The following is a 104,801-nucleotide window of genomic DNA, read 5'->3' as shown; positions in this document are numbered from 1 at the left end:
TCAAGTGGGGTTACCTACGGCTGATTTTTAAAAATCGATTTTTATTTTACCAGTCTTCTGGGGAATTTTCTACTACCTCTTACTAGAACTAAGGTACAAGATCTGTAAATCAGCAGATAGATAAGCCCTGTTCTTTGGCCTTCTATCCATTTGCTTCTGCAAAAGTGAAGTATTTGAATTTCTCGTAACTGACAACTTCTCACATCCCTATCACAGGGCACAGGAGGATTCCTGGCTACAATTTTCGTTAACTTTCACACTTAACATACGGCCGAAAGCTCTATCGCGAGCAGAAATAACTGGTGATGCTAACTGAACTGAAAATTCATCAGGGTCTCAAGCAGCTTGACCATGATATATCCCTGCATCCTGTCCGTGCTCCTCCAACCCCCAACCCAGTTCCTCAGGGCTTCCGTGCTTCTCCATGCCCCCAGCCCAGTTCCCAAATCCTGTCCGTACTCCTCCACCCCCAAGCCCCGTTCCTCAGAGCTGTCTGCGCTCCTCCATCCCGCCAGCCCAATTCCTCAGGGTCTCAAGCAGCTTGACCATGATATTTTGTCCCTGAATCCTGTCTGTGCTCCTCCATGCCCCCAGCCCAGTTCCCCAGTTCCCAAACCCTGTCCGTTCTCCTCCATGCCCCCAGCCCAGTTCCCAAACCCTGTCCGTTCTCCTCCATGCCCCCGGCCCCGTTCCCAAACCCTGTCCGTTCTCCTCCATGCCCCCGGCCCCGTTCCCAAATCCTGTCCGTTCTCCTCCATGCCCCCGGCCCCGTTCCCCGTTCTCCTCGCAGCCCGTTCGGTGCCGCTCCGGCTCCCTCTGCTGCCTCCGCCGGCTGCGGCCCGGGCGCTGCGGTGACCGCTCCGCTCCAACCGACTCCATTTACATTTGACAGGATTTGTTCTTGATAAGTCCACAGAGGCTGCTGCTTGTCTCCCTGTTATCTTCCTAGTGCTCTGAAATAACTTGTATATATCCCAGGTTGCTCTGGGATTTGCTGGTAAAGCAGCAGGGCTGTAATTCTCTCTGTCCTCCTCCTCAATAAGCTTTGTCCTTTTGCAGTCTCATAGGACTTCACCTTTCTGCACAGGCTGTCGAAGATACTTGTTAATAACAAGCTTTGGCCGGTTCTCTAAACATTTTATAGAACAAATCATCAAAACCAGACAATCTGAATGTTCTCCTCTCGAACCTGACCCATCTTTCTGCTCAAGATCTGCTCCTGGCTCATGCTAATTGTGTTGAGCTGCTGACTGATCTTCCCTAACAAAGAGGATGGCTGAACAGTCAGTTATGTAGTGACCCTATTTCCAGTTGTTCCTGTACCCCCAAAGGGTTTGACAATTCTGGTCTGTATCTGAGGTTTTTTGGGAGTAAGACATTTATATAAGCATTGGAAAATATGGTTTCAGGACTGACAGCTACACTAGACGATGAATTCTGTTGGTGGAGTAGCCTGGTATTTGCAGAAAATAACAACTTGAAAAATAAGCTGGTCAACCAATGCAGCTGACCAAGCAGGACATAACACAGTGCTCTGAGTCAGGTTGTACATACCTTCATCACAGTTTTCTTAGCTTTTTACAGAATATATAAGCAATGTTTACATTAATTTCATATGGAAATATTTAACCTTACAACAGAAAATATTATGCTTACCTAATTAGTAATTTTTGAAATGCTATTTCTTTTTATGCATATTAACGTTCCAATGTGCATAGTTTAAATAATTTCATAGTCAGGTTTCCATAAATAAATTAATAATCTTAGTAGTCAATAAGGATTCAAGCTGTCTCCCTCATTTACACTTGCTAGGATTTGAATTGTATTACCAGCTAAATAGCTTATTAGTGTGGCTTAGATAAGCTACATTACAGCTTAACTATTTATTTTGATGGAGAAGTACTCATCCTCTAGTGGCTTGAAGGAGATTTCACAGAGATTTTTTTATCTGTTCTGTTTAAATATTTAGTAACCAAAAAAACCCCACTCTTATTTGCTAAAAGAAAGCCACATGCTTTAAATATCTCCCATGACAACAATGATCTATTTTCTAAATATTGATTAGTTCCTTTAAAACTAGTAATTATTTCTTACATTTTTCTTTACTAGCGTAAGAGTTAATTTATATAAGAAAGTTGCTGTGTTGAGCCTTTTCTGAACAGTGTCTGGACTGTGATTCTTTTGCTGCTTGTTTTGGGTCAAACTGAAATTGAAAAACTAACATTTTCCTCATGCCTCCCTCAGCTTGTGCCTGCTTTACAGCATCTCAGGAGTTCCAGTTCCAATTTGCACAAGGACTGGGACCTTAATGGCACTTGGAAAATTTCAGAAGGGCCTCACTCATGCAACTGAAGGCAAATTTTTTAAAAATGCCCATTGTTCTCCCAATCTCATTCTGAATAGCAGGCAAAATTAAAGCTACATCCCCTTGAAAATAATTGCTGGAATCACAAATTATTACTGTTAAAAGTTGTGTTTCATAAGCTTTAAATGCATTTACTTAAAATGTTTGCTGCATGTTTTTAACTTTCTTTTTCCAAACACATAGAGTTTACTGGAATAGAAACTATTAATTTAACTTTGAATGACCCGTACTTCAATTTATCAAAATACTGGAGTACAAATTTAAACACATAAGTAGCCCACAGAATTCAGTAAGAATACTCACTTTGGAAGGAAGGTGCTCAGGTGTTTCATATTGAAACTTATTTTGTCTCTCCTTCCTGGGTTTGTGAGGGCAGTTTTTAACCATAGGAGAAAGGTAGTTTAAGGCTCTGAACAGAAACAGAATTTTTAAAATACATTATTTACTGCTGTAGTTGGGTGAGGGAAAAATACTGCTTCATTTCTGTGTACACTTGAATAATTGGTGTTTTTTTTCTCTCCTGGCACAGCCTGGCACACACCTTGCTCCCTGACAATGTGTAGGGATTTATCTGCCTTTCTACCCAGCTCTTGCATTTATATTTATTTTAACTTGATCCCCTCTGTTAAGCTGTTTGTAAATTGCATGTTTTCTTTTTTTGTTTGCTAACTTTGCAGTAAGAAGTGGTGATAATGCTGCAGGTTTGTGTGCACGGTGTGTGTTGTTATTTAATGTCTGCTGGGCAGGGGAGCTGCAGTACAAGTAGGGAGGTCTTGACACAAGGAATATCAAGAGCTGCCAGCCCAGGTGGAGAAACATTCTTCATTGTGGGAATCATAACTTCTTGGTAGTCAGAAATTGTGCTTTAAGACAAAACCCATAGAGCAGAAGTTAAACTCTTCTATCAGGGAGCACAAAGCCACCGTGCTGTGAAAATGCATGACGTGTGTTTTATCAGGGGCAGGCAGTTGAGGAGTGGCAGAACTTCCCACATCTTCACCTGTTTGCTTGGTTCACAGCAACTTTTATCAGTCTGTGTGGGATTTATTTAATTTTGGAACAATGAGATAAAATATTCACAGTATAGATATTTCACAAACAGAACAACTCTCAGATATCTAAGAAAGCTCTTATCTCTAAGGGTTAACAGAGATTTTTTCAATGGCTAGCACACCTTTCACCAAAAAGCTGTATACATCCTTTGAACACAGGCACTCTTCAGCCAAGAAGTGGTTTCTATACTCTCAGTGTTTTTTACCACCATTTTGTGTGACACCAGAGCAGATATTACTGTACTTCATAAAATGAGAAACTTATCATAGGAAAAAACTGATCTGGACCTACCTCTAAGCAAACTGCATCGAGTAGAATTCTGCATATTTATACCAGGTTTGAATTCACTTGTTGGAAAAGTCTCTCACAAGACAGATGTTGCAACCAGCAGAGGTACAGCTTAAGGTCTTTAAATCCTATGATGTAGATACAACAGAGTAATTAGAATGAATAGGGTTTGCCATTTGCAATCTTCTGCTCTATTCTTAAGCTGTGACCTAGACTTTCAAATAATGATCTGATGTAACTACAACTTCAGTAGAGATAAAGCAAATAATTCATAAGGTATCATTCATACAGACAGTAATTTTTAGTTAAAGAAAGAGAGCAAGTGCAAAGCACAGGATCAGAATTAATTAATGTCAGAATTACCTTAATCTTCATCCTGGAATTTATAGAGATGTTTCAGTAATTCAAGTGTTGTGCTTAATATGGCAGCAATCAGGAGAAGTATTAGACCGTAAGAACTTCAAGGAAGCAAGATATCTGAAGAAGAGCTATATTTATATCCAGCAATTAAATGACTTTTTACTTCTATGAATTTCAAGGTGTGAATGGCAGAGGATGTGACATCTGTGTTCTGGTTGACTAGAAATCTTACATATTAGAAGCTGTAAAAAGGAAAAATAAAATGCCAATAGACAGCTGACCCTACCACTTTGTTCCCCTTCAAAAAAAACCCAACCAAAAAAAAAAAAAAAAAAAAAAAAAAAAAAAAAAGATAATTTACTGACAGCTTTTAAGGCTTAATGCTTCTTTTGTTATTCTTCCTGAGCAGTTATCAAAAAGGTGATGCTTTAGTTTGGTTGATAAACAAAAAAGAACAGTACCTGAGATTCTCAAGGGGCAGCCAGCAGTAAAAAATGCCCCAAATAAGGAACTGCTTTTATTGCTTTAATTTCAGCACAAAATTTCCCAGAAAATACAAAACAGAGTTGCAATTTTTTTCTTTCATGCAATTATTCTTTCAAACCTTTTTCAGGTGTTCATTTGAAGTCTTTCAATTTATTATTGCTTCATAATATCAACCTCACTAGAATTGAAACTCACAATAAAATATCACTTTTTTGCTCTCTATTCTTTTACATGACTTTATAATTAGTAGACAGTGTGGACTTGTCTTTTCAGTTTCTTTTTCTCCTTTAGCATTTATTTCAAAAAGAGATCACAGAATCACAATATGGTTTGGAAGGGACCTTAAAGATTTAGTCCTAAATCTTTCCCTAGACCAGAGCTCCATCCCTGCCTGGCCTTGAACACTTCTGGGGATGGGACAGGCACAGCTTCTCTGGACAACCTGTTTCTGTGCCTCACCCCCATCACAGAGAAGAATTCCTGCTCAAGCTTCAGATCCTAAACAATTTAAAGACTTAACGTTGGTTAAGCTGGATTCTTGCCTAACAGCTACAGAGAGGCTGTGGTAAGTACAAAACTCATCCTAAAGCTCTGAACTACTGGTTTACACAATGCTGAACCTTGCTAGGGAAAACAACCAGGCTCTAATTTCTGTACAAACTAAAAATAAATATTATATGTTTATGGGAAAACAATTAAGCCACTATGACTTCATTATCATGAAAAAGAGAGCCATTGTGCACAGCACAAATTTAGGGAAAAGTAGACTGGACAGATGCAAGGTATCAGTGGTGTTTGCAGAGGCAGAGGATGTGTGCTGGCATTCCACACAGGCCCCAGTCAGAGTTAATGACAGCCTGTTAGAAACTCTCTCCACTGTTTCTTAAAACCTTTTCAAAACAAAATGGTAATGTTGTAAGACAGTTCTGGGCCAGTTTTCATGAGGCCTCCCACATAAAGAGCCTCTCATTTATTTTATATTCAGACTAAAAATATGCATAAATTACAATATCCAGTCTTTATTTGCAGACAACTAGTGATGAAGACTCAAGGTATATTTTTCTCAGGAATCATAATTTTAATCTGAATTATTCTAGTTTTCAGTCACCAGATCTAATTTTACTTTTTTTTCCTTACAGATGAAGGAGCTATTAAAATAATTAACATAGCACTTTTACTTTGTAGGTGATTCTACATTAATATTAAGCTGTTTTAAACATATTTTTAGATGAGCTGAACTTTTTGTGGTCACCTTTTTTAAGACCAAGGTACTATAGCTTGCATGGACATATCATGGCAGTAAAAGTTGCATCTTTACCATTTCTCCTTGTTAACCACTGCACATGCAATTTCTTCATGCAGTTGTAATCACAAGCCAGAAGCATCCACAGCAATTGTCATTTATCATGATCATTTCTGGGACAAATATCATGACAAAGAAGCTTTTTAAAGATTTTTTAATTGCCTGAGGCAGCCATGAGAATACATTCAAGTGTGAGGTGAAGAACAAGAGAGGGAACAACAGTTCCTTCTCAGAGCACTGGAAGACAAGAACTTTATATTTAATGTGGTGGGGGAAAGGGAGCTAAGAAATATACATGGAGAAAAGAGACTATTAACACAGGCAAAGCTGCAGTCTGTGTATCCATCCCCTGAATGGGAATAAGCATTGTTGTCTTTAGCAGCAAAAAAAAAAGAAAAACAAAAATGTCAGTTACATAATGGACCCAATACAACCAGTGAATGATGTGAGTGGATAGGAGAGGACCTGCACAGAGCATCAGCACATTCAGATCCAGTGTGGATATAAGAATCTATTTTTGAAGTCAGGGTGACACAAAAAAAAAAAAAAAAAAAAAAAACAAAAAAAAAAAAAAAAAAAAAAAACAAAAAAAAAAAAAAGAAAAAAGTAAATCTCTTGGAATAATGATTAAAAGCCTTAATTTGGACTCAACAGATGTGAAACATCTGGACATCAGTGCTATTATGTGATTTGGTCAGAAATAGTCTGCTTCAGCACAGGAGGATAAAACCTTTAAATTATTAGTATGAGGGAAGCAGTTGAATGTGTTTTAGTACAAGACTACTGAAAAATAAACCATGAGAGAAGAAAAAGAGGAAAGCAAAAGTGGGGACAGTAATTGTAACATATAATGTACGTAGCAAAAATGACAAGGATATGAGAAGATAGAAGTGACACAGAGCTGTACAATACACAGCTGGTACTGCACAGCCTCTGGCCCTGTTTTAACAGTGCTTCCACAATTCAGCTGTAAAGCTTTGACTGCCTACCCAATGCAACTTGCACATCTCTTCTGCTTTTACTTTGGGAAGAGGTGTGCAAGAGATCAGTGCTGCTAGGGCAGAGCAGGGGCTGCTGAGTTACAGGGTCACCTTTGCTAGCACAAAGCACCTGTGTTCCTCCTATGACGTGCTGCCTGTACAGCTTTAACTCCCATCTCTGCTCTTTCACTGTTGTTCTTCAGACAAATGTTTTTCTATGAAGCTTCATTAACAAAGATTGCTTAGTGGATCCATAAATGCCTCTCACCAAAGAACTGATATACAAAATGAAACCCTACTTGCTTTGAATTAATTGGTATTTTCTGGATATATCTTTTTCTGTTTATCCTGTCATAGACAAGAAGGATCTATACCAATTCAAAATCAGGCCTCCTGTTGAATTCTGCCAACAGCTTTCAACAATATCAAATATTACTGACAACTGGAACGTACAAGGGTATCAACACTGGGCATAGGATCCTAAACAGCATATTACTCTGTTCCTTTGACCATACATTTCTTAAGATCAAGGCTTAATTCATCTGCAACCTGCACAGTGAGCCTTTGGTAGAAAATATCTTTTGTATCACTAAGCTTTTGCACTAACACAGTAAAGCAGGAGGTGAGTGATGGAACATGACCATAAACGTCTTGAGCATCTCCATGGACATCCACAGCACTGCTGGTCACTCACCTATCAGTACTCATTTTTCAACCTCCACATACAGGACAGAACTTTTTCCTATCTTGTCCATTTCACATTGCTAATTCTTATCTTTCCATTTTCAGGATGCTATTTTTTGCTAATACCTGTGAAAACTGCTCTTTCTAGAAACTCCTCTATATGCAATTATGGCATCTCTCCATAAGTGCTGTCAAATCATGTTAACTACTTTCTCCAAAAGAAATTGGAAATGACCAGGTGCTTGCTGGGGCAGAGATGAACATGGAGTCATAACAGTTTCTCATCACAGATGAGAAATTCATTCAATATTAAAAACAGACAAGTAAGCCAGAAAAGTTTTGAGAATTTAAACGATTTTGAAAGGTAGAAGTAATTAAGGCCTGTAATTTTCAGCCAATTGAAAAGGAGTGCTTTGATGTGGAGATTACCCATAATCTGCAGCTGAAGCTAAGACCCTTGTGTTTTCCACTCATTTTATCAGAAAATTTAGAAAACCTCTCTGCATATGAATTTCTCCCACTGAATTGATTTAAATTGATGGGACTGATGTAGCACAAACAGTGCAAGGGTAAAATGCATACCAATTTAGTTTGATGCTGTCATACAGTTCTGACTTTAAAGAAAGCTCATTTTAGAATTGTGGTATGTTTTAGTAAAACAAACACGTATCCATTTGGGTCTTAAAAAACCCATGGGGACTGCAGAATCTCTCCTCTGGGGATATGAAGCAAAGGAAATAATCCCTTCCCTTGATTCACCAGCTGTGCTCCCATCACTGCAGTGTGATGCTGCTGCCTTCCCTGGCTGCCAAGGCACAAAGCTGACCAGGGCTCAGCCTTTCCAGCAGAGCTGCTCTCTTGCCACTTTCTCCCTTTCCCTCCCGCTCCTGGCCCAGAAGTGCCAGTACTGCTGGCTATAAATTGGAAATTACCACTCTTAGAACCCAGTGTTAGTAAAGATAGAATAATTTTGCTGCTTGATTAAGTTTTTAAACGACCTCTTCCCTTTTGAATAGCCTTTATAGTTTTTAGTGCCCCAGAACAATAACTGGTCCTTTATCAAGAAATATCAAAACTCTGGGGAACCTTTCAGAATGGTAACAGCAGTACTTCCAGTAAATTAAGCATGCCAAGTTCAAAAGTGAAGGAATGAATTTATTTTTTTTTCTAAGAAGCATAGCACAGAATATGGGAAACATTGTGGGGGGGAAAGTAATCAGCTAGCAAATTGTCACTGTTTAGCCAATATCCTGACAGTTTTGATACATTGAGGCAATAATCTGTAAAAAAGGCTGGAAGATGAGGCTGGGAAATAAAATGCCACCTCTTAGATAGGCTAACTATTTCTGGATCAGTGCTTGCATCACCCTGCCTGTCAGAGGTTTCTGCATGCAAGTCCCAAGAACAGCTGAGCTGCAGTCAGACCTGGCCTATATTTAGCCTAGAACACCTTGGATAGCAGCTAAAGGAAGAGTAAAATATTTGGGAAATAGCTGGGAGATGTGAAAACGGCATTACATCTATTTCCAGAGCAAGAACCTGCCTTGGCTTTCAGTGTGGAAGCTTACATTCTGCAAGGGAAACCTCCTTCCACACCTCTTCCTGCAAGAGGGCAGGGTGGTTGCTGTCCCACACTCTCCCCCAGGCTTGTCTACTGCTGTCTTTTATGGGGGCTTAGGAATTCTAATCCTGAAGTGAGGGGCAGGAGGGGAAACAGGACAGAGCTAGACAAGAGCAAAGGCACAGTGCACGTGCTGCTTTACCCCAGCATACCGCTTCCAGCTTCAACTGCTCAGTGTTCTCCCTGTGGGGAAATATCACAGGACTGAGAGTTCCCCCCCCTTTGTGAAGGGTGGGTGGGAGAGGGGCTTTCCTGTCAGCTGTTACATCTTTTAGGTTGGGTTTTGTGTCTTCTTGTAGCATTTTGCTCTCCTCTTTTTTTCTCTTTAAACCAGTTTTCCAGAAGCTGCTGCCAAACTAGATCCAGAGCTATCAAGAACTTCAATCTAGTGCCTTGGAAATACTGAATGTGTCTTATTATTCTCCCTCCACTTAGTTCTGCCTACAACCTGAGATATCACTAGTCCCAGATACACACAAGAGACCCAGAATCTGTTCCTCCCTCTGCCCCAAAGCAGCTTCATACCTGATCAATACAGGCACGTTCCAGTACCAGGAGACAAGAACATGGTATTCCTCTGGAGGCATCAGTCATTCCTTCAGCCATTGGCTGTCAGTCACAGGCAGCAGAGGATGGAATGTTCCCCATCTGCTGTACAACAGGCAGCAAGGTTCTGATCAAGCACTGCCTGTGCAGCCTCTGCTGCTGCACTGGGCTGGGGTGACCACTCCTACTCTTGGGGCAGCCACCTACATTCACCTGAGAAAAGCTCCTAAAACCACAACACAGTGGGAGAGATATGGCACGCTGGGAACACAGGAAGAGGTCACATTGCACAGATGCTTTACAGTTCAAGCAATCAAGAGACCAGGAAAGGAAAGGAGGCAAAAGACAGGGCAAGCCCTGAAAAGGCTCACCTATCAGCAGGTTATACCTCCTCCTCAAATTTCAGCATTTCCAGAATCCATTTCAGCAAGGCTTTTCATTTTTCTCCATACTGCCAACAGCTTTAGCTATAGCAAACTTCTGGCTTGGGGAAGGCACGATCATATTGAAACCATGGCATTCTATCTCATGCCAGGTAGGCCCTTATTTCCTGCCTCTGCAGAGTACAGGCTGCTCAGAGCATGGGAACTGGCACTACTCATGGGAAGACAGGGGGGACCAAGGCCCAGAAACTCCACAGATGACAGACCTACCTCCATCAGGGGCCAGAAGAGAGGGCACAAGTGTTACAGGCACCTGGAATTTCACCAGTCCCTGCCCTCAGGCACCCACTTTCTCATCAGCTCAGTAAGGGAAAGGAGATAGAAAATAAAACACATGGTTGAGGGGAAAGAAGAATCTGGGCAATTCATTTATGCAAGCAGTCTGCATATGGAAATTTGAGTATCTGATTAAGTTTGGCAGTGAGCATGGAGGACTTCACACATGATGGGAATTAATTTTTGTGCACCTTCCTAGAGAACATGAAGAACAATTGTAACTAATTCGTGTCAGATGGGATGCTAAAGTGTTCCCTAAACCAGGTATTTTGGTAAAAAGCCAACATCTAACAACAACAAAAATATTGCATAAGTTCAGTAGGAACTATCAGTGCCTCTATGGCCCTTTCATGAAATAATTATTTTTTTGCTGCTCATGTTAACACAGAAGGACATGAAACTCATCCAAAATAGGAACTGGTGTTACCTAAGAAGAGTTGAACTTACCATCCTAAAAAAGCATCCATATTCAAAGATAAGACTTCTGATTGCACCTTTTATTATACCTTATAAAGGTATACAAAACAGTGCAGTACTACAATGACCACATACACCCCTGGATTGATTTTAGTGAGCTTTTCCCTTAATCCAAAATTCCTGAAAAGGAGAAATCCTTAAGATCTCACACCACCCCTCCACTCATTCTAAACTACTTTTAGATATACATATTTGTTTGCAGGACAATACTTGCAGTTATGCAAAATGTGACTTTTCAGTTTATTCTTGTAATTTACTATCTTTACCTTATAAGCCAGACTGCTCTTCTAATATGCTAGAAGCTGCCCTTAGTAGGAAAAAAGAAGTGTCACCCAAAAGGGTTTCATTCACTTTTCAGGCAAACTAAAAACGTACTCTGTGCTCAAAATGACAGCCAGAACAGACCACCATAGGTACTTGTTTTTTCCTTCCTTTTAGATAGGCACCAACTTATTTTCCCACTGAAACAGTTACACAAGCAGTTACACTATCAAATCTGAAAGCTCCTCAAAATTTCCAAGTCAATGAAAGCCAGATTCTAGAGGGAGACAACATGGGTAAAAAAAGTATCAATACACATGATATTTTAATACAAAATATTAGCTTTTTTCTTTTTTTTTTACACAAGTCAGTTTTTTTTTAAAATATAGAACCTTAAAAAAATGAACAAATTGCTATCCACACACTATAAACACTTGTTTGTTCTCAGTTTGATCAAGTTATCAGAACAATTTAAACACCAGTCCATAGTTTAAACACTGCCTTGAAGTTGGATGCAAACTATGCCGCACTGCGCGCTACCATTATTGTATGTACAGGGTGAAGCGCCTTCGGTCGGGTTTAATACGGTAATAAACTGTTCAGTTATCAGGTTCTTTGTGCAAGGATTTCACATTCTACTCATGCTCATGACAAGTCTGTATTACATTTCAGTAGCACTGGTCTGAGCAAGCACAGGTAACTCTGTGAATGTTCACCAGAAGAATGTCCGTTACATGTTCTGGAAGCACGAGTTCTTCAGCTGGATAAAAGAAAACTTGTTAGTTTAGGGGAAATAACTAGCCTGATTAGCCAGAATTTAACAATTTCTAAGTACTGAAAGGAATTTTGATTTCTCAAAGTTGAATAAAAGTAATTAACTATGACATTTTCATAAAGATTACCTATGTAGCAGGTACATCTCAGGAATATTTGTAATTTCCCGTTTTTTGAACGCATAGAAAGGAAAAAATTTCCCTCAAAGCTGGAGGTCTTAAAAGGTCTTGTTTTAGTAGTAAATCATCCACAAGTTGCAGGTTGTTAGCCAAGTAGATTTAGGATGATTTACTTGCATTACAGTAATTTACACAATTGAACTTTAGGCATACAGTACAAAACTATAAACAAAAAGGTGAAGCAAACTTTTTTATTTATATTCAGGTAAAAACATTAACCTGATGAAGTAAATTATTGCAGATTTGAGAAATCAGCACATAAAACAGTTGGACAGAGCATTGCTTACAGGTGTTTTATCTGTGTCAAAAGACAAAGGCTGAACTGCTTGTTCCAAGCTAGCACTGGGGGGAAAGAAAAAAAAAAAAAAAACTACAAAATTAGCCAGGAACTTAGATCAAGAACAGAAAAACTGTTTACTCAAACAGGGAATGGAACGACTAATTTGTCTTTTAAAAAACTTTACATCAATTCGAAATGCTCTGGGCCTTACCACAATACACGCTGGCCAGCCCAAGCTGCTGGACTTCAACTATATGAAAGAAATAATTCTGCCTGGCCTCCCCTACGAGGCTTTTGCTGCCTGAATCACTGTGTAAACAGCTCTGGAGCACTCTGGTAACAACTGTCGCCATTATATCCTACCACTACAGTAAAACTAAGCTATAAGAAAGTTCTACCTAGTTACAAAGGCTGAATTATATTGACAATATATATTTGATTTCAGTAAAATTTAAATTATCTTAATCAGAGAAAGAGGCATGGAGCAGTTAAATGCCCATGCTAACCAAAACATAACAATTGTTGAATGCTGCACACAAAAAGAACCAAGTGAATTGCACATCAGACAATACATGAGGATGGGTAAAATTAGAGGCAGGTGAGGGTACACAGAACTAGTCTACTAAACTAGATTTGTCAAATACATGGTGTATTTTAATTTCTGTACTTATGTACAAAAGTTGTCTTTGGAGGAAAAACTTCAGACTTAGCTAGATGGATACACACAGCCCAGTATTAAACTGCACAGCGACATTTATTGTTCCAGCCTGGAAAAACATCCCTTTTTAAATTTCACACAGCAAAGCAAGTTAAAAACTTCACTCATCAAATAAATGATAATTTAAACAAGAACTTGCTAAAGAAACCTTGTCACAACAACTTTTAGGGCCTGATCACTTTAAGTCCATAGGGGCTTTTAATGAATATCAACCAAGTGTCTTTGCTTATAATCTGCAAGCCGTTTTTCTACAACAAGAAGGCGTAACACGTTTCCTTGACTCAGGTGATATATTTAGAAAAGAATCATGAGTTTCTCTTTTGCTGTAACAGGCAGACATTGCATTTTTCATTGTGATCAGGAAAGATGGAATGACTGCTGCCCTTCTCTTGCAGCTATCAAGAGTTTTTCACGCATTATCTCAATAGTTGAATAGTCTGGCAATTTGAGATAGTTCACACAAGTCATTACTGAGGGTAAGAAATCATCGGGATTCTCTGTGGACTCAAATGTCTTCCGTACAATCGTCAGGGGAGGATTCAAACTTCGAAAACCTAGTAATGAGAAAAGACACTCAGAATAAGGCTGCTCCTCCTTAACACCCACTGACTGCAGACATGCCCAGTGACAGAAGCACACATCGCACAACTGACTTCCTGGACACCTTCAGAAATTCAGAATATAACTTTATAAAGCTGCACAATAAGCAAAAGTACCTCAAATCCTGCCTGCAGATTCGTCTTACAAGATTAATTTAAAATACAGGAATAAGCTGCATGAATCTCCTTTAAATTGTGTCCTGTATGTGTAAAAATTCTATTCTAACCAATTCTTTAAAATTTGTTGGCTTCATGCACATTTTTTAACAGGAGTCATCTATGACTCTAGTTACCTGATTATTCTTACTTCAGCTATCATTGCTATACTCCTAACACTCAATTGTGTCTGCATCATGTCTCCACAGAAGAGCTCCCAAAATATACTAAGGGAAAAGAAAAATCAAGTCTTTCCCCCAAATCCCAAAGAAGGTAAATACTGGAACAGATGCATGAATTCTTTTTTGATCTGCAAAGCACTCAGCTGAGAATACAGTAAAATGTGTATTCTACAATAGTCCCTAGCAAAGACAGTAAATTTCTGTTTACTGCACTGTCTCTTACCTAAATGCTGAAATTCAAAAGGGAGAGAAATTAAATAAGATGATTAATACTATCCTAAGTATTGTCTCCTTTCTAGAAAGGAGACTTTTTTTTAGGTTACAATGCATCATATTGTTGCCATAACTTAATGCACCTCTTGCCAAAAAAGATAGTATTAGGAGCTTTCAGTTTTATTTAAATTTTGAACACTCTTTTGCCCTCTGACAGATTTTCTGGCAACAATGTAAACCTGGACAGTCAACTGTTGGAAATGTCATGAGATTAACACAAAGGTTATGAGAATTATACCTGACTGCCCAGCCACTTCTGAAATCAGAAATGGGAAAACTGTATGAACCAATGTTAAGGAATTTCTTCCTATACTAAAGTAAACATCTTATTCAGAAATACATCAATAACAGTGATTTCATGCACAGCAATATGCAATAAGGAAAACCTACCTCCTACAGGCAGTCTGGGGCTGCCTGTCACAAACTGGAGAAACAGTCTCTGCTGCTCACTATCAAAACTACTGAGAATTTCAAAGAGATACTTCACTGCTCGACTGAGGAGAGAAAAGAACCAAGAGAATATTATTTCAAGAAAGTATTTTCTACTAGTTTGATTTTTGTTTAACAAGACCAACATGTTACCTGTCGTGCGTATAACCGTGATCAGGCCTGCAACATTCCATTAAAGTCTTTGCATCCCAAGTGTCTGTCTTGCTGCCACACAAGAGCTGCTCCAACTGTAAAATTAAACAACAAGGAGTAAGCCTTCCACTCTGCCTTGCAAAGCACCAGGAACACACGAGTGCCACAAAGGCTTGGCTAACACATTGTTCCAAAGTGTGCTTTAATGCTTGTTCTTAAAGTCAGAGGTCTGAGTTTGTAAAGGTAAAAAAACCCCTCAAAGTACAGTCTTCAAACAAACTCCCTCACAGAAGAATAAAACATTCTCTCTTCTCGTCCAGAGAACCATAATTGTGATTTAATTCAGTCCACTTAAGAGTGTTGAGAATTTTACAACGAAATTTATATGGTGGTGGTGGAACTAACGCAAGACCAACTATCCTTATTCCTTACCCTTTCATCTGAATCTCTTCTTACTGCTGAGGAGCTGACTACTTGTTTTATTGTTCTAACTGAAGATCCAGGTAGTGTCCACAACTAACTATCTACAGCTATTCAGAGGTACTGCAGTACAAAGAATTAGGGTACCCACATTGCACAGAGAAATGAAGTATGATACATAAATTAAAGCACTTCTCAGAAAAGCTGGATACACACATTTTAAACAACATGGAGCTGTTCATAATAAAAGCATTAAATAAGTGACTACTGCACAGAGAAATCTTTAAGAGTTAAGTGTGGAATTTCAGGGACACTCAATTTTACTAACTTGCACCAGAAATGCAATGTCAGGCTGTCCCAAATGCCCTGCACCCTGGTTAAGACTGCCCATACCTGCAGATAAAGGTTATAAAAGCAGCAGCAAAAACACTTTCACCAACCTCCTCAGGATAGAAGTACTGAAGATGACTAAGGGGGAACACTGACTCAAATCCATCTCTGAAGGAGTCAAACTGTCTGGCAACACCTTCATTTAGTGCCCAGAATATAACCAACTGCAGGGAAAGGAAAAAAACAACAATGAAAAAAGCCATTTGAACAAAGGAAGCATGCAGTGATCACTACTGTACCAAGAAGTGCAAAAGCCAAACTCCAGCAGCCCAGCCATATGCTCACTGGAGTTCCCACAGGGTGCACATTGATTCATGGAGCTGCTCTACAGCATTGCCTCATTCTGCTTTAATTCATAATTTACATTACCCTTAACATGAACTTTTGCAGAATTTAAACAACTTACTTGCCTTTGTTTTTAACAAAACAAACAGAACTCAGAATGGCTGGTTAAACTGAACCTATTTAACAGAATAATGTAAAGTAAATTCGAACATTTGTTATCTTTAGAAGCCTTACCTAGGTGTCCTCTCTCTACACCTCTTAAAATGCAGCACCTGAAGTAGAAATCCATAGGGCATCATTTGGCAGTATTATCTTAATTTCCCCCATGGAAATATAGGGGTCCCTATTCTAGTATTAAGTTTAAAAAAAAGCAACTCTATCATGCTTGATATATTAACTAGCTTAATACTATAAGAATACCTAGGAACAAAAGCAGTACCTTCATTTAAAGTTACTGGAATATGGTTAAGAATCACAATGCAAAAGACATTAACACACTAATCTAGGCTTTCTCAGAGTAATTATTCTGTTTTGTTTTGGTTTTATATCTGTAGTTATCCCCTCAACATTGAAGTAACTCCAAAGTGGACAGCACATACTGAAACAACCATCAGTGAGGGAAAGCAAGGTCATATGACACAAATGAGACCAGAGTTCTTTTAAATAAATCTCCTGTAGCCAGTATTTCTCCACAAAATTAAGGTATTTTACAAGGCAGATTGCAGGCCAAGTTCAGATTCTTTTGTCAGTCACTTATTGTTGATTACACTTGCCCTGGATATCCTCAACCCCAGCAGGAAACATGGGCTGGTCATAAAAGATGTCAACACAGAACTACTCATTTAAAACGTGTTAAAAGCTCTGGCCTGTGGTGCTGATTAAAGTCATCTATGGATGCATCTGAACAGGATTAAATCCTGCTGGAGTCCTGAAGCAAGTTTGTCACCCTATCCCAATAACTGAAGAGTTACTGCTTCCAGAAAGCTCTCAAGGTACAAAAGCTCATTAGGATCTGCTGATAAGTTTTCCAATAGAAGAGTCAGGCATTGAATTTCATGTGAGATACACAGCACTACTTCCACAAACCAGTTTTAATACTGAAGAGAAAGGAAGCAAGCACCAGCAGCACAACAGAATAGTCTATGGCTATTCTAACAGCAGAGCTGCTTACCTACAACTGTGATTAGTTTTTATGATCAAGAGCATGTGGCATAATTAAGCTGCACTGTATTCTTGCAGATTCAAAGATAAGATCAAGTTCCTAGGCAAAAATCTACACTACTGAAACGTTTTGTTCACAAATTAGAACAAGCAAGGTGGCCTCTTTATAATACAGGGGAGAAGAGGGGAAAAAAAAGCCAAAAAAAAAGATAGAGAATAAAATCTTTCACTATACTGGTAATTGAAGCAGTTCTACTTTCTGATAAAGGCAGCTCCTGTGGGAACTGTCCTTGGGGGGAAAACAGGGAGGTAGAGGGAAGAGTGACATGATGGCAGAAGAGGCATGAAAAGGAACATTAGGATATTCCAGCTTTATAAACTACTTTTCATGTTAATCCTCATACAAGATTTTAGTGAAAATGACATGTTCAAGAGCAGGGCAGCTGACTCACAGGATGTTATACAGGCCAGGTGAGCAATTAAAAATATTGTTTCTAAAATGCAATTCATCATACTTGTGATGGAGAGCACACTAATTTTCTATCTGAAGTATTTTCTATTTCTTTCACATCATGTCTATAAAGCTATAAATCCTTTAGGAAAATAAAAGTTCCAAAAGTTTTTAGTAGGAGGAGAGAGTTTTCTGTTATCTCCTTTTCCTTTACAAAGACAGAAGCCTGCAGCAGGAAAACTACAGGACATCTGAGCCACGTGTAAGCCTTTCTCAGTGTATCAGATATCTGATACAAGTTACTTAGGGAAGAAAAAAAAAACAAAACTGCAAACTATGGAAACTAGTCTAGAATGCTTGAATGTAACATTACTCAGTAAATGGCGACTGCAAATTCTGTTTCGAAGAAACTGTGGAAGTTTGTATTGCTCCTCTGTTAGGTCTGCAAAGAGCTTTAAACCCAAATATATTTAATTCTGCAAGCGATTCTTGACTAGTAGAATTTACTTTTAACAAATAAACACATGAGAAGTGGATGGGTAACAGTATGGAACTATAAGGTAAACAGAAACTGCTCAATATTCACTTGTAAGGATTACTGAACAGCTCTGCAAAATTTCTCAGCTGATAGCCAGGAATTTATATGATCCTTATTAAATTGTTTCTACCAAAACATCAGATGTGTTTCTTATCAGTGCTTCAAAACTTAACAGTCCTCAGAGTGAAACTGGAAGTACCCTAACCTGTCAGGAAATGCACTATTTAGCAACTGGAGTACAGTGATCCTCCCCTCCATCCCACTCACAACTTCATGTGATAATACTGCATTCCTCTTGGCTTTCCTCATCTCTTTTCCAGGCTGTTTTTAACCAATTCCCTTTATCACTTCCTTCAACAGAAACAGCTTCCTACCTCAGTTCAGCAATATCAGCCTTCTGTTTTTCTATGTCCCTTTTGCCACAGGAATGAATCAATACACAGGTGTACTGTCAATTTATTCTGGCAATATTTTGTTATCTTTTCCTTATTTATTCTTTTTATGGTTTATGCTTTTCTCACATGTGTTTGGTTTTCTTAAGTTGATTGGTTCAGTTTTCCCTGGGATTTTTGTTGGTTTTGTTTTGGCTTCTTGGACAAAAAACTAACGCTTTATTTTTGACTCACAACGGTTGATGTTTTCATAAGACTGAGACCAAAAAAATTACACTACCAGTAGAGCAGTTGTTCAAAGGCCACCGGATGCTAGATTACTACTGCTAAATAATTTACTAAATCACTATTCCTAAAAAATTCATTATCATAACCACTTACAATGAATCCACTTAAAATACTTTTTCCCCAAAAAGCCAAACTTCTGATGACTTCATTACATATAAACCAGACTTCTTGTACTACACAATTTTCAAGTCGGGTGCAATTAGGTTCTAAAGTCTTACTGTAGTAATAAACTAGTATAGAAAAGTCATAAGTAGGAAATATATGGAAACAAACTACCTGGGAGCAAGAAAAAAGATAATTTTAATCATAAATTTGTTTTTACATACTCTGAGATACTCCTCTAAATTGTGGATGGTGACCGGTGTATCTTTTCCCCCCTTTTTCAGCTCTATGTTGGGAAACCCAGGGAGTGTGAAGTCCAGCCCTAGATCTTCCACTGAGCAGCCATTCATAGTCAGAGCCTCCAATGCATACTGTAGACTTTCTTTGGTCTAAAAAATTGGAAGTGAAAACCAATGAGAACAATTAATTCAAATAAATTTATCCAAAAGTTATGACTTCTAAAGTAGCTTTGACTAATCAGACATTTCTGTAGAGCATAACCATTAAAACTGTTGCAGCTGTCCTTGCTCTCCTTCTGGAGTTTTCATACATAACAGTAAACCAAGAGAAACCAGATAAACAAGCTTAATGGACAAACTGGAAAGATCACAGGAGTACACTTTGTTCTAGCAGTTTTAGAATTACTTAACATGCCAGAAGACCAACTAGCTAGAAAATACTACTGCAAGAAAAAGAAATGTGAAATATGCTACGGCTCAGGCTGTTTTTTTCCCTTAGAATAGTTAATGGCATTTATATTTGGCATGCATACTGACATTTTTCAGCTTTCACCCACCAGGTTTCAGGCTTTTCACATTCTTGGGAAATTAAAAGCCATGACCAAGGAGAGAGAGTGAGACAATGAGGTAAAGAGGAACAAAGACCCACAAACTTGGAGTAGTTTCACTAGTAACAAACCAGACAGATGTATTAAGACTATAAATTGGGTTATTACTTCCTGCCATCTATTAACATTGGATGCTAGAAAAACCATGTGTGCCAAAAATCTTTTACCACTAGTGCCAGAGTGAACTGTGGTATTTTCAGCTAAGTGTAAATATCCTTGAAAAATTAATCTATGTCTGAAAGAACCTGTATGCTCATGCATGATGACAGGTCACCTCAGTTCTGAATACAGCTCTTCAGTGGGAAAAAAAAAATCCTACATAAAAGGATGAAATTTCCTACATGAAATATGAAATTTTGATTAAACCAACTAGTAAAAAACTTTTGACTCTTCAAGAAGCAAGGATAGATTTTTTTCCACCGATATTTGAATTGGTTAGTCTTTTAAAAGTGAACCAAAAAAAGTCAGGCAAACATGTGGCAGTTTTAGAAATTTCTGGGACTGTGTTTAATCACACAGATGAATCCCATAATGAATTTCTCATGCTAGACTTTACAAAAAGACTTCCATAATTATTAGCCACTGATCCAATAACATTAAAACTACTCTGTGTGAGAACAAAGTAATTATCAGTATTACAATCAGTTTCAAGCCCTATGATATGTGCTGAATTACTGTTATTTCATAAAATCCAAACGAGTAAAGGTGCACTCTTCCATTCTTAGGGTTATTTTCCCACCTGAGTTTTATCCTGTTCAAGTCTTTTCTTTTGTCTTACAATATCTTCAAGGTGATATATTGATTTGGCTACTACTGGATCAATACTGAACAAATCATGCGATGTCAAGGAAGTTTCCTGTCGCAGCATCCACTTATAAAAAGGAAGTCCAAGGGGAAGATCCACCTGGAAAGCAAAGCACTGAACTGTTTAGCTTTGAACGGTCTTCCAAAAGTTCTTTTACATCTCTTGACCAGATCTACAATACTACCTCATAGTTGTGGCACACACCAAAGCACCATGTCTTAGAGTGTCTTTGCCTCAGAAATTTACAGTTATAAAACCCAAGTGACTGCCTATTAAAGCTATCAGCAACTGGAGTAACAATGAGCCCAAAACATTCTTCAAAGACTGGAATGATTGCAACACTTAGCAGATAATGGTTTTTCCTTTCTACTCCATGGTCTCAAAAGCCACTGTAAAGATCTTCAACATGTAATTACCCTTTTCCCCCACAAAACTTCACTGCATGCTCATCGCCTTCCTGACCTGCCTCACACTGCCCTTACTTCTGGAGGTGAAAGTAATAAATACCATGTAACTCTTAATGCTTTTATCTCTCAACAGTCAGAACCAGTATTTCTATGTGACCCCTTCAGAATAGATTTTCTATTGCATTCTCACCAGTCTGAAGTCCATGATTGCCTTGGCCATTAGTTTTCCCAGAAAGCGGAACTTCATTTTAACTTTTGCAATGTGAGCTGGCTTGGCTGTTCTACCAAAAGGAAGTGCAAAAAGGCCTTGAAGGTTATGAATGTACTTGGTACCTTCCTGGCTTCCTGTTGAGGAAGAAAGAAGGAAAAGAGTTCAGTATTTACTCTACTAGTTTCTTTCAAGATGCAAGTGGCATTCAGATAAGCTTAACCTAAGCTTCTCATAAGAAAAACAAGACAAAAAAACACCCCACCAAACAACACACGCATAAAAACCCCAACAAAACTCACAAAGATCCACACACTATGATCAGGCACATTAGCGGACCACAAACTGAGATGCTCTTTACATAACTGAAGTCAACCTAAAATCAATTCAATATTAATCAATATTTATAGATTAGGTAGTAGAGCAATTACCTTTTGGATTGGCTAAAGTCACTTCTTCTCCCCTCCAAAGGCCCAAGTCTGCTCTCTGTAGTTCCTGAGATACAAGTGCATAGAACTCTAGTGTAGGGCCTAGGCCTGTACCAACCTTCAGGGGATGGAGGGTGAGGGGAGAGGAGGGGGAAGGAGACAGATAAGTCCATTAGGTCAGTTTGAATATAAAAATTTTACTTAGTCAGAGATATATAATACATTATTTGCTATAAAAAGACTACATGGCAAAAAGCATCTAGGGAACCTAACTACAGCAACATTCACAGCATGACAGACCTGGAAAGGTCACATATCAGAGGAAGTAACAGTGCAGTAAAAGCATTAATCACCTAATGCTCATATAGAGGAAACACAGCTGTTTGCTTGACAGTCAGAAAAAAGATGAGTTCTGCTGAATACAACTGATTATGAAATTTAGATCAGAAAGAACTTCTCCTAGCAACTAAAAATCACAACCAAGTGGATTAGGGATAATTAAAGGGTAAAATTCTTTAGCACCAGCAACATGAAAGACAAAGGGTCTGACCAAGCCATTTTAAGAAAGTTGTAGCTATTTTGTATTAATCTTCAGTAAAAAGGGGATAAATTAGACTGCAGTGATATTACTTACTTCATTCTCATACTGGATTTCCAACATGGCTCTTGAACTGCCTAGATCCTGCATCACAGATTCTGCCTGTTTCAACAGCTCATCTCTGTTCACAGTGCGCTACAAATAAGAGAAGTTTTAATTTCATTATGGCCTTGAGTTCCAGCTCCCAAGGCACTTACAACAGGTAAAAATCAGTTATGCACATTTTTCCACTCCATGCCAATAAGTCCCAGCTTACTTTTATCATGTTATGACAGGTGATTTACCCTCCCCAAATACAAGGACAGTATTTTTCTTTATTAAGGGTCTAAATCTCATTACTTGAATTCTTCTGAGAATCAGGCAAAACAGAGGTCTACAAGCGAGTGTGTGGAAGTATCACTAATGCTGTCTGAAACTCTGTGTTCACTGCTGGAATTTAGTTTCAGGAATTATGTCAGGGTGCCTCTCCTGCCCTCATGCGGCCGGCACGGAGAAGACACGGCGCCCTCTGCTGGGGGACTGCAGGAACAAACCCACCTCCCCTTCCCTACAGCACCAAAACATCAACTTCTACAAATAAGCCTTGCTCCCAATGATATTCTTATAGACAACACGAAAATAAATAGATCCTTCATTCCATTTTAAATAAGATGTACTTACTTTTTTCCTGTCCAGTCTTGGTGCCACTCTGCTATCCTGAGAATCTGACTGATTGATTTCTGGGTTAGTGTCCAGCAGCCTTTGCATGGCTCGATCACGATCAAAGGCCGTCACATAAAACAGCATTTGGCGGGTGTCAAATGGAAAGAAAAATGGGCTGTGAAGAGCATTAGATTAGTCAGCTGTGCTCCAAGCAGCATCTCAGACTAGCATTTGGTTTAAAACACAACAAATCTAGTATGTCCAAAATGAGTGTTCTATTATACTCTCTGGTGAAAGCAGCCTCCAAACACACTTTCGTTTTAGTTACAATGCTTAGGAGTAGAAGTTTTGAGAAAAGCAATATATGAAGGAGACAAAAAATTCGAGAAACTTTTGACTCCTCTTGAAAAGTAACTCAAAATACTTGAATGCCTTGACTGTGCAAAGTTTACATCAGAAAATAAAATTCCTTGCTCACTACTGCTCTACAATTAACAAATCCAACAGATCAAAGACTTAAGCTCAAGCTCCCATATTTGGCAGCAGAAAGACACGAGAACCTGCCTAGAACAGCACCACTACTCTACCTTCCACCATTTGCAAAAAATATTCTAATTAATCTGTGAAAGACAACCAGAGAAACTTCTTGTTTCAGTTTATCACTTCCACTATTCTCAAAGGCATGTGTATGTTAACAGTTTGGTCCTCCATTGGCATTAAGCGGAAAGGCCGTTTTATTGAACAAATAATGCTACAGATATTTAAGAATATACATTCATGCTCATCATCTTATCTGGAACATTTATGAAGCAAGTTAGAGATCTTATTTTTTAAATGAAAAGCCAGAGTTTCTCTGAGTATGTATTTCCACAGTCATCAACAATATTGCTGCAATTAACAGGCTTGAAAAACCCAAGCATGTCAACTCTAATTTCTCATTCTTTCAAGTACAAGAACTTTACAGCTTGTACTCTGTATCAAGATACTACAAAGTACTATGTATATAGCTTCATAAAAATTATTTTTACTCTTTTATCAGTATTGTTTATAAATGTATCTTCCTTTGTATCATACTGAATGTGCAAAGATAAATACAGTGATATGGTAAGAATGCTATTAAGCAGTGTAACAGGAGAAAAAATATCACCTGAATAATCAAAATTTCAGTGGAAAACCTTCAGATTGCTCAGCAATTCCTGTAAGAAGTGGTCCAAACTCTGCACATAGTCTACCTCCCAGAATATGCAATATAGGTGCAAACATCCATGCCACTATGTAACTTGGCAACACTTCTGTGACTGCATTTTGCACTCTCAAGTCCTGTAAGGATGATGCACCGTGCTGCCCAGGCAAGGCTCCTACTGAACTGGAATTAGAGACACCACACAACAAATCACTCATACCATGTTTTTCCAAGTTCTGTCAGCCAAGTCGGGATGTTTCCTGTCATAATTACCAAAGGATCCTGAAGCTGCCTGTTTGCTTTTGCTGTCAGTTTACTGTTGATAAACTCTGAGGTTGGAATTATCTCCTTGCAGACTGCATTCTGTGTTAAATAAAAGCAATGTATTTCTAGTTAGAGAAATGCTGAAAGAAACAGCAAGTCTTCGTTAAAAAAGATTTTTAATGCTTCTAATTTGCTTAGCATGGAAAGTAAAAAAAAGCTTTCACTGCCATTTTGTTCATCCAGAGTTTCAGACATGAAAGAAGGACTCAGTATGTTTACTACCAATCCCCTTTTCAGGAACAGCGTTTGCCTTTGAACTTAAAGTAAGGTCAAAGCACGGATATTGTGTTCAAAACAGTAAAAAGAAAACATGACTGACATTAAGAATTTACAGCCTTCATCTTCTCAGAAGTTAGACAAACATGTAGTGGAAGATGACAGTATTTGCATTATTCTGCCTTCCTGAGGAGCAGTGGAAAGGGGGAAAAGGTTATTTAAAATGTTACAGATCGTTCTGCCCTGAATCAAGTACCAAAGTGATTTTAAAAGTGCTCTACTCACATCATACAAGTAATACCAGTATCGGCTGATAGCATGTAAAACTCTCAAAAGAAGAATAACATCTAATGAGGGGTCTTCAAATGTTATATTTTCAGGTGGAGTAGATATGAGGTAAATTTCCAGTGGATTTAACACCGAAGGGCACACACCATCTAGCAGGAAAAAAAAAACATCTTAGCAAAATAATTCAATTAGAATTTTTCCCAAGATTTAATTATTAGGAGCCTAGGCAGTATTAGTCATGGCATTCACTTAACTGCAACAATTCAGTTAAACAACTCAATAAATATCTTAGTTTTAATATACAGCTAAACACATATGCTTACTATTTTTATACTATGTCTGTTTTAAAAGAAACACTATAGTGGCAGTAAACATTGTGAAAGTTCTGAGAGGACTGACAGGAAATCTAACCTATAGCAAGGCACCACACTCACCATGCCATAATTCATCATGTTTTTTAGAATTCCTAGGGGAGGTTTTTGTGGGAGCAGTTTGTGCTCTTCCTCTTTTACCCCCAACACAGTCCTTATTACCATCTTCATCCTCTCGCACAGGTTTGTACCTAAAAAGCAAACAAAAGTTAAAAATATGTTTTGAAATGCTAAATTACAGCGAAACAACAGCACTTTTAAAGGTGTTAGTTCTCAGCTTTCCAGAACTTTCTTTGAATGACAGTTAAAAGCAGAAAGACAAGAACGCTGTACTGAGATATGATCCAGCCTCTGAAGCAAAGTATTTCACAGGGGAGAAGAAACAGGGACCCTTCAGCTCTATGAACTGCAAGGAGAGAAGGGGAAGGTATCAACAAAACCCCAAAGTGACTGAGGTTAGAGAGTTACAGTTAGGTTACGTTTTGGCATTTTTTGGTTGCTGTTTTATGGGTTTTTATTTGCTTTTTTCTTTTGCACATTTAAATGTTAAAAAGAATATTAATATCTTCAGCACAGTCACATGTCAATGTTTCTTGCAAAGTATGGCCACAGAATAGATTCATTTTCACAGCAATCAACTGGGAAAATTAGTATGAAGTCAACCATTAGTTGCACACTGCACATTCTCTGCTGTTTGTGGTTAGTTATCTAACACTAAGAATGGTTCCTCCCCATCTAGCAGGTATCATTTAGAATTCCCCATTTCTTGTTCACCAGCTTTACTCAGGAGCTAGAAAGAATATCAGGAGCTATCAATGCATTCTTCCTAAGTTTTAACTATCTCAAGCACATCAGGAAATGCAAAGCTCCAGATTTTTCAAAGAGATAAAAAAGAAGACCGCTATATTCCAAATTTCTTGATGTATATACATTTATTAAACTGGAGAAGTTATTCCTGGGTTTCTCTAGGCAACTTACCAAATGGTGTGTGTTTTTGTCCAAATCCCAGCTCTCCCCAGTGGGTTACTTTCATCATCTGTAGACTCCCTCTCTTCCTCAGCTTGCAAACTGTACTGCCTGACTGCCTGGTACACAGTCATATTGTATGGCAGCAAGTGATCTCCAATGTAAAACTGCAATCTATGTCTCACATTCCCTGAATTTAAGAATTGAGCAGCCTGAACAAAAAATAAAAAAAAAACAACCACCATACAAGTGAGAAAACTTGTTGCATAGCTTTTCTTTAAGGCCCTCCTCACCCTCCCTGCACCCTCCCCATACTCCCAGAGCAAAAGCTTACCAAAGATTCATCTATTTCTTCATCTGACCCATCATCATCACTATCTTCATCATCTTCTCTAACTCTTCCATAACCTGAGGCAAGAGAGAAGACATCCTCATTTGCTGTTATTCATGAAAAAGGTAACAATGCTTTGGTACTCCATCTGTTACAACTACTAAAACTTTTAAAACAGTTCCAAAATGTATCAGTTAAAAACAGTAAGATTCAGAACTGTTAAAACAAACTTCAGTAGCAACACCTGGCATGAAAACTGACAAGCTACAGCCAGTGTGACAGTAAAGCAGTAATACTTCTGTTAGCATTTTGACTGAACTGTTTACCACAGGAAACAGTCTGTCCCAGAAAAGGAAGATTCTCTACAGCTTTAATCTCCTCCCTTGTGAGCAAGGTTATCTTCATAGGTACCTTCCATTTTTCTTCAGCACAATCCTCAAGAGGTTTTTACAGACTCTACACTGACACCAGAAACTATTCCAAAAAGGAAAATGCAAGTGACTGTGTAATAAATAAATACCTCTAACTACAAGGTATCTTTCAATGGCTTGTACCAAAGCCAGAGGATCAATCTTCACAGGTCCACCTTTCCACTGTTTCACATTAGCACAGTCTGGATGTCTTTGCAGTTGGCATTTTAATTGATGTGTATTGAAGAATTTTAAAGCTTGGGATCCTCTGTTAAGAGAAAAACTCAAAATAATTTGTGAAAAAAGTTGCTACACAAAGAATCTAATAACCACAATTGCATTAAAAATGCAATAAAATAGGCTTACACATGCATTTACAATTTTACTTGTTCAGAGTATTATTTGTCAGACTGCTTCTCTAAAAATAAGCTAACATGGTTTGGATAAAACATTTTCTTCTACAAGAACACCAGAATCCAAGTTGGACAAAATCTGGAAGAGAGGTTCTATGAATTAAGAGAAAGCGCCCAGCCTGAGGTCTGATTACAAGATGGCCTACACTGACCATCTTTGAAACCTGAAGCAGTTCAGTGGTCAGCTGATGGCACAGATTTAGAGCTGTGCTTATGTGCAGTGCAACAAGGATCAGAAACAGGCATGGAAAATGCAGTTATTCATTTAAATAGATTTTTTTCTATAAGGACCGAAAGAGAAAACCTGAAAGTTCCTCTGTTTTTTCCCTTGCCAAGAACAGTTTATATATACATTCCACCTCACCAAACTACCAATACTCAAGCTAGCTGGTTTATACAACAAGCCTCTTATCTTGGGCTGCTTCTATTTCCAGGTGCTAGCAAAAGACTACCAAAACTTAATGCTTCAAAATCCTCACTGACATAATCCACAGTAAAACTTGCAGTCAAACAATGCTACAGCCCTCTGGCTTCTTGTGTATCATTTTCTATCAAAAAGAAGAGCAGGATTTTGCTTCTATGATCAGCAGCTTTATAATTTTGGTTGTTATCCCACTTTTTACCAAAATAATATACATAAGGAGGCATTCTGAGATTACAGAGCACATACTATTTGCAAAAGCCAGTATAGAGACACTAATTTCTTCTAATAAGAAATCTGTGTACTGCATTAATTCCCACTGATTTTAAGTTTCACAAAAAAAGTACTGAATTTTAATGTTAGATTAATGCTATAGTGTGAGGTATAGAAAAGAAATTGTAGAAACAGGTCTTGATTCATTCAGATTTGTTACTTAAAACACAACTACTAAGCTGGATTCCAAATTTATTTTGTATCTTAAGACTCAGGGTAGGGCTATAGCTATTTTAAACTCTATTCACAGCCAAGACTTATCACTTAATCCACTACCATCCTAGAGAACAGAACCTAGATGAATCATGAAGTTGAGCACTGTAATACACTCTCTGCAGTTTAATTACTCTGCTGAAAAGCATCAGTGTCCAAGCAATAGATTGTTTCTTTCCAGCATTTGTTACTTGGGGACAAGGAAGACATTTGGATATTTAAAGGGTAAAGTTAGAGATTGCATTTAAACTTTATCTCTCACCCCCAATTTAAGTGAGACAAGTTTCAAGATGGTAAGCAAACATTTAGTAAAATATTCCATCTTCCATTGACTAAAAAAAACCCAACTGTGTCATTGCTTCTGTCTTTAACAGGGTCAGAAGTTTCCACTACCTCCTCTTGTAATTGTACATCTACTTGTACTCGTCCTTTTAGTGTTGCTCGAAACAAGTTTTCGAAAACCAAAGCTTCCAACAAAACTGTTACCTGAGCATTAATCCTTACCTGCTCCCTGTTCCATTTCCACTAGGGAAGTCATGCACTTTCACAGGAAACTGTTCCATCTGACTGAGGCAGTTGTTCATTTTATGGACTAATGCCAACAAAGGTGCGTTTTCTAATGGCTCTAATCTTCCAAGGGGCTCTTCTCCAGGAAGCTGAAATACAGTCCAGTCTTTAGTTACCTGCTTGAATTAAAACATCCTTAACAGTTTATACATTAATTAAGAATCCTTGCTCTCACTGAAAGTAGCAGCAGTATCAGGATGAGTAAATGACACAAGTTTATCAAAGACCTGTTTCAAAGAATGTACTTTTCTCTCCTTTTCAACTGAATAGCGCAACAGATTTTAAGTATTCACCCTTAACCATGAAAAACAAGCTTTTTAGAAGTTTTAGTTATCTGCTTTTCTCTCTTCCACTTCAAATTTCTTCCTTTAAAAACAGAACACTAGTATCTTGCAGTATTTAGTATCTTGCAGTATTTAGTCCTAAGTGACAACATTACTATCCAAATGCTTTGCATATCAACTTCTTAGAAGACAGAAACAACTTTTAAGTTGTTTAAGACTCAGACAATTGGCCATTTTGGCATTTTTTTCCACTGCTGCGTAGAACTTTCTGTAATTACAGGTTGTTCAAAAAGTTCATCACCTACAAAGACAGTGAACAACGTGAAAGTTACAGTGTTATACAACTTATACATAAAAAACCCATTCTTTCTGTATTCCACCTTTAAGGTAAGGTCCACACAAAACCTCTCAGATGGTTTTTTGAGAAAGGAAATCAGAGAAAGACAACCAAGAATGCCAAAAAAATAAGCAAGAAAACTTACTGGAGAAGAAAAAAATACATGAAGAAATCTTTTCAATCTGATATCCCTGCTAACAGCATCTTTTTCACTTTTAGATGTCAAATAGAGCAGCAGTTGTTTAACAAACCCACTATGCTGGATTTCAAATGAGGAGACGTCAGATTCCGAGACAATGCTACGGATTTCTACAAGGCACTCTGTTCCACCATCCACCTGGAAAACATGAAGAGTGTTTTACTACCCAGGTATTACAGGCTTAAGAAATGCTAGCTTTCTTTTCACTGCATGGAACAGCTCTAAAGGGTGGGGGGAAAAAAGGAAAGTCTGGAATGTACAGTAACTCAATACAAGCGGCAATGCAGGGCAAATAATCTGAGGATAAGCACGTCTCTGTTCAAGGGGAGACATAACTGGCAACATCTACATTTTCTCTACTTTAAGAGAAATACAAAGTCCCATTTCTATCTTATGCAAGGTAAAGATAAGCTCCAAACAGGGATGCTTTCTGTTTGGGGGAAAAAAGCCACTAACAGAAGCCTAACAACTCAGACTGCTGCATGTTTTACACGACATCTATGTGGGAGAGAGGAGGTGGGAAAGTTTCATATTTTAACGATTGCTCAGATCAAAGTACAGAACACAGTTCAGCTCTTGTGCTGTTTAGAAGTTACATGTTTGGACCACCTATCAAGGAGCACAAATGTCTGAAAAGTAAGGCTGAAGTTCTTGACATGCAACCACATTTACCTCAATCTGTATTTCTTCTATAATTTTAACAAAATGCTGCTTCCTTCTCCTCTTCCCCCAGTCTCAAAGTTCATACTATAACCAGTATTGTTCTTTAAGAATAAAGTTAATCCCTGACACTTAACTGCAGAACTTTTGAATGTGAAATGCTATGCAAATGACACATTGCTAGGATGGGTCTTTTATCATAAAGTGGTGTGTGTCAGAGCATACACACTCATTCTAAAAAATTACTCCAAGTCATAATGACTCATAAGTCAAGGCAAGAAATTGCTGCCCCCCATTCTAAGTAAGTTTGCCACATCTAACCTGGAGGTTGAGTTGTTCAGTTGCAGTGCAAAGTCTCTGTAATACATTTAGTGCAGGATTGCTTCCATCCATGTTTTCAGAACTAAAGTAATGTTCTACAAATTTATGGGCTTGCTCCTTGATCCAGCCCTTAATTTTTTCTCTGTAAAGAAGCACACAAAAGGCATTTAGCCACACTTAGCGTTTGCATACATCAATATTACAAGTAAATACAGCCTGAGTATAATTTTCTCCATGTTAAACAGCAGTCACAGAAAACCCTTGCTTTCACTCCAACATCATGAAGTACTTTTCTCTACAGATCACTTCTTGCATTGTTTTTCTCAGTTCTCCAATTTTTCCCCACCATGCAACTTTAAACTATTCAGAAGTTATTCTCTCTACCTTAATTTCTTGATTCTTTTCCCAGAAATTTTTTAACTCTGGTTAAGCTCCAACTTCTTTGTAGGTGCTACCCTAATCACGTGATCATAGTCAACATCATGTTACAAGTACTGTGATATTTTTTGTGTGTGTGTACCTGTTATTGGAAATGGTATCCTTGGAAGCAGCCCTTGCAAGACCACTTACTCCTGCTGTTCGTGCTGGTTCAATATTATTACTGTTGGACTGTGTGCTTAATCTTCCCCATGTTTTAGGATTCAAACTTGCCAAGAAAGATGATTTAGGAGACTGTGTAGTTGTAGGGCTTTTAGCTAGAGGAAGTAAACACAAAACTTAAGAGAATCAAGAGGTTTATCACAGGTAACTCTTTCTGCAGTTTATAAGTTTACTTTAAAAGGAGATAAGAGTATCATATGTTCAGAATTATTTACCTTGATTGTCTACTTTGTCATCATCTCTTGGAGGGGAGTATTTTGGTCTCCTTGGCCCTCGTTTTGGCAGTCTTTTTCTCTTTAGAACATCACTCAGTCGTCTGCCCAAATTTAAAAATAAAGTTACTTATTTCCACCCACAAACACATACACATGCACACACCCCTCTCTCAGTTTAAGATGCATCTGCCAACTACTTCCTTGAGAGGTAAAGAACAGGTTCCATCCCATAACAAGGATATTCACTAACTCCATCCGGTAAGAAAGAGTTTGGCTGGCTGTCATCTCTCTATTATGAGCAGGCAAGTACAGTCAAAAGTGACACTAAATGGCATTTTTTCATGATTTTCATGCTTTAATTTGTATAGCCATTTGTTTGTCCATTCATTTGAATACACTTAAAATGAAAAAAAAAATTCCACAAATCTCTACCGAATAAAGACCAACCAACATTGGATATTTGACATGCCTCCCCTACAAAAGCACAGAAAACACTTCTCAAACAATTTGTGGCATAGAAATGCCATCATCTTCTACTCATCAATCACTACATTTCACAAGTTCACATATTTCAATTCTTGTTTAAAGTGACAAATATTTGACCTTTAAAATAAGAGCAAACTAGTAATTTATTCCTACACTGTATTTTAATTCTAGAAGTGTTCAAAATTAATGCCTTTCAACAAAACTTAAGGACAATTTATTTTTTCTCCGGTCTCCAGCAGAAAGGAACCATGCTCCATAGCTCTGAAAGAATCACTGTCCTCAACAGTTAGATGTGAGATTACAAGCTGTTGCTCTTGACAGTCTCCTAAACCAGAAAATTATTTAATATAATTATGACCTAACTATTGGGTCACTGCTTTATTTCCTCTTTTAAACATTTAATATAAAATGTATCAAAACTACCCATTGAAAAATTCAACATCACTTCAATTCAGTTCTTTTGAGGAAAATACCACAGTGAAATGCAGATGACAATGTGGGCAGCCCATGTTACCCCAGACATTTTTTTACAAAAATAAGGCAAGAAAAACCCAACACCCCACAAGAAAGCACCAAAGGCAGAATGCAGATTACGCTTCAGGAAGTGTACTTACCCCTGTGGGCTCAGATCCAAGGAATCCTCCCGGCTGTGCTGCAAGCTGGGAGAGCCCAGATCTGCAGCTGCATTGCTGGCAGCAGTGGCTGTCCCAGTACTTATGGTTGTAGTGGTTCCCAGCGTCCCTGACCCATTGGTGCATACTTTTGGGGGGCTTGTTAGCAAAGCCTCAGACTCTGCCAAGTTTTTCACTTGGTGCATCACCCCTTAGAGAAAGAAAAGATCTTGGTTTGGTGGGTTGGTCTGGGGTAGGGGGAGAGGAGGGGTGGGGTAGAGATGTGGTGGCAGGAACAAAGGTGTTTGAAAATGTAGAACTGAATGCTACTTGAACCTCTGCTTTGAATATGGCAGTATTTGCTCACCCCACCCATCAATACCAAGCTTTAAAAGCAGTTCAATCTTTTCTTCAAAAAGTTAACCTACGTAGTTTAAAAATAAAAAATTAGAACAGTAGCTAAAGAAACCCCAAGTGCAAAGACAAGTACAAAGACTTCTTCAGCCTAAGTGAGTTCACCAGTATCCAGTAAGCCTGTACAAACTTGCTTCAGACTCTGAAAACACAAGCTTGTTTCCTCCAGAGTCTGGGCCAGCTCCTCCCTAGTAGTATAAAGACATCTTGCACAGGTCTGCCTTTATTACTCAAGAACAATACTCAACTTTTACAGCTTGGGAAAATAGACACACATTTTTAAAATACTACATAAAGAAGTGAAGAGAAAAAAAAGAAACCACGATTTACCTTCTCTTCTGAAGTAAACACTAAAAATGTCAGGTAACTTTTGCATTAAAATCTCTGCCATCTGCAGGGCTCCAACTACTATCTTAAGGTCTTGACTCGACAGCATGGAGGCAATATGACTAAAACAGATAATTTATTAGAATTAGCTTTGTGGGGTTTTGGCTGAGTTTTTATTTTTAAATCAAGTCAGTTCATCTTGCATACACAGCACTGGAGACTGAAAGCAAACAAACTTCACAATGCTTTTATAAAAGCTATCAATAAAAAGACTTAAACAGCTCTCTTCCTACCTATATCACTTTTACCAAGTTTTAACATAGCATAAAGGAGCGAGTCTTTTATAAACATGTTCTGGAACTCAGTACTGTCTCTGAAAAACTATTTGGTTTATTTTCCAGTTGCATCCTCAGATCCCCAACTTTACCTGTAACATGTAGGAGAGGTTTCATGAATAAAACTTACCAGTTGAATGCTATTAGTGTCTGTTACTGTTCACACTGTATTACCTCAAAGTTATCTTGCTCTCAGAATTTCATAGGCAAGTCTTAGAAATCAAAAAACCAATAAAGGAAATATTTGACACTCCTAGTACACACAGCCAGAGGCCACCTAAGTTTCCAGTAAGAATGTCTAGCATTGGCAACTACTGTAAAATCTATGATGCAAAAAAAAATCCTGCAGAGCTGGCAGCCTCAGCTTTTGAAAAATAAGTAACACTTTTAAAGTAACACTTTTAAAGTATCATTTTCCCCTGAAAAAGATGATTCAAAAAAAGTAATCTAAAGTTTGAGCTGTAAGCTCAAAATTAGTTTCATTTGCAGCACTTAAAGAACCCACCTTGAAACAGCATGGTTTTTCAGCACATCCTTCAGAAGTTCAGCATCAGCAAAATAAATTATCCTAAGAATTGCTCTAAGGCACTTGTGTCTAACAGCAGGTCCAGCTGAAGAACTATATACTTCATAAAGAACACCAAACAGTGTTTTGATAAAGGATTTTGCCAGTTCTGGGTCCTCTTTCATTAATTGTGCTCGAGCATCATCCTTCTTCAATTCCGAATGTCCACCTGTGAGAAAGTGCACAACAAATCACTGGACAACCTTTGCATCTCTGCTCTGACAATTACTTTCTTTTGTTAAAACTGATTCAGTTCAGCTCTCAAATTGAGAAAATTCAAGAACCAGAAGTCAAAGTGAGTAAGAAGGTACAAAACTTCCCCTTTCAAGGAGTTTAATATTTTTTTTCTTCAGTTTTTTTATGTATTTCTGTATAACAGTAAGAAGCCCTCACAGTCTTCCTTAAATAAAAGAGCTGTAAGAACAGAATTGTTTCAGAAATCCCAAGCCAGGAACACCCCCAGCTCCCTCTCAGTTTGATACTTTTTCAGGTCCCAGGAGGAGCTTACATGTTAAAAAGCACACATGTCAATAGTATAAGCTTTGTTATGAAATTTTCTACATTCATGTAAATCAGAATAGTTTGATGTTCCACAGAAGCCGTAAGAAATTCATTCATTAAGAAGTAAATGGCTGCACAACCCAACATATATTAGCCACAGCTAGAGAGCCCAGGTGTTTGCTGAGCTGTACTTACTAGTGTTTGTACTGGCTAAAGGGTTTGGTTTTCGCTGAATGGCACGAGCTGTTCCAGTATCCTCATTTATTTGCTGCATAGAGTTAAAATCAATAGTATAGACACGCCCAAGCGTAGACAGGCTTATCTCATCCTCACCAACCTGATGAGCTGCCTAAAATCAAGGAAGAATATAAAGTTAAGAAACCCCTAATAAACAGAAAACTATATAAAAGGTGAGGAGAAGGGTAACAGTAGGAAAAACAGTGAAAGAAATTCAATAAGAACAGCAAATAAGTGATTTGGTATGGCTGAACACCAAAACAGTGCAATATTACAGCAGGATGTTTGAGGAAACTTGTGTTTCTTACTCAGAAAGATCAGGAGTAGTATTTTTAAAGAGAGAAAGCACTCAATTCCCTATACAACCGCATGCAGATTTGAAAAGCATCACCACACAAAAGTGTGGAATTACTACCTCTATTATCCGACTATCAATCCTGTTATAGGGATGCCAGAGACCCCTGTCATCTCGCCATTGCCATATTGCACCATCTGTATTTTGTGCATTTCCTTTCTTTAGCATAGTATCAACAGCAAAGATCCCCTCTTTTGGCAGGCAAGGCATCAGTTCACTGTAAAGAACATTAAAACAGTATTTTACTACAAGTATACAATCAAGTCCATCTAAGCTGAAAACTGTTCGCCTTATTTTAGTCAAGTTAAGGATTTTAACATACCAACCACACCCAAAACCTAGCACTGCAAGACTTACCAGATAAGAGAAGTAAGTTCATAAAGTTCTTGAGGACTTCGTGGAACAAGGTCAATTTGTTCTTGACAACTCCCATTTGAGGCTCCACAAAGGAGGAAGTGAAGCGTTTCTGCAATATCTATAAAAAATTATTATTCATGAGACTGCCTGCATCAGATATGGATTCCATTTTCTGTTGGACACTACACAAAAGAGGTATTTACTGCCCAAAGCAGAGAGTGGACTATAGGACAAAAGTGTTTCTTTGAACACTAAGAAATGTGCTTGTTCTCAGGTCTGGAGTTAGTGGCTTTTTTGGGTTTGTTTCTTTCCTTTAAGGGACAACTAGGGGAGAAATACCACTCAATATACAGGACACAGAAGAAAACAGGGAAAGATACAGGGCAGATGAAGGGGTCAGTCAAAATTTGTGAGATGGAACAAAAAAAAAAGTGACAACTAAGACAGCTCTACACCAATTACTTTTGTCAATATTTTCCCCTAGAAGAAGTACTTAAAGCACATCGTTCCTCCACATGGTCACAACTAAGAAAAGAATTATTTAGCTTGCATTGGAATGAGAATAGCCTGTGCAGCCAATACAGACTCAAAATTAAGTGAGCACTGCAGTGGCAACAGCTAGGAAAAAGGATAAAAACCCCTCTGGATAAAAGCTTTCAACAAAATTTAAACAACTTTTTATCCCAGGGGAAACATACTAAGAGAGAGAAAAAATGAAAGAACAGAATATTTATATAACCAAGTGCATAGAGGTCCACACTGACTGTAAGCATCCAAATGAACAGGCCCCCTAGAACATGGAAAGTAAGAACTCACTTTGCTTCATAAGCTGGACTGCAAGTGTGGGGCAGTTGGAGCACATCAGGGAGAACATGCGCACCACCATGATGAACATTCCTGAGCTCAGGATAGGAGGTGTCACGACCAGGAGCTGCTGGATATTTGTCAACAAGTCCTTGGAAGCAACCTGCTGCAGCAAGTTCTTCAAGGAGGGAACAACAAAATGGGAAACATTAGTCCTTGAAAGGTGAGCCCTCAAGAGAAACAGGGTGGGTGGAGAAGAAAGCAGAAGTGCACCCCCATCCACTCCCTTACCTCTTCATGCTGGAAGTTGTCCACTAGCCGTGCAAAACACAGACAAGTGCTTTCAACAGACTTTTTGTCCTGTTATAACAAAGTTTTATTTAAATTGAAATATTTTAACTTGCATTAGAACAAGCTGCCATTTTGAGGCATTCATAAAGTTTCTCCAAAAGGGCCAGTCTAATCACATTTTACACAACATTACAGCTCTCACTTTTAAACTCACTGACAGTCTTAACTGACCTCCTGATACAGCTGTGCTTCCTACATATTCCCTGGGAAACACCCCTCCTCTTGCAACACAAATACCTTTAGGGACCTTTAGAGATTAATAAATTAATCTCTAAATAGTCCTTCTGAATAGTCCTGGATTCTGAAAGGAGGAAACAATAGGGAAAAACTGAAGTAACAGGAGTTATAGATAATAAGCAGGAGTGAACACTACTATTCTACAGACTACATGAAGCCTGATTTTGCTATTATGCAGCACATACAACACAGCAAATTCAAAGACACAAGTAAAGACTGCCTTGAAAACAGCTTTGGTTAAAAGTTCAATGAAATGCTCAAAAAAGTTCACCTGAACATAATAAAACACTAACTGTAAGGGTAGCTGAGCAATGGAAGAGGTTAGCCTGAGAGATTAAGTCTCCATCCTTGGAGATACTTAAAAACAGAAAAAAAAAACAACTCATCTGGACATGCTCCTGACAATCTGCTCTAGCTCAACTTGCAGGAGAACTAGGACTAGGTAACAGGGCTCTCTTCCAACCTCAACTATTTTGTTAAGAGCTAACGCAAGATTCTTTTCCAGAAAATTTCCACTTCAAAATTTCTTGAAATCTTACTTTGGTGGGTTGTAGCTTCTCTTCAGAGATCAGGATCAGTACTTGTCCCTACTACTGGTGAGAATGATGCTTCCTGTTTCTAGAGTACAATCTAAAGCTGTCATTTGGCTTCTTAGAAGCTGCCTCAAAGATTCAAGCAGTCTTTCAGCAAGACAATGTAGGCAAAATTAAGAACAGCACAAGAATACATAAAACCATTACCTGGAAGCTTCCAATTATTTGCATTTGTTAACAAACAAAATATTTCTCCTTTTTCATCTTTTTAACAGGGATCTGCCAACCAAGCAGATCACCAAAAATCTCTTTTGCAGCAGCAGTTATTGTACGTGCTCATTTATAAACACAGCAGCACTGCATGATACGTAGCCCTTAGGAGCCCCTTGATTTCAGAATCATCACTTCAAACTACTGTACAAAAGCAGGAACTTTTTAAAAATGCCATAAAATCCCCCAGAAAGTTAAAGCACAAAAAAACCACAAAAACTGAAACAGAGGGTGTTCTGATTTAAAGTGGGAGAGAACCTTGTAACTCATCTGTTAAGAAAAAATAAAACCAGTAATGCTACTGGACTTCTTCTCACTGATATCCTTGTTCTTACAAGGACTACAAAACCATTACTCACGCTTTGAGTTAAAGTATCTTATTTGTCTTGTTTTATAAAATGTCACAGTTACAGGACCACAGAAGGTCCATATGTACATTGGTATATCAGAACCTGACAGTATAGAAACGTGAACTCAATTATCACCTTGCAAAGGCAAATAATACACAGCAAAGAAACAGGTATCTGAAGACATCTTTAAACTGCTTTCAGATCAAAATCAAGATGTTCCATTTTTTAAACAACTTCTTACCTGATGGGTTAGCCTTTGTGTTAGCAGTGGCAAAGAGTCTGCCACAAAGTGAAACTCATCAGGTGTTATACTCTGGCAGCAGTTGGCAGCAATAGCTAGTGCATTCCTTTGTGCATTTATACTGAAGAATTCCAGATACAGCAAACAGTCTGCCAACCCACCCTGTAACAAAACAAACAAACATTTTCACTCTCAGTACTGCTGAAGTCACAGAAAGTTGTTTTCTTATTTCATCTTCACAGAAGATCACAAAGATGTAGAGCTGGCAGAGGCAAACCTGCCCTGTTTTGGTTGTACTTACTGCCTGCAGAATGGCTTTACTGTGCCTGCGTGACAACATCTCCAGGGCTGTGAGCGCCTGCTCTGCCACATCAATGCACTGGATAACTTGCAGCTACAAGAAAACAAAAAAGCTTGTACATCAACTTCTTAACAGATTTTCAAAAATAATCATATTGATTAACACTCAGATACACAGCCTCTACCAAGACCCATATGCTAATGAAGCCAGCTCTGACTAAGTCTGACAGTCTGAGGCTACCCCAGCCACGGAGCTACTCCAAGGGGTAACAGCTCATTTATTTACACATTTTGTATGTTTGTGACACCAATCCAACAAAAAGTTCTCAGGGAAGGAGAGAGCACTTTTCAGTAAGGGTGGGAGCAAAGATTAAGCCTGGCTTTAGAAGCTTATCATGCACTTTGTATTATCTTGTAAACCAGGAAAAGAAGCCACTATCTTAATGGAATTTTCTAAAGTTAAAACAAACTATATAATCCCCTCATGCTGTTCTATCACTGTTTTAATTTCATTTTACCTTTTCCAAGAAGACAGGAATGGCATCTACCACTACAGCAGATGATCTGGGAAGTGCTTCCATCATGTATGTTAAGGCCCGACACGCATGATTCATCTATTAAACACACAGATATTTGATTTTAAGTTCAGATAACATTTTAATATTTCAAAAGCTTCTTAAATATCACAAACTACTTACAATGTCAAAGTTGTGCTCCATCTGCAGCAGTGTTATCTGTTTAAAAAAAAAGTATTGTTTGTTTAAAAAAATGTATCTAGATGATATCATAAAAAGGGTACAAATCACTACAGTAGCTTTTGAGTCAGGATTTTGGATTGTTAGTAAGAATTCCAAAAGAACCACTGCCTATTCATGAGCTATTAAAAATTAATAAGACTATAAAATTTAGCAGAACATCCTCTCAAAACCAAATAATAAGATAGATACACACACACATTAAGAAGACAATATAAATAGTGATGATTTAATTTAATCAAGACATTGAGTGAAATATTATATCTTACAACAGAAATCTGAGATTAAATCTTTACCAAAGCTGGTACAACACTCTTGACTGGAAATCCTCCTAATGTTTCTTCATTTCCCATAACCAACAGCTGGCACATCTCAATCACTGCCTGTAGTTGCTGACTTTCATCAGTGGCTTGGAGACCTTGTAAAAGCTGTTGAGCTTTAGAACCTAGATATCCAGAAAAAAATTTAGGAAAAAAGGTATTAGAAAGTGTACAAGGGAACTGTTATGCTATACTTCTGCCAGAGTGGAAGACCAGAGATAGTTTGTTTTCCTCTGTATTTGTAGTTTCATTTCCTTTCCCTGTCATAAAAAGGGGGAATAGGGAAGGGAGACAAAAATCTCACTCTTGGCTGCCTTTCCAGTGCAGACTGGTCAGCACAGGGAGTCCGCCACACTGCTCAGCACAGCCATCTTGCCAACCTACAGCAGGAACCCACACCACCCCACCTTTGTGCAGCACCCCTCAGTTAATACAGCACATGGAGCACCCATGAGACCCCATCCTCTTCTTGGCATGCAGTGTAACAGGCTGCCTCTGGCTCTCCTGGGAAGCCAGACATGGGCTGGAAGGTGCACATCTCATCCAGCTGCATAGCGCAGACCTGGTGCAACAAGTCTGACCCACATTCTCACTGACACAACGTCTGAAGGAAATCCATTCTGTCCAAAACTGAAGACACTTTTGAACCTAAAACCAACATAATAACTTAGAACTGACATCCACTAATTGTTTTAAAGCTAGCTTAAGCATTTGTTTAAAGCTAGCAAAAAACCCAAGGGGGTTGGAGAGGTCTTTTGTTAAGCAGCCCATCATGCAAAAGAAAAAGATAAGAAATGGGTGAAAAGGCAAGAACCCTCCCTTCCCCACCTAGAAGGGAACATTAAGATGCCCCAAAAAAGAAAAGCAAAGAAATACAGCTAAGGCAAATTTTTCTTCCTTAAAGGAAGACAAGCAAATTAGAATTGTTGACAAGTGGTCTAGCACTATCATGACATACAAGTCTCCAACATGTAAAATACTATATTAAACTATGAAGCTAATACAAATATTAGATTTACTACTGGCTGAATTCTACTAGTCTGGAAGTGGAAAGAATTAAGTCAAATTAGACAAACTTTGCTTACTAGCTCCACTTCCAATTGTCCTGTGGAAGAGCTGCGACATCCGAGGACCAAGAGGGCCAAACAGGTGAGGAGGAAGACCCCTAGCCTCTAATAGAGCTAAAAGCAAACAGAGGATAACAGCCATTGTCAAAGCTTCTATGTATATTTTTAAAAGCTTAAATTCCGTGATGTTATCATTTAAGACTACTAGAATGTTGATATTTAAAGAGTTAGGATTAGATGATTGCAGCTACCTCGATTTTGAAAAAACACCAAAAAGATGACCTTAAAGGAACAAGTAACTGATTTTTGTTTGTGTCAGAGCAATAAGGTCCTTTACAAAGTCACCCGCTGAGTTTGCACAGCTGTGTATTTCACAAAAGTAACTTCCTGTATTAAACTGTTACAAGCCTAGAGCCAGAGCAGCAGATACATCTGGCTGCAATTTCAAAGCTAAACTCAAACTACACAGGATAGGTTAAGCTTATCTTCATGTTTTCAGGACCTGCAGCACTACTACTCTGGAAAAAAATGGCACTGAAAAACAGGTTCAACAGCCTTATTTGCTGACGAGCAGGAGAGGAAGAACTCTGGTAAGTATTAGAGGGTTTCTCTTCTGATTGATTTTTAACACTTTGTTACAGTACTGTTACTTAAGCTAAACTAAGTGGGTGATTCTGATTTTTACTGCAAGCAACCATCACTACTGCTGATCATTAATAGTGAAAATCAATTTAGCCCAATATTTCTAATGCATACCTATACTTGCTAAGAACTATAAGCAAGTGAACAGATACTGACAGCACTCCCACATTAAATATACAGATTAACAAACACCTGTCATTTGCAAGGGAGATGATGATCTCAGGACTCCCTGCAATGTAGTAGCAAAATCATTAGACCAGTTGCAGGACATGCATACTGAGTTTATACCTGTCATACTCTCTGGTTTTGAGAGACCAGGCTTCTTTAGCCCAAGCACAAAAGCAAGCATTTTAAGAACATTCAGACTTTTTTTGGTCAAAGCTTACAGCAACATGGGTATCAATGACAAGCACAAAAAAAAAAATGTTATCCAGAAGCAGGCAGAGTATAACCTACCCTCTAAACTTAAAACATGCTTGCAAAGAATATTTTCATATTTGAGCTTACACACTTGATAGGACTGAGTTCTCAGTTCTCTCCCCTCCACCTCCTCATAGAAAACTATCAGAAGTAGGGTATTACACACCATTTAAATGAATAAAGACACTATCCCACCCCCTTCTCCAGACATGCTTGCATCTTTTGTGAATTAAGGGCTTGTAAATCCCTGATCAGAATTGCTGTGAGCAGAAACATATTCACAGACACTGAAACAAAATAGAGCCTTCTCACTTGAATGTAATACAGAATTTGTGTAGGTATGGTTATTTACAGGCTAACAAACAAAAAGGTAAATTAGTGACAACTTTTATACCTTGTAGTCTTCCCATCTCAGAATCATCTGACTCACTTTCTCCAGAAGTTGTCATACCTACAGCTCCAGCAACAGAACTAGAAGCTAAAGGAACAATAAGAGATTAATTAATACAAGTTACAGTGTCTTTAAAGCCACAAAACTCACATCCAAATAAGGCTCCACCATCAAAACCGCACTCTGCATTTAGTGCTGCCACCCGCAAACTCCTGTAAAACTTCCAATTTAAAACAGAGCAGTCTAGAGTTCTAGCATTTCCAAAAGCTGAAGAGAATGGCTTTATCAACACAAGATAATGAAAAAAAAATACAGCTAAGTCCATAAAATTAAGTTTCAGACAGATTTACCTGTACCCTTAATAAATGTATACCCTTCTTAATTGAGTATTATGCCATAGTTTCCATACTACTTTCTGTACTCACTCTTAGAGTGAGTTATAGCATAGAATGTTTAGTATTTTCTACCATTCAGTATAATTACTGCATAGTTCCTTTGAGCTCACTAATTATGGTCAATTGATAAAATTATCATCTAAAAGAACTGTGCAAGTAACAGAATTCAACTGGTCACAAATTTCTCCAGTACACACATGCTTGCAATTTCAACAGAAAAGCTGTGGAATATTCAAGTAGTTTCAACAGTGGTTTACAAGTAACACTTGCCTTCTCTATTCTGAACAGTTTTATGTATTTTCAGTTGATATTTATGCTGGTATTTATCAGCAGAAGTTACTTTTTTTTAAAAGTAGCAGAAGCTTAAAAGCTAACATGTGGATTACTGGATATAGTTTGGATACTACAAAAAAGCATAATTGAAACATGTACCAAATAGCCAAAAAAATCACGCTCGAATATAAGGATCCCTCTGACTCAAAAATCTTCCAGCATTATTTACCAGCTTAAACAATTGCTCTTCAGAACTTCATCCATTTAACTATTTTTAAATGCTTAGAATTTTATACTAGCAACTGTGCAAAAAATTCCTTAGTTTAAGTTCCTTTTCACCTGCAGCTCCCTGGGGAGGTTCATCTGTCCGCGCAGCTGAAGAGTTAACTCCATCCTGGTTGTTGTCAGGATCAGCCATCTTCTCCTGTCGGCGAGCTTCAGCTGCTCCTCTTTTGCCCAGGCCAGAGCCTCGCCGACTAAAAAGTTTCAAAACACAAAATTTCAGACCTTGTGAACTAAAATAAGAGATTTACTAATGCAAGCCCACTAAAGACTATATAATCTTTATGTACATCACTGCCACAACATTGTACAAATGAGCAATTTGTGGAAGAATCAATCTTCATAAAATTATCCAACCTCTCTGTACACTCCCTGCCCTGCACCATGGCAGTGATTTGTTTACACTAAGGCATTAAACATTTCAAGACCAGGCAGTGTACTAAAATATAACAGAGAAAACGAGCAAGGTTAAAGTGACTGTTATAAGTCATACACACATTTGGGAAGACTGATGATTGACGCCAATGAACATCTTTACAGGAAGTTCTGAACTACTAAAAGCAAGAAGACGACTCTGACATTCAATTTGGTTTTCAGAGTCAGAACAAGCTTGAGAGGATGAGTCTATTTAGATTTGCAGTTCTAAACACTACAGCGTTTATTGCCACAAATACATCTGCCTTCAAAGTAAACAGTCAAATTCAGATATGCACTTGACAACAAAATCAAGACTCCAGAAGTGGTTTTTTAATGGTGTGGAAGGGGGAAAAGAGGATGTGCTAGAAGTACTAAACAATCTAGGCATAAGAACAAAAATAAAGTTTGTTAAGGCTTCCTACATTTAGTCCCACAATATATGCAACTACAGAAGTTTACTGCATCACAGGATACATAAACTCTCCCCTCCCATTTAATCTTCCAGCTGTTTAAATTTACTAATTCAGGACTACTCCTCCTCCTACTTATACTACCAAGAAGTACATTAAGTACTTAGATGCAGTTCAGACGAAACTGCTGACAAGCTGAGTCAGCTTAACAGTGCCCCTATTAAAACTGACTCCTGTGTGGTACCACGAAGACTTCTTTTTCAAAACAATTATCTATTTCACTATTCATGAGACAGTAGTTCAGCACTACTGTCTCTCTTCTTAAACACTTTTCTAAGGACAGGATTACTTAAGTTTGTGATGCTGGCTTTGGTTGTTTCTCTTCCTCCACCTCCACAGCTGGGCGACTTACTGGAAGTCTGATGGTGAAAAACTCTATGAGCTATCTATGACACCAGTGTACAGAGTAATCCAGCAGGCCTGAAAAGCTACAGCTGCTTTTACAACAGCCAAGTCAGAGACAGCCAAGGCATGCATGGAAATGACACGAATACCAGCTCTCTGTAGTAACAAATTTCATTTCTTCAAGTTTTACCTGGTGCTAGCACAGGAGCCCGTGGTCTTTTGCCGTGTGCTCCGCCGTAAACTGGGGAGCTCCGCAGGTGGTGATTCACTGCGCTTCTTTGTGGATTTTCTTAGACCTAGGCAATGTGTAAAGAATTGAGAGTAAATCAGTCTTTAAATACACAGTAGTTCTACAAAGAAATTAAACTTTTGTGTACAGAAAACCTCCATGCAGAAGAACAGCTTCTACATAAGAACCACAATAAGCCCACATCAATTGTAGTCAGCCTACATTGAACTGCTACACCAGCAAAAGAAAAGTTCAGACATTTACTTTTACTTATTGACTTAAGTAGTACTAAACTCCAAGTTTTCATGTAAGTACCTTTTACTAAACTATATATAACAGCTATAGAGCATTTTTCTCATGCTAAACAGGTATCACATTATGGGATACAAGAGTATTATTTCTACGTTTCAGCAATTAAAAGAAGATGCTTTAGGCTTAAACAGAAAAAAAAAGAAACTATATTTCAAGAGGGAAGGCAGTAATGGTTGCAATCTCAAATTTTAGTCAGTTTTATTCACACTAATCTGGCTTAAAAATTACTGTCTAAATCAGAACCATGCTCTCCTCCAGGAGTCAAGCACTGTCAGTGCTGAGAGCTATCCCAGGTATTATTTGTGCTCCTATTTCAACTACAGCCCCCTCTTACTGTCATAAGGCCATCCTTGATGTAAATAAGCAAGCACATCCTCATGGCTTTGGAAAAGCAGTTCCAGTGTTTAATTTACAAGCATTTCCACCACTGAAAACCGACCCAATTAATAATAATTTGCTCTAGGTGACAAAGCCATTGTTCTGGTAACATCCCACCACAGAACCAGGTTAAACACAGAAAAACCCCATGCAATATAACATTCTCAGATGATTCTCAGCAAGCTTAGTATCAGGTTGAAATATCCAGTGGCAGCTTCCAAAGCACAAAACTGATAATTTAGGGTAAAAATCAAAAATTTTTATCAGGCCCAGTCTGACATCGCAGTGACCCCATCCACACACCTCCACAATAAATAAACATAATAGAACAGAACATCGTAACATTGAATTCAGACATCTTATTACCAGAACAGATGTAAACAATTTTGAAAAGTAAGTAAGATCACTGCTCCCTCTTCTGGCAACAAAGCAGAAATAAAACACACTTAAACATGCAATGCATTTGAGTTCAGAAGTTAACAAACTAGCTCCTATTTCCTTAATCCTAAAACATTCCAGGAATGCAGAGTTGTGGTACTGAGGGATGAAATTATAACTATGCAGCTTCTGACTGGACATTTAACAGAAAAGGAAAAGTGATCTATAAAACTATAACTGATCTGGCCAATAATGTGTCCTTTCAAACACCACAGCATATGTGACCCAGAAACACAATGCTGTGTGCAGTTAAGGTCTATGTAGATGAAGGTTAACCTGATATTCATGTATTTACCACACACTTGGCTTAACAACTCAAGAAATTTGGCAACCTTAAGAAAAAAACAATGTTCTGTAATTAAAAGCCACCAAGCACTGAACTGAAGCAGGCAGTTGCTTGAATTTCCACATGGTCTGTACATATAGTGCAAATGCAACTTTTTTGAATATTTAAAAAGTAGCGGCATATTTACTACATGTGCTTTGAAACCAAAACTGTAAGTTGAAGTTACCACCTCACAGACTCAAACCTTACTTACATATAGTATATGTAACAGTGGGGGTGAGAACAGGACATATGTGACAGGAAGAAACACGTCATAACGTAGAGATACAAGACAAAACTCATTTGAAATGGTTGCAGCAGGATCCCATGCCATAGCTACGCTTCACAAGTACTCAGAAGTACAATGATACATCAACATTTCCCTCAGAGTTGGTTGTATTTTACACTAGAAAATGCATTCTTCAACTGGCACTAGGTATAGCACTGTACTACTCCACAGGTAAAATGTGTTGGCCCCACTGAGTTCAGACATACACTTTCTCATATATAACACACATGGAAAATTAGGTTACTCAGTACCTGTAACACTACAGTGAAATTCTAAGTGAAATGCACTTTTGCTTTACATTAGAATAAAATAATCACCTTGATACAGTAGACTTCACTAGAGGAAAAAAAAAGCACATTTTCATCCTTTATGTCAGCACACCATTTACTACTTCAAATTTGTGGGTAGTCATTTTCAAGTAATCAAACTTAAGTTAGGTAACTTCATATTAGCTTAGGACAGGGACAGGCTGTTGATGAGACACCACACATCCACTGTAAGTGAAGGCTGACTTAGCTTATATCAAAACAGGATTTCTGCTAAGGGCAAGAGTTTCACAAAGCAGCAGAGCCAGCTCAACAGCTCACTGTTGTTTAAAAGTATGGCCCATCCATCTCTTATTTTTCCCAAATCAATCCCAAGATGCATAAAGTACACATCTAACACACTTTCTTGTTTTAGTATTCTGCCAGTTTGGTGAGCTGAGCTTGCTTAAGGGTCAGATGAGTACATACACCATCAAGCAGTAGGACAAAGATGTAATAAAATAGGTTGTCCTTTTCCATAAGTGGCATTAAAAAAATTAGCTGAGCCATTTTTTTAAAGTGAACTACTTCAGAGGGTTGTAGAGAATGTACAGCTACCCACTTACTGCTTGGTGGCTGAGCTGCAGAATACATCACACCTTGAGCATCCAGAAACACTGAGCACATTTTTCCCCGCTGTTCAAGAATGTTCTACTTGGCAGATCTTTCTTTTCCCCAGTCTTTACTTTTCTGTCTCCGAGCATCTACCAGGATACAACTGAGCTTCTACCTCCCCCTATTTATTTTAAAGGCTAAAAGAGAAAGCAAAGAAAGTCCTCTCACAGCATGTTCCTTTGCTGCTGTTCAGTGCCACTCTGCCCTTAAGAAGCCTTCTTAATCAACTTTAAGTCAATCATACTCTTACCACCTGCATCTTCTGCAAATCCTTTGAGTCTTCCCAATACCATAACTTCAGGACTGCTAATCTCCAGACTGATTCTTCCTCCCCTCACTCACATAGTCATTAAAATTTGGGATAGCCAGCACAGCCTCCAAACTGAAGGTTAGTCCTGTGTCTTTAGGAGCTGCAGGAGGCTGAAAGTGGCAAGTATTCACCAGTGTTCAGGAAAATGAGATTAAGGATGCCCTGTGTATGCCTGATGGAGGAAAGCACTGGCCACACTGTCACAGACAGTCAGCAAGGGTTCCCAGAGGAATTGGTTTGATGTTCATCTCCAGAAGTTGCTTACTTAGCACCATTTCTGTAATACATACAGCAATTGTCACAGACCCACAGGAAGCAACCTTCAGAGACCATCCAACACCACTGCTACAACAGGTTAATCAGTCACATCCAGGCACATTTTGAGTATCTCCAGAAAAGCAGACTCCATTGTCTCTCTGGGCAGCTGGCTCTACTGCTCTGCCACCCGCCAGGAGGTTTTTCCTCTTAGTCAGTGGAACTTCCTGTATTCAGTTTGTGTTCTCTGCTGCTTGTCCTGGGGCTGGGCATCACTGAAAAAAGAGTCTGGCCTAATCTCTTGACAACCACCCCCAAAGTGTTTGTATGCATTGGTAAGTCATCTTCTCTCCAGGCTAAACAGGCACAGATATCTCAGCCTTTCCTTACCAGAGATGCTCCAGTCCCCTCATGACCTTCATTGCCCTCCAGAGGACCTTTTCAGTAGTTCCTTGTCTTCCTTGATCTGGGGAGACCAGAACTGGACACAGCACTCCAGCTGAGGCCTCACCAAGGCAGAGTAGAGGCGCAGGATCAACTTCATTGATCTGTTAGAAGTGCTCTTCCTAATGCATCCCAGAATTTTATTTGCCTTCTCAGCCACAAGAGCTCACTGCTGGCTCATGCACCACCTGTTCTCCACCAGGGCCCTCAGGTCCTTCTCCCCAGAGCTGCTTTTCAGCAGGTCAGCTCCTAACCTGCCCTGATGTGTGACCCTGCACTTGCCTTTGAACTTCACCAGGTTCCTCTCCACCCACCTCTGCAGCTTCTCCAGGTTTAGCTGAATGGCAGCACAGCCTCTGGTGTATCAGCCACACCTCTGACTTCTGTATCATCAGGCTTGCTGAGGTGCACTCTGTCCCCTTATCCAGGTCATTGATGAACCAGCAGAACAGGACTGAACCCAATACTGACGCCCTGCCAGCTACAAGCCTCCAAGTGGACACTGCGTGCTGATCACAACCTCTGAACTCCGCCATCCAGTCAGTTTTTAACCCAGTCCATTGTCACACATCTCACCCACACTTCCTGAGCTACAAGGATGCTACAGGAGACAGAGTTAAAAGCCTTGCTGAAGTCAAGACAGACAACATCCACAGCTCTCCCTTCATCTACCTACTTAGCCAGCCATTCCATCACAGCAGACTATCAGACTAGTTAAGCATTACTTCCCCTCAGTGAATCCATGTTGACTACTACTGACAACCTTCTTTTACTTCACATGCTTAGAGATGACAATGCAGGATGAGCTCTTCCATCATGTTTCCAGGCATGGAGGTGAGGCTGACCATAGTTCCCAACATCCTTTCCCTTGTGCTTTCTGAAGTGACAATGGCTTTCCTCAGGCATCCCTGCTGTTCCCCATAACCTTTCAAAGATGATGGACAATGGCTTAGCAGTAACATCAGCCAGCTCCTTCAACACTTGTAGGTGCATCCCATCAGGGCCCATAGATTTGTGGGTGCCAAGTTTACCTAAAGGATCTCTAATCCAAACCCTTCAAAGAAAATCATGTTTAAGCACCTGCAAGAACTTCGAGAGTGAACTTCATAATTAAAGTAGAAGCACAGGCTTTCTTATGGCAGACATATATTGCTTATGCCCTGACATCATCCTATTTTGCATGCCAAGCACTCATGTTTATGAGTCAGAAGGAAAATACATTCAAACAGGCTAAACCTGAAATAGCACAGCCTAACAAATCAAACTGAAATATCTTAACTTCACATTTAAGTGTGTTTACTTGTCAGCATTTCTTAAGGAAGATTTTGTTGTGCAAAAGAAAAGTTCTGAATGCAGCTGTACTGTAACCACTTATTAAGTCTGAACATATTACTCAAGTCAAAACAAAGTTAAGACAAACTTTCACAGTTCATAACCCAGAAAGCCCTTCATGTGCAGTTCAGAAAGGCAATCAGGAGTGATTTACTTGTTAGGACTGGAATTTCAGTCTTCAGATTGGCTCCTGTGTGAGGCTGTTCTTCTCACCAGTTGAGAGAGGGTAAAAAGAGCTGTAGCAGGGGAAGGCAAGACAGCCTCCTGTTCTTGCAATCTTCCACTATCACCCTCCCTCAGTACCAAACTAGACATCCCCAGCTCTTATTAAAGCCCCACACAGCCTGTCATCACAATTAAACAAAGTATCTCCAAGCTAGCCATCTTACTGCCTCAATCCCAAATCCACAGTTCCAAGGCTCTAACTACTGTCACCCAAACCAGCACTGTACCCACAATCCCAAATAAACTGATTCAGAGCACTCTTTTCTCCCTCACCTCTGCCAAATTCCTCAAAGGAAGGAGTTACATACCATTCACACTCCATCTTTATGTTCACGTGGTTTTTCAGTACATACACCAATAACCTCCCTAACCCCCCAAATCTCCAAGTATTAGGTAGAGACAAGAGCTGTCCCAGGCAGGGACAGCTATCCCAAGTTACCCTGCTCTTAGCACTGTCCCAGCCATTGCTGCCAGCATCTTCCTACCTAGGGGCAACAAGACAATACACAAAGGACAGCAAAGATTTCCCCAATAATGGAAACATAACTGAGTTTGATTTTATATTGTTGCATAATCAGTTACATGACCCAATTTGCAATGTTTGAAAAGCCCCTCCAACATATATGGCCTGAAAGGGATGTGAAAATAGTCAAGTAACAAGAACAAAATGAGAAACTTGCTTTCTTTCTCTCTTCCCCCTTTCCACCGTGAAGAAATATTCAACTACTCAAATAGATGTGAAGAGCTTCAGTGTAGCCTGTTTTTATTATTCCAATATACTCTTTAGTTGTCATTCAGTGATATCACTGCTCTGTTATGGAGACTGCTGGGTAGAGCTTAACACTCTGAAAGTCACCTGGGCTGGATTTAACACCTATTAAGCTATCCAGGACGGATGGACAAGAAACCTCAGAGTATTGTCCTCATTCTCCTTCAGCATGTGAAAAACTTCTGCAAAGATGGCAACCATGTTTCTCCTCATTCTTCTCTTCAGCAGAGTAAGTCAGATCAGCTGCTGTTATTTTTCATTCAAAGACCACAACCCCTAACAATGATTCCTGCCCTTCTTAAACTGCATCATCTCCAGAAAATAACAGCATTGCAGTTATATAAACATGACTTACCAGATAGGGCTTTCAGAACCTGGTGTAGTGGAAGGTGGCCCTGCCTGTGGCAGGGGTTTTGGAATTTAAGATCCCTTTCAACCAAACCATTCTATGATTTTATATCAGCCTGAATAATCCCCTCCCCCCCTCCTCCCACTTATTTTCCTAGAGCCACTTCCACATATAATTTTCCTGATGTTATTGCAACTCTTATGTTTTCTTTTTTGTTTATCTCCCACTAATTCTATAAGCCCTATTTCAGACTTCTCCAAACATGTTTCATAACATATACACCTATAAAAGCCTATCAAGTTTAAGCTTTACATTTCTACACAGAATTACTATGATTTCTAAGGATTTGTTTCAAGGTAGAAGGGTGTACACCTCAATTTCATCTACACCACTCTTTGCTTTCCTGCTTTACAAAGCCCCACAGTGTTAGTATTTGTGTGAGACATCACTTTCTTCTGCTCCCTTATCCCCTAAGGTTATTGGTCTGCTACAGAAAACAAATTTGAACTCACCTATTCTTTCTCAAAAACCTACCCTAGTGGTTCTTTTTTTTTCATGTTTTCACAACACTTCTCAGCATTATGCAAAATGTGCATTTTGTTAAAAAACTTCAAATTTTTCCAAATAGTTTGAAAGTGTATGTCACACACACTTTCTCTTTTTTAAAAAGACTAAGCTAACAGTAGTTATTATTGATTCCAAGATCACCTCAACCTCTTGTCAGAGAGCACTATTTGAAAGGCTGAGACTGTTTGAAAATATCATAGTTTAAGACTTCTGTTCTAGGTTGGGCTCTTACAGGGATATCTGGTGATCAATGACATTTACTGGAGTATATTTTGCTGAAATCTATGGTAAAGGGGCATTAGACATTTTAGACTTCCTAATATCACCTGTCAGTACCTCTCCCCTCCCTCAAATTGAAATGGTATCTACAGAAAATAGTTTGGTTCTCCATCACATGTAGAAACATCTCTCACCATGCTTGGTGCCTCTTAGCAGTGACATTTTACACACACACCAAGTCCCCAACACCTTGGTTTTGTCACATATATTCGAGGACCTTCTGGCAAAAAACCTTTAGCTCTTCTATGACCTGAAAGTTAAGTCATAGTATCTTTCTCAGTTCAGTCTTTGCAGTAACAGTTTAGGCTCAAATTATAAATGCTGTTCTCTCAAGGTACACAAGACATACACACACAATCCTTTACATTGTGCTATTCCACCCTTCCCTTTCTCATTCCTTCCAGAATTTTTTTAACTTATCACATTAATTAGTCTCTGACTTCATCTTCTTCTTCACTTGCTGGAGGTAAATTCTCTTTCTCCTTCTTGTTGCCTTTCTTCATTGCCTGTAGTCTGACTTATTTCAGAACTTGCTGGTCGTTCCCATTGGTCCCTGACTTCTACTCACTTCCCTCTCCTTTCACCCTGTGCAAATTCAGAGTTTTGATTCTGGAATTCATCACCTGGTAGCCTTGAATCACAGAGCAGGTAGGGGAAAAAAAACTTTGTTGTAAAGCAAATAACTCTTCTCTCCTCAAATGCCATTCTTCATCTGTTAGGTGAGGTCATTCCAGAATCAATACTCCAGTCATGCACACTAGCCAAAACACACCTGTAAATTTAACAGACCTATGTTGAATCTACACAAAGACATACAGTTGCTTTTGATTATTTCACCTACTTCCAGCATTAGTATTAGGTATGGATGTGTCCCCATTCAGACAAGCTACTTGTGATCATGCCTAAGTAAAGGAACAACAGTAAGCAAGCTTAGGAATCAACCTCTTACCTCAAGTTTAGAGAATGCAAGCAGTAAATAAATGATTCAAAAGACAACGACAGTAAAACACTTTAAAAAAAAAATTGTTCAAGACAACAGAGTTACAAGCATATCTGCATACTAGCAAGCAGGTGCTCTGCTTGGAAACAGCCTGCATTTCTCAGTGATCATGTTTAGGATCAGTAGCTGCTATTCAAACTCAGCACCAGAGAGAAGCCATACTTTGTAAGAACAACTTAAAAAATAAAGTGACTGATACCCCCAGCACTATGTACACCAGGTTTACAAGACTACAGTTCTTAAATGTCAGATCCTCACAAAAAGAACAAACAGGGAAGTCTCAAAGAAGATACCTCATAGGCTCTGTTTTCCAGCATTTATCATTCCCACTTCCAAACAGAAGACTTAAGAAAATAAGGGGGAATAAACTCTGACAAAAGGAATATAATCAAGAGTGTTTTATAACATATATGCCCCCATCACAACATCTAATTATTTTGCATGTATTTTTAAAATTGATTTGTTAGACACAGAAGCAACTAAAATCCACAGAACACTGTCTGAACTTAAATTGTCTGCTTTAGCTGTCAATTTCAGTCACAGCTTTACTTAACTCAGCAGAACATACTAAAAATTAATTTCTAGGAAGATCATAAGCAGCTTGAAAAAACAGAAGTATTTGTTTAGAAGACTTGATTTTAAAACATATGTGTTTATTCTTCCAGAAAAGAATGACTTACTTGCTAGCTTAGCCTGTAGTCCTGAAGGTCCAGGTTTTGATGTCTCCGACTTGGAAGAGCCTGGTAGAGACAGTTTTGTTTTAGGGAGACTGACTTTGGGGCTAAATCGAGCAGCCCAGTCAAACTTTGAAGAGCCACCTGTTTTACTTGGTTCTTTGTCCCTGCTACTCCTTCTTGGACTGGGGCTGGATGCAGAACGGGAACGTCTAGCCTTACTCTGGTCCTTTCCCTGTTTCACTCTGGCACCCTGAGGAACAGCAGAAGAAGCAGAGGCAACAGCAGAAGAGGAGGAGGAGGTGGAAGCTGAAGAAGAAGAATCGGTGATGGTGCTACACCCAGCTTTGGCTGAGGTCACCGATTTTGAAGCCAGCTTGGAGACTTTTGCTGACTTTTCTTCAGTGCCAGTTGATTCAACTGATGACCCACTCTCTATACAAGACAGATTCTCTGTCCTTTTCCTTTTCTGACTTCGGGAGCTACCAGCAGCTCCACCCTTTCTGGTGTGAGCCTTGCTTGTTGATGGCAATTGTGTAGACTTGGGCTGCTCTTGGTCTGAGTGTCTTCTCTTAGATTTAGTATGTGGCTTGTTAGTTTCTGAGGAAGTTTCAGTGTGTTGAAGTGCTTTGGGTTTTTTAGCAGAGCTAGGAGAATTGGTCCTCCTGTAATCTGGACTAGCACTGCGTTTAACTCCTCGAGAATTGTCTTTCTTAGGCACTTGCCCCGTTTTTTGCTTTTCTGAAGTATTGACTCTCTCTGGATCTTCTTGTTGTGGTATTAAAACAGCAGATGAACTACAGCCTCTGTAGAAGTAAGCAGGAACAGCATTAGAGTTGAACTCAAGAAGCCTCACAGTTTGTAAGAATTCTGCATGATAAATGTCATCATTGTTTAATAATAAAGGATATTGCATGTAAGAAACACTGTTCTGCTCACACTGAAGCAAACAAAAACCCCCACATGCTTGGATGCAAACAGTCGTACTGCACATATCTGCTAGCATAAAACCTGAGTATATTGCAAAATAAAAGCACCATACACCACTTTTTTTTAAAAAAAAAGTAAATTTAACTTGAATAGATTTTACTTTTATACATATATGTCAAACTGATTAAAACCAAACAAAAAAAACAAATCAAGCCATGAAGCTATTAACTGAATGTCTGAGAATATAAGTTCCACAAGAGAGTAAGGAGTGTTCAGTAATGCATAACTAGTCATAACTGGATTCTAGTTCAAGAAAGGCTCTTAAAGGATAGTTTCTCATCAATCTTTAAATTGATGTAGTGAATCACATACAAAATTGGCAAAATTCTCTTCTACGTAACAGAAAACTGTTGTAGAGTGTATATAGCAGAAGCATAGGAAGAGCAGACAAGCAATACCAAGATTACCCTGAACATAGGACTACAGGCCTTTATATTATTGCACATTTCAATTCATATTGGGCATTGCTCTAAACTCCTTGGGCAATCTTCCCCCAACACGAAGCACAAGAAGGGGAGAAACACCTTGCAAGTATTCCAGGACTAGTTATGCAGAAATCGTTTCCTCCCCATCACTGATGGAATGCTCTTAGTTGGTGAATTAGAAAAAGAAAAAGCAAACAGAACTGGAAGCACTGAAATATATCCAGTGAATGCAATACCTAGATTAGTTAAATATCCATTAGTCATATGTTTTATTAGAACTCTGTGTAACTCAATAATTATACAAGTTTTTCAAGTGCAGATAACACTGGTTAACATATGAATATGAAGCACAATTACCTTTTAGAAAAGTATCCCTTGGACTGTTCAGAAGTAGTATTAGACTGCACTTTGGGTGTCTTTGAAATAGATTTTCTACTCTCAGGAGGGCTATGTGCCTTATGCTTTGCCTGCCCTAATTGTGACCTGTCAGCAGAAAGTCAAAACAGAAAGCTATCAGGATTCCAAGATACAGATACAGACCTGTAGGTGGAATATTGTTTATTTTTGTAGTATTTATACATATTAATTCACAGCTACCAATTTTTCCATATCAGCTCCTAATATTAAAGCAACATTTCAAAAGAACCACCCGATGCAGTTACAAATCACTACCAGTGTAACTGTTTTGCAAAGCACACAATTTAGTCATTTTAAATGAATAAAACATCTTAGCTCTGAGTTTTGCAGATAAGTTCAGATCTTTTTAGTGTGCAAGATTACTGAATTATTCACTTAATGATTAACCTAGCAGAGTAAAGCACAAGACTAGAGCATCTGTCAAAGATCTCCTCTCAAAAATAGATATATTCTCATCTAACTCCAGATTCCAGGCATTAAGTCCTTATACAGTTATGATTATTTACATCTTTACTCTTCAGTTAAAAAAAAAAAAAAACCAAAAAAAAACCCCCCCAAAAACACAAAAAAAAAAAAAAAAAACAAAAAAAAAAAAACAAAAAAAAAAAACCCCAAAAAAACCCCCAAATGCTCACAATGGGAATGCAGCCAGTTCCACTCGGTAGGAAAGCTCAACCATACCAGTTATTTTCTGGCTGCAGCATCTACCAGTTCAAAAAATTGAGAACTGTGTGGTAACAGCTGAAGTAAGAAGAATGAAGAAATGCACACCACCAATGAAGGCAGTCAAATGAGACAGGAAACTTGTGATGTCAGAGACTGGAATGAGTTTCACATAGATAAGCTGTAAGAGTTCTAAGCAGCTTTCAGCTGCATGAAAAAAATGGTTTATTGTATGAGCTCCGACTGAAGGACAAAGTTAATACTGTACACTATGGATAAAATTTAAGACTTAAAGTTACATCTTTATATATTCCACATTTACTTTGAAACCCACTCAGAATTACCATCTGCAAGACTCAAAAGAGAATGCTCATCAGCATTTAAAACAGGACAGCATAAATAATTTCTAAGGCAAGAGACATCTCACTTGCACTTCCATGGATAAAATGTAGTTTTTGACTCAGCTGGCACCAGGAAAACCCTACTGAACATATCCTACCTACAAAGAAGGCCCAAGAACCACTAAGTTCTGAAAAATCTCAAACTAGTCCAGTATTAATGCTGAAAGAAGGAAAGTTTCAAAGTTAAAGAACTGCTGATTACATGGTCACATGCTATTAACCCAGGCCTAGACAGCTTTTGAATTGAGCTCTGTAAACACCCATGGAGGATGGGGAAGAATGTACACTTCCAATTTAAGTGTCCTGCTCCAGCCCATGACCCCAAACATCAAAAAGTTTAGCCCAAGAGACTAAGCGGAACTGGCAAGAGTTGCACAAGCTTTAAAATTAATTTCTTCCAATGAAATGGCAGAAGTCTGGTAGTACAGGCAGAGCTAAGTATACCACTGACCACTAGAAAGCTTCCCCATCCTCTTCAGGACTTCAACACAAACTTGAATCTCAGTAGAAAACAAAGTATCAAGTTTAACCATCCACATGAAAACCAAATGCTAATTCACTTAGAGTCAAAACAGTCAAACTTCAGCAGTATGACTGTTTTTCCTGATAACTTTCCTCCTTCTGCTTTCTTCTGAATTATTCTCATTTAGGCAGTTACTCAGATGAATGCACATAGACAGTACATATTCAACATTTTCTGTGCCCCATCTAAGAGTGTGACAGTTTGAAAGATTAAATTAACAACATCTTCTCCAGACTCCAGTAATTAATTTTTTTTATCACACTATAAGAAATATTGTTTACTATCAAAAGCAAGTGAAACAAAACTCTTGAGGTCACAGTAGCAAACTCCATCAAGGTAAACTTGGGAATGTTTCACCTAATCTTGAGTACTTGGATTTTCCTTTTCGCAACAAAAGATTAAGGCATGAAATTTAATTTTCCCCATGAAATGTTTTTATTATGGGAGTAACAGACATTATTACATAATTTGCACTTGGCATGAATCTCAAGTTTTATGTAAGCTAAACTGATCAGGGTTCATTTATTATGAAGTATATTTTAAAAGATTACTTTCCTGTAAAGATTTTTGCTTTGCTTTAGATATTCACAAAACACAATAACTGAAGAACTTTTCAACTAAAATACTGCTAAAACAATAGATGCAAAACAGGCACTGAAGAGTTTCCACTTGTTTCTAGCTCCTCCCCTTTCACATTTAAACCCTTCTGATTCTTACAAGTTTTACATATACACTTTCATACCAACATCCAATTTGTGTGGACTATTAAGCTACAGCCACATCCTAGGGATCATGAACACATGCAGAGTATTAGCATTTGCTTTGCTTTCTTTATCAAGCTATCAGTACAAACAGCCTTCTGAGCAGAAAGGTTACATCACAAATGGGGAGTCACAACCGAGATTTTTTTTTTTTAAACTGTGCTCTCACGTCCCACTGTGAGTTTAATCATTCACCCTGCATAAATTACAAAAAGAAGGCCACAATACAACAGCAACTGTGCATGCAGTAGCATGTCAGTCACCAGGAACATGACATGAACTCTCCTCTCAGGTTTATACAAGAACACTGAGAATTTGATTACAGGATTAAGGTAAAACCTTTAACCATACATCAACAAGTATCATTGTCCCAATTTATATTTAAGTTGTGACAGCTTACTTAAGGTCTCCTTAAAAAAGTTAACTCACATACAAAGGTAGTTAGAATAGTCTGTAAAGTTCAGAATAAGCAATGCTTGCAGAGCAATCAAGTGCTATAAAAGATATATGCACAACTGAAAGGCAGATTCTAAGGTTGTAAGCTACAGGTATTTTGGTCTATAAACCAAGGCTTTCCACTTGTAACTTACAATTACAAGTTCTGCAGTCTTTTCCATTAATGTACCATTCATCAAGAACTGTCATTCCAGCAAGAAGTGTTTTGAGAGACTAAGTTCCTCATAATTGACAAAATATCATGAGCTAAGTATTTATGAGCTTGCATTCTCCCATTTCCACTCTCAGGGGCGCCTCCAGAAAGACTGCGCTCCTGCAGCACCCTCAAGCTGTGTTTTGTAGGAGTTTTTTGTTTTCCTTCCCTCCTCAAACTTAAAGACAGTTTCATAAACAACTCCAAGGCTTTATTCAACTGGGCAAAGCTGTCTGCTGATGCAGATTTTAGTTCACAGGCAGACACTCAAGTTTAGAGTAGCACAAATATACAAAAGTTGACAAGATAACCACCATTTAGCTTGCTGTGTTACATAAACAATATGGTGGAAAATGCCAGCTCTGAGCAAAACCATAATAAGGAACCAACTAGAACCTGTTCTCAGAGTTACTCTGTGCATATTAAAAAAAAAACCTTTTGAAGTTAGTTAATAAACAAAGTGTTTAATCTAAGTCATGTCCCTCAGCAGCTGAAAGAGAGCTATTAAATGCTTCCAAACAAAGTCTGCAAAACCTAGTTTTTTATTTCTGTCAAAAATGGGATTAAGAAAAAGGCAATAGCACAGATGAAAAAAAGCTGTGGAAAACCACCTACTTTCTCTCCTCAGAAATACTCTAAATGTCTTCCCCACCAACTCAAACATCCTATTTAGTTTTTTACAGGTCTCACATAAGTTCTTACCAGTTAACACATCACCAAGACTGATCCAAAACCAAATCTTCTGTTTAGAACAAAAGCAATCTAACTGACAAAAGCACTCTTTCTGCTTATATCAAAGTCCTACACAGAGCCAACAAGGATCTCATTTATCATTTAGCCTTCAATTCCAAATACACAAGTATTTATTTTATTCCAAAACATTAAACTTTACTTATAAAGTATCCTACTTCCATATAGAACAACAGTATAGCAGTTATTTATGTCAAAGTGATATGCTACTTAAATACTACTACTCCTAAAGATTACTTAAGACTAATCATATGCAAAAAGATAACCACCACTGTCATTTAATGTCACAAACAAAAGAAAATAATTTTTGCAGCACTGGTAGAGAAGGTTCTAGTGCATGGGACCACATCCATATACTCTATACAGTGAAACATTGCTCACAACTGAAAGGAACAATCAACTGCTCCATGTCCAGAAAAGATCTTATTGTTTCCCTTACAATACCACTTCCAAATTGCTCTCATTCAAAGTGAATCCTATGGCATCACTGGGAACTAAGCCAGGAGGGCACAATTCTTCAACACACATGGTAACAATGTCTATATACAGTTATGAAAATGCAATAAGTACCTTCCACCACCTCCTCCTATCCCTATGAAAAGAAAGCTTCATTAACACATCTGCTTCAGTTACTGCTGCAAAGGGAAACTGTAGCAGCAGCTCTCTGACCACAGAGAGCAGGGACAGGCCTTCCCAAACTTTTTCCCTGGGGAAGGCTGTGAGAAACTGTAAGAAAGCTGAAAGAAAGAATTAAAACAATTCACCTGTTACTAGACAAATGTAGAATGTGTTATAGAGATTTGTTTACCAAAAGGTAGTAACGTGTTAGTTCATCAATGAAGTCAAAACTGGTGCAATCGTAGCAGTAATTCTACATTCGGAGGTAAACACTAAATACTTTTCAAAATGGTATTAAAACCAGTGAGAACTATAATACCCACAAGAGCTAAAATTCATCCAAAGCACAGTTATTGCAACAAAACTACTGACAACAGAAAGTGAAGAATCACATTAGTCCAACTTCACTAAGGCCAATTTGTTTACATGCATACATGGGGAGGGAATGACACCACCACCAGCCCATATACCCCTTTTCAAACACGGACTCCTTTCTTCTTTTAGAGAAAAGCACACATCACTGTTACAGCACAAATTGCAAATAAACAGCATCTGTCTTTCTACACTTCCTTGAGCCAAGTATCATTGCTTGTACCTTTAAACAATGCACCTCAAAATCAAACTCTAAAAGCTCCTATCAAGTTACTATACTGAGTATGAATTGCTGGTAAAACTCCAGCAGAAAACCATTACAGGCGTCCCCTGCTCATGGTGACTCAGGTACTGACATTATGGGGACATCAAACAAGCCCAGTCTAGAGGAAAATGGGTTTGCATTGTTACTTCCAGGTTAAACCAGTCTGTCAATACTCAATGTAACAGGAGGGAGATTCTGCTTTTAAAAGAGGCAGGAGAGAAGTTTGGAAGGCCTTCATACAAGTGAACAGTAGCAGCTAAGCAGGTTAGATTGGCAGAGTTTTAACAAAAGACCTTTAAGCTGTAGACGTGTCAAAGATTATAGAAAGACATACATTAGCACTTCAGCTTGGCAGCACTACCATTCTTCTGACTCTCTCTTTTTTAACACCTTTATCAACTAAAATATCTTGCATTCACTCCCGCCAGAGCATAAAAGAGATAAAGGCAATGCTAATGCTATTACAAGGCCATCTGGCCATACCACACACTTACCTTGGATTATTGGCTTTCAAACCCAAGTCTGAAATTATGAGTGACAAACTGCATAAACTCTCCAAGCTTTCGTCACTTAATTTGTATTTTGAAAATGCACACACCTCAGCCACAAAAAAGCTTTGGAAAAAAAAAGCTGTTGCATTTCCAGCACTGAGAAAGCTATTTATACAAAGCAGAAATGCAATCAAGTACACAAGTTCAGACAGTATTGAAACCTGTCCTTGCTGGAAGGGTTATGATTGCATATCTATGACCAAAGTGAAGTAACCTCCAACACTGCAGAAGGTGTGGCCCTTAAGTCTGCTTACAAACTTTGTGGCTAATTTTAGGCATGAAGCAACAATCCTCTACAGAGTCCCACTGCTGTCTAATTCCGTCTTTTTTACTGGGAAAGGGGGGAGTTGGGAGTCTTCAATCTCTGCATTGGCCTGCTGTTTCTTAGGGGAGGGCAAGAAATATGTGGATTTAATAAAGTGGCTGAATAAAATCTCACACTGTCTGTATAACAACATCAACCAGAGGTATGGATCAACAAAAGAAAATATATATATAAAGCAAGACAGTTGCCATTAAGGATCAGTGCCCACCATCTCTGCATTTCAATCATTTCTACTTCAAAGCATACCATATTACAACCACAAGTGACCAGCATACACAAACTACTCTCATAGAACACAACTTTCAACTCAGTTTCATCCAAAAGGATTCCTGTTCAAGTGCTCCAAGACCATTCCACATTAGCCAAAACACAGCAGGTGAGGATGACTGCTTGGCTTCAAAAGAACATCCCCAGATCCAACTGAAATACTAACATAGATACATCCCAAGTTGAGTTATTTGCTCAATGTGAGCCTATTACTGAAACTAGTAACTAGTCTATCCACAGTTTCTTTATTCTATTTAAGTGATTTTACAACTCAAACTGAAAAGTTTCATTTTACTGATGACAAATGCAAGAAAGTCTGCAAATAAATTGTCTCAGGTTTCCCAAAGAACTCCATAATGTAAGAAAAAATGGGGGTTTTTCACTGTGTTTGGGGTTTTGTTGGGTTTTTTAATACAGCAGCGAAAGCAGTGTTTATCACTAGAATACAGCGAGGCATAACAAGACACATCAAGCTGTGAACTCTAAATCTTCCTGCATACTGCTCAGCAGCAGAACTGAAACATACTATACCACTGCATGCTACATACATGGAAGGGTGAGTTCTGTGAGGTTTGTGTTCAAAGACAGGCATCAACTAAAAACTGTTACCTGAGAGCCTGCCTCTGTCAAAGTCATCCACAAATTTGGTAAGGACCTGAGAGATCTATTTACATCGGTCCTTGGACAAGAGCCATTTCTGCCCAGCACCTTATTCAAAAGGAGATGCTGGTAACAGCAAAAGAAGGCATTCATTTTAAATTTTATATTAATCAGCATGCTTTAACCAGGCCTTTTTATAGGCTTTGCCAGCTCAAAATGTTTGCTCAGAAATGCAAAGGCAGGGGAGGTCCTGTTCTAAAGAGACCCAGATTCTAAGAGGACTGTAAGCTTCTTCCATCCTGCTTACTTCAGCAAGGAGCTCATTCTGATAAAGGTCTAACACACTTTAAAAGTGCAATACACTCTTGTTCATGGAAGTCTGGCACAGATCCAGTGAGGGGTGGAGGAGGTCCAGTCATTTCAGACAAGTCAATCTTCAATCAATGTATGACAGCATAACAGATCACAATGCACCAAAACAACGGATGAGTGACTTCCTTAAAAGAAAACAGTGCTACCCTTAAAATGCTTCCGTTTTTCTGACTCACTCACTGTGGAGCTCCTCCCTGGTATTCTACTGTAAAAACTGAACTACCAGTAGATATCTGAAGAAGAATCCCCCACCTCATCTCCAAATAACTTGCCTCCAATCCTTTATTCTAGCGAGAGCTTCATTCACTCCAGGTGAAGTTCCATGTAAAAGGAAAGAGCTGGTAGGGCAATACCTAATTTAAACATCCACTGAGATGCAGAGACAACACAAAATGGGCAGAAGGGAACAAAGGGCTCACTATGCCTCTGTTAAAAAACCTATTCTCCAAAACCAATTCTATCTTACAAAATAATCAGCTACATAAGGCAGGAACTTCCCCTTCCTTATGCCACATTATTTGAGGGGAGAAGCCTTGTGTTTATCATCCGTTATTCTACTTGTACAGTAAACTAGTTTAGAGAAAGTGAAGCTGCATTCTTCAGATTCAATTCTCCCCAAAGGTCCTTAAAGGTTGGCCTTCTTCACCCATTCAACAGTTGTTCAACTTGTTCTCAGTTAGACTTGATACTAGTAAGAAAATTTACCTAACCTTCATTAAACTTTATAGCCCAGTTCCTTCATAGTAAAAAGCTTTTGTGCCACTGATCTTTAATATTTTAATACTCATCCCAAAAAAAATTCAAGTCCAAACTACACATATTCAACAACTGCACCAGTAATGTATCTGAAGGAGTAGAATAGATAGGTTATAGAGTGATGGTAGGCAAATCTTTCTTCATTAGACTGATCTTTTAACAAAGTTAATGACACACTTATATCCATACAGGATTCACTCACAGCAGTAACAGTACAGTCATCCGTGGAACAGTTTTAAGGATCTTCTTTGTTCTGCACTGCAGAACCAACCACTAACAGACCAAATACAATCTGGTCCACTTGCTCATTGTATCAGGCATATTAAATTATGCCAAACCTTTTTTTCTTTAATTATTCAACATCTGCACAGGATTTAGATGCAGTGCAAAGGTATTCAGTACCAGTTATTCAGTCTTGCCGAAGAGGAACATTTCCCCAGATTCCCAGTAATGGACTCTCCCTATCATCCCCCTCCTATACTTTTATTATCAGCAAGAAAGACATGGAAAGAATTTCTTACTACATGTGATTTATGAAAAAAGCTTTTTCCCCCCTATAGCTAGCTCTACTACTGCTGTTGTAGCTGAACATGTACGGTAGTGAGTTCATCCATGGGCTTATCCCACGCAGTAACAGTACAGACAGCATTTCAGGGGCAAAAAGAGTTTATGGAAGTTTCAGTGCTTGGACTGCAGGGTGGAAAACATTCTGTAAATCACATGCATGTCACTGTTAGACATTTGAACACTCAGACAGCAGCCATACCTTCCTCCTACTGCGTCGTCTTGTGGCTGGGCCCCGGCAGTGTTCCTCTGTGAACGTCGCAGTGACCCCCCTGGATTGTTACTAGGCCGGTTGGACATTGGCACCTCTCTCCTGAAGGGACATACCCTTTCTAGACACTATCATTCACTGAAAGACAAGAGAGAAGAGCCATAAGACACATGGCATGAAGATTCACTGCCACACCTCCAGAGACAAATGTACAATGGTATTGTTTAAGCAAAAACTGAAGGCAAAAACTTTCAAACAATTTTTAGTTACAAGACACATGGACAAGGTTCTTGTCAAGACATTTAGAACCTTAATACAGAGCAACCAGGTTTTGGTATATATAGCGTACTGAACTAAATGGCCTTTAAAGCTCCCTTCCAACTCAAACTACAAACTCCTCTATGATTTTGTGATGACACGCTTCCTTTCTAGCAGGCTTCTCCAATTATAAGGAGACAGGACAAACGCAATTTAGGAGAATCTCTGTTCATCAACATTAAGGAAAAACTCAGTGCTTGATAGAGAGCAACAGTATTCAAGTATTTTAACTCTCACTGTAGGAGATTACAAAGCCCATTTCAGGAATAAGAAGCAGTATTCACAATAACTACAGTGCTTTCCAAACAGCTTCTTTCTCTAGTGCGATTTATGCAACTTTCATTTGCATAAAGCAAGATACATAGTCATTCAGGAAAAAAGATCTAGATATAATCAGGAAGTTCTGCTCATGAGAGCTAAATTAAAGGGAAAAATATTTGAGACAGAAGGATTAATGAGTGCAAACAATTATTTTTAAAAAATTATCTGTGATGGTTTTGTATTACTACTGCTGGTATTGCTTTGTGACTGTTAGAGATCTACAGATATTATTTTGGTAGTTATTTATTAAAGACTACCATAACCCCCAGCCACCATCCTCTGAAACAGACATATTTCAAGAACAAGCCTTAGTTAATTCCTCAGTGAAGAGAGGTGACTTTTGTATCCTGTGCTAAATTGGTATTTCCATGTAGAGCATAGCAACAGGACCACAACCAGCAAATCCAGTTTTACTGTTTCTAATTTTGTGGAATCTGGTAAAAAAAGGTATTCACAGGTGAAAAAAAGAAGCTGTAAGAAAGAAAGTAACCCAAGTAACTCAGTTTATATACTGATTTGGTATCCAGAGCACAGTAGGCATGGAGTCTGTCATGAAAAAGTTTAAAACACTGCAGGCCTCAGATTCAAATTCAAATGTCTCCAATGAAATAATTTTCAAGATCTGGCATTGTCAGTAAAAACAGCGAATAGCTGAACATAATTGTCTATTCTTCTGAAAAGGGCTCATAGAAGTGAACAAAGGTGACAGGAGGGGAAGGGACAGACAAAGAAACAATCCTAAATGATTCAGTTTTACTGTAGGCCATAAGAAACAAGGCATATAAACACATTATCCAAACCATTACCTCACATATGATGCTACAAGGAACACATATATCATCCATATACCTGTGCAGCACAGGAAATTATTGATCAGGATTCTGCTAGCTCAGATTCAAGTCTTGTTACACTGTAATAATACAACCTAATATTGAAAGGTCACAGTCAGCATGCCAGAAATACTTTAAATATTTCCAGGAATTGAATAAGGATACAAATTAGGCAGAAGAATTTCTCCCCATCCTAATCCCCATATCACAGGAGCCAAAAGCATCTTTTGAAAGTTTTTCATGTTCTTTCTACTAAGAAATCCAAAATAGCAGCAAAAAAGCAAACACAGAAAGAATTAATTAACTAATCACTTTTGCCTTCATTTGTTTTGGCTGGGGTTTATTTTTACCTTGTGCTTAGGAATTTGAAAGAATATAAGTAAAGCACAAAATACACAACCCCACAAAATAGTTGTTTGATGAACCTCTTAGAAGTCCTGATGACTAAGTTGAGAAAGCTATAAACACTACTACTCAAAAGGTGACCTTTCCCTCTTCACAACTGTTTCCTCTAATGCAAACTCCTTAATCAAAGGCAATATTCCCACTAAGAGAAAGTTTTAAAGCTTTTCAGTAACATGTAACACCATCAATCTAAAACTTCATATACTTTAGAGCACAAAAAGATTTACAACAAAACAGAAAAAGCTTGCAACTGCTCGAAATCATTCCAGCTTGCTGGTGCAGCCAGACCAGTCAAGTTCCTAAATTGTAGCATTCCCTTCAGAACAGCAGTGCAAGAAACAAAGCCTAGCATTAATCAGGCTGAAAGCTGAGCAAGGGCTCAGCACCTAGGGGGTCCAGCTGGAGTCAGTCACAGGCACTGTCAAATGTTTCTGTGCACTCTCTTTTTATTTCCTTGTATTCAAACACCAAAACAAAAAACCCCACCTCTCTACTATCAGAAATGAGGCACATTTTGTGCATTTTCTAAAAGGAGGGAGTAGTGTCCCCTTCTGCACGAAGGTCAGATGGCACTGAAACTGTAGTCATGTCAAACTTTCAGTCATACCACAAAATGGTTGCCACAGAACTACTGCCTCACCTTATAGGGATTGAAATGTGCATTCCAGCAGGTTCCACTCCACAAGAAGTAGTGCTCACCTAGACCTCTGCTAGGTTAGCCATGCACTTTCCCACCTAGGGCCAGAACATGGGCTTCTCCACACACCACCACAAGAGCCAGCTGAAGAAAACATTGCACAGGCAATCCTAGCCCTCCCTAGCAAAACTTTAACACTGATCTGCCTGGCTGTGCTGGTTTTGTCTCTGATCAACCTGAATTTATGCTAAAGTGGCTGGTGCAGGGCTGTGTTTTGGATTTCTGTTGAACACAGCCCTGATAATAAAGCAGTGCTGATAATACAGACGTAATATCAACAGTGTTGATAATACAGATGTTTTAATTACTGGTGAAAAGTGCTTAGAACCTTTAGACAGGCCTTTTCTGCTTTTTGTACCGTTAGTCATGCTGGTTAGGAGGCTTGAGGTGCTTGGGTGCATGCAGGTTGGGATGAGACCCAGTGAGGAGAGGTGACCCAAACTGACCAAAGGGATATTACAGAACACATGACTCCATGCTCAGTGTATCAATTGGGAAGGAGGAGGAAGGGGAGGACATTTAAAGTGATGGTGTTTGTTTCTCCTAGAGAAAGCTGAACACCTGCCTAGCCATGGGAAACAGTCAATTCCTTGTATGCATGGGTTTTGCTTTTCCCATTAGACTCTTTACCTCAACCCACAAGTTTTACCATTTTTACCCTTCCAATTCCCTTTCCCATCCCACTGGCAGAGGAGTGAGCAAGCAGCTGCCTGGTGCTTGCTTGCTGGCAGGGATTAAACCATGACACAGGGTTTAGCCAGACAGTTTAAGTAGTCTGTGCTTAGAAGTTATGCAGCACAATGTGCTGTCATACACACAGTATTTTCAGCTGTATAGAAGAATGAAATGACAACTGTTTTATCCTATAAGGCATCTGTCAAGTCAAGATGATGTCCAGAGTTATCTTCTATATTGATACCTCTCAACTTAACTGCATTTCTTATTGGGCAGTTATTACCACATGACTCCCAGTTTGCTTTTAAATACAATGCAGCTTCCTGACTCAGCTGTGACATTTAACATCAAAATGCTAACTTAAGTCTCACCACAAGCCACACAACCATGTGCCCAGTTAGTCCAGCAATGAAGAGACATTTTCACAACTGTGCCTTCCACATCCTAAAACAACAAGAGCAGAGCCCAGAGCTCCCTAAATCTCAGCTGTTCTCATTCAGACTTGTCTCTCTATCTCAGAGCTCACTCCAAGCACTTGGCTTTTTTCCCATTGTCAGGCAACATTCAAAGAAAATGTGCAGCTCAGCAGAGCCCAGCCAAATGCACCAGTGCAGTCCTGCCAGATTTTAAGACAATTTCCTCAACTACACCAATTCTTCCTCACACCCACAATAACAAAAAGCTACAACCCTCCATCAGACCTTCATGCTTCCACAACAGACAATACTATTTTGGAATTTTTAAGCTCAGGTCCCCTTCTAGCATAAAGTTATCTGCACACAAGCCTTTTTAATTAATGTTTCATAACTCCATATTCCTAGTTATGATGATGCCAAAGCATGGGCCTGCAGAGGTTCTCATCAGCAGCAGACTCTTTAGAATGAGGATGAATTCCAAAGGCCAGCATTTCATATAAACCCACAACATAACTTTTGAAGCTATGCTATCTAGTGCTTATTTTTATTATGCAGCACAGCATTTTTGAGTTTCATCAAACACAATTTGATTACTATTTAAAGTCATCTTTGTTATTGCACAGGAAAGCAACTAGAATTAATTTCTGTAGACCTTACATACCCATTGCAAACACTAGAGCTAATCTATGGCCAACATATGGCTCAGAGAGGTTGTACAGGAACACAAGACAAAAACCACCTGTTACCTTGCAGTGCAGCCTTTACCTTTCTTCTTGTGGAAAGGCCAACAGGAAACAACTAATATGCTTCCATGTTTTTGAAGCAAACTGGGAAAACAGAACTACACATCAAGCCTTTGCTTAGCATCCAAATCACTCCCTGCAGGATACAAGGAGCTAATGTAGCTACCCTGACATAGGCTACTGAGAGAAAAAGACAATGACTAAACTGAAGAACTCCAACATTCTCTAGGGCCATTACAGGGTAACATGGCAAATCAGTTACAATACCTGTAAAAATGAACTGAACTCTTCCACAAGGGCCTTCTCAATCTACTTGCATCAACTCTATAACTTGTTTAGGGTGTTTGTTCGGTTTGGATTTGTTCTGTTGTTTTAGGTGGTAGTTTTGTTTTGTTCTTGGGTTTGAAGTTCCTTGCAAAAATCTTGGTAGTGCAAGAGTTTTTTCAGACTCTAGCACTCTCCTGAATATTTCAGGATATGTCTAGCACCGCTGCCTATAATCCTCCATTATAATACTTGTTACCTGCTTGGAGTTGAGCTAAGTGCACTGGTCAGCATCCTTCCTCTCTCACAGTTTAGTCCAAGAAACCTGGTCCCTTATTTAATGTTGCTGCAGCAATCTAGCTCCTCAAAATTGTACAGACTTACTTCCCTGAAGTCAGTATTAGCCAAAAGGAGGAGGGGAAGAAGGAAGAGACAGGAGGATGTTTATATACCTTGCAAGATCAGAACATTTTCTTCCAGCATGTTGCACATCTTGCCCACCAGAACCCAGAGTTCACTGTACATATCAGAAAATATTAAGCCTGAGACTTCAGATTTATATTCCTTTACTTCAATGTAGACAACATTAATTTGCATGATCAGCTGTTTCTGTGATAAATCTTGTCACTTAAGATAGAAACAACACTCTATAAATATATAAGCATACAACACATTTAAGAGCTCAGACTTCAATTGTGACTAAACTGAAGAAATCACTGCCTACGGTTTAGTAACTGCTGAATTGTTACAGATTTACATCATTTTCAACTGATCTCAGCTGCACCTCATTTTTGCTCACTGTTCACAAGGCTCTCCTCATTTACCTGCAGACATACACACCTCTTTATTTGCCTTACAAGCAAGCACTTGCAAGTGCTCAATTACTACTTCTACTTCAATAGCTGACTTAAATTAAGATGACTTTTTAGTCCAAGGAGTTGCTTTAAACTCAGTCTTCTGCAGCTGGTTTCGACACAATATTCTCCCTTCCTATACTTTCCAAATTCAAGAGTTATCCACTCATTTTCCAAGTTCCAAAAAAAAAAAAAATAAAAGCTTCAGTAAAACATTCTTCCTACATTCATTTACAGTGGAAGAGTTCTTTTTACTTCAGTTTCTCTGGAATCACTGGAGTGATTTCAATATAAAGAAAAAAAGTAAAATAAATCACTCAAGGAACAGAAGTTATTCCCTGTTCCACTGACTTTACAACCAACAGCCATCAGAAAATTAAGGCAAACTTCAGGCCTTGCTACATTAGGAAGTCAGCTTTCCCTTTCCCAGGCTTTCAAGAGATCAGCCCTTGCCTACCCTTCCAGCCAAGAGAGTGGCAGTGCTGAAGGCCACCTCGACAGAACAGCAAAAGGAGTGGCTAAGAGCTGTGAAAACAGAGCCTGAAAGGATGTAACCACTACTCAGGTTTCCAGACTGCATTTATGCACACATGTGTAATGACATAGTCTCTGTATGAAAGAGGAAGGAAGAAAAGCAAAAAAGTCAACATTTGTAATCTCTTACTGCTAACTGGCAGTTCAAATACTCATTATCTGCAACCAGAGGATTTACAAGTCCTCACAGGTGGTAAGGACACTGAAAACACTTTTGAAAAGATGCACAGCACTACTTGCTAGAGGAATGTCCAGGCTGTCAGGATTATGTGATCCAAAAGGACATCCATGCTGTGACCCCAATCAAGCAAAGCAGCACATTTACCTACTGACTTCTGGCTACTGTCCTTCTGCAAGGACTGGAAGATATGAGAAGTTTTGATTAAGAAAAGATCTAAAGACAAGTATCACATATTTCAGTGTTGGTAAGAACAGTTCTGTGACAGTGACTAAGTTGCAGAAGCTGAATAGTCTCCCCTGCTTCAAGCAGATCGATTGAATTTGAAGTCTGAGAGTGCAGAGACCTTTCATTGAACCTGATATGGGAAAAGAAAACTAAAGACTTCAGGGACCTGTAAGAAATGTAAAAACTTGTTCCATTAAGATTACAGAGAACTGACAACCACCAAAACAATGGATTGGCCTTTATGCCACAGCCTAAACATCACTAAGTCCTCCTGGGCTGTGGAAAAGTCAAAGTGAATTAGCAAATGGGGCACTATTCAAAATTACTGAGAAGTACAGGTACCACTGGCAGCCAACAATACAGCTAGCTTGTCAGCTGAAGAACCAAGAGAAACCTATGGATGGAGGAGAGGGCCACAAGTTGCCTAAAAAAACTTGTAAGCACCTGCAGAAGTTAGACAGCAGAACCTTCCCACACATCTGAATAGCTTAAAGGAACAAAAAACCTAAAGCTTGTACAGGATACAAGTGCAAGCTCAGGTATATCCGGTATGGTTGTACAACTGGTGTTCCCAGCTCATGGTATATATACAGGAATCCCGAGCTTCATTTCATTAGTGAAGAAAAAAAATCACTATATTTGTGCACTGAGAAATTACATATGGGTCTAAATCTTAACTGAACTCTTGCAAGGTGGTTGAGAGGGCTACCTAACATTAAGACAGTAAAAGTCCTTACTCCTATAGTCCTTTTTTTCTTCTGGAAAAACAGAAAATGCAGTCCAAGGAGAAAAACTAAGGAATGGAACATATATAATGGTCTCTTGAGAGCATCCCTCTTCAGTTCTGCCACATCACTGCTTTCTATCTCTCATGTTCATCAAGGACTGCAATATTACAATTTGTGTCACTCTTTGGACTGCACTTTGGTTCCAAAACAACACACGCATTATCCAATCCTCATCCAAAGGAGAAACTAGGGAAAACAAAGAATTTCTTTTTTTTTTTTCCTCTTGCTTCTCTGTAGTTTTACATTATGTATTGACAGTGTTGTCAACAGCTACTATTCCTTCTCTGCACAAGTAAAAGGGTTAACTATAAAAACCTCCTGGAACATTTACTCACTACTTCATTCAAAGAATTTGCCCTTCTACAAAAATGAAAATATTAAAGTTTTTCTCCTCCAAATAAACCCAATTTGATACTTCTCCATGTCACCTTCCATAACATGTCAGAACTAGTTCAGTGTAAGTTTTCCTCTACTATACAGTTTGACTTGGATTTATTAACAAAGGAAGAGAATGCTCTGACTCTGGAAGAGAGCCAGGACTCAAAGCTTCAAGAAAATATTTTTATGTTTACAAGACCTGTAGTTTCTCAGTCTAAATTCAGTGTCTTCTATTACCTTGGCTTTTTAACCAGCTAAACATGAAGCTCTGTTACATAATTCCATCAACTCTGCAGCAGTTAATTTTTTTGCTACTGAGATATAAAGATTATCAAAAGCATAAGAACCCAGAAACTCCTGAGTCAATCTATATAAAGAAATAGTCTGATCTGGATAGCTGAAAGCTAGCCAGAGACAGCACAGAGCTTCAGAAGCAGCCCAGAGGTATTTAAGCCATGTCAGTAACACAAAAGATTTGTTAGACCACACAGAGAACAGGCACACACAAACACAGCAAGTGTTTGCAAAATACTGAATCACATTTCCCATCTTTATGGACAGAACTTCTTCCCTTTTAGCACAGCAAAGGGAAACAAAGAGAAGTGAGGAACAAATATATTCGAAGTTTCATCTTCTGTACACTTGTGTCAGAGAGCAAAATTTTTCTGCCAAATCAGTCCCACAGCAAGAACTTGATTTCACCTCTACAGGACCTTTAAAACCAACATTACATACTGAGGAAGTCTACACTATGAGAGCCTCAGGACGCAATTCTGCTACCAAGTGTTAATAGAAATGTAGCTTCAACTTGTAATAAAAATGAATAGTTCTTTCCCTTTTTGAAACCAAACAAAAGCAGCTCTCTCCAACAGAAAAGAATACATTTTCCAACAGCCAAATTCTGACCATAACCATGCTGTTTGAATGTAAAGTGAACTGATGTGAATTCTTTGTTTCTTCCAGGCTTTTAACTAAAAACACCATAAACAATAAAAGTACAATCTAACCTGATCTTCATTTTCAGACTCTAGAAACCCTTGTTTAGCTGTGTCACCATCAGAACAGTGGTTTAAGCTTTCACTAACAGCACAACAAAAAACATTAAAAAAATCAAAACAAACACAAAACCACACTGTCTGGCAAGAATGAAGAAGACTCCACTCAGAAGACAGGAATTCACTGGAATGAGGAGCTTTACCTTCTGTGAGACAACACGAATCAAAGCACAGAAACCTTCATGAAGTACAGATCAGTGACACTGCCAGAAAAAAAGCCAAGCTAGAAGCAGGTGGTCAAGCTAAGACCAAGTAAAAGAAGTGTGGCAAAGTTGGGAAAAGGGGTATTTATTACCAGATAAAAAGAAAAAAATATCTGTTCTATACAAATTTCAATTTAGTAGCTTATTTCAGTACTTTTTTGCAAGTGAACCAAAAAGTACTCAAAACCATCACCACCAATGCTTAATACCCAGCTGCCTTTGAGCTGCATAGCTGCATTTACTCACAACACTGAGTCTGAATGCAGAACCTACTGTTCAAACACCAAGCCTATTCCCTATTCTAATGCCACAGACCAGATGGTGCCTCATTTGCAGTTTGCCATTCACCTGCATCTGGCACACACAGCCCTGAAGCAAAACCAAGTGCAAGAGCACAAGACAAATACTGATATAGTGCACAGCCACGTCTTACCTGCAGAGCCTGCTAGACAATACCTGCCCAAGTTCCAGCATGGAAGGTTTTCTGAGACCTGCCAAATTCCTCATCAACTTTTGCCAAGCTGTCTTAAATTATTGAGAGACCCAGTGAGCTCAGTGACTAGTAAAACATGGTTTGGTCACCCAAAGTCTAAATTAACACAGGATGATCTCTGCAATCTCCTAAACAATTAGAAGGGTACAGCCAAAAACAAACAAACAAATACAACAACAAAAATCCAAGAGCTTTAATCAGCCACTAGACTGAAGAAATTCAGAGACTAGATGTCACAGAAATTACTGCTGGAAAAAGAAACACAAAAATCAGCAGACTTGTAGATGTGGATTAGAAAAGTTCCACGGATGAGCTCAGGACCACAGGTCTAAGTGTATTATAAAAACAGGCAAAGAAGCAGGAAACTGGATCTTCATTTTCATAACACTCTGCTTCAGCTCTAAACCAGCCTACAAATCTGTTCGGTAATAGCAGCATGCCTTAAAGAGGAAAACTACAAACCTAAAAACAAAAATTTCAAGAAATTATTTATGCTTCCAAGGCCAGGTAGAAGGTACTCATCTGACTTCTACTCACCTACAACAGGTCCTCAGATTTTTGCATCTTCAAAATATAACTTAGACAAGTTTGGGAGAAATCAGGAGGATTTCAGGAGTTTTAGTGGTGCTTTTCTAATCACTGATGTCCAGCACTGATTCAGACTAATGCCTGTTGAGGCTTCCTTTCCCACACTGGCTCAAGCAGGTTATGTTGTTCCCCCGAACAGAGCCCTCATCCAAATGCTACACAGAAAAGGTAATAGGCCTAATGCATAGCAAGAGCCCTACGCCACATGACACAATCTGGGAAATGGTTTAATTGCAGTCATTGAGGAAGAAATCCAATTAAAACAGGTTAAGTTTCCGGCTTCCTCAGCACTGGATCTGCATATGGATCTTTTGCTATCACAAGAACACTGTAACAACAAACAAAGGGATTAAAACACATTTAAATTTTCTTAACTGGGCAATGCTCAAACCAGCAGCTTCTTGGAATTGTGTGCCAGAGACATATTCTGTCAACCATGGAAAAACTTCTACATTTACATTTTATCTTAGAGTGATGTAATTAGGAGCAAGCTCCAATACACATACCACATTACTGACACAGGCACAATTAAAGACATTTACCTTGTATGAAATCATGAAGTAAACTGCCTACCAAATATCTGTATAAACAGAAGAAGTTCTGTGTAAAGCTGAGCAAAACAAAGTCACAGCCCAAGAAACACTTGTTAACACTAGGGATTAAGCTGTCTTTAAACTGATCCTATGAATTGTAAGATCATGACTTTACAGTGCTCAGAGCTATTCTTTCATGTTAAATACAGGGAACAATATACATCCCACAACACTATTTAAGGAAGGTTCACTCTTTTACAGTCATGGAAAAAGTTGTCAGAAGCCAGAGCTTTATGAAGGAGAGTAACAACTTTACAGCACACTTTTTTGATAAGTGTCTACTCCACTCTGCACATTCACACCTTCTCAGTGCTCCACAAATAAAACAAGAGATTGTTGTGGTAACACAGCACTGTACATGATGCTGACCTTGAGCAAAACTAAATATTAGAGCTCCCTGAAGTGCTTTTAGCAGGATGCTAGATTTAGTCTTAGTTTTAAGCTAGACAAGAATTCAACATCACCAAATACACACAAAAAAATCTGCTACAAATTCCTCTCCTCCTTCCCTTATGCGTAAGTACCAATAAAGACATTTTTCTGCTTTACCTCACCAATGATTTTTACTTCATCTTTCCCAGGCTACCCACGCACTTTCCTTGAACAAGAACAACTGTAACTATGCCCATATGTTACAGCTCACAAGACTAAGAAATTAACACTAATGAGGCGTTTTTCCTAGGGTCCTAGCATGGCCAGGTTTGTCAAAGTCTGAATTTCCTGTCAATAGTCAATCACTTCAGGGCTGGAAGAAAGGCTCCTTACTTTCTGACAACAAAATGTTCCAACAGGTACTGCCTAAATCTGTTCAAAGCCTTTTGTTACCTTCTGATGAATACTGCACACATAACAGAAGAACACAGTCTCTTCACCACCCTGAGACACTCATAAAAGAGCAAGCAGAGCTGTAAGCTTTCTATAGCTTGATCAAAATTATTTCAGAAGATATTACAATAGCTGGTTTGATAAGTCTTTGCTCTTGCAATTTGCTCTGTGACCTAATCAGAATACTCAAAGAGTTGTATTCTATACTGGTGACCTTTCATCCAACACTAATGATTAACTATGCTTTATGAGCAAACCTACAACCTACTGCCCTGCAAAACAACACATTACTTTTGGCTTGTCCAGGACTGAAAAAGAATAGGGCGAGGAAGAGAGGAAAAGACGACAATGTTTCTCCTAAGTGCTTTGTGTATCCATCAATGACATAAGCAAAGCAATGCATCCATCTTGCTTCACTCCTAAAAAAACATTTTTGAAAGCATGAAAATAGCTCCATACTGGTAATATGACACAGAATTGGAGGCAAAGTTCACTCAACTCCCATGCAAGATCTCTTGTGTTTCTGGTTTGTTTTCATAGTTTGGGTTTTTTTTCTTCAAAGAATACCCATAAGACACTCCAAAACTACTTCACATCATCCTCTTTCCTCTCATCCTCTTATAAGCCATTTAATAAAAAGCACTAGTAAGGAAGACAAACAGGTATTTAACTGGAGAGGGCAGCTTCATCATGGTGCAAGATAAAATAACTCTTCACAACACTTTCATAAAAAACATCCAGGGAATGGAGTGGCTTCAGGGAAAGATAAAAGAAAGAATATGAAGCAGACAGGCTTGTAAAGAAAGACTGAAAATATCTGGAAGCAAGCCAGTTTCTTCCTTCCCCTCTGCACAATATCCTACATATGACAGGTAAAATGTACTAGTAATCCTAATATCTTTAGCATCTCCATTTCCCAATGTAAAGTCTTGGAAATACATCTTTTCTCCCATCAACTACTGGGATGAGGTGCTAAGGAGAGCACCTCAACCCCTATTAGCTACCAAAGATGCCAAATTATTGCACTGACTTTGGGTCTTTATTCTATGCTTTTCAAAATTTATCTTATGTTTACTTTGTATTTAAAGGCTTCCCTGACAGACCAGTTTTGGGACATAAACATCATGTACTGCTATTTGGAAACAGCCTGATCTGTCCAACACAAACTTCTTCCACATAATTGAAAGCTGATGAAAATACAGCTCTCCAAACATGCAGTTATCTATGAAAAACTAATTGAAACTATTTCCTATTAAACATCTATTTTGGTAAAAACTGGAGGATTATAAAGCATCTAACATTCAATTTTCACAACAGAATTCTAGAGTCATTTTTTCTTATATCAAGGGCAGAATATACCACTAGCATATTACTAACATGGTATTGTTCATTATATTAAACAGTTACATGATAAGAGCCTGAAAGTTTCAGAAGTGCTTTTTCATTTTCAAGGAAAATATTTCAGATGGGGCATCACAGTCTGTGTTTTATAATGGATACTTTTTAAATTCAAATGACATCATAAATATTCTGTACATATGCAAGTACAACAGACGTTCTGAGCCAAACACCTACTTATTTTTTGGGGTTTTTCGTAACTCCATTAATTCTAAGCTTAGTGATGATTACACTTCCTTATACTCTTCATACAATATTTAACTCTAGTACTACTGAAGTTACAGCACAGACTAAGGAGACAAAACAAACAGACCAGACTTGAGGGCAGTAGAGCTGTGAGTCTGCACTATGCAGTTGCTCAGCTGAGCTCCATTGTATCTCTCAAAGCATAGCAAGTACTGATGGAAGGTAAGAATCCCAACTACATTTCTTGGAAGACATCCTAGTGAGTATGGTCACCCAGATAAAACAGGAAGTCAAGTTACTTGCTCTAATCCAAACCTACATGGAAGGCTTGTGTACTATACAGAAGGTAATTTCCAACTATTACATGTATTTATCCAAAGTTCCACACACTTCACAGGGTATGGGGAGATAGAGTACAATCATAAGCTTCACTATTATGCCAGTGCAGATCATTTTCATGTTAAAATTCAGCACATGAAACTTAGGGAGTTGGTCAAAAATATAGATTGCATCTGTACAAGCTGACAGGGACAACTTAAAACCTGACGTTTTGATCTATCACCATTGTCACAAGTTAAACTTTTCAAATTCTGACGAAGCAACTTGAAATTACATCAGCTTCTCCTCCACTCTCCCACCACAAACGCTACTCCAGTCTACTGAAGTACAAAGAACAAAACAGTTTAAATGATAGCCAGTCACAAATTTGTATTTTCAAGTTACTCCCACTTCAAAGCTGGGCCACCAACCTTTCCAACAATAGAGCAAACACACCCCAAGAATAAATGCATTTCTAATTTGTTGTCATAACCTGGAATACTATTAAGTAGTAATAAACTACCTTGCTTTTGGATGCATCTAAGCTAAACTTAGACATTTAAATCACTATATTCTGCCATAGGTTGGGCTGCTGCTTCTAGCTGCCACTTGCACTAGTCTGGGCTTGCACTAGTCACATCCTGCATTTGATGCTGTCAACAGAAAGCCCAACTCCTTAGCAAGTAGGCTTTTTTACCAGGCAGATCATCTACATAAAGCAAGGATGGGGGTTCACAAGCCCCAGCTCAGCAATGTCTCACAGGGTTAGGTGAAAACTGGAGGAGATACAGTAGCTTGCATCTCCTCTACTTGTCACACTCAGTGATCTCTGAGCAGCATTCCTGAATCCATGGGTACAAAACTGAGTTTTTGAATTCCTTGACTCAGTTACTCAAGGCTCAGGCATGGCAGGTTAACATCTTTAGAATGCCTGAAAACTATCTCTCCTGGTAGATGTAACATTTATGACAACACAGCTAAAATCAGTGGTACGAAAACTGAACACTTGTACATCCTTCTGCACTTCAATTTTTCTCCTCAAGTTAGCCTTTAGCTGGCAACTAGGTATTTTACACAAAAATCAGGTGTTTAAAGTCATCTAGCCTAAAGCAATACAAAAAATACAGTAAGGAAGAATTGTCTCTCTGCTTCTAAAGAGACACCCTCAGTGCTGACTGTACTTCCAGAATAGGCCTTCTCCTTTGCTGAGAGACAAAGTCTATTTTTTTCAAGTACTTTACACAGGACAGCCTGTGTACCTTCGCTTCCCTATGTCAGTAGTGCTGTGACATTGTATTTGTTTACTCCAGGAATTTATGTAGATAGACATTCTCATTGAACCAAAGTTTCAAAGTTTAGCAAAATGTACTCTCTGATGAGGGCCACAGTTTCCACCTGGTAGGCTTCAAAGCTGTGTTACAGCAAACACACTCAAGTAAGAATATTCTACCATTCAGATGTAGCTGGACTTAAAATATTCACAGTTACTCTGAACACACATTCAAGGCCAAGGTTTTGAAAAACAACTAGAAAACAGTGTCTCTGTAGGCTGTGGGTGCTTAAACTTAACATTTGAAGGCAGGCAATAATGTTCAAATTGTAACGGTATTAAATCTTGAAATCATACTTCAATAATGACAGGACATCAGCAGATTCCAGAAGCAAAAGATTTCGGTTTTTGACAGCAGAACTCTGGACACTTGTTTCTGTTTCCTGGCTCACAGAAGAGAGGTCATTCATATTTTATTTCTGTTTTGTTAAACCCAAGACTATTTAAATTGCTTTTAAGTAGCATCCAAACAGATTGCATCATTGCACAAATTTAACAGAAAGTGTTTGTAATGATAGAAGACTATTACCCATAGAAGAAAACTATTAACTAAGATGAAAGCTTGGTTATTATTATTGCCTTGCTTATTTACAAATAACTACACAGGTGATATGGTTATCTAAACACAGAGCTCTTCCCTTAAAACTTCCCTTTTTCCAAAATTATCAAAACTTGCAAGTCCCCTTTTCTCTCCTCTGTCCCTCTCCCAAAATAGTAAGGATATATGCAAATATGGAACAGTAAATGATTTTAAAGAGATACTTGCAATGCTATGAAGTACAATATTACCACTCAATATGGAGATGCTGTACTTCAGTACTGAACCCAAAAAGCATTTTCTGTAAGCCAAACCCCATCAGCATGTTCCAGTTCCTTCCATAGTGACGCAGCAGGGGAATGGGAGAGGAGGTGTGGAAGAGGAACCAATGCTTAGGTGTATGCACCATTACTGAGAAACTGAGAATTCTCAGTGCTTATCTGAAATACTCTACCCCATCACAGTGGGCCTTTGTCAAGAGACATGAATTCCAGCTGAAAACCAGAAGGGTGATCTTAAAGAAGTTAACTAATAAAACCTGTACTATTTAGCCTGGCAACAAGGCTGTACATACTTTCAGTAAGTGCCAATACTAAAACATCAACAGAAGAAAATGAAGAGAGCAATAGTATTGACACAGTTAGCAGGCAGTTAAGAGAAACTTTCAGGCTGGAAACTAGATGATCCTAAATTTTGAGACATGACATGCTGAAAGAATATCCCAGGAGGACTAAAGAATTAAAAAGGCAAGTATGACATTGTGCTTACAGACAACTAACAAGTTCTGTTGTCCTACTATGCCCACCAGAGAGGAGATGCTCATGCTGCTCAGCTACAAAAATCTCTTTCAAGGCTCAGTTCCTACAAAAAGCTAGTCCCCCCTTTGGGCCTTTTGGCTAAGGAAGTAACTAAAACACCATTCTTGCTATAGTAACAGACATCCTCTTTCTCAGAACGTGTAAGAAGTTAGAGAAGACACTGCAAAGAAAGCAAAACCTCTATTATCTACAATTTGAGAAGCTTTTCCTGTCTTTCTTGTCCCATGGTACCTACCACTGAAGCTCTGTTATGACTGAAGAGAGGAAACTTGTCCCCACACCTTCTCCTGGGAAAGAGGAGGGGAGGCAGAAGACAGTCCTCCACAAAGCAAGTTATTGAAGTAAGCAGCAAGTTCTAGGATTTAAAAATAAAAAACCACAAACCATATACCACCCTTTTGGATAGGGTTAGTCTGTGCAGAGGTTGTTTACCCAGCTTGATCCTTCTACTGCTGTGTCACTCTGTGCCCATATGTTCATGTTTGATATCTGCCACATGGAAGGGGGGGGGGGGGGGGGGGAAGCAGGGGGGAGGAAACTTGCCAAAGTTAATATATTCCAAAAACCAAACCAGTTATTCCATTTGTGGAAAGAGCTCCATGTAGAACCAGCAGACAAAAAACACAGGAATCCTATGAAAGTGCTGAGAAATTTTGTAACTGAGTTGCTAACATTCAACTCGAATGATGTTTGAGTGGGTTACACAACAGAGAAAGTCAAAATACTAACTGAATTCTGCTGTTAGATCAATTGGCACTATCACCTGTTATCTGGTTTTGATTTGCCATCTTACTGAGCTGACTTTCCAAGTAGCCTGACATCATCTTGGTGAAGGAAAACAGTATTGCAAATCTGTGAGCCTAAGAAAGAAACCATTTCTTAGCTGAAGGGGAACAGCTTTTAAATTAAAACACTACACAATTCGGTAATGCAGAGCGATCTACATGGCTTACTTGTGATAAAAGTTTTCAAGATACTCCAACACCACTAAAATAGGTTAAAAATTATTTCAATTAAAATTAATTAATTAAAATAATAGTACAGATGAGTCCTAATAGGGTTGCAAGATAGATGTGAAACCAACAAACAGATGCGACAAACAGAAGCAACACTAGTTTAGCATAGGCAGACTGCAGAGAACAGGTTGAGGGAGTGTTCCTGATAACACTACAGGTACTACCAGCAAGAATCACAGTTTGCATTCAAGTGTGAGATCTCAATCTGATATAAACCCAAGACTTCATCTGAATAAAATAATGAATGAAGAATTTTTGAAAAACAGATGATACAATTTTTATCCATTAGTTGTTACTTAATAGGAATCTACTTTATTTAAACTACAAGAAGAGTTTTAACAGCTTTTGGCTAAGTCTGTAACAGAGGAAAAGCAGGGAATACGCTTTACTCCAGGCAATCTCTGAAGTCATGAAGCATAGCAACAAGTATGGTCACTGCGTTGTAGTTTGAAAGTGATAGATTGAGATTACTTGGCCTATCACTGCAGCAGAGTCTCAAAGGCAACTTCACATTTAGTTAAAGTGTAGTCCCAAAAATTAACTCATCACTACTTTCCTATTTACCCCCAGTTTTTAAAGTTCTCAGGTTCTAGCTTAATTGAGCTCTTCTCCATAAAGCACAATAAAATTGGAATTGTCAGTGCTCATTCTGCTCCAACTCTGGTTTGAGTTGGATAATACATCAAGAACCTCTAAATTCTTAAAAAAAAAGTATGGTCATAGTGCTCAAATGTCAACATTAACCAAAGGCATTAAAGTGGTACCATTCCTTCACATGCTAAATTTCATCTTTCCTCGTCACAGCTAATCTGAAGAGAGCTCCCTCTCTACCCGCTCCATGCAGCATTTAAATGTGCAGACTGAGGTGTGCAATGGCATTTCCCTTAACATGCTTCTTCCAATTCTAGTGACAAAGTGCTGGTGAAAGTTCTGAGGGGCTGTCCAGAGTCAGGTATCCAGCAAGGCTATGTTCATTTGCAAGTCTACAAATACACAGCAGAACTGTAGCATCTTAAGAACTGCCATGGAAGAAATTTGACAAACACATATTTCCTATCTTACTTTTGGCAAAGGAATGTATCTGTTCTTCTGCCAAACTTCTTGTAACTGAGTAAGGGAGTGAAACTAACTTCTTAATCCACCATCTTAAGGTATAATTCAATTTTTAATTTTTATTACCAGCCTTTTATTGTAGACTATTATCTGCTAAATATAAAGGCAGAATATCACCAAAGTTAAGATATGGCAACATCCATTATTATATGAACTTGAAAAACACTAGAATAGACTGCAGCAGATCTTTAAAGTACAAGCTGCAACACTTGAATTTGTGACTTAAAGTTTGCCAAAGTTATGCAGCTTCCATCCCCTTCATTAAATGAGATTCAGCTGAAATTGTGTTTTCTCCAGCTGTTTAACTTAAAGATCTCATATGTACCTACCTAGCTATGCAGCTGCTTCACAGGTGCCATTCACTCAGGCTTATTGACACAGCTTATGACTGTCCTTGTTCAGCTGAGCAATTTCCTACCTTCCCCTCACCCCTGTGCAATGGACCTGAAACAACTGCAATGCTCAAGACAAGTGAAGTTTTAAGGAGAAATTACAGTTTGCAGTCAGTCAGTTGATTACAAAAAGTGTATCCCCAAAATAAAGAGGAAGAAAACACTCACTCTCTAAGGAAGACAGAGTTCCAAGTTTAAATTCAGCATACAGCCTATTAACATGCCCCTCAGTTACTTTCTTCATTTGTCCTCTTTAAATGCACAGCCACATCTCACCTGTGATCAGAAGATTCAGTTACACTGCACACACCTTCCAGGACAGGACACTCCCTACACTGAATAAGCTAATTACATAAGGGATTTGACATTAGAAGACACAGAACATTATTAACTTGGATAAGATGCCATCCTCTAGCCCTGACATTAACCACATCTTACAATATTACCTTGTCCAAAAACACTCACCTACCACATATTCCACAAAGGCATACATAATGTAAAAAGAGTTTCTCCTCACTAACTGCAGGAGTTAAAGTAAGCAACTAATCATTATGCCAGTATCAAGGACATGTAATTCAAGTCCCTTGATGAGTGGGTGGGATGCAGGTGTGTGTTTTTCCTTTTCTTTAGGGTTGGAGGGAAGGGGGAGGAGGGCAGCCATGGGGGATATTGGAGTCCTCCCTGACTAGTGTTACTATGCATTGTTTCCATCTTTTCTTTTTTGGTGCCTCAACGCATTTATGTTGCTCCTGATCCTACAAAAACTCAATGTTTGCAACTCAGAAGATACTATACAAGAGTCTATTTATTTACATGTTTATTTACCTGTACTTTTACATCTAAGCAGTCTTGGACTAGAGCAGAGGTACAGACCAGACTTCAAATGCATAAAAGCCCAGGTACAGCAAGATCCTTTCTCCTGCCCAGAGGTGCTAAGATAAACTATCACAAGCTCCAAATAAGACAAGTAAGACAGAGAAGGAGAAAAATGAGGGAGAACAGAACAGCATACATGCTTTCTAAAAGAAAACACAGCTAAATCTACACCTAGTTACCTTGGGGCATGAGTTTGTCACAGACCTATTTTTCCTAATAGTTTTACTATTAAAAGCTACACCTGAAAATCAAGGTAAAAAATTAGTTACTGCTCTGCATTAACAAAAATTGGTATTAACCATGCTTCAAAAGCCAGCCACAAAACTGACAGAGGTGCACACTATCAGTATTAAGTCTAATGCCCATCTCAGGGCTTGACAGCCTTCTGAAAGTTTAACACTTTTGTTCCCAAAAAAACACATATACCTCAGAAAACAAAGAACACATTTGTATTCTTTTATTTCCAGCTTTACAAAAGTCTAGTCTTTGCCCTTCTTTACATTAAGTTTACTTATTTAGACTTCATGAAACACAACACAAGTTGTCAGCAACAAGTTCCTCTGAAAGCAGAATAAAAGTGAAATATACTTTGCCTTTCAGATCTTAAAAAAAAGCCATCTTATTTGAAAAGTACCAGGGACCTCAGCTTCCAATTTGAAACACCAAATTGCTCCCTACAACTCAAGGTTCACATTCCAGAAGATGACTCAGACCCTTTCATACCTTTCAGGAAGGTCAGATCTTTGCAGTTCAGCATGTGCATTTTCTTGTGGACACTGTCAAATCAAATCATATAGAAAACACTCAAGAAAATGGGATTTTTTCCCCCTCCAGTCCATAAGCCAGCATAGTATTACTACACACTGATAGAATCATTCCAGTTTCTTCTCCAAAAATACTTTTGTATGTTTGTAAGGTTTGGGGTTTTTTCTCCTTTCTTACCACTGAAGAAAACAGACCTCCTTTTAGCAGGCTGTAATCAATGAAAAACTACTCAAGGGTATAAGAAGTCAAATGTGAGAAGGGCCAAGTAACATCCTGAGGTTTCCAAAGAGGCTTGTATGAGTCCTTACAAGAGAGGCTTTTCTGCAGCAACTGAGGGCAACCATGGCTTGAACATCATTGCTAATGTTTTTCATGTGTATTGAAGTCCAATATTAAACTATCAGGATTAACCTTTTTGATAATACACCTAAGTTCTAAGTTTTCCATTTCTCCTATATGAAAACAATATTTCCATTTTTCCTTACAGAGTTGACCATCTACTGCTCCCAGGGCAGTTTGCTGCCATATTTGTACCAAGTACCTTCATGAATGAATTTAGACCAGCAACAGTCAGTACCTTGCAAGACAAGCATCATAACAGACAAGGAGGGTAAAGAGATTGGTTCTGTGTGCTTGAACCCTGACTGCCAGACAGAACTGAAGGAGAACGTGCATATTTACACAGTTGGACTCTACCAACTTGATGGCAGGATGAGGAGAACAATTGCTCCTCAAACTGATCTTCATACAAAAGCAACCATTGCTGGTATCTGAAAGCAGGCAGAAGCCAGCTGACTTAGCCCTGTCCTCCACAGACACTGTACATTTGATAGGTAGCTAAAATTTCTCCGTTTGCAGAAGAAAACTTTAAAACATGAATTCAGCAACTGTTTTGTTAAAAAAAGCAATCCTGAGGCAAGTGGCTACATACAAGCATTTTTGTCATTATTGCTCACCACTGAGAACTCTGAAACTAGTTGTGCTCCTTGAGAAGCACTTTATTTCATATAAACTGAAAAAAAACTACATGAGCAGGAAAAAAAAAAAAGTTAATATGACTTTGCTTTGCAGTTACCAACTTCATGTCCCAAGTTAAAACTGATCTATGGAAACCCCCAGCAATAAATTGCTTCATATACTACCATTAATCTGTTGTGATACCATGTAGTAATTAAAATACTAACAGCACATTTAAAATATTACTTTTTCAGAAAACTAAGCATACTCACCCAAAGCTAATATATTACTATATTAAAAAAAAAAAATCCACTGTGGTACCACCTTCAGAGTCACTACTGAATGGGGCAGTGATACCTTGATGAAAAGAGTATAACAGAGTCAACCAAGTGCTTTATAGGCAGTGTTACTAATTTGACAGGTGATGAACAGGACACTGATCATCCAACAGGCCAACGGGAGATCCCAGAAACACCCTGGGTTAAGTTTTTGCCAAAGCTCTAGTTCACCATGTTGTACAACTTTAGTATTTGATTATTGATTTTTGTCACAAAAATTTAGTCTCAGTGTGACAAAGACAGATCCATGACCAAAAGTGTTCTACATGATGCTAACCAAATAGTTTGTTAGAAAACATAGCATGGCCTATAACTACAAGATTAACACAGATAGCTGTGAGATTCATTTAGCTGCAAATCAGGTACAAACACATAGTTTACTTACTAACTTTCCTACTTCAGCTTCATCACTTAGAAACAAAAGGAATTTAGTCAGGGTATGCTTCTGGACTGGTGCAGGTAAGTAACTGTGTAAGGATCCACATGGAAATTGATCATGTCTCCACTGGTGGCATTAAAGACAAATGCATCTTATTTTTGCTAAGCTGCTGCAGAAAGAATAGTGTTGTTGTCACCTATGGCTTTAGGCCTCAAATTTAGGAATTACTTTATAAGACAAAGTTTTCATTACAGGCTTTTTTTCTGTAATATTTACACTCTGGGTTTGAAGACAGTCAAAGTACAATACAAAAAGGAAAACTAAAAAAACAAAAAACAAAAACAAAAAAAAAAAAAAAAAAAAAAAAAAAAAAAAACAAAAAAAAAAAAAACAAAACCCCCCTCCCCCCCCCCCCCCCCCAAAAAAACCAACAAACCAACCACACAAAAACTTGTGCATGATTCCTGATTAGGAATGACAACTTTGATTATTCATTTACTGGGAAGATGCAGAATATTTCCCCTAATGGTCACTTTGACCTGAAAAACTTTTGCAAGACATGAAAAGACTCCATTTTCATAAGCTCTTACTCAACAGGTTGGCACTCCTACTGAAGTAGATCTGCTATATTAATATATTAATAAGCAGTAATGTCACACTGTGGATGACCTACAATCTTTCTACTAACAGCTAAGACATGTTTAGGTTCCTACCTAGGCAACCATCTGGAGACTGAAGTCTTAAAGGTTGTTAGCTCAAGTTTACTACTCATTTTTCTCAGAAAAACCCTAAGAAGGGAAAAAAAAAATCTGATTACCTCTATTTCTAACACAACAATAAGACACACCAAACAATAAAACTTAAAAACACCTTTGCATTTAAGATCAAAAGAACTGAGCTGCTCACAATCAGCTGCATTTTAAAAATACAGAAACTACTACAAGTTACAAACATGTATATTGCCAAAAACTTTAGGCATAATTTTCAGAATTTATTCACCAGACCACTGTTTTAAATTTCTTAGTTCAAATACAACATATTTTGTTAAAATATCAGCTGCAAAAACTGAAATACAAGCATTTTCATAAATACATTTAACTCCTGTTGATATTTATTAAGTAGGCTACCAAAAATATAGTTATTTTTCCAGCACCTTCGTGTCTATTACATATATTTTTGCATACATAAAATACGACTTGCTTAAAAACTTATAGCTTAACAAAAATCTTAATAAATCTCAGAAACCTCAGAAATCAAATACCAAAAAAAATTAAAAAAAAAAAATTTAAATTAAAAAAAACCCAACCCAAAGCAGAACCCCAACTCTGTACAATTAGAACTCTAGTTCTGAGAGTGAAGAGGGAGAACTGAAGAGACTACACCAGAGATAAACAGAAATAATCACAGGAATGCTTGCTAGCTTTTGAAGTCTTATAAAAGTATATCTTACAAAACTATTTTTCACAAGAAAATCTTGAAAAATTTATTTAAGTGCTCAGAATTCCTCTTCTTTCTCATTATGATAGATGTACTTGAAATTTATCAGCTGGTTACTACTCAGTTCCTCTTTATGGCAGCCTTTAAAGCACCAGGAAACTCAAAATTCGTATTACACAAAACAAAGCAGTGGAAGTTGGTCCGAGTTAAGTTTTGCATTACACTGTTAAAAGCTCTGAATCAGTATTATTTCTGCTGAACGAGGCAGGAAGAAAAAAAAAAAAAAAAAAAAAAAAAAAAAAAAACCTGAACTCTTTTTAGAGGAAAAAAATAATTTAAAACAAAAATTATTACTGGATTGCTACACATAACAAAAACACTCCCAAAACAAACTACACACTCTCTGAAAGCGTTCCTAAGTTCTATGCCAGACTTACAGAATAAATTTAGGCCAGTACCAAGCACTCATTTCTTCCCCGTGTGTAAATGCGACACAATCAGGCCTCACATGCAGGCCTCTCTCTCCAACACAGGCAGGACCTTTGTTCGATACGTCGATGTTTTTCCCCCAAAGCCCTTGACATAACTTTCCATTCTTTCCCCTATTATTTTCCGGTTCCCCGTCTAGACTTTGGGACTGCCGAGCCGAGCAAACCCCCGCCTGCCGGAGAGCCCGAGCACTCGGAAGGGGGAAGGGGGAACAATAAAAAAGTTGGACACAGGAAGACAGGCCTGCAGCTCTGCCGAGAGCCCGGCCTGGGTTCCTTCCCTTGCCCGGATCCCCGGGGCAGCAGGCGGGAGCCCCAGCGCCAGCAGCCCCCTCGAACTTGTGCCACGACCCAGCCCCCCGGGAGAAGGGAAGGAGGAAGAGCCAGGCAGGAAAGGCAGAACCCAGCGTTTGATCAGCCTCCAAGTACGACGCATTATGCAAGCAAACGCAAGGACCAGGCAACTTGCTTCTTGACTGAAAACAAGAAAAACATCAGCTCGAAAACATTTAGCTGCGAAAATAATCCCTTTCGTGGGCAGCCAGCTTTGTGACTCCGACCCCACGGGCGCCTCCGTTTTCTGCCCACCTTCTTCCTCCCCCCAAAAAAGCTTGTGAAATATGGACGTCGGCCGATTGTTTAGCATTTTTACCGAGCTGGGCAGGAGGGAAAGAAAAAGAAAATGCTATTTTTTTCCTTTAAGATATTCCCTAGCTTCTTTAGAAGGGAACAAAAAATAAAAGGGGGGTGGGAAAGAAAGGACCACTAAGGAAAAGGGGGCCAAGGGAAGTGGGGGAGGGAAGACAGGGAAGGGCATCGAAATCGGCACGGCAGTGTCAACACTGACACTACCCTTTTGTATCAGCAGCCACATAGGGCCCGCCGAGGGGCGGCCGCGCTGCCGCCCCCCTCCCCGCCAGGCGGCCCGGGAGAGGCCAGGGGGCCCCCGGCACCCCTGCCCGGGGTGGGGGCGCGAGGGATATCCCTGCAGCGGGCTCAGGGACTGCCTGGCCATTTTGTCAGCTCCGTTTCCACCCCTTCCTTGCACGGCGAGGGCCCCATTCCACTCCTCCGGGCCGCCCCATACACTCACCAGCACGGCGCCGCGTCGTTCCCGGCTCCCATTCGCCCCCCCACCCCCATCCGCAACAATGCTCCGGGATGGCGCCGCTCCCCTCCCCCTGCCCCGGGCCGCCAGGAAGGGCAGCTCGGCTAATGCCAGGATGACACAACAGGCCCGGCCCGGAGTCGCCGAGGGGCCCAGCGAGCGCCCCGCCGCCCCGCGCCCGCCTCCCCGGCGCCCCCCGACCGAGCGGAGGGGCCCCGGGTACCTAGTTTGTCCCGGTGCGGCCTCCGCAGACGCTCCGTGCCTCCCTCCTCCCGGCAGCAGCCGCCTCGCTTCCCTTCAATTATCAGCTGAAGCCGCAGCACCGAGCGACGCCTCGTCCGCCGCCTCCGCCGCCGAACCCCTTCCAGCGGCGCGAGGGGGAGGCCGCGGGACTACTTTCTCCTGGCGCCGGGGCCCCGCCGGGGCCCGCGCGCGCCCCGGGCCGGCGGGCGGCCCCTGCCCCGGCTGCCGCCCCCCGCGCAGCCCCCGCCGCGGCCCGCAGCGCGGCCCGCTCGCTGCGCTCGCCGGAGCCGCTGGCGGCGGTCGGTATCCCTCCGCCGGGGTCGTCACCTCGGGTCCGCGGGAATGTCCCCCCTCGGGGCGGCCAGGGGGCGGCCGGGGCGCGGGTCGCTGGTGGCACCGGCGGCGGGGGTCAGACCCTGCCCGGCACCGCGGGGCCGCCGCGGCTGCTCCTTTAAGAGGGGGCCGGGCTAGCGGTGACCCCGCGCGATGTCCGCCCCTTCCTGGTTGCCATGGAGACCGCCCGCCGGCGTCCCAAAATGGCGGCGGCGGAGCCGCGCGGGGCCGCCGCTCTCTCCGCCGCCTTGGAAGGAAAGAAGGCAGGCAAACCGGCAGCCTGAGGCGGCACCGGCTTTAGCCAGGGCTTGTCTTCCGGGAAGGAGCCCCTCCGTGCCGCTGCAGGACGAGGGGTCCCGTTAACGCCGCCAGGAAGCGACCCGGGAGGCGCCACCAGTAAGTGCCGCTGGCCTGGCCTCCTGAGGGCCGGGCACGCCCGGCTGCGAGAGGGCCGGCTACCGAAAGGGTATTTCCAGACATGGCGAAACTATGTGGGGAGCCTCAGGAGGTGGGAGTTCCTTCTACCTGGGCTTTCCCAGCCTGTGCGATGGTGCCCTGCGTGAGGAACCGGAGGGAAGGAGGACAGAGAAATGTGAGTTGGAAGCCTTGCGAAGTAGTATATGCACATCCATAAGTTTACTCTCACAAATAAATGTGGCACGACATTTAACGCAAATAAACGACAAATCCTTAAGTATTACTTCTAAAGAAAAGTTTAGCTGCACTTCCGGGGTAATCAGACTTAATGCAGAGGGGTAAACAATAACATGTCATTCCAAGGACATGAAACTAACATCTGGGAATGGAAAGGCTGTGTATATTTTCCACATTGTACCTGGAGATGTCAGATGTCCTGCCTTCCACCAGTGTAGATAACTGATTTTTCAAACAGGGAAATAAGCAATGATAAATATCTTGGAAGAGTTTTTTGAACCTTTGTTTTAAAATATCCTGCAAAATGTGCAATATGAGTATTTTTCAGAGTAATCTAATAGAATCATCAATGAGAAATGTTGGACAGTAAACAAATGAAATTTAACAAATCTATTATGAGTTTATAATATTATTAAATAAAAATACAAATATACTATAATCTTTGTTTCATTTTGAGACTTTTTTACTTAGTTTACTTACTTTATATTTGTTAGAGAGAGAAACACAAATACTTGTCTCAAGCTGGACATAATGATTTAGAAAATGTGAAGTTTCAAAAACTTTTCTGAGGAGGTTCTTTAAATGTCTCACCAGAACCAGAAAAAAAACCACAATATATTTTTAAACTAAGAGGAAGTTTTCAGTTTGTTTTCATAAAGTAAACCAAAATAGTGAACATATGTTCTTTCAGGGAAGAACTGCTGCACAATAACTGGGAAATATGTGGTTTTGAGTAGCTGAAGTTTTGTAGTGGGCCTGTCCCACTGACCCCATAGGAATCCTACCAGTGCTCTGTTTGTCTGTTGAATGTGACTGAGTGTTGTGGGGTCTTTGCTATTCATTTTTGCACTTGGATAATAACAATAAGATGGTTTTTGTTATTATTACTGTCTTCAGGTTTTTGGTTCTCGTATCTATTTCCTGTTCACACTTCAGGTATCTATTCTTGGGTTTGTTTTCAGCTGCCCAAATATATCCTGAAAACGAACCAAAACCAGTTAACATAAACCATGCAAAAAAGCTTCACAACTGTCAGTGTAAGTAAGTTCAAATTGTTCTGCAAATGTTCATTGTACAAAGCGTTACCAGGAAGCTGGTGTCATTGAAAAATAACTGGTTTGGACTGTTTAAAAAATTCAGATTTGATTTTATGTCAATAAGATCATTTGAGTATTGTGCAGTGAATGTATGTATTTGAATACATCACTATATTTTCTGAAGCTAATGCATCTGATTCCAGCAAACCTTTCCAATTCACTCAAATTTTAATTCCTCACTCCTCAAAACACCTTCATGTAAGAAGTGTCTCCAGTTTTAACTTCTGTACATGTAAAACTTCTGGATGCTAGTTAACCTTTCTCCAGGCTATGGAATCTCCTGCAAAGAGACCTGTGTCAAAAATAGCAGTTGAAGGTATGTGCATCACTGATGTTCCAAGTTGTGTCTCATGTAAAATATATTTAGCCATCCTGGGTTAGCATGGAGGAGGCCTCGTTGTTGGCTCACGTTCCCAGTGAGCTCTTTTGCAGTTTCCTAATAAATAACAGTCTTTGCCTGAAAGGCCTCACAGTCTAAGGCTCCAGCCTAGCACAGGGCTACATGAATGCTGAAACCTGCTACTTTGAACAGCCCTGTTCTTGGAAGTGAGCGGTTTCAGCACTGTCTGTTGTTATTTTCTTTAAAAGCAAAAAGGGGAGTTTGTGGCTGCATAGTGGATTTGTATGAAAGCCCCCATAATAACACTATCCAGTGTTGCCCTTCTTTGAACAGACTACTTGGGCTTTACATGAGCAGTAAATTCAGCTCCTCCAGGATGAAGTTACCAATTTACTGGGCATATCTTATAATGCTCCAAAGCTTGTGGACCTGTGGTCATGGCCAGGATTTCCAGGTATCAGCTGAATATAAAGTCAAACTGTCACAGAACCAGAAATCCTGTACAAATACAGAAGATCTTAAGAATGTGTTAGGGCAAGGAACTTAGTTGCAGAAATGAGCATTCACAGAATGCAATTCACCCAGCTGGGTTGTGTGGAAGGGGAGATCTTCTGAGCCATCAGCAAAAATAATTTTTTTCAAGTAGCTATTTTCAGTCAGCAATCATAATTTTACAAATACACAGAAACTATTCTGCATATTTCCCCTGTGTGGGCATCTGCCAATTCCACTGCAGAAATATAAGACTGAAAGGGACAACTTCAGGTCATCCAGTCCCAGTGCCTGCTGTTTCATCCAGCTACATAATAGATCTTCATAGCATAAATGGGATTTGATGTGTTTCAAAGGCAGTGAAGCTTTTCTTCCTCTGCTACTTCACACAGAACAACTGCTCCAGATCATCACTTCTCTGATGGTTAGAAGTGCAGCTGTATATATATGTGTATATATATATGTGAGATATACTGTATATATTTAATAAATACGCACTCTGGATCGGGCTTGTTTTGTTTTATCAGTCTCCACTTGTGAAACAGACTCTCTGCTTCTTGGTCACTCTCATTTTCTCATTGCACTTATTCCAATTAATAATTTTGTTCTTAATCATAATAGGCCTAATAAGTATCATGTGCCAAAGCATTGTTACTTCCCCATGTCTTCTGAAAAAACCTGGGTGATTTAAATTTTAGGTTTTATTTAACTTTCTCTACCAAAATCACTTTAATGACTCTTGATCATCCTTCGATTAGTTATTATTCCAATGTCTTTCTCCTCTGTCAACTTTCAATTTATAACCTTTGGTTTATGGCAGAAATTATTTCCAGATGAATGACTTTGCCATTTGTACTTTTCAAATTTTTTTTGTTTGTTTGTTTCCTTTTTTCCTCTCCAGGACTGCTCTGAGTTGTTATGAAGGAGAAGTTGGTGTACATGTCAGAATAAACGTGATAAATTACAAATCATTCTTGGCCATAAAATGTGTTCTAGGAATCCCGCTAGTACTCATGGAAATGGTGAATAGTTTTTGTTTTGTTTGAGTGCACATACTATTACATAGAATGGGAATCTTTTTGTTCAAAACTGACACGAGGGACAGCAACTTTTTTCACGTATACCTTTTACTGTACGTGTTTTTCAATCTTGAAATGCCTAATTAATATTTGATATGCCAGTTATAATTTGGCAGTGTTTATCAGAAAAAACAATAGATATTATCTGTTTGTACAAGGCAAGTGATTTCTCTTATGGCTTCCAACATTAAATGTCAGCTGGCTTGAAAGAGCCACACAAATAACCTTCCAAAATAACATTTCTTATAAATTGTCTAACAGATGATAAGTACAGGTTTTGAAAAGTGCAAGAGAGGAATCCAGATGGTGGGGTAGTGTAGGAAAGATCAGTCACTCATTTTGGTCAAACAAGGAATATAGACACACATCCCCCAACCTCAAAAAAAAAAGTCTGGTGCTTAATCTGCTTATAGGGCAGGCTGATAACTGGAATGATGAGGCTGGTAACAAAAGAAATGTAATGGGAAAATGATCCGCTCAACATGTAATTAATACTAGCATCTGTTGCCATTTAATGAATGCTACACTAATCAGAAGATTTTGTCATGTTAGTAAAATGTTCAGCTACTTACCCACAAAAGACCAGCTTGGTACATTCACAGGGCTGCCGTGGTTCTGTGCAATATTCCACACGTGATCTGCTCCTGTAACAGCCAGGACTCTGTCAAATATGCAACTGCAGAATTGTGTGTTTGGCCAGAGATCAGCAACTGGGTTCTCTCAAAGACATACACAGGACATGTAGATGAACAAACAGTGTAAGTGACTGGGCAAACAGTTCTCATGAATGTTCTTGTTCTTTACCCCTCATTGCTCCCATTGTTTAGTGTTCGCCTCTCTTTCTTCAATCAGTTTCTGATTAAATCAATACATTCTGAGCACAGCACATTATTTTGGATACTGAGTACTACAGTATTTGCTTAAAAGATCCTATAATTAGTTGTTTCAATTTTTAAAATAAAGGTTTTTTCTGACTTTTTTAGTTGTAAGCAAAAATTCTGAACCTATAGCACTTAAATCTTTAAGAACCTTTTTTTAAAAAAATCCTTTTACAATAAACAACCCAATTCTCTAACTGATCTCTGTAAGTCCTATACTACAAAAACCCAAACAAAAAGTCACCACCACACCACCAACAACATATCCCAAACAAAAATTAAACAAAACAAAACACTCAATTTATAATTTTCAATAAAATTTCCATTTTAAGAGACGTTAATAAATGATCCTTAGGGTGGGCTGGCTGATTTTCAGTCGTAAGAACCTTCATGATTTATTAAACCTGCAAGGATAGCTCCTCAATTTGGTATTTTACAGTTAACTATTGTATCTTGGGCTTGTTTTCAAGTCTTTATGATGACATTTGATATGTAACCTATTTGATTGACAGCAGATGCCATTTGAAGTGCTTAAGCCAGATGGATTGGGGCGGGGGGGAAATTAACAGATGTTCTAATAGTAATTGAGCTGAAATTAATTTCATGTTACACAAAACAATTTTTGGAAAGATAAGTCTTATTTTAAGTAAATATCTGTAGGAGATGAACCTTTTTCAAAATTCTACTATTTTATTTGCCTTTGAAATCTGAGGGATGCCATACCAGTTACTACCTAGTCAGATTGTATCCAGGTCTCTTCTTTGACTTTTCAAACAGAGATTTGTGTTCTTAACAAACAAAAAGAGCACAGAAATTTCTCAAGAGGAAGTTTAAAAAATTATATTTTATTATGAGCTATTTGTATGGAGCACTTCAACTGCATAAAATAGGAAATTGTTGTTGTTGTTGTTGTAAAGTAGAAATATTTCAAGTATACTTTGTTGAGACCAGGAGACAGCAGCCATTTTGTCCCAGCTCAGGAAATGCTCTGCTATGCTGAAAAGGTGTATTTCCAAAAGAATCAAACATTTTCATGGTAATTCTATCACACAGTATTAATCAGTTATTATCAGGAGAATGTTCATTAAGCCTAAAATACATAGGGAAATCACCTTTGCTTTTTTTGCTGTCTCTAATTCAGACATCAAAGTAAACAGTAGAGCTGCTCAGAGAAAATGGAGACAGTTTCTCTGGGGAAATAATGCTGAACTGGAAAAACATGAATATTGTTGTCAGGTGTTCCAGTCCAAAGCTAAAATAAGTCAGTTTAGCAGTTTGGATGCCTGATGGTGCCTCTCATGTCTGTGATGTGCCACCTTTGGGTGTATGCACTTGCTAGATCTTATCCATAAGGTTTGGGGAAGATTTGGGAATTCTTTAGTCATGCTGCAATATTGAAAATATAATGCAGCCACAAGAACTGACATAGGAAAATTTGGGCTTTTAACAACTGAAATGCAATTGGTGGTGTGTTGCACTGGCAATGCTGGAACTTCAGGGCTTTCATTATTAGTGGAGCAAGATTTCTCTAGAGAAGGGATTACGTACAGCAATGTAAGTGGCGGGGTTTTACCTTCCCAGAAGGCTCAATTCTCTTTTTGGAGGGTGATTGTTTTGGGGTTTTTTCCCCACAAACATTACTAAATGCTTAATCCTGTGAAACATTCATTTATTGATTTGAAATTAGATATATAACTTATATGGAGTGATTGTTACTTGTGAAGTTGAGTTCTTAGTGAGCCTATGATAATGCAGTGCTGTCGTGTGGGCTTATAAAATCCTTTTTCAGTAGTGGTTGAGCTGTTATTTAAAGATGCATTGGAATATTCTCATATCAGTTTTAATTAAGGTATGTTAAAGGTGATAAAGTAATCACAGTTAATTTGCCATTAGTCTGGTTTTACTATATCACTGGTAGCCTAGAGATGTCTCAGCTGGGTTTTGTCTACTTATAACTAGTCTTTAATATTCAGACAGCAGGATCTCACAGAATTTAAATGTGATCTCCCATTTTATGCATGATTTTAATATTTGTGGCTTTCTTTAAAAGTATCATACTTGATCTAGTCCTGCCTGACAAGGATGATTTTCAGGTCATGAAGTGAATAGTTTCTCAAGGTAAGCAATCACAACTACTTTCTGCTTAATAATGGAAACATTTCTTGCTGTAACCAAGTCATGTTCACATGTTCCTTATTGCCAGTGCTTGTTCTTTAGAAAAAAGATTTAGTGATATTTTTATACTTAGGTAGTAAATCCTTATCAATCTTGTTCTCTGTCTTGGGATATCTCAGGAGTAATTCTACTTTGATGTTACCGAAGGTAATTTTGTGTTCTTGCCTGTTTTGTTTTCCTTTTTCCTGCTTCAAGTTAGAAAAATAATTATTTCTTTTTTCTGTCACTTTATTAACCAAGAACTGTTTACATTATTTCATTTTCCATATACACAGTAGCATTCATGATGAAGAACCATAAGATATGTTTACTTGACTAGGCATATTTATACTTTCTTCATTTATCAAAAGTACTTAAATGCACTCAGCAAAGTGTTCAAGGGAAAGAAGAAGGGTAGAAGGCAAAGCTAGAAAAGGTTCAGAATTTTTATCTCAATTTGAGATAGGCTGTGAAAGGTCGTATCTAAAGATGCACCAGTGTAACCTAGAAAAAATTTTTAAACAAAGTTGGTGGTCTAAACTGCTCTATGGATTTTTATTCTAAAGATTTGCTTGATTTTGATTTGCTGTAAACTAAATCAGTTTGTGTTAAACTGAAATAAGCCTAAATAAAACCAAAGTAAAAGTGCCTGCAGCTTTTGGATGGACTTCACAAAATTAGATTAAAATTGTGCATTGGGTACAACCAGTGTACATGTCATTTGTTGGCTGAAGCCTGAATTACACGAATTGTCTGGACGAAGGGTGAGAACTGGAAGAATGAACAATAGTGCACAGTAAAAGGATATAAATCATTTGTTGAAAAATTCAAAATAATACTGTAGACACAGAAACCTGGGAGAGTGTCTGAAGCCAGAGTTCTAAATAACCTAATAGGATGACAGTGAACAATAGAGTGAAAGGAATGACAGCAGATGGGGATTGCAAGCAAGAGAAGCTGTGTAGCTGGAAAGCATCAAAAAAGCAAGCAGATACTTTTGACAGAAAATGTAATGTATGTTTTAATACATGTGCATATCAAATTATCATGGCAAATGATAATGAGAGATTTCACTTTTTGCTAAGTTGGTGCTACAGCTGAGTTGTACTGTTGTTTCCTCCTGTGCAGTTTGTAATGAGATTGAAACCTAGAGGTAATCAGTGTTAAGTTTCATGTAAAATGAGTAGTTAAAATTGAACTGGAAAAATCCTAGTGTTTGAAGAAACAGGAAACAAAGTCAACCAACAGGTAGCACATGCTGCCTGTAGTACTGGTAGCTGATGGAGAGAAAGGGCACACTTGTTAACACAGCTTTTTCTAAAAACTGGAGTCATGCGTAGGAGCCAAGTACATGAGAATGCCTGCACCATGTGATAGATTCTTTAGTGTTCCTGTCTTCTGATTTGAGGTGGAATTAAAGCTGTAAATAGGCACCAAGGGAACTTTGAAAAACATATTGGTAGTCTTAGTTTGTTCTTTAAAAATGTGGTGAGATTTAGGGGCCAGTGCAATAGATGTTCCTCAAAATTTAGAGTAGGAGATGTCAGTGCTGAAAGTGAGCTGCCCACGTGTGAATATAGGAAAACAGTTTTCAGCAGATATTAAACAAGTGGCAGATATATGCAAATCAGGAAGATAAGAAGTATCCAAGAAGGGAGCAGTGGGATGATTTAACTAAGACTTCATCTGTAATAAAAAGGATTGCCAGTTATACGTGCAGACCCTGCTAAAAGAGGTGCAGATTCCCTAAAAATTACTTTGCACTGTAACACCGCTGTACTTCAGGACATTTTAGACAGATAGCAAAAGTCTGACTGCCCTGTTCTGTTGTTTGGAGTTTTTTACTCTAATAAAGAGGAAAGAAACTCAAACAAAAAAAAGCAATTCAAAGCATTGACTAGACCTGAAATTGTGAGGAGAGACCTTGAAACTGAATTAAGGAGGACAAAACTTAAAGAAATGGTTTTAAATTAAACCTGTCAGTGTCTTATCCATCTAGAAAGGAATGTTATGTCTTGCACTTAGCTTACATGCTTTGTTCTGTGAAGTAGTAGCATAATCTCTTTGTGGCGGTCTGATCTAGGTCTGCCTGTTTAATCACATTAATAAATGGCAAGTATCATGCTCATAAGTGAAGACTCTGATCCTCTAGAGTAATATTTTATTCCCTCTCATAGTTTTGCTTTCCCCTCAGCACATCCCCTCCCTTCTGCATTGTCTCTCACTCTTGTATTGTTTCTCTCATCTGTGTGCATGATTCTATACAAAGGTAGACCTTAGCTTCCAAAGCACCTTTGCTGTAAGCAGCTGTGATAAACAGCTTTATCTCCTTTTTTTTTTTCCCCTTACTTTCTTCACTTTTTATTTATTCTCTCTCCCACCCACAAGCTCTGGGAAAACCAAGGAAGAAAGATACTAAAATAGGACTTAACCCAGTATGAAACTGAGAGAAATGGAAGAGACCATGGCAAGACAACAAATTTTGTGCTCAAATATAAGTACTGCATTCCCCAAAGGAAAAGACAATTATAATTCCAAGTTTTTTATTATATCTTCCTCCTGAATTTTACTAAAACATTTTTCAAATGCTCTAAGTGGGAGCATTCGGTAGTCATGCATACACACACGCAAAGCTAATCCCTTGGTTTAAGTGGGTTGATGTTTCCAAGTGTAAGTGAAGTGAAGGAAAAATTATCAACTTCTAAGTTGCTATATGTGAAATTTTGGAATTGAGACATTTCTCTTCATGCACTTGAAATATTTGTTAAAAGCACCACAGGAAAGAGTTTGCCTTGACACCAGGAAGTTATCTTTTTTCTGTGTGTCATTATCTTTATCTCTGAACTCTGCTACAGTCACAGTCACTGGTATATTTTTGTTTGCTAACTAAAGCAAACTAAACTTATTTTAGCTTTCCTTGCTATTAAAACTTCTTTTTCTCCAAAACCAAAGCAGACATAAGAGAAGGGAAGTATGTGGGTTTCCATGATGACTAATGTGGTCCTGAGAAGAATCTGTACAAACTTTCAGGTACACACTGTTGTCCAGAATTTCTACTCAATGATGTGTATGGTTATTTCTTGTAGAACAGTTCCTTTAGCACAGCTGGGTATTAGCTTTTACACTTTAGACTCTGGCATAGATGAAGTGGACATCTCTGAGAAAGACTGAAACATGGATCATGTCTAGTTAATGCCGAATCTACTTTTTCTTCTCGTAAGTGGAGTGCACATCAGAAGGAAACTTTTACCTTATAGAGAAGTTATCCTATCAGTACAGACAAAATAGTAATTTGTATGATTTCCTATATTATAGCAAATGCAGATGTCGAGGTTTTGTGTCAGTTGTGAAATGAAGCAGGAACCTTGTAAGCCTTAAATTTGGTAAGGCTTAATAAATTGCCAAAAGAACAAAAAGCATATGATTTCACAGACATAACAGGCAGCAACTAGTACCTGTTTGGTTTCATATTGTTCATCCCTGAAATGTGGAATGGCATCAGTGTGTGGCACCGGCACCAGAGTCTTCAGTTTGGTGGACTCTTGCACTATTGCACCCAGATGTGTTTAATTTTTGTGTTTATTCCTGAGAAGTTGTCCTTCAAAGACTTCTGAGAACGCCAAATAAATTAGGACTTCATTAACCAACCTCTTGATAGTTCATTTTACTTTCTTTTTCAGGTCAAAGCTTGCCAGTAATTTTGAGCTACATACCAGCACTAGTCCTGAAACCAGCCCCTTCTTCCAGGCTGCATTTGCTAGTGTTCACATTCTTGCATATTAACCAAATCAGAACTCTCAAAATAATCTGCTTTGGCCAGTCATATATTTTCATTACCAAGGGTAATGAAATAACTGGTCTTGGAGGCAGGAAGGAAAAAAGGAGACTTAACAGAGTCTTCAGTTGCACAAGATCTGCCTTCTTGCTTTTAAGTTAATCACAATATGCCATTGTAGGCTCTCATGAAACAATTGCCCATGTGTGTTATCATTCCGCAGCAGCTTATCCCACAGGGATCAAAGTAGCATTGCCCTGAGCTGGGTCAGTGTCCATGCCTAAGGATAGCCTCACTTCAGCCCCTTCTAAAGCTATGAAACATTTTATTTTAGTTCTTTTGCAAATACCTGTCCATTGTCAGTGCTAGCTCTTTCATAGTTTAGACACAAGACATGTTTGCCTCTTCTTGGTGAAAATTTAGTAAAATTTTAAGGTACCTGTTTTGCATTTTTTAAAGTGACCTAGAAGCCTCAGCTTCATTCACTTGCAAAATGAGCATAGCTTTGTCTAAACCTAATGATTTATGTTGTCCAACTCAAAATTTCCTTTATTTCCTATGCAGTCAAAGCTGCAGTGTGGATGTAAATGCAACTGTGTGAAAAACTTCACTATAAAGTAAAAAAACCCTCTACTATGGTATCAGCTTCTCAATTAGATGCAACTATGTTAGAGTAGAAGTAGAAAAAACTATGGTGAGAGGGTGCCTTTTCCTAAGTAAAAATTTTAGAACTATCTAATTTATAGTTATCTCCTTTAAGATATTTCAGTAATGTTGATATTTATTCCACTTTTATTTTGTAAAGATTTAAATGAGGGTGAAATGGGCAATTTTTTTACCAAAATACATGGAAGTTAATTGTTTTATAACCAATAGATTCTTTTGCAATTGTAGTAAAAATGCAACAATACTGTGCAAGAGAAAAAAAGATAAAATTATAAAATGAGTGACAGAAGCATTTGAATACTCTAATTCTGAAATCAAAATTTTCTGGTCTTCTTTAATCTACAAAACCCAACCAAAGCACAGGTTGTTGTTTGTTTGTTTGTTTGTTTGTTTTAATATGATGGGGAAGTAATATAATGTGTGATAAAATAGTCTGGGTAAAGGGATTTAGTAGAGATAAAGTCTCTAAGACTGAGAATGTGACATTTTCTCTCTAGAAAACACAATGGCTCCTTCACTGTACAGTGGAATGAGATCTTGGACTGTAGTAACAAATCCAAGGCTAAAAACAAAGACTGGGGATTTAGGCCATTCACCTTGGACAGAGGAAAATGTTTGAATCTAGATCTCCTGAATCTCAACAATGTTATTTTCTAGATTCTGTAGTCACCTTCCTTCTCCAACAAATGTTTCTATTTAAAAGAGAATAATTTAAGGGAAAAGTTAACCTCCATATAGCCTGTAATCTGAGAAACTGTGTTTTGAGTTACTGGTTTTAAGCAAAGCAAAAAGCTGAATCTGAAGTTTGAAACCCTAATAAAGTGTACTGGGGAAGGAGAAGGTTTCTCATATTTGCCATTGTACAGGGTTTCACAATTCACCCTGTCTGTCTCAGCTTCCCCAGAGGTTTCTCAGTATACAGTATGAGTCTGAAGTGTGAGACTTGTCTACTTCTATAGCTTCTGAACGAGATTAAAGGAAGAGTGAGACCCACATCCTGAGGAAGGTGGCTCACCATGTGACAAATTTCAAATATTATTTTCTCATACAATGTAAAGAGTTCTATGCTTCTGGTAATCTACAGTTCAGATTCATTTTGACAATAGATACTTCCTAAATAGTTTAATTTTTGCTAATTTTCACTTAAATATTTGTTTTATTGGTTAAAAAATTGCAATTACTTTTTACCTGAAGCTTGGTTTGGTTCCTGCTTTTTAGATTTAGGTTTGTTCATCCTTTCCTCTTCTCTCTTTTTTAAAGAAGAAAATGCCTGTGGAATAAGCAGTGTGGTAGTGAATTCCTTTACCACTTGCACCTCCAAATAACATTGAGAATGGAATGTGTCCATGGTAACCAGGATGCACTCATAACACTTTCCATTCTTCTCTTTTAATCTATGCAAATAGTATAGTATTATAAAATCTATGCAATATTTTTATTTGAAATAACCACATGCTAACAAATTACCAAGGTAACTGCAATTTGCCCTGGGTATTTGTACATAAAGCAGTTTTTTAATGGGGTGGTGCTATTGACAGTTTGTTCCACTGTAAATGGAAGAATAATGTTACAAAAAATCACAGTGGTGTTCAATAAAATTACTTGAATATTTTACTTTTCCTGTGCCTCCACATGTTGGTCTGATCTTTCCATTTTGGCAGAGTTCCATGGCAGTGTGATTCCTGGTACAGCAATTAAGAGGAGGCAATGTTATGGAAGTATGTATTTCTTTAGTTTTTTTTTGAAATTCCAATTAAAATGCCTTGGAATTTAGAAAACAATAATTTGGAATTGTACAACAATACTGCAAGAAAGTACATTTTTATACCCATATTAAAACATCTGCTGTAATAGACAAGGGTATTTAATTTGCAGAGTATTGGCTTATATTCCATTTTAAAGTTTGTTAGATTCTGTAAAGACAAAAACCTTTTTCAAGAGTCTAAACACACATATGCCCACCTAGTGTTTAGAATAAGTATGTTCTTGGGCACTCACATATATTTAAGCTTACATTATAGATAAATTCATTCATATACACAAAATAACAAAAAAATATATAGAATACTTACAAACATTTAAAAGAAAAGTTTGTCTTGCTTACAGCAGTGCAGATTTTGAGTATTTTCTATCTGTCTGCACTTTGTTTTGTTGTATTGTACATCCCAGACTGAAAAGTGTTGATTAATGTATTTTATTACAGATCCCAATGCATTGTAATCTCTGGTACAGTAGAGCTCTGCTTTTTAAAGAATCAAACTTATAAAATTGTGTATAGTTAATTTTCTGTATAGACTTATAGATTTAATCTGTAGAACATTTTAAGGTATGCAAGTTCAAAAGTTTAAAAGCCACAGTTATTAATCAGTTTTGGTAAGTGGTTCTGGGGACAGGTAGCTATTTTGTTTTTCAGTTACATTTGGCATTTTCATTCTGAGAAATTGGTTTGTTTGTTTTTTAAAGAAATGTCACTTCCAACAGTAACAGGAAAAGGCCAAGAGAAAGCCTATTAACCATGTTTCTTTTCTCCTTTAACAATGGGGGTTTTCTTATATATACTGTATTCATGTGTCCATGTTGAAGGATATCCAAGATGAGGAACATGTTAGAGATGTCTTTTCTTTCTCTACTGGTGTATCAGTTTTGTTTTGACCTTATTCTCACCTCATGCTTTCCACAAATAAGAATGGAAGTAGCCTTGTGTGCTGCTTCTCCCTACACTGCTAGAGATGAAAAGAGCTTTAGGAAGTACAGTAGGGCATTCAGTGTACTATTATCCCTGTGCTGGGCTGCAAACATTCGAGTTCTAAAGCCTTCCCAGGTAGCAACATCATCTGTGAAACAGAATGACAAGGGCTTTATAATCCCTTTTGCATTGAATCCTCATTACCACTGGTGTATGAAATGAGGTTATGTTAACAACATGGTAGTCTATATTGTGCATGTTCCTTGCACAAATGTTAATTCCACTGTATCAAAGGCTTCAATGGTATATTTATTTTTCATATATTAAATTCTAGAATGCAGTTTGGATGAATATGGGCTTTTTTGCCTTCAAAGATGCAGCTGTTTCACTGCAAAGGACCAGAGACTGTTTATTGTAAAATAAAATGAATTTATGTAACTGAGTAGGACTTTTTCCTTTTATTCCTACAAAAGGTTGTTTTGCAGAGTACTGTGGATATCTCTGAGTGTTAATCAAAGCTATTTTATATGTATGCAATCAGATATGTGATTTAGCCATTATGATTACCCCATATAGTGATATATTAGCCACAATAACCATCAAAATGATAAATTTTACCTGGTTATATTTGACATTCAGATAAAAATGTTAAGCTATTATTCTAACTTATTTACTGCTGTATAGGAGATATCAACAGGATAAAAGAAAAACTTGAAAAATACGGACATGATAGGTATAGGCCTGCCTTAGAAGATAGTCTGGAATAGGAGTTTTAATTTGAAAATTAAACTAAATACAACTCATTGGGAGTTACAAATACTTAATACTCTACTTTAAAATCTCCATTTTAGCAGTGAAATACCAGAGAGATCTAAAGTTAAATTTTATGTTGAGAGATGTATACCACTGTTGTCAGAGCTAAAATTTGTAAAAGTAACTCCATTTTTTTCAGTCAATATATGGAAGTATTGACAGTTTACTCAAGGCTTGCTTTTAATTTTCCTTTTTGGCATGCCAGTAGAAAAAAGAAAGTTCTATGGAGTATGTGTTTTTATACACACATGTATGTGAATGTGTTTATAAATGTTCACCTCTCTAATATTCTCATTTGTCAGTTTTATCACTCATGTCAGGAACCCACCTATAGATATGGCAGTGTAAAGTCCTGACTTTTCTTAATTAAATAGAAGGGAATAAACCAGATTAATATTAGTAACACTAGATTAGATGGGTTTTTTAACCTTGTCTATAACAGCAGTGAATTTTACTTGTGGCTTGGAGTGTGCTCTTTATGAGCAACTTGTGTGAATGATGATGACTTTCCTTTTGGGTAGGCCCAGCTGTGACAGCAACAGAAAGAAAGTCAATGTTAAAAGGTGACACACTGTTCAAGCACATATGTAATGTTTTAAGACAACTCTGGGAAAATTGCTGGTAGTTAGGACCACTTATAGTCCATCATTTCATAGCTATCTAGTTTACTATTCACGTTAAA

The 104,801-nt window shown here is 38.6% G+C and overlaps 1 protein-coding gene across 8 annotated transcripts; it reads right to left on the bottom strand.

Annotated features, from left to right (window-relative positions):
• Nucleotides 1–11,449: 11,449 nt before the first annotated feature.
• TRIP12 (thyroid hormone receptor interactor 12) lies at nt 11,450–89,269 on the bottom strand. Of its 8 annotated transcripts, XM_059479356.1 has the most exons (43): nt 89,133–89,269; nt 64,058–64,204; nt 55,359–55,484; nt 53,731–54,392; nt 53,593–53,652; nt 44,682–44,787; nt 43,317–43,453; nt 42,313–42,396; nt 40,875–40,970; nt 39,766–39,914; nt 39,413–39,448; nt 39,233–39,328; nt 38,716–38,808; nt 38,415–38,576; nt 36,724–36,792; nt 36,445–36,610; nt 35,629–35,746; nt 35,332–35,488; nt 34,875–35,028; nt 34,119–34,347; nt 33,282–33,400; nt 32,541–32,748; nt 31,441–31,541; nt 31,146–31,320; nt 30,626–30,767; nt 29,591–29,782; nt 28,762–28,913; nt 27,048–27,220; nt 26,531–26,604; nt 26,209–26,408; nt 25,294–25,421; nt 24,857–25,008; nt 24,252–24,394; nt 22,867–23,023; nt 22,243–22,341; nt 21,612–21,726; nt 21,163–21,317; nt 20,500–20,664; nt 19,138–19,302; nt 15,747–15,860; nt 14,887–14,981; nt 14,695–14,798; nt 11,450–13,648 (listed from the first exon to the last, which is right to left on the bottom strand). In XM_059479356.1, exons 2-43 carry the CDS (start codon nt 64,153–64,155, stop codon nt 13,452–13,454), a joined length of 6,123 nt encoding a protein of 2,040 aa, XP_059335339.1. In that variant the 5' UTR covers nt 64,156–64,204; nt 89,133–89,269; the 3' UTR covers nt 11,450–13,451. The 8 variants fall into 8 exon arrangements, with proteins under 8 accessions (XP_059335339.1, XP_059335336.1, XP_059335338.1 ...); XM_059479353.1 differs by having other exon boundaries at nt 53,593–54,392; XM_059479355.1 differs by having other exon boundaries at nt 27,048–27,205; nt 53,593–54,392.
• Between the last annotated feature and the right edge of the window lie 15,532 nt (nt 89,270–104,801).

This window comes from Ammospiza nelsoni, chromosome 10, assembly GCF_027579445.1.
Source record: "Ammospiza nelsoni isolate bAmmNel1 chromosome 10, bAmmNel1.pri, whole genome shotgun sequence".
Taxonomy (NCBI): domain Eukaryota; kingdom Metazoa; phylum Chordata; class Aves; order Passeriformes; family Passerellidae; genus Ammospiza; species Ammospiza nelsoni.
This window is presented reverse-complemented; position numbering and strand designations above follow the sequence as displayed.

Bases quoted from the DNA above. Each gene is read 5' to 3' on its own strand.
- TRIP12 (XM_059479353.1), bottom strand. From the start codon at position 64,155: ATGTCCAACCGGCCTAGTAACAATCCAGGGGGGTCACTGCGACGTTCA. The intron at 39,915-40,874 runs GTAAGCAAAGTT...CTGGATATCTAG, and splicing joins GACAATTGGAAGTGGAGCTA to GTTCTAAAGCTCAACAGCTT. The intron at 29,783-30,625 runs GTTAGATGTGGC...CATGTTTTCCAG, and splicing joins CTGAACAACTCAACCTCCAG to GTGGATGGTGGAACAGAGTG.